Genomic DNA, 144,179 nt, shown 5'->3' on the forward strand with positions numbered 1-144,179 from the left:
TTTATTTACTTAAAAAATTTTAAATTAAGGTATAATTGACCTATAACCTTATATTAATGTCAGGTGTACAACACAATGGTTCCATATTTGTGTATATTGTGAAATGAGTACAAAAAGTCTAGTCAAGGGGAGCATGGGTAGTTGAGTCTGTTAAGCGTCAGACTTGGGCTCAGGTCATGATCTCGCAGTCCATGAGTTCGAGCCCCATGTCAGGCTCTGTGCTGACAACTGCGAGCCTGGTGCCTGCTTCAGATTCTCTCTCTCTCTCTCTCTGTCCCCCTCCTGCTCCCACTCTGTCTCTCTCTCTCTCTCTCTCTCTCTCAAAAACAATACACATTAAAAACTATTTTAAGTCTAGTTAGCATTCATCACTATATATAGTTACCAATATATTTTTTTCTTGTAATGAAGACTTTTAAGATCTACTCTTTTAGCAATTTTCAAATATGAACAGTATTATTAACTATAGTCACCATGCTGAACTAGAAATCTGTACCTTTTGACCCATTTTGCCCACCCCCTACTCCGGCCTCTAGCAACCACACCCTGCTCTCTGTATCTATGAGCTTGGGTTTTTGTTGGTGTTGTTTATTTCTGCCTATAAATGAGATCATACTGTATTTGTCTTTCTCTGTCTTCCTCATTTCACTCAGTGTAATGCCCTTGGTCTGTTCATGTTTTTGCAAATGGCAAGATTTCATTCTTTTTTATGATTGGATATATTCCAGTGTGTGTGTGTGTGTGTGTGTGTGTGTGTGCGCATGTGTGCGTGCATATCCCCCCATTTTTTATCCGTTTATCCACTGATAGACATGTAGGTTGTTTCCATATCTTGGCTATTGTAAATAATGCTAACATGAACATGAAGTGAGTTTATCTTTTCAAATTAGTGTTTTCATTTTCTTTGGATAAATACTCACAAGTGGAATTGCTGGAACATATCACAGTTCTATTTTTAATTCTTTGAGAAACCTCCATACCATTTTCCACAAGTACATGGCTGCACAAATTTACATAGCCACAGCCATGCACAAGGCTGCCCTGTCTCCACAACCTCAACAGCTCTTGTGATCTCTTCTCTTCTTGATAGCCATTTCGCATGCGTGAGGTGACATCTCATGGTTTTGATTTGCATTTCCCTGATGATGAGTGATGTTGAGCATCTTGTCATGTACCTGTTGGTCATCTGTATGCCTTCTTTGAAAAAACTGTCCATTCAGATCCTCTTCCCATTTTTCAATTGAATTGTTTGGTTTTTGCTATTGAATTGTATGATTTTTTTTAAAAAATATATTTTTGATATTGACCCCTTATCATATATATGATATTTGCAAATATTTTCTTCCATTCAGTAGGTTACCTTTTCATTTTGTTGATGACCTCCTTTGTTGTGCAGAAGCTTTTTAGTTGGATGTTTATTTTTGCTTTTGTTGCCTTTGTTTTTGGAGTCAGAGCCAAAAAATCGTCACCAAGACTGATGGCAAGGAGCTTACCACCTGTGTGTTCTTCTAAGTTTTATGGTTTCAGGACTTAATTCATGTCTTTAAGCCACTTTGAGTTTTTGTGTGTAGTATAGGACCGTAGTCTAGTTTCATTCCTTTGCATGTGTTTGTTCACTTTTCCCAACGCCATTTGTTAAAGAGATTGTTCTTTCTCCATTGTATATTCTTGGCTCCAGAATCTCTTTAAGGACACTTTCTACTAGGAAGAAGGCCACCTATCTATTAACAATAGTTACCCACCCAAGTCCTGGCCAGTAGGAAGCTGTGGGAGAGGACGCTTTTGAATTTTTGCAATATACACCATTATATTATTTTAGGTTATTATCATCGTTGTCGTTTTCCAACAAAAAGTTTGTTGGTTTTCTAATTTAAACATTTTTTTTAAAAGACATACCCTTCATTCTTCTAATCTGCAGAGGTACTACTTGGCTAAGATCATCTATACTTTCTTTATGTTTTCCTCCCAACAATCTTTGGCAGCCAGCATTAACTCAATGGAAATGTTGGCAAACTCTCGAGTCAGACATTTGTTCCCTTTAATGTCACGACCATATCTAGATAATTGTTCTCCTACATCAATTGATATCTAGCTTTTAACGTAATTGGATTTTTGCATATCCAAACGCCACTTATGCAAATTAAAACAATGACTCCATTCAATAAACTGGAAATGATAACCACAGTCATTATGAAAGTAAGTGGAGCTAATCAAAGCCCCATCTTCATCATTTTCTTTTTAGAGACCGACAACTGAAACAAATGATCAGGAAGGGAATAATTGGCCATTTATTCCAATCCACGCTTTTTCTAATAATAATAAAGAGCATAAATAGCAAACAAATTAGGCACTGGTCCCCCTGAGCCAATCAATTACCAAGTCATGATAGCTTTACCTCTTCCGGCTGGAATCTTTTCCTTTTATCACTGGTTCACCCAGGCCCTGTTCTTTTGCTCTGAAACATGTCAACAGCCTCCCAAACTCTATTCTTGCTTTTCTTAAATATGTCCTCCACATCGGTCGCTGAAATGAGCTCTCTCATACAAAAACCAAGCCACTGTCTTGCTTAAAACTCTTTGGTGGCCCTTAGAGCAACATGGAATGTTTCAGCTCATTGTCACAGCACGCAAGATCAGTGGTTTCCTGGTTTCCACCTGTGGATGTTCTGAATTCAGTTTCACAGTATGCCAGATTGAGGTTTTACTTTTGACTTGGGGTTATTGTGTGGAACTCAGATCACTGCCAGACCCCACTTCCTCTGTGACGCATTCCCCTTTGGGAAAACTTAGTGTCCTCTTTTGGCACTGTACCCAGGTGAGGATGACCACAGTCCACTGTGGCAGGTTTAACTAATTTTAACCCCGGTTGAAGAGGTTGTTGACTTCCTTTCTTCCCATCCAGTGGGCTTTTAGGATCCTACGCAGATACATCCGTTCTCCTCCCAAACCTCTATGAACTAAGAAGGGTTTTGCAGCATTTTTTGTTAAAGTTTATTGTATACCATTTTCCAAAGTCAAGACATGCCTCAACTCTTATATTTGTATGAAGGGATGCAGCTCCAGTATGGCTTTCAACGTTCACTCTTAAATAAAAAGTTCTACCACACCAGGCACCCTATCACACGCATATAATCGGATTTGTGTAAAACTCAACTCACTATAGATAGAAGCACACGCATATGTATGTTAAATATATCTCTGCTCGAAATAATATTTTTCTGGAAATACTTTCAAATAATATTATTACTGTGTTCTGGGTGGCCTAACAGATCATTTGCTAACTAACATTAGAGCCTTCTATGACTTTAGCCAGAACCCAAATGACTGAACCCCTACAAGTGACTGTCCGTTATTTCTTCTGCACCAGACTTCTAAAAGAAAAAAGGAGAGAAGCTACTAATTACAGACTTGTCGGAGACTATTTTTTTTTTTAATTTTTTTTTTCAACGTTTATTTATTTTTGGGACAGAGAGAGACAGAGCACGAACGGGGGAGGGGCAGAGAGAGAGGGAGACACAGAATCGGAAACAGGCTCCAGGCTCTGAGCCATCAGCCCAGAGCCCGATGCGGGGCTCGAACTCACGGACCGCGAGATCGTGACCTGGCTGAAGTCGGACGCTTAACCGACTGTGCCACCCAGGCGCCCTTGTCGGAGACTATTTTAAGGAGCTGTTGAAACAGCTTCTGAATCTATAGGCCTCAACCACACATGCACACATAAAAATACAATATCTAGTTCTTAAGATCTAAAGACTCCACTTGGCTCATGTAGGCCCTTTCACCAGGTGTAACCCTCCTCTTGCAAGATCTTACTCAGGCATCTAGAAAATGGTGACTGCGGAGATAGGAATTTCCACTGAAGACCAGATGAAGAACATCTTAGAAACAATGCTGGCCCTTCTGATGGCTGTAAAAATATCTATAGGACCCACAGATATCCAGTCAACTAACAAGCTAGGGTCTTTGAAAAACCCTTAAATATAAAAAACTACAAAGTTGGTACATGTATGTCTTCAAGTCCCCCAGCTTTCTAGGGCCATTCATTCTTAAAAGGAACTTACTTAAGGACGTTAGGCAGCTCTAGAACTTCTAGGAGGACCAAAGAGTCATGTTTGGAGCCATCTAAGGACAATGCTCCCCGTTACACAAGGAGTCCCGCCCATTTGGCTTGAGATTACTGGGAGGGATTATTAAAGCCTTGTGTCTTTCTTCACATTATAGTTCTTTTTTTTTTTCTTTTTCAAATAATAAGAACTTCATAGCCCAACACTCACCCCATTTTTGTCTAGCTCTCAGGGAAGGCCGAGCTCAAGTCAGAGCTTCCTGTAGAAACTCCCCACTGCCCTTTTGGAATAGCCTTATTTATGTGGAGTAAACTTTACAAAACCAGGTGGAAATCCCAAGTAAGGTGGACAAATGAGGCAGAAAGCGTAACACGCAGCCTCAGTCAATTGCTGCCAGGTCAAGGTACAAACGTAGAATAGCTCTGGCCTTTTAAATAGTCCCTGGATTATCAAAAGTGAATGTCTGCTGCTTTACTTGTGTCTTCTGAGGTCATCGTTTCCTTAAATATCTTAATAACATTGTCTGGGCCCCAGTACCATATACTTTAGGAAACTCTGCGGCCATCTTCCCCTGACACAGGCACACACATACAGGCACCACGTGCACACGCTTTTCCCATCCCTGCGTCACTCTCCCCAAGGTACCCCAGGGAGCTTGCTTCTAGTGCTCAGCGCAACCTCTGACTTACCCCTTTCCCCACTCCTCTGCTCTAAGATTGTTGGTGTCATGGATGCTATGGGTGCTCAATCAAAAGGGAGATACTTCATCCAGGAGATTAAGTTTCTCCCATCCCCCCTTCAGAGAAGGGGACAATGACTCACAGACACAAGTTTTAGAAAACCACAACTCTTGCCTCAAGTGGGGACCGGCTCTATGGTACAACTCACGCTCCGGAGCATCCCTGTGGAATCGGCCCCAAGTTAGTCCCTGATGAAGCCATACCCCTGCCAGGCTTTCTTCTCTCATCCCTCTCTCCTGAGGACTCAATACCTCCATATATTCCCTACATCATGTTCATGGCAATTCCTGTCTCAGGCTCTGCTTCTGGGCAACCCGACCTGACACAGTTGTGTTCAGTAGATTTTTTCCTGAAGGAGGATGATGATCCAACATAGAACAGCAATGTTTAGATTTGAATTCAGTGCCACGTTGGTAAAACAAGGACTACCAGAGTGGATAACCATAGGTCATGCCCCCCTCTTCTCTGTGTAGGACAATAGGATGATATCATATCTCTTTTGTAGTTTGAGGGGCTTTTATTCTGTCCTCTCTTAACTGCTTCCTGGGGAAGGAAATGAGCACTCAAAGAAAGGGACAGAAAATCCTTGGTGCAGGGCCCCCCCCAGAGTTTGACAGTTGCATTATTTTAAATGTTTCTAAAAGCTTTTTTTTTTTATTTTTTTTTAACATGTATTCATTTTTGAGAGAGAGAGAGAGACAGAGCATGAGCAAGACAGGGGTAGGGAGAGAGGGAGACATGGAATCTGAAGTAGGCTCCAGGCTCTGAGCTGTCAGCACAGAGCCCAATGTGGGGTTCGAACTCTCATAAACAGTGAGATCATGACCTGCGCCAAAGTCCGATGCTTAACTGACTGAGCCACCCAGGCGCCGCTCTAAAAGCTCTTGAAGTAAAGACAAAACACAGGAATGAGATCATTAGACCCTTGAAAATCTGCCTTTCCCCAAACTCATTTCTCCCATTTTCTTTCCCAGCCCCTTTTATCCACAAAGTAAAGCACCTTTCCCTCAATTCGTCTAGGAACCATGGCAAGTGTTGCAAAGTGGAATGTGTGACGCTGTGAGGGAAGGCATGTTAAAAAAAATAACAACAACAACGACAGCAAAATGCTGAGTGAATTTGAAGATCAAATTGGTTTTATTCAACAATTCACAAATCACGCAGCATCCCCTCTAGCAAGTAAAAAGGAACTCTGAGGAAGTGTACAAAATGGAAAGCTTTTATAGGTAGATGGGGGCAGAAAAGGAAGTTTTAGTAGAGTGGACTATTTCGGCCAGGCTTCTTTTGGGGGAAGGGTGGGGGTCTATCATACAGATCACCTCACTAGGGCTGACTGGATAATTCCAGGTTGACTGGGTAAACATCACATTCCCAGGAGAAGCTGAAACTGCAAATTGGGGAGGTATTAAGTCTTGGTTTGTTGATGTTGGGCTTAGCCTAAGTAACTCCTTTTGGGGCCTGTTGTCTCTTTTTCTTTCTTTCTTTCTTTTCTTTTTTTTTAAGTTTATTTACTTATCTTTGAGAGACAGACAGGGAGAGAGAGAGAGAGAGAGAGAGGATCCCAAGTAGGCTCCACACTGTCAGCACAGAGCCCAACGTGGGGCTGGATCCCTTGAACCATGAGATCATGACCTGAGTGGAAATCAAGAGTCAGAGGCTGAACCGACTGAGTCATCACGTGCCCCTGTCTCTTTCTTTAACAGGTATACAGGGATCTGGTCATAAGGAAATCCTGTGAGAACTGAGATACACAGGATGGGGTGATTTCCTCCTTCATGGGGCACCTGTGGTGTGGGGTGAACACGCACATTTCGAGGGCAGCTGGGTTAAGTTGGTGGGATGTATAAATTGCCCCGGGGCCCATAGACAAGGAAGCAATTGCCAACATTACTTGAAGAGGAGGAGGGAGAGGTCAGAAGCATTTTTACAGAGTATATGACATCTGCTCTGTGCCTGGAAGGATGAGGTGGATTACCAAGGAGGAAAGGAGCAAAAGGGAAATCCCAGCAAAAGAGCCCACAAGGTACAGAGATGTGAACGCAGATGGCGGTGCTGGGACCAGGTGAGCACAGAGTCCTGCAGAGACATGGCAGGAGACGACCCTGGGCAGAACCAGCTTGCGAGGGTCCAAAGCATCCTGGAAATTGTTCCCTGGAAATTGTGGGTGGTGCCTTGCTCATATATGTTATAGAGGCCAATCTGCCTAGCATGTTGAAGATAGAGAGAAATTGAGAAAGAGAAATGAGAAGGCAGTGAAACCAGTTAGGAGGCTTTTGAAATGTCTCTAGAGCTTATTGGGTATTTATGACACGCTAGGCACTGTTCCAAGCATTTTCCACATTTGATTTCACTTAATCCTCGCCATGACTGAATGTGACAAATGCTGTTGTGCACAAATAACAGGGGGAAAGTGAAGCACAGGGGGGTTAAGTGAGTTGCCAGGGGGTTAACGCTAGTGAATACAGAGCGATGAATTAAACCCAGGGAGTCTGACTCCAGAGTCCGAAGGCCTTTCTGCTCCACTCGGCTGAAATTGTCCAGGCAAGACCCATGGAAAAACTGTCCTAGGGCAACAGAGGACGGAAGAGCTGGGGACAGAACAAGAACGTCTGCAGGGTGAATACAGGTGAGGCAAAGAAGTAAATACAAATAACTGACGTTTCTAGTTTTCAGTGAACCAAGGAAAGGGGATCGGAATTCATACGAGAAGGTGCAACAGCTTCCGGGGTGAAAATACTATCATTGCATGAGGTGTGCTACATTTGAAAAGCTTGGGAGACATTCCGGTGAACCCCTGGGAAATGTGTGATATACTCCCAGTCTCTCCTTCCTCTGTCCGAAGATACCCTCTCCGTCTTCCACGACTGGACATCATCACACTTGCTCTGTCCTCTGCTCTGTCAAAATGTCTTCGAAAGGAAGTGCCCGCTAGAGGTGTGCAATATTGTGATTGTATAAGAAAAAATGTATTTGTTCTTCATCCTGGTTCCTGGCGGAGTTCCCAAAACCCTTGGAATTTCCTAAGGGTTGGGAATATTAAAGTTGCCTTTTATATGTAAAAGAGGTGTCTTTGGAAAGTAGCTAAGGATAGGAGCTGGCTGGGAGGGGAACAGACCATATAATTAGAGGGTTGGAACTCTCAGTCCCATCCTCTGACTTCCAGGGAGGGGAGAGGGGCTAAAGGTTGAGTCAGTCGCGAATGGCCAATGGTTTAATCAACAGTGTCTATGTAACTAAGCCTCCATAAAAACCCAAAGGGACAGGGTTCAGAGAGCTTTGAGGTTGGGGAACTAGAAGGCTTCCATGTGTCACTGTACCAGGCCCCAAACTCTACAGGAACAGACGCTCCTTTGTTAATGACTTTGTCCTATGTATCCCTTCATCTGGCTATTGATTTGAAACCTTCAATAGCCTTTTCATAAATTGGTAGACTAGTGAATGAACTGCTTTCCTAGGCTCTGTGAACCGCCCTAGCAATTTAGTCAAACCCAAAGAGGAAGTCTTGGGAACCTCTGATTTATAGCCAGTCAGCCAGAAGCACAGGTGACAGCCTGGACTTACAACTGGCATCTGAAGTGGGAACAGCCCTGTGGGACTGAGTCCTTAACCTATGGAATCTGATTCCATCTCTGGGTAGACAGCGTCAGAATTGAGGTGATTTGTAGAACACCCAGCTGGTGTCAGAAGTTTGCTTGATATGCGGTGGGGGGGAACCCACACATTGGAATTGACACCCCAAAATCCTAAGATGCCATTTACACACTGAGGTCAGCACGTGCTCTCCTACTGGTGGCTCTGAATGAAAGGCTTACCTCTGTCAAAGGAATCAGTAACAATCAAGAGAATATGCTGGAGAGAAGGCTTCCTGGTATCTTGAGACTCTACCCTGCTTACGTGCACAAGTCAACCCTACCTACCAAGACAAACCTAAATGGCCACACAGATCAGGGTCTCCCATTAAGTAAGCCAATGGCTGTAGACCAACAGGGGTATTTCTTGGAGTCCTCTCATGGGGCACAAAAGCATAAGGAATAGGGAACACTTTGGAATGTCAGTTAACTCCCTAAAGGACATCCAGGACTTCTTTCAAAAATATTCTTGGAGCTCCTGGGTGGCTCAGTTGCTTAAGCGTCTGACTTCGGCTCAGGTCATGATCTCAGGGTTTGTGAGTTGGAGCCCCACATTGGGCTCTCTGCTGTCATGCAGAGTCTCCTTCAGGCTTCTGCCTCTCTCTCTCTCTCTCTGCCCCTCTTCTTCTCTCTCTCTCTCTTTCACTCTCTCTCGAAAACAAACATTTAAAAACATATTCTTATTCAGGGGACTATCTTTTTAAAAACTCAAGCATCTCTTTCCCTCTCTTTTCATGTCTCCCTCTCACCTCCTCCTGCCTTCCCACCTCTACTCCTATTTTTCTTTTTTATTAAAAGAAAGTTAGTGACAGATACAGAAGACTATGCATTGTGCCATTATTTATCATAGCAGGTTAGAAATAATCCAAACGTTCATCAATAGAGGACTTATAAACTATGATATGTTCCCACGATTCTGTATATTGAGCCTTAAAGAAAAATGAAGTTCCCTATCTACCTATCTGTGGATAGAAAGATAAATTGTTATGCACAAAAAGCAAGGTCCAAACTGCTAAGTCATATGCCACCTTTCATACATATATTCTTACATTCACAAAAAGAGACGCTGGAAGAATAAAGCAGAAGCAAAATTAATTCCCTGTAGACAGCTGAAGCAAACAGGGTGGAAGGAATAAGGACGGAAACTAGAGTGCCCTGTGTCTAACTACACGATTTTGACTTTGGAGTCACATAAATGTGACAAATACTCAAAAGGCAAAATTAAATGTAAAGAAAAAGAAAAGCAATGAAAATACTTCATGCAGAAATTAGGACTATTTTACAGAAGCGATTCCCATGGAGAAGTCGAACCGTGGCGTTTGGCCCCCTGAATAGATTCCCAAAGTAGGGAAACCCACGAGTGCCTGGTCAAGCCTCTGCATGGCTTTCCTAGGATCGGTGTCGGCCGAGAGTGAAGGACTGTGGCAGAAAGACGATGGGGAATGGACAGAGAAAGACAGTATGGCTCAGGAAGAGAACGGCCAAGACGAAGGGACAAGAGGACAGGAAGGGAGGAACAGCAGAGACAAGACAGCACTTCCCCAAACCATCTCTCCACCAGTTTGCAAACTCTCCCTCAGTCTTGCCTGAAATCTTTCTCACTCACCGCTACTTTTTTTTAAGTTAAAAATACTTTTTTTCTAAATATTTAGAGAAGACTCTCTATTAGCAGTTGTGCTTGTGGGGCGGGGTGCTGTTTTATGACACTAATAGGTGACTTTCCTCTCCCGGTGAGTTCCTCCTTCTCTCCCAGCTCCCTGCTGGACTGAAGCAGGAGGCAGCTGTGGGTTCACTGCCTCGGGGAGCAGATGTGGAGGGTAGAAGATAAGGGCCTGCCTGGCTAACGTTCACTGCCCCACCCCCCACCCTAGGAACCCGTGAGGAAGAAGGGGGAAATGACATCTGGGGTTCTGAGAACACGAGCTATCATTCCAGGCAGGGAGGGAAACACTCGTGCCAGAAATGGTTACATGGGGCACCTCCGCGGTTCAGTCGGTTAAGCGTCTGGCTTTGGCTCAGGTCACGATCTCACAGTTTGTGAGTTGGAGCCCTACATCAGACTGTCAGCGCAGAGAGCCCACTGAGGATCCTCTGTCCCCCTCTCTCTCTGCCCCTCCCCCACTCATGCTCTCTCTCTTTCAAAAGAAAACATTAGAAAAAAAAAAGAAGAAATGGTTATAGGCCCAGAAGCCTCTGGGCAGAGGGCTCCAGGGGCAGCCTAGCCAGAGTCCTGTGCTCCAGGCAAGACAGGGAAACACGGCGAGACCCATTAGATATAAAGTATTGTGCACAGGGAACTTTGGGGACTGGAAACAAAGATTAAATGGGTCCCCACCCATTGTTTAGTAGGCCCCAAGATCCAGGAACTGTGACATGTGTCAGAGAGAAAGTGCAGAAAAACCCCGGATGGAGTGAGGGTTTCCTCCCCTTTTCTTTCTCCAACGCTCTGTTCTAATGTGAGTGTAAAGTTCGTATTAAATTGGTTTAGAGATGATTTTACTGTAGTGTTCATTACACATCTCCATCTGGGGGATGAAATGTGTGCCCAAGACCTCTGATTTTTTTCTCTACCTCATCAGACATGCTTAGACCCCCAGGGGAATAGCAGCTTGGTGCACAGAAACCAAAGCAGGGTGTCTCTGGTTTTCTCAGGGCCCCCCCCCCCCAGCCCCTTGCTGTCCTGCCTCAGTGTCCCATCCACATGCAGAGTGCCAAGTGCTCGGACCCAGAGGCAGTGGCATGTCAGTTGGGGTCAGGAAACAGCAAAGCACGCAAAGGCAGAAGCTTGGAGAACTTGTCAGGGAGAGATGCAGATTGACCCCTCAGTCCACCTTTATTTTATTCACGTGCCCACAACTAAATTCCACAGAGGTCAAACAAACACACTTCGCTCCGGAACAGCCAACAGGATTGTCCTGCACTTCATCCCGAAGGTTAACATCGACAATAACGGGAGAACAGGGACAGGGTGAAAGGGGACACTAGCGAAAAATATTCAAAGGGAATGCCCTTTCTTTGGAGTCCTGCAAGTTCAGGAGCTGATCTGGGTCATGACCTATGGAGACAGGTTTTCTTTATGGGAATCACCATCTTGGAACCTATCCACCTTCATAAATAAAGTTAACCTTTGGAACTGTGTGAACTGGCACATGAAATAATTACATTGGGATAAGAAGCCCACACTTCATATGTTCAATTGACCTCATAAAATTGTTATAGATTTAAAAAAAAATAAAGTTAAGGCAACCTCCCAGTCGCTGCTTACCTAGATGAACTGGTTCTTTCCCTTGCCCGTCTGTCACACGATATTGCAACAAAGATTTGCTCACCTGCCAGGACATGAGCTCTGAGAGCACAGAGACATTGTCCCTTCATGGTTTAACCGCCACGGCTTACCACCGTGCCTGGTGCTGTTAAGTGCCCAACAATTATGAAGTGAAGAGACAGATGAATGGCTAGGTGGGCGCTCCTAGATGGCATGTGCTCACAGATGGCATGTGCCTTGGCAACTGCCCCATTATGTGGGAGGCAACCCAGGTTTTGCCGTAACTTGTGTAGTCCCACGACAAATGGAAGGAACAGGGAACGGGCGGGGTCATGGCAAAGTGGTGTTGTTTTCTGTTTTATCTGCCCTGTGAGTGGTGGATCTGAGTAGATGTGGTAAAATGCCCAGCTCACAACTGTCAAGCGAGGATATTGCAGCATTATCTGATGCCGTGGGCAGAATGTGGCGACAGGGCATTTTCGAAGCAGTAATTTTCAAGGGTCAGGGCAGGTGGTAGTATCGTGGGTTTAAGGACTTAAAGATACTTAAGATCCCCTCGACTGAGGTGTGTGAGTGCTGAGCAAATGGTAATAGTTCAGGGTAGAGCTCCGAGTCCAGTCAGGATTCAGGATTATTTGGGAGACACCAAACTAGGAGCCCAGTTGGATGGGCTGATTTATGATGGTTATGTCTTCTGGGGCACATGGCTGCTGATGCCTCACTGGATATGGAGCTTTAAGGCAGCAAGACTGATGTCAGATCCCACCCCCAGACAGCAGGACAGTTCCAACGTACTCTTTTGGGGATCCCATTCCAATTCTCATGTACGTTCATCCTCTCCCTCCAACAATCAGTGCATAACCACGCTCAAGGCTCTCTCCTACTAAAAGGAAATAAATAAACTAGTTAATGAATAAACATACTTACCTTCTTACAGCCAACAATGGCTGTACAATGGTCTCCGTTCTTCAGTTCCTTTTCACTCCTCTGACGAATATATCCAGCTGGGTATTTCTTTCTCCACTCCTGAGATGGCTCTCACTGAGCACAGTGATGATGTTGTTGCTAAATCCAAAGGACGCGTTTCAGTATGGGTCCTACATGACCTCTGCAGCATCCATCGTCACCCACCATTCCGTTCCTTGACCTGGCTTCCGTGATAATGCCTCCTGCGGGCTTCATCCTACCTCCTGCCTCTCCCTCATTTTCTCCTCTTCTAGCCATTTCTTTCCCAAATGTTGGTGCTCCTCTTAATGTTCCCGGGTGCTCTTCTCTCATGGTCTACACACACTCTTGTGAGGTATCACCTCTTCCCTTGGCCTCAACACCCAGATGAAAATGACTCTCAAATTTATTTTTGATCCCAGGTTTCTCTCCACACTCCCCCTAGCTGTCCAGAAATATCCCGTGCCCTGGACACCTCCCCTTGGCTACCCATGGGCTGAAGCGTGCCATTTCTATTCTGTCATTTTGAGTCAATTTGATCTTAAGAACCAAAATGAAACTGACAAGGGCCAAAATGATACACAGTAAAATTGGTTATAGATAAAAAGCTTACTTGAGAATCACATATTGTTGGTAAATCTGAAAACCGCAAAATTTACTTCGGGAAAATACTGGGCTTGCTAAAAAAAAAAAAAAAGTAAACTATAGCCGAGAAGAGCAAACCCAGCAAATGGTAAAAATTATTATTGCTCACAAATTAATGAACAATTATAAATATTTTATAAAAGCTTACATGTGTAAAAAAGAAAAGGAAAAACATTCCACGCTCCTGGATAGGAAGAACAAATATTTTTAAAATGTCAATACTACCCAAAGCAATCTACATATTCAATGCAATCCCTATCAAAGTAACACCAGCATTCTTCACAGAGCTAGACCAAATAATCCTAACATTTGTATGGAACCAGAAGAGACCCCAAATAGCCAAAGCAATCTTGAAAAAGAAAACCAAAGCAGGAGGCATCACAATCCCGGACTTCAAGCTATACTACAAAGCTGTAATCATCAAGACAGTATGGTACTGGCACAAGAACAGACACTCAGATCAGTGGAACAGAATAAAGAACCCAGAAATGGACCCACAAATGTATGGCCAACTGATCTCTGACAAAGCAGGAAAGAATATCCAATGGAAAAAAGACAGTCTCTTCAGCAAGTGGTGCTGGGAAAACTGGACAGCGACATGCAGAAGAATGAACCTGGACCACTTTCTTACTCCATACACAAAATTAAAATGGATGAAAGACCTAAATGTAAGACAGGAAACCATCAAAATCCTCGAGGAGAAAGCAGGCAAAAACCTCTTTGACCTTGGCTGTAGCAGCTTCTTACTCAACACGTCTCCAGAGGCAAGGGGAACAAGAGCAAAAATGAACTATTGGGACCTCCTCAAAATAAAAAGCTTCTGCACAGCGAAGGAAACAATTAGCAAAACTAAAAGGCAACCGACAGAATGGGAGAAGATATTTGCAAACGATATACCAGATAAAGGGTTAGTATCCAAAAATCTGTAAAGAACTTATCAAACTCAACACCCAAAAAACAAAGAATCCAGTGAAGAAATGGGAAACACACATGGATAGACACTTCTCCAAAGAAGACATCCAGATGGCCAACCGACACGTGAAAAGATGCTCAACATCGCTCATCTTCAGGGAAAAACAAATCAAAACCACAATGAGATATCACCTGACACCTGTCAGAATGGCTAACATTAACAACTCAGGCAACAACAGATGTTGGTGAGGATGCGGAGAAAGAGGATCTCTTTTGCACTGCTGGTAGGAATGCAAACTGGTGCAGCCACTCTGGAAAACAGTATGGAGGTTCCTCAAAAAACTAAAACTAGAACTATCCTACGACCCAGCAATTGCACTACTAGGTAATTCATCCAAGGGATACAGGTATGCTGTTTCAAAGGGGCACATGCCCCCCAATGTTTATAGCAGCACTATCAACAATAGCCAAAGTATGAAAAGAGCCCAAATGTCCATCAATGGATGGATGAATGGATAAAGAAGATACACACACACACACACACACACACACACACACAATGGCGTATTACTCGGCAACCAAAACGAATGAAATCTTGCCATTTGCAACTATGTGGATGGAACTAGAGGGTATTATGCTAAGCGAAATTAGTCAGAGAAAGACAAATATCATATGACCTCACTCGTATGAGGACTTTAAGATACAAAAGAGATGAACATGAGGGAAGGAAGCAAAAATAATATAAAAACAGGGAGGGGGACAAAACATAAGAGACTCTTAAAATGGAGAACAAACAGAGGGTTACTGGAGGGGTTGTGGGAGGGGGGGATGAGCTAAATGGGCAAGGGGCATTAAAGAATCTACTCCTAAAATCATTGTGGCACTATATGCTAACTAATCTGGATGTAAATTTAAAAAATAAATTTAATTTAAAAAAGCTTGCATGTGTAAAATTTGACATGGTAAAAATACTAGAAATAAAAGAAAACCTACCATGGAAAAGCTATAATCTGTACAAATTTCACAAAGAGCAAGAAAAAGAAGGTGAAAAATCAATAAACTTCCTTGTAAAATATACACAAGTAAGATTTTATCCTCATGGTGAAATAAAAATCAAAGTGGAAAAAAATGGGAACAGTTTAAATATGATATAATGGACCAAGGAATTAAATTGCCTTAATGGAATTCACTCTGGAATAAATCTTTGCCACAAAATTCATCAGTGTTGATATCATCCTAACATAGATGTTTATGCTCAAGAATAAAAAACCAGCAGCGTCAGAAATAGATAGGAGCTCATAATGATGAAGTCAAAATGGGTACTCAAAGTCCAGTTTCCAGACTGGAGTCGCTTTCCCTTCCCCATACGCCCCCCATCAGTTCTCTTGTTTTCTCTCCCTTTCTTACCACCTGTCTCCCACCACATCTGACCACATCCTGCCTCTTCTGGCTCCTAAATATCTCCCAACATACTCTCACCTCCCTATCCCCCCTCTAATTCCTGCAGTGGAGGCCATCTTCATGGCTAGGCAACAGCCTCTTAAGGGGTCATGTCAATTGCCTTGACCGTCTCAAACCACACCACACACTGCCAAGGAAGGAGGTCTTTCTGAAAGGCAAATCTGATTAGACGTTCTTTGCAGTTTCTCTGCCAGGTGCCTGGCTTGCAAGGCTCCTCATGGTATTTATGTCTCCAGCCTCAACCCCTTAGCCACTACTATATTGCACCACTCTCTGGCGCAAACCCAACACGCCTGTTTCCCCTTTCGCCCCCAATCTTGCTACCTTCACCACAACCCCTAGAACCCCTGTGCTAGTGAATTTCTATTCATCTTTTAAATTTCAATCGCCTGTTTTAGTGTCTGTCTCTCCCACTAAATTATAAAGTTCTCAGGGCAGGATCATGTCTTATTCATCATTATATTCTTAGTACCAAGTACAGTGGCTCACGTCTGATAGGATCTCTCTATGCATCTGCTAGAGTGATGGATGGATCTTATTTAATCTTCACGACAATGCTGCATGGCAGGCGTTATTCCCCTTATTTAAAGAAGCTCAAAGAAGTTAAATGGCTTGTCCAAGTTCCTATAGCAAGAAAGAAGCAGTCAAGATTTAACCTAGGGCTTTAGCTATCAAGTGCATGTTCTTTTTATTCCACAATGCAGTGCTTTTTAATTGTATGCAACCAAAATAGAGATATGGGGACACAGTTCCTACACACACAGCATTGAGTCAATAGGAGAGAAAAATGCATTGAAAAGATCACTGGAACACAGCGTGTCCATGCCATTTTAGACACATGGGCTTTTTATGTATATAAAGAAAAAGAGAATGGCCGTGGGGAAGGGGAGACTAGGAAAGACTGTGAGAGGGCATTAGAACCAGGGTTTAAAGGATGAGTCAGAGCTTAACTGGCAAAGCTGGGAAGTGATTTCTCGGCAGATGTAGAAAATGAGTTCAGTTTTCTTCTACATCAGTTGCTGCATCGAATAAGCTTAAGAAATTAATATTCTCTCTGCGTGTAGTGTAGATGACAAAGCTGTTAATGCCAATATTTCAACGTTTCAAAACACACTGAAGTGATTGAATGTATAAGAGTCTAAGTGCCAGTGAGGTGATTTCTCAGAAGTACCGAGCAGGATGCTGTGTCTCTTCGGGGCTCTGCCAGAGTCCTCAGGCAGGCCATTATGAACGTATTTCTCCATGTCTTAAACCTCATCAACCTATTCTGCTGTGTTCCAAGTGCTAATTAAAATTGTATGCTGCCTGCCAAAGTAAAAGCGCTTACATTAAAATAATAAGTGTCTAAATTAAATGGCTCAAAACAGAGTCTGATTCCAAGTTGACATACAGTTCTTACTCCATAATAGTTGGGGAAGGGAGGAGAAGAATTAGAGTCAAGACATAAGATTTAATGAATAGTGCATTCTTTGTGACCTTTATAATTATTCAAACAACCTACAATTTAAAGTCTATGAAAAGTAGCTTCCAAGCCCTCATCCCATTTTATCCCTTCAATACACTGAAATGACTTAATCTGGAATTTTGAGGTGAAATGTGAGAGTCTCTATGTGAAGAATACATTCCTTATCATTATAATGTATCTGTAATTCTTTGTAAAAAGAAAATAGGTTCCTTTGCCCGATAGCCAAATATTTATTTATTTATTTATTTATTTATTTATTTATTTATTTATAGCAAGTGGGAGGAGGAGCAGAGAGAGGGAGAGAGAGAGAGAATCTTAAGCAGGTTCCATGCCCAGCATGGAGCTTGACACGGGGCTCAATCTCACGACCGTGAGATCGTGACCTGAGCTGAAATCAAGAGCCAGACGCTTAATCGAATGAGCTACCCAGGTGCCCCAGCCAAACAATTTTTTTTTTTTAATTTTTTTTTTCAACGTTTATTCATTTTTGGGACAGAGAGAGACAGAGCATGAACGGGGGAGGGGCAGAGAGAGAGGGAGACACAGAATCGGAAACAGGCTCCAGGCTCTGAGCCATCAGCCCAGAGCCTGATGCAGGGCTCGAACTCACGGACCGCGAGATCGTGACCTGGCTGAAGTCGGACGCCTAACCGACTGCACCACCCAGGCGCCCCCAAACAAATTTTTAAAAAATGTTTGCTCTACAAATATCACACAAAGATAAATTTTCAGGACAAAAAAGTTGTTTGTGGTATTTCTTAACTAGATGTTGGAGTTGGGACTTGGAGAATAAGACTTAATGCATGGTAAATGCTCCCCAGGCTCGGACTAACATTCCGGCAACAATTATGAGTAGCACAAGCAAATCTCAGTACATCTGAGGCTCCAAAAAGATTTGACTTAATCTTCAACTTGGGAAGAAGGCCCGGAGGTGCTGTTATCAACCTGCTAATCCCCTATGGCCTCATTCCCCTTCAACCATCCTTGCCTGTTCTTCAGTCTATTCAGTGCCCTGCCTCCCCCACCATTTGTTCCCCAGGATTTAGCCCTGGAAATTGAATCAACCTAGAAGTTCCACTCAAACACTAGGCCTCCCTCTTCCCTCTGTATATGCTCTTCTATTGGTCTGTAAGGCCCTTCTGTTACCTCCCTCGGCCCCATCTCCCACTTGGCAAACACATCTTCCAAGACCCATTTGTTGCCACTGGTTTCTAAGCTCTCCCGGCTCTCCGCAAAGCAGGATTACTCGGTCGCTTCTTTGGACTACCATGGCATTTCAATCGTCTACTGTGGTCCTTATTACCCTACAACATCATTACTTGTGCGCAGGAAACACATCTCATTTATCTTTGCTACTCTAGGGCTTTGCACATCCCTGGCCCATAAAAAATATTCAACAAATGTTGGTTGGATAAGCAATAATAAAGTGTGTTGATTAAAGGTTAAGCGATTTAGGGTGAACATTACAATTTAGCACGGGCGCTTGAGTTCATCAGAAGAAAAATATTACAAATTAATGCCAAGTCAACATTTAACTTCAGCTTAAAATAACGAGGTACCTAAAATCTTATCATCTTAGACCTGAGAGGGAACTTCGACACCATCTAGCCCACCCTCTGCTATATGGATCAAAAGACTGAGATCTGGATCTCATCCCAGGCTTCATGCTAGTGAGCAGCAGCACAGAATCCTAACTCAGGGCTCTGGACTCCCAAGTTAGTAGTTTTCTCCTGTTTACTCTGCTGTTTCCATTGAAAGACCTTTGCGAGTCTTTAGTTGAGAATTTAGTTGAGACTAAATTCTAGGGTCTAGTCTCAAACAAAAGTTTTACCTACTTTGGTGCAGACACACACACACACACACAAAACAGATTATTTTGAGAAAACCATCCGTTAGCTAGAAACAAATGTTTGCATGGGTGAATCCACCTGTGTGTTTCTATAGGCCCTTGAAGGATTAACGGACACTGCCTATCTGAAAATTCAGTTTAAAAAAATTTTAGGCTCCGAAGAAAAATCCTTGTTGATATGTCACTTTAAAAACTATACCTTTAATACAAAGAAATTTATTTGCTTTGCTGGGTGAAGCCACTTACACTCTATATATAAAGCAGAACACTGTCTATAAAACATCAGTGAAAAGATCATATCATACCAATCAGGCTTTCTCTGTAAAACATTATTAAAATGTTAGAGGTAAACAAAAGTAGAATATTTAGAGTGAACATTAAGTTGCCCAAAGTCAATGGCATCGGTTTATTTTTGTACCTTTAATTACTTAATACGAGATTGATTTTATTGTCTGCATTAGGATAAACCAGAAACTGTAAAGAGCATACAAACCTTGTAAAAACAAAATCAAACTGCATGAAACTCAATATTGTTTAGAAAAAGGGTATCTAACCAAATGGTGTCATAAATTCCAGCATCATGAACATTAAAATTGATTATTTCAAAATGGTTCACAGCACCAGAAGTGAATTTTTATTTATACAATTGGTATTACGACATACTTAAGTATATGGATGAAAGATCAGAGTGAAAATAAAGAGATGACAAATAATGATCAGTTTTCTTAGCAATCAAATATTTATGTATGAATTATACATGCCAGATTTTTAACTGCAGCATATATATCTGTCATCAGCGGGCATATGCTTACGAGAATGTGAATTAATGTTAGTGTCAGCTTAGGCAAAAGATAATTAGGAAGACAGACCTGTCCCAAGAAAATAATCATTGCTAAAGCCACAATACATGTTTTCTTTTTATTGCTATTTTGAAAAATTAGCCACATAACTGTTCTCCTTCATGAAACTGTACACTAAGTTATAAGAGGTAAAAGTTGTTCATTATTTGAAATTGATGCCTAATTAGAAGATGTCAGAAACAACAGAAGGATTTTACCCATAAACATAAACTCAGAACATTGAAAATCCAAGGCCTTGAACGCAGATAAACACATTTCTAAAATTTGGAAAACAGAAACCCTAAAAGGAGACTTTTCTGAGAGTCTGAAAATCTACTATGCATTTGTAATACATTTTGGTAACAAAGACAAAAAAGAAGGATAAATACTTAGGTTTGTGTACAAAGAGACAAAATAGATGTTTATAAAACCCAGAAAGTCCATTTACTTTTCACTATCTTAGAAACAAAAATAAGGGAATAGAAAAAAAAAAAAAATAAGATGGAAACAGTGATGAATGAGCAGAATGAGAGCAAATCGCAAGGGCGGGATCACAGCCCAAAAGAACTTAATGGGCATGGAAGTAAAGAGAAAAATTACTCTGTTATCTTGATCCATGAGAATTAAAAATGTATCCTAAACATCTTGTAAAATCCTCTGGTTACCAATGACTATTTGATAAGTGGCCAAAAGAAGCAATAAATAACTCACCACCAGGGAACAATGAAAACAAGACCTTAAAAATTCTGAAAGGCAAAATCCAAAAGGGCTAGCCAACATGAACTCAATGCTAAAATCCCCTGTGTTGGGTGAATTCTGAAGTTAAAGCCTTTGCTAGATGGAATTATAAAGAAGGATTTTGACAGTTATCAAAAAATTTACTGGAAAGTCTGAGTTCACTCTGCAGATTCTCGTTAATTAGCTAACTGAATGATTAAAACCATTCTAACATGGCATGTCTGTTTTTTTATAGGTATAATGAAAAATGAACAATGTTCTTTCTCTTCAAAGAGAGAAATCTGGAATGGAAAGCTTGCTAAGTCATCACCGTGGTCCCTTTCACTAGTACTTTGCAATTTTCCAGAAATTTAAAATCTAAACCTTTTATCTAATCATGAACAAAATGCCCTATTGCCTAATAAATACGGATTTGTGTTCATATGCTTTGATTACATAAACATAACCTACTTTAGGTTGTCAGAACAGAGCATTTTTAATGGCATATCCCTTTTAACAAAATACGCTTTTCAGTAGGGTCTGAAACAAATGGTTTCAGTCCTATATTCTCGTGCCACAGAAATGCTTTGAGAAATAAGATTTGGCTCATGACTATTCTGGTTAACTTGTAACAGGTACATTGGAATCAGAGGTACATTATTCAATTTGTGCTATATCTACCAGAAACAAACTGCACTGGTATCCTTTCGAAATGCATGGAATAAAGCCCAGACAGGATAAAACTTAATGAGTATCAGTCCAAAAGTGACTGCCGAAGATAGAAAATATTAGTACTCAAACTCGGAGATTCAATAAACTCACATAAGTTTGCTGCAAGGTTTGCTCTGGGCCCAGCACTATATTTTATTTCTTTAGAACGTCAGTTGCAAAGCTGTCCCAATTTTTAAAAAAAAATATCAACTCTTACTTTTCCCTTTGAAGACAAAATGATGACTTAAATTCAGCAACACATTTTACAAATTCGACAGGTGGCATTTATGGTTTAGAAAAAGCCACGCATTACTGAAGTAAATTTTTGACTAAGAAATACAGAATTAAAACTGCGGATCTGTCCAGTGCTTGAAGCTATACTCCCAAAAATAACTGTACAACAGTAATCATCTCAAATACCATTTCAGTTGCTCTCAAATGCCACCTTAGAGCAGTGTTCTCAGACTTAGGTATGCCTGGGTACAATATGGGAAAGTTGTTTAAAATGCATAAACCCTGGGGCGCCTGGGTGGCTCAGTCGGTTGAGCGACTGGCTGCGGCTTAGGTCACGATCTCGCGGTCTGTGGGTTCGAGCCCCACATCGGGCTCTGTGCTCCCAGCACAGAGCCTGGAGCCTGCTTCGGATTCTGTGTCTCCCTCTCTCCCTGCTCCTCCCACTCATGTTCTGTCTCTCTCTGTCTCAGAAATAAAATAAAATAGAATAAAATAAAGTAAAATAAAATAAAATAAAATAAAATAAAATAAAATAAAATAAAATAAAATGCATAAACCCTGAGGCCTATGGTGAGGCCTGGAAAGGTCACCAAGGGCCCATCAGTTCTCATAAAGGGATGAAAAACTAACCCATAGATCAGAAAGGAGGTACTTTAAAGACTTACATGTCTTTGATACTTTGGCAATAAAGTTACCACATTTTAATACCCTGCATGCAGACTTTAGACCAAATTACATTCTGTAAATAAGGATTTCATACTTTTCTACACATCTTCATCATATAGGCATAGCGAGCTATTTTTAACCCGAGTCCGAGAATCTGAAAAAGGGATTGCAAGGATTTTATCCCCAAATTTTGGAAGAGGCCATGAGGGTAATCTAGTCCAATATGTTATAGGGGGAAAAGGAAAATGAAGCATAGAGTGGTCACATGTGTTACCTTAGGTCAAAAGACTCTAACTGGAGTCAGAGAGCGTCCAGGCGTTCTCTTGATTTAGAGTCCTCACAAGTCATTAAAGTATTTGAAGTTTGGGCGCCTGGGTGGCTCAGTCAGTTGAGTGTCTGACTTCAGCTCAGGTCATGATCTCACAGTCTGTGAGTTCAAGCCCCACGTTGGGCTCTGTGCTGACAGCTCGGAGCCTGGAGCCTGCTTCGGATTCTGTGTCTACCTTTCTCTCTGCCCCTCCCCTGCTCATGCTCTGTCTCTGTCTCTCTCAAAAATAAATAAACATTTAAAAAAATGAAAAAAAAAAAAAAGTATTTGATGTTTTTGTTACTCAGGAAAAGTATATAGAACGAATTTCAAACATATTTTAGCGGCACATATATAAAGTGCCATTGAGATAAAATGCTTTGTAGTTGAAAAGTAAAACCTACCATAAGTTTAAATGAAAGGAAACATTCAAAATTATCTGTAAAGGAGAAAGAAAAGTAGAAATAGTATTTTTTTTCAGCTTCTATTGTAGAATAGGTATTGCCCATTTACCAATGAAAAGGCACAGAGAACCAGTTTATAGACTTCATGACAGTTTTCAGGAGCTTGAATCCATGATTCATGCACAATGCATTCAATTTATTTTGTTTAGCCATAAAATCACAACTGTTAAATCTTTAATTACTAAAATATGAAGTTATGCAATTTATTTTTTAAATTGTGTATACTTCTTTCCAAATTTCCATTATTTTAAAAAATGATATTTCGTGCTTTGCTATTTTCAAAATACAATAGCCACATAATAGACATTACAATTAGAAGGTACAAGAATACACACTTAATTAAAAATACATGCAACAATTTTACAAACTCTTAATTAAATTTATATCATCAAAGTTGTTACACATGTATATTAAAACGTAACTTTGAATATAGAATTCCCTTTCTTAAGAAAGGTTTTCCAGCTTGTTGAGTTTTTCTCTTTTCTGCTGTTTACGTATAAGATTCTTCCCAACTTCTTGTTCTTACTCTTCACTTTCCTCTATTAAAACTATTTCCCTTGGGGCGCCTGGGTGGCTCAGTCGGTTGAGCGGCCGACTTCGGCTGAGGTCATGATCTCGCAGTCCGTGAGTTCGAGCCCCGCGTTGGGCTCTGTGCTGACAGCTTGGAGCCTGGAGCCTGTTTCGGATTCTGTGTTTCCCTCTCTCTGACCCTCCCCCATTCATGCTCTGTCTCTCTCTGTCTCAAAAATAAATAAATGCTAAAAAAAAAAAACAACAACTATTGCCCATCAATAATGTTATTTCTTACATCAGCAGCTAGGACAGTGACATATTAATAGCACACCAGCTCACTCTTCGTTGAACTAAGTTAAATTGCTGTAGCTGTCATCCAAATCGTTTTTCTTTAAAAATTTTTTTTTAATGTTTAATTAACTTTGTAAGAGAGAGAGAGAAAGAGAGAGAGAGAGACTGTGAGCAGGAGAGGGGCAGAGAGAGAGAGAGAGACACAGAATCCGAAGCAGGTTCCAGGCTCCGTGCTTTCAGCACAGAGCCGGACACGGGGCTCGAACTCACAAACCGTGAGATCATGACCTGAGCTGAAGTCGGACCCTCAACCGACTGAGCCACCCAGGCACCCCAAAATCATTTTTCTCTTACAGTTTAACTCAGAATGCCATCTGACGTCTCTTTAATGGTGAGAGTTGTCATGTTTTTGAAACATTCCTATTGTTTCCTAATGGTGCTATTATAAATCTAGGCCTGTATCTTTTTACACCTGATATAAAAAACGTTGTTTCTGAACTCCTAATTATTTTCCTCAGAGACCTGGTGCTTCAATGCTGTGCAACTATTTCTTACCAAGACTTGGAATATGTATTTGAAAACACCCTTTCCTGGATTCTGAATCAGTTGCAGTAAGTTGAATTAACCCAAAGAAAACGAGTTTTTGTATGCAATAAGATATTTGATTGTCTAATGACCAAAACCTATACAAGGGAAGAATAGTGTGAAATGAAAGTTTTATACTGTTTAAAAATGTTTTTCTAGTATGACTTCATAATGGGTTTGAAATTGGACAGCTTCACAAAGCATTAAATAAAATAACCAGCTCCAGGGAAGACCCAGCTGATGAGAAGCTGCAAGCCTCTGTTTTCCCGTCTTCACTTTGCTCCTCAGCATGTGACACCTTCATACCTAGTCTGGACACAGCGCTCCTTTCCTCTTTGCCGACTATTTTAAATGATAGGCACAGACTTTGGAACAGTGTTTTTCCTCCAGCCTGATACAGAAAATGAGAGAAATCCATCCCTACAACTGGCTGCCTTAGAAAACAGGAGTTCAGATTCCTTCCCTTCCAGCTCCTGTTGAATTAAAGGCAGGGGCAATATGCCACTAATTGTGGTGAGGCAATAAATGAGAGCTGACACAAACAAGCAATACAAGTCTACCTCCTTCTTGACGATCAGTAAACAATGGAATAGGGATGGTCTTACACTATAAAAGATCAGAGAATGATAGAATTTAAGCTATAAGGAATCTTAGAGGGCATAACATTTTCATTACCTTTTGATTTTCAAAATGACTCTGAAGTTTTGACCAGACCGTTTGTTTTTGATTAAGGCTCAGCCTTGACGAAGTGTAACACAACAGAATTTCATGAAAATGGTCACAGCAATATTTAGAATTGTGTACCTGCGAACTGTTCTATGAAAAAGGGTAAGGATGTTCCAAAGGCATTGGTTCCTCCTTTTCCGAGGCCAAGCAGGGTCAGGTGCCAGCTCTGGAGCCTTTTTAGTCCATCTTGTTCCCTCATCTGGGCTCTTACCCTGCTGTCAGACTGGCAGGTGGCTGCTCTCGGCATGCTGCCCCAGACCGTACACTGTTAAATTTGTTCAGAGTCTGGAACCAGGTCCTCGCTAGTGACAACAGGACCCTCAAGGTTCTCTGATGAATCAACATGAGCCCGATTTTGCTCTATTCATACCTGTTTACAGCTGGCTGTCAAGTTTAGATCTAGGGAAAATTCCAGACAGCTTAATGTTAGGGGAAGAATCACAGTTTTCCTTGTGCTAATCAAAAGGGCAACAGACACAGGTCAGTTCTGAAGTTGGCAAATCGACTCGCCACAGTCACCCTAAATGGAGCACGCAGCAACCACGTGGGAGGCAGGTGGCAAAGGCCCTCCCTAGGTCCCTTCACGGAGCATCTTCACTTGCACCATTCCTGAGCCTGGTGGTCTTGACGCCGCGCTCGGTGCGGAGTCACACCCCAGAGCGGCAAAGGACGGTGCGTTTAAGCAAAGTGGACGCCCAGGTGACGGAGCAAGGGCACCACGGCGGCCAAAAGCCGTACCCCAACCCTCATCCCGAAAAACAGTGCAGTACGCCCGCGGGCGCTTGAAACGCACAAGGCACCCGGCTCCTCGGGCTTCCCCTCCGCGCCCCCACCTGTAGGCCAGCAACCCCGAGCTCCTTCTTGCTCGAGTGTTTTGGAAACTGTCAACGGAAACCCAGAGGCCAGACAATGTGACGGGAGATCATAAATATGCAGAGGAGATGGAGCCCAAATAGCGGACGTATGGAGCCAGGGCTCGCGGGGGTCGGGGATCTGGAGCCGGGCCCTCGCTGCCGCGGCCGCGCAGGCGGTGCCAAGACCGGGCAGGCGGCGCCGGCGCACTCCGGACACCGAGCCTGCAAAAGGGGCCCCGGGCGGGCGGCCGCACACCTCGCAGACGGCGGGCAGCGGTCGCAGAGACCGCTGCCCCGGGGCTCCTCCGCCGACCCTCCGTCCGCCGCCGCGCTCGGCCCGCTGCCGCCGGGCGCCCGACCCGAGCCTCGGAGGCGGCCGCTGTCCCCGGCCGCGCGGCCCGGCCGCATGGAGCCTGGCGCGGGGTCCCGGACGGCCGAGCCCACCGCGGCGCGAGAAGCCACCGCGCGCCACGCCGAGGGCAGGAAGAAGATGGCGGCGGCGGTGGCGGCGGCGACGGCGGCGGCGGCCTCCCACGCGCCGCTGACGCCAATGGCGCGCGCCGGCCGGCGAGCCGCGGATGGCGGCGGCGGTGGCGGCGGCGGCGGCGGCCCGGGCTCCGGCGAGGGGCGGGGCGAGGCCGGGAGGGGGCCGGCCGGAGGCGGAGGCCGGGCCGGAGGCTGGAGGGAAGCGGCGGGGACAGTTTGTTGTGCTCGGAACATGGCGGGCGTCGGCGATGCGGCCGCCCCGGGAGAAGGCGGCGGTGGCGGCGCGGACGGCCCGCAGCGGGACGGCCGCGGCGAGGCGGAGCAGCCCGGAGGCGGCGGCGGCCACGGGCCCCCGCCGGCGCCTCAGCACACGGAGACGCTGGGCTTCTACGAGAGCGACCGGCGGCGGGAGCGGCGCCGCAGCCGCGCAGGTGAGGCGGACGGGCGGGCGGCGCTAGGCCGCGGCTAGGGCTCCGAAGGCGGCGCGGGGGTGGGGATGGGGGTGTCGTGCGACCCCGGGTCCTTGTCCCGCGGCCGCCGCTGCCTCCGGGGGCGCGCGGGCCGCCGCGGCTGCCGGGGCTCCGGGGCTCCGCGGCCGCTGACAGCTCGTCGGGCGGGGTCCGCGCGCGCGGCACCGGGGTCTCCGCGGCACACGCCCGGCCAGGTGTGGCCGAGAGACCGCGCTGCGGCCGGGGAAGTTCTGTCCCGGGGGCCTTGGCCGCTTTTGCAAGGTCTTTCAGAAAGACCCCCGGGGTATCCTCACGCCCAGTTCTCGTTGGAGAGCGTCTCCCACGTCTCAGGGAGCTCAAAACTGAGAAGCTCAAGGCTGATTTCTTCATCATTTTCCTGCCAAGGTGACTTTTTCGTTGTGTATTTTAAGCGAACTTGAGCCATAGAAACCTGTTAACTTGCCCTCCAAATATGTGTTCCTCAGCCACAGCTAGCAATGTGGTAGTGACCAATGACCGTGAAGTTCAGTACTTTTCCCCAGAACAGAAATATTTAGCTGGCTTCAAAATGTTACCTGTGAACTTTTCCCAAATCGAAACTTAAGCCTCTTAAAAAAAAAAAAAAAAAAAAAAAAAGACTCTATGGGAAAAGATGCCTTTGTAAATCCTACTTTGAACGACCAATTTCAAGCATATTGTTGTAATATTTTGTAAGCTGTAGGATTCTTTTTTTTTAATTTTAAATTGCATTTGTATTCATATCGTAGTTGTATATTAGGCTTAAAAGAAAAAGATTTTGAGGTATGTTTCACTGAATACAGTGATCACAACATTTAAATTTTTTTGTAATTTTTAAGTTTGAACAGCAACTGAATCATAACTCCATTGAATTTCTTCCCCCCAAATTGCTTCTCATGGGCAGTAGGGGCTGCATTAGCCATCATTTCCTGCAATTCCTGCAAATAAATGTTCAGTCTTCAGGCTTACTGCATCACTGACTGTATTTGGATATTGAAAATGTAGGAATGCTCAAATATCAGAAGGCTGATCAGGTGAGATCCTGTATGATTTGTTAATTCTCTGAACTAGATGTAGGTTAGGTTTTGAAGAGATCCGTGTCTTTGAAAAATGAAGTACGGACTGTGCCTTGTTCAGTCTTTTTTAATTAACCACTTAAAAATTCTCCACTGTGTTTGGTTTAGTTGTCAGTTAAATACTTGCTTTCAAGAGTATTTGCTTTCTGAATTGGCAGGCTCTAAGTAAGACAAAGTATTAAGTCTCAGCTGTCTGTTTACTGACTTAGACTTGAACCTTAAAGACACTCTGGTGCCAATGGCAGCGAGTGTGGCCAGGTTTCACTACAATGTCTTTGAAATATTTTGGAGTTTCAGGCAAGCCAATATTAAGAAAGCCTTTTTTGATATTGTTTGCATACACGGAAAATGAAGTTGTCGGGAGCCTTTTGATGAGCACAGATGTATTAGGCTCTTGGAATAACCCCTAACATCCCTTCCTTAGCCCTTCCCAAGACGGGTCTGAATACCTGGTACCATGAACTTCCAGAGACTTCACACCCGACACATGTATTCTTCATCGGCATGAGTTTCTGAGCATGGTTTACTTAACACGTTGGAAGCTGGACTTTTAACCCACGGTAGCAGAAAGTCTATCTGAGAGACACTTCCAGCTTTAGCTGTGGGGGTAGTCCTCCTTGTCCCCCTAATTCCATCAGTCTTGTTGTGAGGGGAGATAGATGGTGGAAACCCGTGGGGATCAAGACTTAGGTAAGAATCCCAGGAATATTTCAACAGGGGTCACCAGCCAGCGTTGTACCATGTGGACCCCTTATTTTTTCCCTCAGGTGTCTGTCCCTTCTCTGCCAGTCATACAGCTCTTGCCCTGCTGGTGTCCACCCTCTGAGTCGGATGCCACTTTGTTTGGAGCCACTCTCTGGAGATTAGCACACTTACAGCCATTCTTAAACAGCCAGGCTGCAAAGTGGCTTCTGCTTCACCTGGCTTTTCTAGCATCGCCCTTTTCTGCTGCTCTGTAACCTTTCCCTGTGTCTCCTCTAGAACTTAGAGAACTGTTCCCCAGGGGCTGGTCTGGGCCAGAGGGCCTTTGAGCGGCACCACCTGGTGTCATGTGGGAAGCGTTTCTCCCTGAATCAAATGTCTTCGATGTCTTGCTGCTTGCCCTTAAGGTGTTCCTCATCCATTGGAAAAAAATTGTTGAGTGTAGTTGACACACAAGGTTGCATTCGTTTCAGGTGGACGGCATAGTGATTCAACATCTCTATAGGTTATGCTGTGCTGGCCGCAAGCATAGCTGTTGTCTGTCACCATATCCTTTTTTGTTTTGTTTTGTGTTTTTGTTTTTGTTTTTTAATTCTGATTCTGCCTCTGATCCTCTCGTCCTCCTCCCCAGTGGAGGGCAATCTTTGTTTTGCCTTTTGAAAGGCACAATCTTAGTGTCCTGGTGGCCCAACCATCAGTTAGTCCCAAAATTCTTTTTATTATTTTCCCAAGGAATTTAGAGCTCTTATAATGTTTGTTGGCCTGTCCTAACAGCCTAGGATTTCCTGAATGAATACACAGACGAGGTGCTTATCCACACTCTCCCCGTCCAAGTAAAATAATTCCAAACCTAGTGTTTGAGGTTAATATTTTTGCTTTATACCTGTCTTGGTTCACTTATATCTTTGGAAAATATATACGAATATTAGTTTGTGTATGAGCAGTTATTTGTACCACATACAGGTATCTACATCAAGTGTAAGCTTTCTTTTTTTTCTTTTTCCCCCATTTCAAACTCTTCGAATCACTTGATTTTCTGAATGCCTTCATTGACTTATACGTGGCGTGGCAGTGGGTTGAAACTTTTCTTTGGTCCTAGAACTTCTACCTTAATGTAGTGTGCAAGGGATATGCCACTCGCCATACCTGTTCTCTGTCTCTCTCTCAAACGTGCATCGTATGTTCCCCTATTGCCTTATGTGGTCACTGTTCTTAGACTCCGGGTATAGTGTGGAGCTGCAGATTCATGTCTTTTGTCTTTTGTTCCTACTCTTAAAAGTACTACCAACTTCTATTGTCCTTTCTGATATAAGCTCAGATAATAAGTACATGTTACCATAGTTTTGTACTCATTCCCCACTTGACTCATCCGTAATAGTTTTTTTTTTTTTTTTTAAGTTTATTTACTTTGAGAGAGAGAGGAGAGAGAGCATCCCAAGCAGGCTCCCCATTATCAGCACAGAGCCCAATGTGGGGTTCAATCTCACGAACTGCGAGATCATGACCTGAGCCAAAACCAAGAGTCGGATGCTTAGCCGACAGAGCCACCCAGGTGCTCTCATCTGTAAAAGTTCTAGGCGGGAGAGTTTCTGTGTAAGCCATGTTCCCATTTAGGAATCTAGGTCCAGCAAGTCAACTTTGGACTAAGAATTAGGCAACCTGTTCTTGGCTGGTTTCGGCTGTTGAATTGCTTTGTAGACTCTGTGCTTGCTTAGACCGTTTGCCTAATTCTTTGGCTCTGTGTCATGACTCCACTACTAAATAGTTTAGTATCTGCAGTACCTAAGTTGGCTCTAGTGCCCGTGGAGACTTAACAGTAGAAGACTTGATGTAAAACAAGCCTCACCTACTGGTGAGGAGGAAACAGTACCTATATAGTGCAGGTGCTGGAATATGCACAGGGATGGGTGTTGTCTGGAAAACAGAAGAGCTTCAAGCAAGGTTATGGTTGAATAGTATCGTGTCTGATTTCAACAGTGCCATGGGGCCCACGTTTGTCCTTTTGTTCAAATGGTGACTCTCCACTTCTAGAGCTCACACTTGTTATCCATCTGTTTTGCTGTTTTTCTCTTTCTCTTGCCCATTTTAGACCTCTTGCTTTCCCTCCATGAGGGAATGAGCAGAGGCAGGAAGAAAGCCTAAACCCAGAAAGGCCAGCTGAACTCCTTTTCACAGTTCCCACAGAGGCCTTCGAGTGGGACAAAGGTTTTAACTGTTCATATTTTTTACGCCCTATTATTTGTGTAAATTATTACAAATAATTTATTTTTATTAAAATATCTTTTCATGGGATGCCCGAGTGGCTTAGTGGGTTAAGTGTCAGACTCTTGATTCCGGCTCAGGTCATGATCTCACAGTTGTGATACTGAGTCCCACACTGGGCTCCCAGCTGAGCGTGGGGCCTGCTTGGGATTCTCTCCCTCCCTCTCGGCCCCTCCCCTCCCCCACTCTCGTGTGTGCACACTCACACACTCTCTCAAAATAAAGAAACATTAAAAAAATAAATACCTTTTCATTTAACCGGACCTCATCTTCCACGGATGATTAAAGGCGGTTATTCTGATATTATACTCTAGGCAATTAATTTCTCATTTACAAAAGGAAGTATTAATAACTGTAAAACTGGGAAGTAACTTGGAGTAACCACAACCCTGAGATAGGTAAGATAAAATTAGCTTCTTCACTCTGGCAAGCTACTCCTCTGCTTTTAAAACTCTCACTTGCTTTATTTAACTAGTACGTGTCAACTAAACAAGCAATGAAAAATTACTCATTTTGGCCTTTGACCAGTTCAGTATCCTCGCTTTTTAAACTGTTTAATTTCATCCTAGTTTACCCTCCAAAACGCAGCCCTGGCTGCTTATTTGTGGCCGGGTTTGAGGAATGTTTGCATGAAACAGGTCTTTGGAAAGACAGTAGTATTGACTGTCAGATTAATGACATTCCGATCCCATTTTTAGTCCTTAACCCTGTAACCTTGTGACCTTTTTTCTCTGTGTCCCTATTTTCCATCTATAAATGTATAAATTTATGAGAATTCTACCTATTCTTAACGTTCCTAAACGAGACTATTTATAAGTAGTATGAGGGTCTTAAAAACTTGAATGATACTTTTACTACTATTTGACTTAGGGAGACAGAATTGCTGTTGTATTGATTTCTAGTTGGCCTTGTACAAAGATGTACCTCTGTATTTGTGTAATAAAATTACCTATAATATTTTCACATAACCTTAGTAAAGTTTATTACGGTTTTATGTTATTTAAGACTGTGGAGATTTGTATGTTTTGTAGTATTTTCCTAACAGTTAACCAATATTACTTTCCAATTTTTTAGGGATCAGTGCTATTTTAAGAAAGATATATTTGGACATATTACTTAACATATAAATATACTTATGATTACTCATTACTTTTAATTAATACTTTTGTATCCTGGGTTCTTATTTCTAAAACAAGCTATCTCAGAAAATAATTAAACATAGTCATCTTTGAGGGATGAGGAGAGCAATTTATACTATGCTTTTCCTCAATTTAAGATACTGGATCGGGGTGCCTGGGTGGCTCAGTCAATTAAGCGTCTGACTTCTGCTCAGGTCATGATCTCACGGTCTGTGAGTTCGAGCCCCGCATTGGGCTCTGTGCTGACAGTTCAGAGCCTGGAGTCTGCTTGGGATTCTGTGGCTCCCTCTCTCTCTGCCCTTCCCCAGCTCGTGCTCTTTCTCTCTTGCTCAAAAATAAAGAAACATTAATTTTTTTTTTTTTTAAATACTGGATCACAGGGGCGCCTGGGTGTCTCAGTCGGTTAAGCTCAGGTCATGATCTTGAGTTCCTGAGTTCAAGCCCCACCTCGGACTCTGTGCTGACAGCTCAAAGCCTGGAGCCTGCTTCACATTCTGTATCTCCCTCTCTCTCTGCCCCTCCCCGACTCACACTCTGTCTCTGCCTTTCAAAAGTAAATAAACGTAATAAAAAAAAAAATTAAATACTGATCACAGAACATTTCTGTGGTGAAAGATGAATATTGATTAAAAATACTCTGGAGGAACTGATTTGCATTTATGATGGGTATTATTCTCCTTATATGAAATATTCATATATTTCAAGTGGCAAAACTTAGTTTTCCAATGTAGAAGCGGTTGTTTATATTATATGCTGATATTTCTTCTTGGTGAGAACTGGGTAAATGAACTAAAATTGGTTGCTATCTAAAAAGTTAAGTCACTGTTCAGAAAATAAACATTTGGATTATTTTATTTTGGAAAATAATTTGCTGTTAAACTATAAAGATAGATGTTTGGCATAACGAACGAGAGCGACATTGGCTAAGAAGGAATGAAATGCCACCACAGTATGGAAAAAGTTAAGGTATACTTAGAATTCTTGAGGGGTGGCACCCACAGGTGAAACAAGAAGCTTCTTAAGGAATTAGCCAGGCAGCTCTGCCCACTCGAACGGGACAAGTAAGCTCAGGCAAATCTGTAGAATGCTAGAGAACAATATTTAAAAGAGCAAGAAGAAAAACAGTGAAACGCAGCTATACTTGGGAACAGAAGACTAGGGAGCATCCCGCTGAGTATGTCTATGGCTACGGAAAGGCGGGAGCAGACTCACAAAACCAGGAGCCTAACTTAATTGCCCAGCTGCAGGCCAGCATAAGCCTCTTCTCCTTCAGTAGGAATCAAAGGGCTCTTTCTGGCCAGCTGAAGCCAGGTTAGGGTGAGGTTATCTTGTGTGATTGTCAGATAGGTGGATGCTAATTGTGCTGTAAGGGAGAGAGCACGTTGGACTTGGAGGTCAGAGATCTAGATTCTATTCCCTATTTGCCTCTTACCCTTTCAGTGACTTTGGACAAGTCTCTTAATTTCCGCGACCCTCCGTTTCTTCATTTGTAAAACATGAACGTTTATCTGCTCTCTGTAGCTCTCAGGCTTGTTGTGAGAATTTTACGAAGTACCGTGTGCAAGACCTTTGCAAACTGCCTCTTGGCAGAGCGGGAGGATCCTAATCCCTTAAGCCGAGCCAGTTTATGAGCAGTGAGGGAGAAGGTAAGACAAAGCTTCCAGAATATTTCACCCCATGAAGTTTGGTTCCTTTGTTAATATTGCTTTAACGCATCTTTAAAAACCATTCCCTAGGCCATCAGTAATTGTAAGCGGACACTTCCTTTAGATTCAGGACTCACTAGGGGCTAGACGTCGGGAAGATCAGGGTACACGGTGCCTGCTTCCAAACAGCTCGTGAGCTGGTTAGGGAGCCGACCAGTTAACAGTGTAACATCGTAGAGGTGAACCCAGGGTGCTGTATGTGCAGACAGAAAAAGGAGAGAATGGATGGCTCCCAGTTTTCCAGAAAGTACATACGCACTTGAGACAATGATAGGCAGAATAGTCTAGTGCCCTAAAGCCCACGCTGTGGGGATAGACTGCTTGATTTTGAATTCTGGCTTCCTGTGTGATCTTGGAGACCTCCTTACCCTCTCTGTCCCTTGGTTTCTTCATCTGCAAAATGGACGTAACAGTAGACTGTGCTCCATAGTTTTGAGAGCTGTGCACTAAAAACACGTTTTTATCATTTGATTTTTTTTAAGTGCATTGTGGAATTTAAATTAGTGTTTAAAATTCCTGCATTTCTAGAAGTAGAATCCTGACACACCACTGTTTTATATTTAGAATATAGTTAAGACACTTTTGGGTTTATATTATATGACTTGTTTGCAAAAAATTAGTTATTAGGTTGTATAGTTCATTGAATATGTTTATTTGCCGCATTGCCCTTTATCCATGAAAACAAGCTTGCAGAAGTAGCATCAGTAAACGCTAGGGAACCCCAAACCAGAACTGAGTAATACCTCTCAGGTCCTTCAGTAAGAAGGAGCTCGAGACCTCGTGTCCTGCTTCGCACTGTCACGTGCTTTCATGCAAACCCTGACTGGGCCCCTTGGCCGTCCCATGTGAATGACGCAGGTAGCAGGTGTTCTAAAACTGCTGCAGGCCTTGGTTTTCTCTTCTGTGAAACTACATCTATGACTTGAGCAGGGTCACAGGACTAACATGTGATAGAGAGGATGCCGGAACCCCCTTCTTCTGATCGCCAATCCCTGCTTTTCTCACGGATCCGAACAAAACTCTTATTATGGTAAAACTCGGTCATCTGCAGTCATCAGGGAAGACGCCACTGCGGAGGATAATTTTCTCAGTAAACAGGGTACAGCTGTCTCAATCTTTTAATTTGCTGTTTTAAATGTAAGATTCTGTAATGACCTGTTTCTGTATTTCCTTACCACGGCCGACATGCCGGCAGGCTGCCCAGCTGCCCTCCCTGCCCCTGCTGTGGATGATGCGAGATCCTTACCAGACCCCAGACCCCAGGGCACATGCTGGCTGTGCCCACCGCCATGGCACCCCGTCCCTTGGGGTAGAGGTTCCGATACCTGGTGGGTGACCTTTGACAGTCACTTAGACACGCACACGGCATAGAGGCTCCTTATCTTCGGTTCTGCTGCGTCCAGCGGGGTGCTGGGGCCTGTCACCCTTCCTCTGCTCACCCTCCCAGTCTCAGAAAATTCTTTCCAGTCACAGGCTGTTTTCTTGAGAATCTGGTGTTCTCTGCCTTTGCCACTTCTGTTTCTGATTCTGTTTTTGTCCTCTCTCTGCCACCCTCCTCTCCGTGATTTTGCCCCCTCCTCCTCCGATCCATGCCTGCTGAGCACCTCTGGTGTGTGTCCCGTCTGGCACGGGGGATGCAAGCTGAGGGAGGGACCTGGGCAAGAAAGTGCACAGTGTGGCACGGGAAGCGCAGGAAAGGGTGCGAACCGAGGGGGGAGAGGCTGCCTTGTGTTCAGGGACCTGGAGCCGTCCCCACGGAGAGGGCGTCTGTGCCTCTGTGCACTTGCCTGTGGGACACTGGAAGGGAATCTTCGGCAGCCCACCTCCCGTTTTCGAGAAAGGAGAAGCAGCCTAGTAACTAGGGACCCAGAGATTCAGGGCAGGTGGGTGTGAGGCACAACTGAAAACAGCCGGGGGCCACCTCCTAAGGGAGCTGTGTCACCACTCCTGAGGTGTAGGACGCGACCCCCAGGGCCTGGCTGCCAGGGGTTAGGACGCAAGGGAGCCAAGACTGGAGGGAGGGCGCCAGTCAGGAAGCTTGTGCGGGAACTGGAGGGGGAGAGGAGGACCAGAGGAAGGTGACACAGAGAGAGGGGAAAGTTCATAAATGTTCCAGGGGAGGAATCAGTGGGACCTGGAGGGGGGAGGGCTGGCCCCCAGCTTGTAACGTACAAGTGTGTCACTGGTGGTGCGGGAACTAGAGTCAGGGCTGCAGGGGAGAGTGGGCTGAGCTGAGCCGGGAGATCCTGAGCTCTGTTTGCAGGTTAAAGTGGTGGGGGTGGGCGGAGAGTGGTTCCAGGTGCAGTTGACCGGGAGGCAGCTGGGAATCAGATGTGGTGACTTTAGGACTCAGGTGGTGGTTTTAACCTTAGACTGTGCAAGGAGAGTATATATAGGGAATAAAGGAGTGAAGAGAGGGTGATCGAGGGCATGTCAGGGAATACAGCCTTGTATTACTGTTACTGTAGCTGGTGCTTTGTTAGGACACAGGGACTAGAACGCGGAACGGCAGACCTGTACGGGTCAGGAGGAGGACGAGCTGCCAAAGATGCCCAGGTCAGAAGAGTCGGGCGATCATAGAGAGGAGAACCTGTGTGGAGGGTGGCAGGCGGAATGGGGACAGGGATCCTGGGGCAGTGACCTCTGGGGCTCGCTGGTGTCGGAGGAAAGTCGTGTTAAGTTCAGTCTCTCCTGCCTTCCGAGAGGCCTGCTGCTTCTCAGTGTTTACACAAAAAGATTGATAGTTATGGTATGTTTATTGATAAGTATCAGCTAATCAAAACATCCTCTGCTCTCTCATTGGAAAACTGAACTGAGTAAGAGTACAAATTTTGTCTTTCACTGGTTTGACTGTTCTTGTGTGCGCTTCAGAAGGCTTTCTTTTTCTCCCCTTCAAACAGCCGATCTTGTTCTGGATGTACCCAGCCTACAACATATTGGAAAGTCCCTAATCAAAAGTTGTGCTCTACGTGGATTTGGTGATACTAAGGCCTTCTGATCTGAACACCTGTTAATGCGTGAACAGTACTGTTCACCTCCGGTGTCCGTGGCTCATTGTACATGTACTGAAAGCATGAGGCTCGCAGCACATTTGATGACTTGGCCTGCCCTGCATGGGGCTGGAGTGGGTGGAAGTCTGCTTTTCTCTCCGTCTGTTTCAGTCCCCAGATACCTCGCATGGTATCACCACCTCTCCAGAGAGATGACGAATCTGGAATTTACAGAAGTGTGTGCACGCATGTGTGTATCTTTGTGTGTAATATAACTTCTTTACGTGAACAGGCCATTGATCTGATGCTGAGAACTAGCCATCCGTTCAGTTCTGGAGGAAGTAAGTTGTTTCAGGCTCACTGGGAAGACCCACTGCTTCTGGGTTTTCTCAGGGCTTTGCAGCGGTGTTTTTTGACTATATACTCTTCCCCATACCTCCGGACTTTCAATCCTAGCCCTCATAAAAGATGCAGTTCCATAAGTCAGTACTCATAAATGAAATGCACATTCCCTCTCCGTTGTTTTTTGGAGGGAACACCAATACTGTGTCTGGTAAAAGGACCACAAGGGCCAGTTCAGAGCAAAGAGGACAATTTGAAATCTTTGTTATCCTGACTTCTGGCAGAGGGCTTGGCCTCCTGGTGAGTAAGAATAGGAAGGTGATGTGAGTTGGGGTACTGAAAAGTCATTGAGGTGATGGGCTGTCAGGGAAGCGTAACATGTTGGAAGTGGTTGGAACCTTAGCTTCTCATCTCAAAGTCTCCAGGCACAGCCAAGGGGAAAGACTCCACCTCCTTTGGCCTTACTTTCACTTGAGACGGGATGACTCTGGGTGAATCTGTTTTGGAGGAACAGAGGGAACAGGTGGACCAATCAAAGAAAGGGAAGTCGTTCCGATCTGCTTGAGGTTCTACTTTGTATGACTTGCTGTGATTATTATCCTGTTAGTAAGCCTTCACCTAGGGAAACGGCATTATTTAGATACTTTTGCAGGATCTCCAGGGCTGAAGAAGAACGAAGAAGGTGCACTGATATCAGTGTAGTTCCCCCGAGGATGGTTTTTGCACTGGATCAATGCCTGTTTAGGTGACTTGACTCCCTTATAGCATATGTAGAGTCATATATGTGTGTATGTGTGTGTATACATGCGTACATATGTATATATATGTTTACAGTATTCATTTTATATATACTTGCTCTCGACTCATTTTACCTCCCTTCTGTCCATCAGCCCAGGTCCTATATCACCTATAAGACCCAGGACTGGGCTCTTACAGACACTTTTCTAACTATTCTGATTAACAGTCATCATTCCTTATATATGTCTGTGGCGTTTTCCCTTTGTACCACACAGAGTAGCAATTGTCAACAATTTTTACTGATCGTTTGTATGTAGCTGTTCAGTTCTGGGCACAGAATTAATAGATTTTTTTTATTCTCTTCTTGTTTTATATATGTATTATCTGTGACCCCAGCTAGCATATAAGTTTCTTGATAAATACTGTTCTTTTTATTTTGTGTCATTTTCTTTTCCTGTAGAGCTTTCATTGTTGAGGTTCCTCAGTGCTGAACTAACAAGAGGGTACTTCCTTGAACATAATGAGGCCAAGTATACAGAAAGAAGAGAAAGAGTATACACTTGTATGCGAATACCAAGAGAATTGGAAAAGGTACTATTTTTTTTCTTTTACTAGACATCATTTTGAAAGTTATGTCAACATGTTAATTATCTGAAAATAAACCGTGAATACCTTGAGTTGAGTTTTTTAAATATTGGGAATAATGTGATGATAGGTAATTAAATATATTGGGGAGTAGGAATTCCCATATAGGAAGAGGCTTTAAAACTTATATTTTTAGTGTAAGTAAGATTCAGTGTTTCTTTACTTTGCTACATATTAAACTTAACCATATTTCCACTTGTGTCCCATCCAGATCACTTCTGGGGAATTCATTTCCACCCACTCCTTAGCTCCCATCAGTTTTATTGTAGTAGGAGCAGTATTTTTCCCATTGGGCATAGGAAATTATTTAATTTCAGCCCTTTTAAAGGTTTCAGTTTCTCAGAAAGCCCTCATATTTAAAAACACATATGCCAGTCTCTTCAAAGAAAAAGACGATCCATTTCATCATTGCCACACAAAACCTCACATCCTGGGGTGGGCACAGCCACAACAGCACTGAATGCGTGCACACCACCTTCCCTTGATTGTGTCTCGAGTCCGTGAAGACCAGTCAGATGTGACGGGAAGGCCGCTCTTTTTCCTCTGTGTTGCTTCAGTTGGTAAGTCTGGGCACTTCCAAGATTTCTTGCTAGAAAGAAAGGATTAAGAAATAATTCAGCTTCAGCTTTATTGGAATACAGTTTCATACTTTCATGGTAACGTAGAACTTACCAATGGTCTGATCACTTAGAATCATATTTTCTGGCGGAGTGGCTTTCAGAAGAGTTTTGTTGGTTAGCTTGACCAGAGTGTTCTATAATGGGGTGCGGTCGACGGTGAGAAGTGAGGATCCCACTGGCTTGGCTGATGGTCTTTTATTTCTGACAGTCCATCAGTGTGGTAGAGGGAAGGGAGTCAGATGTCGCATGACAGTTTGAGAAGCGTTGCTTCACCTGGGTTCTTGGTGGCGCGTGGCAGGCTGACGTTTTAGGGAGTTCTGTGTTCGGGCGGGGAGCGGTGGGAGCGAGCGCAGACTGGAGAGAGAGCAGTCGAGACAGTGAGACGGTTGTTGCCTGTGGTCGGGATCCTGATGCCCAGTTATGATAGTGTGGCTGCTTTTCCAGGGAGTCATAGGGCCCGGTGGGTGAGACGGAGGAGGGTGGGGCGTGCTGTGCACCACTGCGTCCCCAGGGCAACGGCACCTTGATTTTGCACATTGGAATTTGTTTAAGATTTTGGCCAGGGATGGGGGGTAGTGTTTCTTCTGCTTGCCAATAATAATACTAGTAATTATTATTATTAAATGTAAACATATAAATATCTATTATATTTATAATAATTATAATTGTAGGCATTATCATTATGTCTTTAATCTGTTTTCTGAGCTCACTTTTTCCTTCCAACGATAAGCCAAGGCAGGGGAGTGTGAGGACACCACAGAGGCAGTTGGAGAGATGGTCAGCCTGTGCCTGTTTCCTCGTCCAGGACAGTGCCGGCCGTGGTCAGGGTTTATCTACCTGGTCTCTTCGAGGGAAAGTTCTTCTTCCACCTGTCTGAATGGTTGTGAATTCCCATTTTTCTCTGGGGAGAGATTTGCCTGCAATCCACAGCCAAACTGTAGACATGCCCAGGGGGTCGCTTCAAAGCAAGAAGTGTGTGTCTGACCCCTTTTATTACCCCTCCTGTAGCAGAAACGGTGAGTAGCAGTAACAGCCCTCATGATTATTAGCTCATCAGAGGCAGGTTCAATGCACACATCCTTCTCTCTCCTTTACCAGCCCTGTTGAAATGCCAAGCAGTTTCTCAGTAGATTTCTCGCAGAAACTTGCAAGCATTTCACATTTGTTATTGTGACTTGTCTTCCGGGGCAAATGCCCGCAGGTCTTGGTAGGACTTCAGTATAAACCAGTGTTTTTCACACCATGGTGCATGAAGGGACCACTGACGGGTTGGCTAACCCACGTGGTAGGTTGCAATCAATTAGGACTTGTTTCTAAAGAAAAGAATAGAAAAGCATCAGTGTGTGTTGCCTATAGGAGGGTATTTTCTCATGAAACTTTGGTTTTATTTGTGTGCACGTAAGATGTGTAACGTCTGGAAAGTTGAATTAACACTGCTCATGCACAACTGTAGAAATTTTCTAGCCCTGTTTCCCATCACAGAGACTTTTGCTTGAGGCCTATTTAGGAAAATTTGATTTAGTTTCTTAGAACAACACTTCAGAAGCGTTATTGCCTCAGATGTACAAAAGGATGTGCATTTTTCGGTTTAGAGAAGTTTCTTCTTAACATCTCAGAGTAAGTGAAATGTAGAGGGAAGCAGAATTCGATTTCAGTTTAATCATCGGCATAAATATCTCTCGTAACCGTGCGAGTTCCCTCTGGTGTCTCAGAGGCCTTTATTTTATGGGTAGGGTTTCACTTCAGGCTTTTATTACAAGAGTTGGGGGGGCTTTCTAGACATTCATGTCAATAAATTCATTGTCTGATATGTACTACCTAATATGTAATACCCTTTCCCTGATATAGAACACTTCTGATAGTTAACACTTTATACATTTTTTTTCTTGTGTTCTGGTAAATGCTGTGATATTTTCACCAACCTTTTCAGGATGAGAAACTTGATAATTAAAGAGCATTTTGCTTCTACGAGGGTTGCACATGCTATAAAACATTTAATTAATGTTTATACTTTCAAGTCAAGAGAAAGGTCAACTCAATATCTCTTACTGAACCTTTTTACTTAATATAAAAAAAAAAAAAATCCCAGAATTTTTGTGTAATCTTATCAGTGGATAAACCCGTTACACTTGATATTCAGAAAAGGTGAATCGCTTATATATGTAAAATCGTATTTCTAGTGGTTGGCACTTTTTTCCCATTGGAACTTCTCATTCTGATGTAAGGGGATAAAATTTTAGAGTGTTTCGTTGGCTTTGGGGAGCGTTTCTTTTTTTTCTGCCACAAACTCCTTCCCCCTGTGCCCACACACCCCTTGGGTTCTTGTCCTGGTTCTGTTACCATAGGCACGTCTGTGTGGGGGCTGCGTTTTTCTCTTTATACAGTGGGGGACACTGAACTACACTTCATCTGCGTTCTGAACTGAGAGGCAGGATAGTGCAGTGGTCAAGGGCACGAACTCTAAAGCCAGCCTGCCTGGATTTGCATCTTGACTCCACCATTTATTAGCTGTGAGGCCAATTTACTTCTGTCCATTTGCCTCCGTTTTCTCATCTGCATATTAATTGTGTGGTATCCGCTATGTAAGTGTTTTAAACTGGTTTACAGCCCTCACTTCAGCAAGTTGGGGAATGCCCTGCCTTAGGAGAACAAGAGACATTTTGAAAGTTTTCTTGTCTTCAGGTTGCATTCCAACGGATGTCGCCTCACAGTAGCGGTAGCTGTCTACTTGGGGCCCCCTGTACGGTAGGGTATATATAGATACCGGGAGATGTCTGGTGTCCATGGTTTCCCCATGTCCCACTCTGATCTTATATGATACTTTTAACCTTCCTACTTCATTTGCTGCTAAATTTGACTTTTCTGACCCAGCAAAAGACATGATTTTCTGACTCTCTGCCTTCTTGGATTGCTGACCACAGGCAGAAGGAGCCTGTGGGAGAGAACTGTTTCCTTCCCTCTGTCTTTGTAACCAGGCTGTCTTACAGTAAAGCATGTCTTTTTCATGAGGGATTTAGCTGATGGCCGAAAGAGGTAACACATCCCATCACCCTGACATTTTCTGTCAGGCCCTCTAGAGTCTGGCCTCAGCAGGCACATGACTGGAGTTTATGGTTAGGTCGGACCACACCGCTTTAACCAGAAGCCTTGTGAAATCAGGGCAGGGTCACCAGTTTCTTAGAAAATTCCTAGTGGGTAAGTGCTCACTGCTCCATAGCCCCCCTTGACTTGGCCACTTACATCCCACCTCTGGCAGCTGTTTCTGTGTTAATAATAAAGCAGATAGGGGCGCCTGGGTGTCTCGGTCAGTTAAGCGTCTGACTTCGCCTCAGGTCATGATCTCGCTGTCCGTGAGTTCGAGCCCCGCATCGGGCTCTGTGCTGACAGCTCAGAGCCTGGAGCCTGTTTCAGATTCTGTGTCTCCCTCTCTCTGCCCCTCACCTGTTCATGCTCTGTCTCTCTCTGTCTCAAAAATAAATAAACGTTAAAAAAAAAAATTTTTTTTTTAAATAATAAAGCAGATAGTGGTTATCAGATAAGAATTGGGCGCCAGGTACTGTCCTAGGCACTTTAAGTGAATTAGCATTAAATCTCCCCCACAGCCACATGTGATACATGTTCTCATAAAGTCCCATTTTCTTCGTGTGCCCTGACATGGCGATCTTGCTGGTGTCTGTGCTGTACTTGGACCCCCTGGGAGCAATTTATCCTGTACCACATACAAAATTAGCCCTGGGACAAGGATTCATCTGTGTGAATCTCAAACTGCAGGAACTAATAAGGAAATGCTCACGAAAGTATTCTTTAAGATTCCTTAATAATATTTAAGTGCTAATTTAAAGAGACACAGGTCACTTGTTCACTGATTTATCGGTTTTCTCAGTGTGTTTTGAGTGCTGTGTTCAGGCACACGGACGACAGAAGCACAGCCCTCCACCCCAGACCTGTGAAGGTAATGGCAAGGTGATGAGAAAAGGAGGTGGATTTCGCACCTGCGTTTTAGGGCTGGGGGGTATGGGTGGGTATGTAGGAAGATCCAGAGGTGGGAAGTCATTAGGGACAGGAGGGATACTGGGAGGGTAGGCCGGACCCAGGACACTGTGAGTGGTCAGACTCAGCAGTGGAAGCTAGCTTGGGGAGGGTTCTTAGGAATACTTTTTTTTTTTTTTTTTAATTTTTTTTTTTTCCAACGTTTATTTATTTTTTTTGGGACAGAGAGAGACAGAGCATGAACGGGGGAGGGGCAGAGAGAGAGGGAGACACAGAATCGGAAACAGGCTCCAGGCTCTGAGCCATCAGCCCAGAGCCCGACGCGGGGCTCGAACTCACGGACCGCGAGATCGTGACCTGGCTGAAGTCAGACGCTTAACCGACTGCGCCACCCAGGCGCCCCAGGAATACTTTTACCTATATGTGTGGTAGACCACCTAACAGAGGCTTGGACACATTTTAAAAAAAAACTTTTGAGGAGTCTGGAGGAAAGATCTCAATGGCTCCAGCCGACTAATGAAGCCAGCCCGGGTCCTTTCTGTGTCTCCATTCTGCCATCATTGGCAAATTGGCTTCTGGTCCTCGTGCTTGTTGCCTTGTAATAGAAAGATGGCGGCCGCAGCCTCAGGCGTTGCCTCTGTATTACCCTCCGAAAGGAGAGGGGGGCGACAGGTCTTCCAAGGAAGGGAGAGGCGGATGGAGAATGGCGGTTGGGTTGGCCACCGGCCAGAGCTCTGCGGCTGAAAACCGGAGAGCGGTGTTCAACGTGGATTGGCAATGAGAGAAGCAAAAGGAGCCCAAGATCCACGTACGTGATCTTCCTTCAGAGCCAAATAGATCGATTATTTGTGTTCCCTCTTAAGGAGTGTAGTCCTTGTGTTGAATACACGTCAGCTGTAGGTTGTGATGATTACAAAGTCTTTTACCAAAATTACTTCCTCCTGTGGCTACATATGTTTATGTGACTTTGCCTGTCATGAAAAGTAGAACTAAAATAAAAGTGTATTTTTGACTATTCTTTGGTAATTCTATGCTTTTTGTCAGTCCTTTATTTCGTTGTTACCATCCTTTGTACATTATAGTTATTTAATAACATTTTTTTTTTTTTAAAAATAGAACTCAACTGCTTGGTCTTGAATGGAACTACTTAGTTGTCTTAAGAATCTAGTAAATTCTGGGGCGCCTGGGCGGCGCAGTCGGTTAAGCGTCTGACTTCAGCCAGGTCACGATCTCGCGGTCCGTGAGTTCGAGCCCCGCGTCGGGCTCTGGGCTGATGGCTCAGAGCCTGGAGCCTGTTTCAGATTCTGTGTCTCCCTCTCTCTCTGCCCCTCCCCCGTTCATGCTCTGTCTCTCTCTGTCCCAAAAATAAATAAACGTTGAAAAAAAAAATTAAAAAAAAAAAAAAAAAGAATCTAGTAAATTCTTCTAGGCTTTAAATTTGTCAGCTGTGGGTACAGAATATTGTTGTTTTTCCACATAGGCTATTGCTGTGATTGAAAGTGAGAAAGAGTAGTGTCACGCGGGATAATTTGGGGTCAGAATTCAGTAATGTTAACTTTTCTTCTCAGATCTGCAGGTGACAGCCGAGTGGCCTGATCAAGGTGTTGAACCTCCTTTGACTTTGACTTTCTTTGTCAAAGATCAGGGGGTTGGACTAGGGCGTCCCGAGAGTCCGTGACTCTGAATGGGTTTGCATATGAGGAACAGAGGAAACAGGAGCGAATGGAAAGATTCGCAGAAAAGGAAATTTTACTAATCTAATGGAGGAACTTAGTTCTGCTTTTTGGAGGGTCCAGGGGTGTAACATTTAGAAAAAACAATCTAACACGTTGTTTTCAAAACTACGAACTTACTCAAAATATCCCATAAAGCCTTTTCGTTGTTTCTCAGTGTGAGTGTTCAGAAACATTAAGAAAATGTCACAGCTGTTTGTGTGATCTTTATGTCGACAGAACAGTCCTGGGGTTTCATGGTGAAACGAATAGAGAGTACTTACCCAGACCCATGTTTATGGCAGCGATTTCTTGGACGTCCTGCTCAGTTTCTAATTTCATGGAAGTGTGTTTGGGGAATCACCCCATTAAGTTCTTCTCGTGATGCAGCTCTCGTTTGTGACATGACCTGACTCAGACGCCCCACCACGAGACTGCTAAGAAGCAGGAAAGCCACGGGATCCACACTTGTCAGAATCCAGCACCTCGGCAGCCTAGGCTGGTGCCCCTCTGGTTCAGTCTGAGGCTTGTTGCCCCTGATTGGGGTGGTGGCGACGGCAGTATCTCACTCCTTCTGCAACGGTCTTACCTTTTTTGACTCTCTTTGAGGACAGCCAGCAGCCCCTCCAGAAGTGGGGCTCGGAGGCAGTGGGGGAGCACCAGGCATCCAGGGCCTCTCAGGCCCTGCTACCTATTGGGCATAGGGGACGCATCCGAGAGTTCTAGATAACCAGCCAAAGACTTCACGCTTCTGCCCGGTTCACTGATGTAGTTAAAAGACAACTTGTGAAGTTGGCAGTGTGGGGCTCTGTTGATCTTTTTGAAACAGTAACTTATTTCTTCACATTGGCTTTAGAAACAATTTTAAATCTCTCCCTTCCTGTCTCTTTCCATTGGGTCGGACCAGGCCTTGTGATCTCTCATTGAGACTGTCATTCTCCTTACCTGTCCCCTCGGCTTCTCTCAGCCTGCTGCAACGCTGCTGATCCCTCCCTAAGAAAGTAGATTGGAGCCAGGAAGTGGTACGGTGTTACGACCAGCCGGCAGCAGCTGCTAAGACCTGTTCCTTAGCATGACTCTCCCTTGTGCGTTGCAGCCTTGTTTGTTTTTGCAGATGCCAAGTCATGGTCCCTGCCTCAAGGGCTGTTGTGAGGAGTAAACAAGTTAATGTGGGTCAAGGGCTTAGAATGTAACAATATTCAACGTGACTTAAAGAGAGGCAAGAAAATCCAAGACCTTTCCACGTATAGGGTCTTTTTACAAATGAAAACCTTTAGTTCATTTACCTCTTAAGAAATGTATTCCTCGTGTTAAAATATATGTCAGGTGTAGATTCTGATTATTATGGAGGCTTTCATCAAAATTACTTTGTTTCCCATGGTTACATATGTATATGTAATGCTGCTTGACATGAAGGTCCCAGGTTCACGGTGGTAATCCCATTGTCGGCCTTCCCCTGGAGTGCAGACTTCCCGGGGGGTGTGAATTTTTTAATTCAGGTGAATAAAAGTTATTATAGGGATGACCTTGAAGCAGTAATTGCTTTCAAAGTCAGTCATTTGTAAACTTTTTCAATTGACAACTCATTCTCCTAAGAATGATAATCCATTCTTCTCATAATGGATCCCTGCATGTGGGTTCGTTGAGAACTTCTGGAATGTAGGATAAAGGTATGTGTTCCTTAGTGATTACTGGAGATGAGTTCTGTCCCTCTCGTAGAGTGATTACATCCTGGCCATGCAGGCTCCTACTCACACTACACCCGGGCGTGCCCTTCTCTTCAAAATTCTGTTCCTTCCTGCCGTGCCTGCCAAAATCTAGTGCCCATCGTGTCTCCCCTGTGGGAGATCCTTGCTGACTCTGTTCCTCCCTCCCCTGGGTGTACATTCCCCAGCGCCACTCCCACACGTGCCCACCCTGCACAGACCTAATCTCTTTGCAGTGTTCCCAGAGCACATCATTCACCAGCACTTACTACCTGGCCTGCGTCCGGCTCACTCAATTGTGAACTCCCTGAGGAGTGTGTCCTTCCTAATGACCTTCTATTCCCAGTGTAGAATTAAGCCAGATATGGTCTCCGCTCTTGCAGGAGGAGACCCAGAGCTCTATAAATTGTGAGACCAGGGAAGAAAAGGGAAACACCGCTTCCCATTTTCCTCCTTTCCAGCTAACAGTCCAGGCCAGCCACCCTCCACCTGCGGGTGCCGTGCGGTGGTTGTGGTGGAGGAGATGGTGTTCCGAATTGCCACAAGGTGGTTTGTGTTATTCAGAGAGGCGTATTCCAGAATGTGCTATTTTAGTTTTAGCCATAGAAGTTTATTTACTTTGCAATTTAAAAAGGCAGGAGATTTTTGTCAAAAGGGGACAGATTCTAAAAAGGTTAAGAAACCATGTTCCATTCTCCATGGAGATTGGCACTTCTATTTACTTCTTTTGAGGTGAGTATTTTTCAAACGATGAAAGGCAATAGTAGTAGGTTGAAAACGAACGTGGGAAGAGCTGGTTGTATAAGTTTTCACTAGCATGTGGCGGTTTGTTGACCAATACATAGTGTTACAGAATCTCTGCCATTTTGTAGTTTTCTTAACACTCAAGTTGAGATCTTAAAAACTCTGTTAAATCTTTTTTTTTTTTTTTTTTTTTTTTTTTTTTTTTTTAGGAAAATTTGTATAAGGCCAAATCCAGTAGCAAGGTTGAGTCTGGAAGGATGAGTAACAGGGGTCATTAACAGAAACAGTGCTTCTGTTTTCAAAGTTGGGTGTTCTGCAGATGGACTGAAGTCTGGCCCTGCCTCTCCTGCTCACAGACCAGGCCAGCTCCCGAGTCTCAGCACAGAGCAGGGGGTGAGGGTGGTGGTTCCCGCCTCTCAGAGCAGAGCGGGGCATGGACTGAGGCCCCGTGCATAGAACCCGGATGCACCGCACGGTACCGGGAGAAGGCTTCCGAAGTCCTTCCAGACAGGAGCTCCTGCGAGACAGAAAGGCCAGCTAACATTTCTGTCCATTGATTATGTCTACTTACAGGTTTTTTTATTCTAAAGATTCGTAAGAGCTACCTCATTAATCAAGCAGATTATTTCAAAATCTATTTCCATGTAAATTTTAGTAAGTCTCTACTTTGAGAATGAATTTTAAGAGATATTTTCAAATTGGGGCACCTGGGTAGCTCAGTCGGTTCAGTGTCTGACTCTTGGCTTCAGCTCAGGTCATGATCTCACCGTTCGTGAGTTCTAGCCCACGTTGGGCTCCGCGCTGACAGCACGGAGCCTGCTTGGGATTCTCTCCTTCTCTCTCTCTGTCCTTCCCCTGCTTGCTCTCTCTGTCTGCCTCTCTCAAATAAGTAAGCTTTTAAAAAAAAGATCTTTTCAAAGTGAATATCTGCAATTTGTCTCAGTGCTTTTCATTCATTTTTGTACAAAGAGCTTCCCAGCTTACCCCAAAACTCTCTGCCAAACTTCCTGTAGCGACTTTGAACTGTCTTCACTGCCCCTGTGTCTGTCCATGAAGGGAACTGAGTTCCAATCAGCCTATCCCTGTAGGTACCTGTGTTTCAGAGAGTACATTACCTACCATCCTTCAGCGGGTTGGGAATTCAGGGAGACCAGTACTGTGTTCTAAAAGGGAAGTAGAAGATTTCAACCTGTATCTTATGGAATAAAAGTGAATCTTACTTTGGCAAAACTTTTCTTTTGGGTTTTTGCATTATATGAATATGTGTGTAGTGAATCATAACAGTGTTTCTATTGGTGGATCCTGGTCAGAGTTTGATAGCTCTTCTTTGGGCAATTTGCTCCTTTACAGGACTTGACTTTTTTTTTAAGACCGACCTTAAAATAGTGGTCATATATTTGATTCAGCTATCACAGTCTGTGCCACATGAGAGCTGTTCAATATTTGTTTGATTAAGAGGAGAGGAGGAATAACTCAAAGAATGTTAGCCCTGAGAATGTTTCACACAAGGCCACGTATAGCGTTTTGTCTTCTTTCCCTGGGCAAAGGCACAGAATGGAAAAGCAAAAGCCAAAAAAAAAAAAAAAAAAAATTCCAGTGTCTGATTTCTTCTCGGAATATTTTCATCATGCTTTGGTTCTTTGCCGTATTTTCATTTTCTGCTCTTTGTTATTTATGTAGCGGTCAGTGTGAAGAGGTGATGTATTCATTCTAAGGGCTGCCCTGTAAAGGTGAGATGGGTATGAAATGAGATCCAAATCCACAAGACGGTAAATCCACAAGACGGTAAAGCGTGCTGAGCCTGGGGTGGCGATGCTGCAGAGGGCGAGGACGACAAGAGAAATGGGTGAGCCTAGCGAGGGTCCAGTGCACAAGGCATGACTGCTAGCTGATGGGACAGATTTGCACCCGGGCTGTCAGAAAGCCTTGTGCTGTTTAATTTCAGTTAGAACCTAGTGGTTTTTTTGTTTTGTTTTGTTTTGTTTTGTTTTGTGTCTGCAAGTGGCATTTAAAGGAGGGCAGGAGGCTTTTGTGTTTCTCAAAAGGGAAACAGCGCGTGGTATATGACACCGATTCCACTACAGTCGTACCTTGGATATTTCGGAGGGATTTTCGTTAGGCGTTGCTTCAGACTGCTTGATCACTCTGGGTCCAAAGGGAAAGGAAATCGTAAGGGCCTATTTTACCAAGATGCCATGCAAAGTAACTGAAGGTGTGAAACTACACATCATTCCCTTCCTAATATATACCACACCCACAGCTTTTAATTCTTAGTAACGTGTTTTCAAAGTTAGCTATAAATCTCAATATGTGAAATTTATTTGCCTTTTATAAGTTCGATTCATTAAATGTCTTATTTGCATTTTTTAATGACACTAGGTAAGTTAGCAGAAGAAAAGTTAGCACCAAGAAAACGGTGTTAATCCGTAGGTCTAGTGAAAACAGGGCGTAAGTTCTTTTGGCTCTGCTCAAACTGCTTCGACCAGAGCGTGTAGGGCCTCAGGTCAGGACGACTCAGGCTTGAACGCCAGTTCTTTTACTGTGACCCGCAGCCTTGGGCGAGCATTCAGCTTCCAGAACTGGGGTTTCCTCAAGTGTCCAGTAGGGATGGTAATAACTACCTCAAAGAGCTGTCAGGAGGATGAAGTCGCAGGCTCTTACCACTGTGGCTGGCCGGTGTGAGCACGGGTGACGTTGCTGTCCAGCCCCCCCAAACTCCGGAGTGGCCGCGTGAATTAGCTGAGAAATACCCATGCGGTGAGTGTCCCGCGGGGCTCCAGGCTCACGCTGCACCTCGCATGCTGGCTTTACCTCCTTCGAGGATGAATGGTTTTAGGATCACATCCTGTTTATGAGGAAGTTTTCTCGTAAGGAATTTAAAAGAATCTTTGCTCTCTGAGAAAGTGCAACCTCCCAACAGCAGGGACAGTAGTTGAGTCCACTCTCCCACATCTCCAAACCCTGAAAGGCATTTGTGTTGCTTTTCTTGTGCATTGTGTGTTCTCACTACATGAGTGCTTTCTCCCCACCCAGCTGAAATTTCCTTAGACCGCAGCCACTTGCCCTCCTTCCATTTTTCTGTTGCAGTCTGTTTATGTCGACAGCTCCAGACAGGCCACGGTTAGCATACTGTGTGACATTATTGCTTGCCCGCTTGGTTTGCTGGGCTGGTTTAAAATGCAAAGAGAGGGGCATCTGGGTGGCTCAGCCGGTTAAAGGTCCGACTTCAGCTCAGGTCACGATCTCGCAGTTCCTGGGTTCAAGCCCCGCATCAGGCTCTGTGCTGACAGCTCAGAGCCTGGACCCTGCCTCAGATTCTGTGTTCCCTCTCTGTCTGCCCCTCTTCTGCTCGTGCTCTCTCTCTCAAAAATAAATAAAGATTAAAATATATAAACAAACAAAACAAAATAAAATCCAAAGAGAAAGGCCAGTAGACCTCTGATACTCTTGTTCACCGTGAACAATTGCAAATACTAATTCCTCTAAGCCAGAGATAGGTGGCTGCACTTTTTTTTATTTTTTAATTTTTTTTATTTTCTTTATTTTTGAGAGGCTGAGGGAGAGAGACAGAGCGCATGTGGGGGAGGGGCAGAGAGAGAGGGAGACACAGAATCTGTAGCAGGCTCCAGGCCCTGAGCTGTCAGCACAGAGCCCGACGCAGGGCCCGAACTCTCAAACCGTGAGATCAAGACCTGAGCCGAAGTCAGTGGCTCAACCGACTGAGCCACCCAGGCGCCCCTAGGTGACTGCACTTTTATTCTTTAAGAGAAAGATACAGTCTTCATAATTTCTTTCCTCCTCTGTGCCCTTGCTCTGCTTCCTCCCTCTGGAAACTTCTTCCCCCTCCCCTCCCGCCCTGACTTCTGCCCAGTGTATCCTCTCCATGTGGCAGTAGCCCTCATCTTCTCACACGTCTTTAAGGGTCTCCCCTGGAGTGTTTCCTACATCTCCCAAGTTGGTTCTGCCATTTCTCTCTCCAGGGCTCGCCTGTTCCTAGTACACTTGGTTCTGTTGTAGCAGCAGTGTCTGTGGGTGTCTGTGTGCTAAAATTGAGTAAGTGTAGTGAGGGCAGAAATCGTATCCTGGTGTCACGCCTGGCGGGCTGAGCTCGTTACGTGGCCCACATTCACAGCTTAGCGGGTGTTGGATGAATGAGTAACGTGCTCCTCCCCAGTGTAAGGTCACGAGAAAGACGACCACTTAGTCTCCTGCCCAGCATGCCGTCTCCTGAGTTGCATGCACACCGAAATTACCTTCTGGGATGTGCAGGCTTCTAGTAGTTTCTGCCTTTGGAGGGCAACCAATGGTCCACCAGGAAACAGAGAAAGGCTTCTTGGCGACGAGGGAGCAGTAAATAAGGGCCACGAGCTTTACGTGAACCGTGCTCAGTCTCCTACAACACTCCTTTGCACGCGAAACAAGGAAGCAGATGCAGGTCTGTGCTGGCAGACAGGACACCTGACGGACCAGCTGCCACAGAGGGAACCCTGGAACGTGGTTCGCAGCACATGACTCGGTCCTCCCCTTGGTGTTCGTAGTGAGCCTACATTGTTTTAAAAAAACAAAACAGCTGTTAGGGTGTCTGTATTCTGATTAAGAAACCTCATCCGTATATCTATATATTCCTTTGAGACATTTTACAAAACATTAATGTGTCCTTTCTTCTTTTAAAGGTTTGCTAGGGCTTCTTTACGGGAGCACCACAGACCTGGGGGGAGGAGGGGCTTAAACAACAGGAATTTTATTTCCCCACAGTTCTAGAGGCTAGAAGTCGAGATCAGGGTGTGTGTCTGCAGGGTGCATTTCTTCTGAGGCCTCTGTCCTTGGCTTACAAGATGATGTCTTCTCCCTGTATATTTGTATCATCCTTCCTCTGTCTGTGTCTGTGTCCAGATTTCCGCATCTAATAAGGACACCAGTCATACTGGATCAGGACTCACTGTAATGACTTTATGTTAACTGAATTACCTCTTTAAATATAAAGAACCTGCCTCCAAACATGGTCACCCTCTGAGGTCCTGGGCATTAGGGCTTCAACATAGGCATTTGGGGAGGACACAGTTCTGCCCATAACATTGTGAATTTTAAACTACTTGATGTATTTACATAGGATAGTTCATTACCTCAGGTTTCATGGAGTGTTAACGTGTGAGGACATTGGGATCTCATCGTGCTTGTGTGTCAGACCCAGAAAGTCACCGCTCCTACAAGAGCAGAGTTTGGTCTCCTAGGTGTGGCTACTTTTCCAAGCCATCAAAAAACTCCACCTTCCTACAAAACATGTCATGCATTTAACAGGACAAATGCATAACATTACTAAAAAATAGGAAGGATGTGGCAAGGGAACAAGAAAGAGGAAGAGATGCAAACGTTAGCAGCTACTCCTCCAATTAAGAATAATGCCTTCTAGGGCGCCTGGGTGGTTCAGTCAGTTGTGTCCGACTTCGGCTCAGGTCGTGATCTTGTGGTTCGTGAATTCGAGCCCTGTGTCGGGCTCTGTGCTGACAGCTCGGAGCCTGGAGCCTGCTTGGGATTCTGTGTCTCCCTCTCTCTCTCTCTGCCCCTCCCCCCACTCGTGCTCTATCTCTGTCTCTCAAAATAAATAAATGTTAAAAAAAAAAAAAAAAAGAATAGTGCCTTCTGGGACACCTGGGTGGCTCAGTCAGTTAAGCATCTGACTCTTGATCTAGGCTCAGGGCATGATCCTACAGTTCATGGGATCGAGCCCCACGTGGGGCTCTATGCTGGCATCGAGGTGCCTGCTTGGGATTTTGTCTCCCCACCTCTGTGCCCCTCCCCCTCTTGTGCTGTTAGTCCCTCTCTCTCAAAATAAATTAAAAAAACTTAAAAATATAATGCCTTCTAAGTACAACAAATGTGAGTGCATGTGAAATTGTGTTAGAATTAGTAATCCCTTTACACATTTGTGACATAAAGACAGTATTTTAGGGGCACCTGGGTGGCTCAGTTGGTGAAGTGTCCTACTTCGGCTCAGGTCATAATCTCACAGTCTGTGAGTTTGAGCTGTCAGCATGGAGCCCACCTCGGATCCTGTGTCCCCACCCTCTCTCTGCCCCGCTCCCACTTGCACTCAATCTCCCTCAAAAATAAACATAAAAAAAAAAAAAAAGACAGTGTTTGAGCCCAGTATATGTCCTAGTCTTTCCCTATCCACGAAGCACTCTGATAAACAGGAGACAGCAAAATCAGAAAGAGTAAAGTTAAAGACTTTATCTGAAAGATTTTCAACAGTATCTTTAAAGTCTGAGGAGGTGCACATCAGGTGTTTCATAGTCATGGTCGGAGCAGATTGTCTTTTGAGTAATTGACTTCTCCAGGTGGTACACCAAAGGTTCTGTGGGGAGAGCTACAAACTTGCACTTTGAAAAGGGATTCATCATTAAGTGTGGCACATGTACAATGATTACCTTGTTATTCGCATAGCTGAGTTATGAGTACCGAATCTCCGACCGAGTTTAGAAATTCCTCATTTGAAATTTTCATCTACAGTTGTTTAGAGAATATTTATGTTTTGTTTTTGTTTTTGTTTTTTGTTTTTTTTTTTTTTTTTGTTTTTTTTTTTGTTTTGTTTTCTTCTCTCCTTTTAAAATCCAGCTCATGGTTTTTGGAATCTTTCTGTGCCTGGATGCATTTCTGTATGTGTTCACCCTGCTTCCTTTAAGAGTTTTCCTGGCACTATTCAGGCTCTTCACTCTGCCTTGCTATGGCTTAAGGTAAGTTTAAGATCGTGAGCTATTTTAAATGTTTAAATTATTTTTGCTACTTATAAAAGTGGTATTTTACTACTTGTAGTTGTTAAAGTAAATAATCACTTGGATAGATTTTGCAGAATAGGGATAATTCATACAGTTTTCATTTATACTTTGGCCCTTAATGCATTAACTAATTCTGTTTGTCTTATTAATGAATATTATATAATGTGTTTATATAATATTTGTACTTTTTTCGTGCACGCTTTTTTTCCAAATGGTTTTGAACTAGAAATTTGCTTCGGCTCATGCAGTAATAATAATGCAGATGGCTACATAGGAGAGTGGGAAGGCCTGGGGGCTGAGAGCCAAGGACCTTGTGGCCACTGTTGCTACCTTGCCCAGTACCTTTGGGTTCTTGAAGTCCCTTGACCTCCTGGGCATCATTTGTAGGGTGAGAACTGGGTTCTGGGCTGGCAGTTACCAGGACCTCCTCAGGAGCTCTTACTTCAGGGCTTCCTCATCCTCTCATTTAAGAATCACTGTCTTCGTGGCTGTGGAGCCTTAGTTGCTGACTCCTGTTGATTCTCCCTCCAATTTGTGAGAGGGGGGAGCTCTCGGAGAGCATTGTCCTAGTGGGAAAGCGCAGCCCAGCCCGACGTTGATTAATTGGTGAGACGTGGGGAACTAACTTCTCTGTTCTCTAAGCCTGTTTCCACATCACGGTAGAAAGGGGATGTTGGGAGCCCAGCATCTTTTACCACAAAGATTGGGAGGCGTACAGAGAATACCCAGCATGATGCCTGGTTCATAGTAGATCAGAACAAATACTAGTTTCTTTCCTTTCTTCTTTACCAAAACTAGGAACAGTCCGATGAAAATGTTAAGCTTACATGGATCTTAATGCTTTATTGAGGTTAGAAGTTTGGGTTCTACAGATTTCTCTTTTTGTACAGATACACCAACACGTCTCCACTCTATGGAGTCGTTCTCTATAACATCATTTTACGGTTCTTAGCAGAGTTGCCCAAGTGACGTTTCTCACATGGATCCCTTTTCTAAACACATTTCATTCTGAAAAAGTTTTAAGACACTGAAATGGACGATAATAATAAACTTCATTTAACTATAAATTAGGTAGTGATTCCATGATATATAAAAATATGATTAATAAAGTTATCAGTAACTTAACCATGGAAGCTGAGGTACAAAATTAATGGTCGATGTACAGAATTGTGTGTTGATTTTTTTTTTTTTTTTAATGTCTGAAGTCATGGAAGATTCTCTTTTAAAGTAGTAAATGGGCATATACTTCATACTTAGTAAGCACTGAATAACACATGTAGTCCGTTTAGAAATGAACCTTAATCAGTTTCAATAAGGAAGAAATCATTCCAGTATAAGTGGGAAGAATTTATTGGTCATGATGACCATGTTGTGGAAAGAGTAAAAATTCTTTGCCACATTACATGGAGTAAAACAATGATAAAAATTAAGATCGCATCACTGTTATATGTGATGCTTGACATTCTGTAACCCTACCTACCAGAACGAGAGAATGGTGTTACAAATGGAAGATTCTTTTTAGAAATTTGATCATCAGCTTTCAGAATTCAGGTTCATTCTTTACACCTTTGGGAGAATTTTTAATGCTTCATTCTTATTAGCAAACCTTTTTGAAGACATTTATAGCAGGGTATTTTAACATCAGCAAAGCCTAATCTCATACAGCTTTTTTCCTTTTATCACTATCGGGGGCTCAGTAAAATTATGGTTATTTTAGTTTTCAGAAGACCAGAAAAAAGTATCTAATGAAACATTACTGAATATAAATCTTCATATGGACCGCATAGCCAGGATGGCCACATAGAAATTCAGATAGAGCCAGGTGAAGCTACCTGACATAAAATAACTAATGCCATGTAGAGATGTTCACGTCTACACTGTGAGCTGAATTAGCTTTTTAGTTTTTCTCTGATCAGCGATGTGAGGGAAGTTTGTGTTCCAGCCATCTTTAAGTGAATGGCTTTCAAAGACATAGTGTGTTCCGTATGGCCGTTGGCATGTGATGAGATAAAACAGTAGAGGGAAATACAACTTAAAAACTCTCTTCCTTCTAGAGTGGGTCCTTCCTCGGGTATGTTAGCACACAGTGGAGGCTCACGGAATGAGTGGCAGTGGAGATTTGTCAGTGTTTTCCCGAAGGCCTTTTTTAGGTTCTGTTTGAAGACCCATCTTGTTATTGTGCAGGCATCTAGAACTGTGTCATTTCTAGTGTTTCTTGTCACTTGGTGGAAGCAGGACACCAAAATAGCACGAGAGTAGTCTTTCAGTGTGTGTTCTGAAAACTAAAAGAGGTGTTGCAGAGAGCTGGCACATTTTCGTTCCTCTCCTCCCGTTGGCTTTGTTGTGAGTGGCTGATGGTCCCTGGAGCCGACCTTTACTAGATATTTGAAGATTTTTCTTAGCACATGAAGTAGAGATGATTGCTTTTGTATATTACTTTAAAATACTTTCAGTGTAAATTAATTTGAGTAACATTTCAAAATCAAATAAAAAGTGTTCTATTTTCAAGGTTTTAGAGCTAAAATGACACTAGAGGGCAGCGCGTTACCCTACATGCATGACTCCGTTAAGTTTCCCAGCGCAAACCCTTGCTATTTCTGCAATGTGGACCAACTAAAAAATTACATTTTATGCTCTCTCTAATAAATATTATATACATGTATACATATATATGTAACTAACGTGAAATGCAGTTAAAATTGTGTAATAGAACTTCAGCAACTTTCAGTGTTCTGTGTGAATGTAGGCCAGATTACACAGAATATGAAAATACTGCCTTACTGTCTTAGTACCTTAAGTATGCCTTATCCAAATTGAGTAGTTTGTACTTCCATTAGCGTGCATTCCAATTTATATTCTCTTGGAACAATTTAGAAAACAGTGTCTTTTGGGGCATTATTTTTAAAAGCACCAAAGTTGAAGTGTTTAAAACTTGAACTAGGATAAGAAAAGTACATTAACAAAGCTATTGTTAATATTATGCCTAAGACCTCTTTAATTTTTGAAGAATAGAAAAATACATTTGTTTTTACAGAATTACTATTTAGAAATAGCCAAATTCTGCCTTCTCATACGTTTTCTTCCAGCATTCTCTACTTCCATTAAAGGTTGATTTGTCTTCACCAGTAGCTGTGTTATGTTCCAACTTTTTCAGCAAGCAAAAAGTGCTCTTTCCTTCAGTCTGACTTTATTTTTCAAAGGGATAAAAGGAAATTCAAAAGACCAATAAAGAATTCGGTTGTGGGGGTTTTTTCTGTTCCCTTACTCTTATATTCCTATATGTCAGTCTCTTTTCTCTAAGAAAGTTGCTGTCTTCCTAGTCTCTTAGTTCTGTTGAATTCTTCCCCCACAAAGCGGGGAGAAGGATATTTGTCAAGGTAATCAGGATGCTGACGTGAACACAGTGACTTTGTGGTCTCCAGTACTGTTTCCAGATCACGTCGGTAGTTGTGTAACGTTGTTGCCTTCTTTCCATATTGGAGATCAGTGTGTTTGCCTCCTCCGCTTGCAGAGCTTATCTCCAGCAGCGTTTGTGAGATGCTTTTGAAAGCTGACAGCCTCCCGGATTTTCTGCTTTAGAAATTTATTCTTTGAACCGATTCCTAAATATTCTGTAAACCTCCCATGGTTTTTGGCTTAGGTTTGCTTTTTGCCTCTACTGACATCTCAGTACACGAGGACTCTGCCCTTCACTCCGGCTGAGGGCCAGGGCCATTCTCCACGCCCTCAAGAAAACCCAGCCTTCATTGCGATGTCCCCACTGGCTGGCATTTTGCCAGCTTTTGACCCTCTTAAAACATTGTTCATTTTGAGAAGTTGGCAGGGTAATTATCTTGACTTGGTGGGTGTGTTTGTGTTGCCTACAAAGGAGGCACTGCTTCCATAAAAAGTATAGTGATCTCAGGAATGCTTATTTGACAACTTTTTGCTAATGAATTAACAATCTTGAAAATTTTTTGCCCCCAAATGTTTTGTTGGAGACTAAAAAGAAAGACATCTAGATTATTTTTTAAAAAATTTTTAATGTTTATTTATTTTTGAGCGAGAGAGAAAGAGCACGAGCTGGGGAGGGGCAGAGAGAGAGGGAGACACAGAATCCCAAGCAGGCTTCAGGCTCTGAGCTGTCAGCACAGAGCCCGACGTGGGGCTCAAACTCCTGAATCGTGCATGAGATCGTGACCTGAGCCAAAGGCAGAAGGTTAACCGACTGAGCCACCCAGGTGCCCCAGACATCCAGATTATTTAAAAGCAGATTCCTAGGTTTCTTCCCTTTTGACTGATTATGTGAACTATCTGTGTTTCTTGGAAGAATGGAAGTATTTCATTTTTTAGAAAAGTGGACTGCTCTATATTGTGCGAAAGAGGTATCAGACGTCATTTTTCCAAATTTACTTCTAGAGTAAATATAGAATAACCGATTGTGGAAGTGTTTTTAATTTACCTTACATTTTTGTGAATGCTCTTTCCTTCTCAAACTTGTGACTTCATTTTGTGTTTTAGAATTCTCCATAACATTTGAGCTAAAGTTGAGGGAGATGATAGAGAAAAACCATGCTCTCTGGTGCCAAGAACTGATTGGTATTTTTGAAAACTTTGCTAAACCATTTTAGACGGCAGTAAGTATAGAGTAGGCTTAGGTGATAAATGCCAGAGTGTTTTTCTTGTATTATCACAGCTAATAAAATATATGCAAGCAAATTTCCCGGCCCCACTTCAGTTTTAGACAGAACTCTTACTTGAGGTTTCATGGACTTTTTTGTTTTTAAGAGGCAATGGTGTCTTTTTCCTCGGGAGAGTTTATCCCCTAGGAAGGCATTCGTCTCTCAGAAGAATTACGAATATCAAATGCTTGAGGGTTTCTTAAGCTGTTGGGTTTCCTCTATAAGCCTTACCTCCTTCAAGATAATTCACCCCAAATTCACTTCACAGACACACGCGCGCACACACACACACACACACACACACACAGGACTTTTCTCTTCTTAGGCCTGAGCCTCAATTTTGCCCTGAATGGTTAATCTACCCCCTACAGCACATGGAGGGAGAGCTCTTGGTAGCTCTGTCTGGGGAAACAAGTATGTTTGTGATTTCCTCTTATCAGGGTTGATCTGCGTGGCTGATGTGTCGAGAGCAGTGTACTTGTTTAATTAGAGAGTCCTCTTAAATCGGGTTTGTTGTCCCGTCTCCTCACCATGGCACTCTGAGTAGTGTAGCGACATGACAACCTTCTCTCTCTCTTTCTCTCTCGTAAATCAGACCCAAGGGAGGAGCACTTTCACTTCCTTTATAGAATGGAATGTGGTGTCACAGGGACTCCTTGTGGTGAGTAAACCCTGATTTTTCCTTCTCTACTCTTGGCCAAATTGACATCAGTGCAAACGAATATTAATTATAACGGAAACGACAAAAACGGCATAGGCAGACGTAAACATTTGAAGATGGCCACCTGAAGAAAACATGGTTCCCTGTCCTTTATTGGTCCTAAAGCTCTGTCCACATTTTTGCAGGCTTTGACCACGATCTCACCCAACATAGAAAAATCACCAGTAAAATGATCTTTAATTACACTCGTTCAGACTTGACAGTGATACTTTCTCCTCGATGCCACAGCAGTCAGCTGAGCTGCTTAGCCACTTCCATCTACACAGTTTTTATTTTGCATTATTCCAAATAGTGAACGTAGCTTTATCAAGCGAGTTGGGTTTTCTCCTAGGGGAGTTTGAAAGTATTTTGAAACCCAAGGAAAGACTTATAATCATTCAATTTCAGCATTTAGTCATTATTTTCCTACGGTATGTCAAGAGAACTTAAGATTTAAAATACTGTTTCCTAATTAAGGAAAATATCTTTTTTAAATAAAAGAAAATTTTTTAATGTTTATTTATTTTTGAGAGAGAGACACAGAACGCGAGCAGGGGAGGGGCAGAGAGAGAGAGGGGGAAACACAGAATCCGAAGCAGGCTCCAGGCTCTGAGCTGTCAGCACAGAGCCCTTAGTGAGGCTTGAACCCACGAACTGCGAGATCATGACCTGAACCGAAGTCGGAGGCTTAACCAACTGAGCCACCCAGGCGCCCCAAGGAAAATATCTTAATCGCAATACTGTGTTTGAATTTACTTCTAAATTATAAAGGGACTTCTTTTTTAAAAATGGGAACCATATAATATTTTACATTTTTTAAAAATTTTGCATTCTTTTAGTTATACTACAAACAGTTAAAGCGTTCAGAGAGAAAGAAAGAAAGATACAGTCTATGTATTTTATAATGAAATATCTCGTGCTGATAGCTCGACACCTTTCTACACCAATTTGAAAATCAACTAGGCAGGGATTATCCCATTTTTCTTGCTCATTTGTGTTACCTTTTCTTTTTTCTTGATCTTTCTGTATGCTACCAGTTTTTACTTTAGTCTCAGCACGTTCCCTTCTGCCATGGAGCAGAAGGAAGAAGCCTACCTAGAGCATCTTTGTCCACCACCTTGTTCGGTTCCCATGAATCTCTGAGCCCTTTGAAACAACAGCAGTGCTTCCATAGATAATTGCGCATGTCCAGTGGAAGCGTCTGAATGAGTAAAAGGTGAAATTTAGAAATGAGAACATGTGGTTTCTGTATGAGTGGCTTGACATGAAAATTTTAAAAGTATTTTAAGTTCTGTTGAGTATCTTGTTTAATGTTACTCGTCTTGCAGTAACTCACAACCAAGCCTATACCTTAGTGGGTTTTTCACTTTGTCCAACAGCTTCCTCCGCTTATTTATGTGTTCGTGTAGGATTTTTAGCATTTGCCAAATGAATTGCCAGTAACTACCACTTCACAGACATTTATAAGGGAGAACATGAACCTGAAAGTATTGTTTGAAAGCCCATTCCAAGTTGTTGATTGGCAAGGCTATGGATAAGCTGCTTTTGGAGTTGGAAATGCTTGTCAGATAGTCATCTAAAAATATCTTGATGGAGAAGGAAACCTATATTGGGACTGGTTCAAGTTCTTTTAATACTGTGAACTTATTTTGAGGTTAGGTCTTTGCTTACTCAGAGATGCTGTGATAGATAAAGATACCTTTTAAGATGCCACCTTAGAAATAATTTTAATTTTTGCAATTTTCCTTTTTTACTAACAGGGATATTTGAAAATAAGAGTCTGTTTCTTAGGAGGTCTGTTACTTTTATTCTTTATTTAAATGATACTCCTTCATTTTGAAAATCAAAGTTCTCTCTGGAGCAACCACTTATGATACTAGCAGTGGATATTTTCACCAGAGCAGAGAGCACACAGAAAGCAGTGGGTCCGGTGAAATATGGTCCTGTTTTTTTTTTCTTTTTAGAAATAACAAAAATGATGGATATATTTGCTGTTTAGCACAAAATTTTTCCAAATGAGATGTCAGGACAGTGATAAGTAATGTAGAATTAAATTATTATGCTGAAAGAGAAAGGGTACCATTTTGTTGATTTATAAGTTCTTTTAAAGAAAAGTCTAGAATGGTAAGAGAGACTACCATGGTAGTAGAGAACACGACTTCTGGAGCCAGACTGCCAAGGTTCAAATCCCTGCTCCTCCATTGCTTGACTAGTAACTGTCCAGCTGTGGGCACATTCTTGACTATACTTTGCCTCATTTGTAAGACTGAGATGGTGATAGTACCTTGCCCATAGGATTATTGTGAACACGGAAATGAGTATATTCCAAGTGCCTAGAACAGTGCCTGCTGCATAGTAACTGAACTGTCATATAAGGTGTTTCTACAACTTTTCTGTCGTTTTTACAACCTGGTTTAATCCTAGGCAAGATAAAGCTAAATTAAAGTTGTTTATGCTTAATTGTGAGTTATTATCATCTTTGTTCAAAATGTGTCATATTGTGTTATTTTGGGATATATTTTTCCCATGTTTGGTAGCTCTGATTCCTGACAATGACTTGTAATTAGTGATAGTATTCCTTCATAGATATACCAACACATTGGTCCTTTGTTGTAAATGTTTATGAAGACACATAATTGGGTGTGTGTGTGTGTGTGTGTGTGTGTGTGTGTGTGTGTAAAAGCCCTTTGTCTCTTAAATAAAATTACTTTGGCTGAGATCACTTAACTAAGTAGATGTCAATCTATTACCGAAAGCTCTAAGTATAGTTTTCTTAGTTTAATTAGTAATCAAAATCACCTTGGTAATTAATGCAAATTAATTAATACTGCCCCCCTTTTGGTATCTATCATTTTCTTTAATTCATAAAACATGACCTATAGTTTCTAAATACAGAGACCCACGGCTCTTGGCAATTTGTGATATTCAGCGTATGCAGAGCCGCACCTGCGCTTCTGGGGAAGCGTTGGGAAGTGAACTCCGTACCATTGCCGGTTTGTCCCCTGGCTGTCGCAGGGGAGGCAGTCACACATAGGCCACGTGTTCAAACTCTCCTCTTCTCATTGCTTGAATTAAAAATATGTTTAGTTCCACCTCTCGACAAATGTAATGCCTCTTCTGTTTTTAATCTTGTGGAAGTAGGGGCAGGGAATTGCCTTGATCATCGAATAGGCCTTGACAGAGATCTGTGTTCTGGGCTGGGTGCTTGGGAGATGGGCCGCGATGAGAAACAGCCAGACTCCACATGGGAGAGAGGAACGGCACTGGAGAAAAGAGTCAGGGGGAGAGGGAAATAATGATAGATCTTCATCAGCTTTGTCCTTGAAGCAATTTTGCCCAAAACTTCAGCTGCAAAGAATAATTTCCCTTGGCGTGTCAGTTTGTAGCGCTGGTCTCAAGACCTACGGTCTGACACAGGCAAATTCTGACCTGTCTCCCCAGTTAGACTCCCTGCTTCAGTTCGGTGTCTTCCCATCTACTTGGAAACCTTTGTAGACCTAGTTCTCCTAGAATTTGCCTCTTCTCAGGACTTTTGCAGTATCCCGTGTTCTATGAACAGATCGAATTCATATCTGGCTGAAAACCACGTGTGGTGTGCATTATAGGAAATAAGAATGAGGTCCTGTATCAGCTGCTCGTGGAGCTGATACCACAAACCTCATTTGTAAAATGATGTTTCGCTGTTTGTGTAAAACAGCGTTTCAGGTAACAGTTGGGAAGGCTTGCAGATTCCTTGCTGATCTCTGCAAGACTGTGAAAGAAAAGAGCCCCTGATCCGAGTGGGGACAGTGGTAGGGAAAAAGCCTCAGAATAGGTCAGCAGGCAACACCGAATATACGGAGACCTTAGAAGGTCGGGGCCAGCTGGAAAAGGAGCCGACCCCTTAGGCTGGTGCTAGAATGTTGTCACTGGGGCGGAAATGAAGAGATTCTGTAACTCCTGAAGAAAGTACTCAGGGCTTTTGTTGATGACACTGGGCAGAACAGCTGTGCGAACAGGAGGGGGAGCATTTCCTGTCATGAGGAATTCGCCTGCGGACACAGAGCCGCTTCCATTCCTGTCACGGGAATTTCATAGCCACTGAAAGAAATCTTAAATTTCCTCTTTTCTGTGTGTGTGTGTGTGTGCGTGTGTGTGTGTTTTCCCTTGTGATTTGTGAGATGATTCCATGCACAATTTAGGTTTAGCTCTTTATGCTGTGATCTCAGAAGTGTAGGGGAGGAAACTTTTTCTTTTTTCCTTTCTAGACTCTTTGGCTGATCCAATAATTAACCTGCCATAAAACAGACTAACAGGAGAAAAATTTGATTTCATATGTACAGGAGCTTATAAAAATATTTGAGACTCAAAGAAGTGACCAAGCAGGAAGCTTTTATGCCTTTAAGACAAAGAGTAAATTTATGAAGAACTAACAAGATCCAGGTGTTCGGGCTTGGGGTAGCAAGTTAATGAAGAAGTGACAAGGGTTGCTTATACAGCCTTCTCAGCACTGGATTTCTTATCTCTGGTGATCAGGATGCCTTCTACGTCACTCCGGGTGCAGGGAGGGTGCCATTCATGGGGGAATTTATCTCCTGCTTTCAAGGGGACAGAAGAGGTCAGAGTGTCCTTGTATCAGCTGTTTCTTCAGTCACTTTAATTCAAAATAATATGCCACATTGGCATACTTGGGGGTGGATTGCCTTGAACCCCATCTGAAGTAAACAATGATTCTGCCCATATTAATTAGTAAAACAATTTGCAACTTAGGTCAAGCGAGTAAGAAAAAGATACGAGGGGAGAATTCACAGAAGTGTAAATAACTTAAATATATAAAGAAATGCACTTTTCCATTGGGAAAAATCAATGGCCACTACGCTAGATGCCATTTTTCAGCAGTGGGATTGGCAGAGATCCAGAAGTTGATCTATCCCTGGATTGATGCACTTGGGCTACAGGCTTCCTCATAAGCCACTAGTGGATATGGAAATTGGTACAGCCATCAGAGAGGGCAGTTCTGCTGCTTCTGTCCAGGGAACATACCCTTCAAGTCCAATTTTAGGAGTTTATCCTGCAGATATACGTTAATGTATGAGACATGACATGTACATGGCGTCACGGTTTGTGGTTGCAGAAAACTGGACATTTGCCAGTGGTGTCCGGTATATTACAGCACATCCACCCAATGGACCATGACGCCATCATGGAAGTATGAACTCCTTGCAAAGAGACATGGAGAAGCCGCCTATGCTATAAATAAAAAGTGCCGAGGGCTACCGTTGTACCGCAGGGGCTGAGCCAGCGGGCCGCAGGGCTTTGAGGTGAAAGTCTTGTGTCAAAATCATGGAAATCCATTGCTTCAAAGTACTTTATCAGCAGATGCCCGCCCTCTGCGTTTGCTTGTTAAGAGGGCCCACTTCTAATAGTAATTCTGGTTTCACATCTTTATATTTTGTACTCGACAGAAAACTTCACACTGCTGAATAGTCAGTAGAATTTGTTAGTTCTTAAAATATCAACGTAATTCTCATTTTTATTTTTGTATGCCAGTGCATGTTCAGTAAGGATTATTTCGAGAACACATAAAATAAAACTCATGTTTTTATTACTTCTTATGCATTTCAGGGACAGACGTTTGCTTCAGCCTGCTCAGGTGTGTGACATCCTGAAGGGTGTCATTTTGGTAATCTGCTATTTCATGATGCACTACGTTGACTACTCCATGATGTATCACCTGATAAGGGGGCAGTCAGTCATCAAGCTGTACATCATCTACAATATGCTCGAGGTGAGTTAGGGCACCCACACGGTCGGTCTAGCTTTCCAGACCGTGACAGGCTTGGCTGATGCACAGACTTGGGGCCTTCTGATATGGAATACTTGCCCGCCGACTCTAGTATTAGGACTGTTGTTGGCCTTGATGTTTATAGAGTCACTTAGAGACCTTGTTAAAAATACAGATTCTGATTAAGTGGTTCTGGTCTGAGGCTGGAGAATCTCATCCTGGCGAGATGGTGCCCACTGCTGGTCCTGGGTCCCCAGGGCGTGTATTGTCCTCAGGTAGGAGAGAAGGGTGCCTGCTGCCTGGAGCTTAGTCAGAACCCCCATGAGAATATAAGTTGTCAGTTGTTAGGGAAATTTGTTTGCAAATTCATTGGAAACCCACGTATACTTTTCACTGGACCTTTAAAAATTATGGAAAAATGATAGGATTGTATGTGTTTGCTATAATAGATTTATATTTTAACGTGCTTTGGAAGTTTTTCATAGAGCAAGCAAACAGAAGTTTCCCAATTTCTCCAAGTACTTAATATTTTTAATACAATATATTTCACTTTAAAGCAGTCAACCTATGAAAGTCTGCTTTCATACAAAAATAAGCAGCTACACAAAGCAAAAAAAAAAAAAAAAAAAAAGGCTTTGCTTTAATAAATTCTTAAAATAGTAAGTAAGCTACCCTAGGTGATACAGTAAAACTTTTGAGATTCAAATGCATTTTCCTATACTACTTTTCAGGGACACAAGTAAAGTCTCCTTACCTTTTAAGTGAGCCAAGAAAGGACTTTCCCTACTGAGTTGGGCAGATGGAGTGGTGTGGGGACTGCCGGCCTGTCTGCTCTGAGACTGCATTGCTGTGGTGGAGGAGGGTTCTCCGTATCTTCACGGAAGCCATGGAACTCTGGCCGGTCCTGGTTACTCCTCAATTCATTGACCAACATGACTTAAAACCACACCCAGCTTCCTGATTCTAGGCTCGTTGCCTGTGCTCTCGTTTCGGCCCCACCAAGCAGGATGCAGATGGTGGGAGTGGGTTTTTGAGGCAGAGTAGCCTCCCCACTCTCCCCTCCCTCTCACATACAGAAAAGCCTGGGCTCATCTCCTTCCTTCTGCCGCGTGAGTGGTTCTTCCTGCCAGTAGCCTACTAGTTCCCTTCCCTGCCTTCCCTCATAGGGGATTGTAGGTGCCGAGGGCTTCTACCTACCCCGCAAACGTAATGCGCCCCCTAGTATACAAAGCCCTCTACGGGGAGGCCTTGGTACTATTATTCGCGAATAGGCCTTAAGGAAAAGAGTCCGTAAATTGCTGATCAGAACGGCTGAAACACATACTCACTTTGCAGACTACGGTTGACGACGTGGCTTCAGCACAGTGGACGGGAGTCCAGACTCTCATCTAGAGATAAACCGTCTCTGACCGAACCCTGCTTCTTCACTTACTGCCTTGCTGTCCTTAACTTGGCTGCAGGTTGTCGAGTGTCTGTAACTCTTACTGTCTCACCAGTGAACCGCGGGTGCTAGCGGAATTAGGAACGTTCAGTGAGGCAGTACGTAGGGCTTAGCACGGTGCCACACATGCATTGAGACTCCCCAAACGGTGGGTAGCTCTTATGTCTTCCTTTAGCAAATATTTAATCAACAATTTCTGCATGCCAGGCACTGCCTTTAGACTCTAAAAATCCAGAGGTGAGCAAAGCCTGTTCTCATGGAGCTTATATTCTGCAGGTGGAAAAAAGACCATAAGCAAGAAGATATTAGGAAATGATAAATACCATGGTGAAAAAGAACAGAGTGATGGGTTAGAGACTGTGGGAGCCCAAGGCTGATGATCTGGGTGTGGATGCACATGACAGCTGAAGCCTGAATGACCTATGCCCTCCTTTTTTTGTTTGTTTCTTTTGTTTCTAATTTCAGTGTGCTTCTAGTTACTTATCATACTATATTCATGGAGATCAGTCCCTGAAAATGTTTTTAGGAAGTAAATCTGCGTATTATATACTATGTAATTAATCCACAACAAATTACAGCTACCATTGTTTACAAATATTATATTTGTCAAATTATATATTTGTCCTAAAGGATTTAAGTTCAGACCCTGAATCCGAATTTAGAGAATTAAAACTGGAGGACCCATGATTTTCATGTGCCTCTCCCTTTTATCTTTGCCCCCATGTAAGACACTCCTTGTTATAAATCTAGATAATGAGTCTAAGTGTACAAGAATTTGAGCACTCACTGTATGTGAGAGAATAAAGAAACACCCCTGCATAAGTAAACAAAGATCTCTGTTCTTTTATAGCTTGCCTTCCAGCGGTATTTAAAAATCCCAACTCAGTTGGGATTGAGTTGCATCTGAGTTATAGTAACATACTTCGGTGGAATATTAAGAAACACGTTGCAGGGAAAAAAAAAAGAAAAGGAAACACCTTGCCAATAATTTTTCTCCTCAGGTAGCAGATCGTCTGTTTTCATCGTTTGGACAAGATATATTAGATGCTCTCTACTGGACAGCAACAGAGCCTAAAGAAAGAAAAAGAGCCCATATCGGAGTGATTCCTCACTTTTTCATGGCCGTTCTCTATGTCTGTATCCTTTAAACTTACTGGAAATTTCAAGTCAGTGCATATTGTACATCATTTTATTTGGTTAGCTGCTTCTCAGATTTAAAGGGGGAGGAGTGTGTATCCTGAAGATTAGTGTGAAATGTCTGCTTTCTTTTGATAAATTGGCTGTAGTAGTGACTATAAATTAAAGAGACTTGTGTATGCTTGCTCCCTTTAACTGGGAAAAAACAGCTCTCGTCTCAGTGTAACTGATTATATGGAAGAACTTGAGAATGAAGGGTTCATATTTGTACATACTTTATGTGATCTGTATAACTTTCATACCCACGCTGGAATTGTGTGGAAGTTATCTTTAAGCCTGTGAGTTCTTTGTTAAATCCTAGGGCTTAAAATGTATACGGCTCATCTAGAGGTAGAATTTGAAATTGGTTGAGAGGAATTTTGGAGGTTTTATCTCCTCTGTTCCCCACACCCCATCTTAAAGCTTTTCTTTTGAGGAGCAAAGGCTTTACTAGATAAACTTTGTGTGCACGTGTGTGTTTACCCATACGTACATTTGCACACACTCGTGAGTAGCTGCACTTCAGTTCCACGTGGGGTCAGGGCTCCTTCATGGGAGGTGTACTGTCTCTGAAAGAGTGAAACTTGAAAGGATTGGATTAACACTTGGAAAATGTAGGGACTAAGTGGGAAGATTTCTGTAGCATAAAAGTTTGTTCCAAGTATAGGAAGTAAAACAGCTACTCTTTTCATGTGAACGAACTAGTCCAAGTGTAATACAAATATCATGCCTGCAACTTGTGGATGTTTTCAAAAATGACATGTAAAGAATCTTCATTATTAGACATTTCTTATTATCTTACGGTCCCCATCCCCTGCAGAACTAGAGGTGAGTTGCTTCCAGACTTTTTACTTTGTGTGCTTTTCTGTTTAGAAGGCAAATTAGCTAAGTCTCTTTTCTCAGTATTTATCATAATTTATTCCATATATTTAACAAACTGTTTTCAAGGCCTGTTTGCCAGGCCTTGTGCCAAATACCAGAAATCCAGAAAGAACCAGACAACCATCTTCCAGGACTCAACGGTCCAAGTGAATGGATGCGCAGAGGCTCATTTCTGCTTTCGTTTCACATGGGTCCCGTACGTCTTACCTGTCAAATTCGTATCACCTATAGCTAATAAGAAAACAAAGCATGAACGCAAGACTGGATTTAGAAAGCATAACCATACCCCCCTCCCACATTGTTCACTTTCAAAACTGTATAGTTGTATCTATTGATATGACGTGAAAACGGGCTTTTTCCTTGATGTCACTTCCCACTAGTTTTGCATGCAATTCTCATCATGGTTCAAGCGACCACTCTCAACGTGGCTTTTAACTCACACAACAAGTCACTGCTCACCATCATGATGTCTAATAATGTAAGTATGAGGTTTCATTTTACATTTTTGAGGTCATACGGCACTTTAGTGGTAATATTCTGGGTGGGACAAAGTTATTTTTTTTTCATGTTATCTACTCTCCAGGAAGTTTTATATGTAGCATGTCCATTTTTTCATCTATTATCATGATAAAAGTCATGTTTTTGTTTACTATTGCAGTTTGTTGAAATTAAAGGAAGTGTTTTCAAGAAGTTTGAAAAGAACAATCTTTTTCAAATGTCTAATAGCGGTACGTACTCTTGGCTTCTACAGGCAGCTGTATGCAGTATTGTTTCGCAATTCATTCTGAAACTGGGGTGTCACATTGCCTCCAGGTTACGGTTTCCTATACTTAAGCTCTGCTTTCTCTTACTCCCTCAACATCTGCACCGAGTTTTCTATTCTCTAGGTTATTGTAATCTCAAGATATTTAACATGGTAAAGGGTAAAGAATGGCATAGCACCTTACAATACTTTCAGAGTTTCCTCTTCATCCAGAAATTTCTTTGTAACAGATGATATTCCCTTTTATAGATGTGGAAACTAACACAGAAAGTAATTTGACTTCCCCAAGGTCACCCACACGGACGCTAAGAGCAGAGTTACGACGTAACTCTCAGATTGTCTCTCTGTTCTCAGCTTTTTCAGTTATGCCTTACTGCCTCCATACTACCTTGAGAAGCCTGAAGGCACAACATCTATCCCTGGAATTATCTTTCATAGTTATGAAAATCAAAGGAGCATAGTGGCTTGGATATCAAAGTATAGCCCAGGGAACCCTGGAGGGGTATTCCTGAGACCCTGGAAGAGAGTTCACAAGTCAAGACTGTCTCATCAAAATATGAGTATGTGATTTATCTCTCACCACATTGACATTTTCACTGTGGTAAAAAATGGAGTTGAAAAAGCCCTAAGGAGATGCCACTGCACACACCCCAGAGTGGCTGCTCCTGTGGTGTGACGGTGCCGAATGTCAGCAGGACATGGAGTGACGGGCATTCTCAGGATTTGGTAGTGTGAGTGGAAGACGTTACAATTGCTCTGCAAAAACTTCTGGCAGTTTCTGATACATTGAAGTATTTGCCTGTCGTGCAACTCAGCAGTGAGAACACATTTTCACAAAAGACTTGTACCAGAAATATGGCGGCTTTATTCATAGCAGCCAGAGACTGGAAACAACCCAAATGTCCATCAGCAAGAAAGCAGATAAACAAATGGTAGTTGAGCCATTCTGTGAAACCTTCCTCAGGTATTAAAAAGAAAAAAAACACTGGTCTGTTCAACCATATACAAAACTGGAATTTCCATACTAGAATTAAGTCAGTGAAATATGTAAATGCCTTACCAATGTAGCATCATCCTATGTATAAAATAGTGTATTTATTTTGCAGACATTTGTACATAATAATACTTTGATCACATTCCAACTAAAAGAAAATTATACATGCGCTGTATTACTATTATTTATATGCAGTGCCGTATTTATGTTAATTTTTTTCAGATATTAAGGAACGATTCACGAATTATGTGCTTTTGCTAATTGTGTGTCTAAGAAACATGGAGCAGTTTTCTTGGAATCCAGGTATGTAACTCGACGAATATAGTGCCTTCGAATTTTACTCTTGAACCAAAAATCATTCTTTTGCATGAAATAAGATGAATATTGCAGAGAGCTTCAAAAACATCAGCCGTTCAACTCCTCGGGTATTGAAAATACCTGTTTCAGTAGGAGGGATTGAGTATGTTCTCTGAGGTGTGCCAGGATGCCACGTCACGGGAAGCAGTCTTCGGCCGGCATTCCCTGTGAATCTCACGGCGTCTCTAGAGCGGTGGACTCGGTGGTGAGCAGACCCTGCTGGGCGGACCCTGCTGGGCACTGCAGCCTCTTTGTTTATTTATTTAACGTGCTGGCGTTATCTAAACATAGCTCTTTTCCATTTACAGCGTTCACCAGAAAAACTTTTGTTCTTTATTAACATTTGTCTCTTACTCATTCACTGCCTATTAATCGGCATTTCGAATAAGGATAAATTGAAGAAGTATAATGTAAGGCAGTAAATTTGGTTACTTATACACCTTAAATCAGGGTTAACAGGAAGTTTTGAAAATTCTATGAATTTTGGGGATACCTGTGTATCTCGGTCAGTTGAGCATCCGACTCTTGATTTCGGCTCAGGTCATAATCCCAGGGTTGTGGATGGAGACTCATGTCAGGCTCTGCACTGGGTGTGGAGCCTGCCGAAATTCTCACTCTCAGCGGGGAGTGGATAGAAGCCAGAGACAAAGGAGTGGTGCGCGATTGCTGATCAGGGAGAACAGACTTTCGATACTAGAGACTGGGTAGCTGGGTGACGCCATTTTCACCCCATCTGCACATGCGCATACACACCTACAAGTGCCACGACATCCACCTCAGTAGGCTAAGCAGCGCCATCTACAGTGCCGTTACACTAAGCCCCACCCAACTGAGCCACCCTTGCTCTTCAGGAACACCATTAGTCTCTCCACCTGCTTAGTTTATGGACTATAAAGTGATTCAGAGTTTGACTTCTAGGGGAAAATGTTGTAATTTCAGTCGTATTGCAGTCTGTTCACTAGTATTCAATTTACTTTTTTTCTTTTTTGTTGCTTCTTGAATACAGAGAGAGAAAAAATTTATTTTCAAGTTTTTAAAATATTTTTCTTTAATTTTTTCTATATTTTTTATTATACATTTTTCAAATTCTATTTTACTTCCATCGTTTCATTTTATTCTGTTTCACTGTATGCATTTTTCAAATTTTCAAACGTTTTCCTTTTTTCTTTTTTTTTTTTTTTTGTTACCTTTTTTCTTTAATCTATCAAGCTGTTTTCAACAACCAGACCAAAACACACGTAGGATCTAGCATCATTTATTTGATTTTTTGTGTGTGTTGTTTTTAATTTTTTTATTTTAATTTTTTTTACCTTCTTAATTCCTTTTCTTTCTCCAAAATGACAAAATGAAGGAATTCACCCTGAAAGAAATAGCAGGAAGAAACGACCACCAGGGACTTAATCAACACAGATATAAGCAAGATGTCTGAACCAGAATTTAGAATCACGATAATAAGAATACTAGCTGGGGTTGAAAATAGATAAGAATCCCTTTCTGAGGAGATAAAAGAAGTAAAACCTAGTCAGGATGAAATAAAAAATGTTGTAATGAGCTGCAATCTTGAATGGATGCCATGGCGGCAAGGATGGATGAAGCAGAGCAGAGACTCAGCAATATAGAGGACAAATTTATGGAGAAAAATGAAGCAGAAAAAAAGAGGGAGACTAAGGCAAAAGAGCACAATTTAAGAATTAGAGAAATCAGTGACTCATTAAAAAGGAACAACATCAGAATCATACGGGTCCCAGAAGAGGAAGAGAGAGCAATAGGGGCAGAACGGTTTTGTGAGCAAATCATAGCGGAAAACTTTCCTAACCTGGGGAAAGACACAGACATCAAAACTCAGGAAGCACAGAGGACTCCCATTAGATTCAACAAAAACTGACCATCAATAAGGCATACCATAGTCAAATTCACAAAATACTCAGGCAGGGAGCGAATCATGAAAGCAGCAAGGGAAAAAAAGTCCTTGTCATACGAGGGAAGACAGATCAGGTTTGCAGCAGACCTAGCCACAGAAACTTGGCAGGCCAGAAAGGAGTGGCAGGGTATATTCAATGTGCTGAATCAGAAAAATCGGCCAAGAATTCTTTATCCAGCAAGGCTGTCTTTCAAAATAGAAGGAGAGATAAAAAGTTTCCCAGACAAACAAAAATTAAAGGAGTTTGTGACCACTGAACCGCCCTACCAGAAATTTTAAGGGGGACTCTCTGAGAGGAGAAGAGACGAAAAAAAGAGAGAAAGAAAGAAAAAAGACCAAAAGCAACAAAGACTAGAAAGGACCAATGAACTCTACCAGAAACTCCGTTCTACAGGCAACATTATGGCAGTAAATTCATATCTTTCAGTACTCACTCTAAACGTCAGTAGACTAAATTTTCCAATCAAAAGACATAGGGTAACAGAATGGATAAGAAAACAAGATCTATCAATAGGCTGTTTACAAGAGACCCACTTTAGACCTAAATACACCTTCAGATTGAAAATAAGGGGATGGAGAGCCATCATGCTAATGGTCAACAAAAGAAAGCCAGAGTAGCCATAGTTATATGAGACAATCCAGACTTTAAAATAAAGACTGTATCAAGAGATGAAGGGCATTATATCATAACTAAGAGGTCTATCCACCAAGAAGACCTAACAATTGTAAGCATTTATGCTTCAAATGTGAGAGCACCCAAATATATAAATCAAGTAATCACAAACATAAAGAAACTCATCGATAGTAATACCATAATAGTAGGGGACTTCAACACCCCACTCACAGTAATGGACAGATCATCTGAAAAGAAAATCAACAAGGAATCAATGGCTTTGAATGACACACTGGACCAGATGGACTTAACAAGATATATTGAGAACATTTCATCCTAAAGCAGCAGAGTTCACATTCTTCTCCAGTGCACTTGGAACATTCTCCAGAATAGGTCACATTCTGGGGCACAAATCAGCCTTCAACAAGTACAAAAAGATCAAGATCATACCGTGCATAGTTTTAGACCACAATGCTATGAAACTCGAAATTAACCACAAGAAAAAATTTGGAAAGATAACAAATATTTGTAGACTAAAAAACATCCTACTGAAGAATGAATGGGCTAACCAAGAAGTTAAAGAGGAAATTGAAAAGTACATGGACGCCAATGAAAATGATAACGCCACAGCCCAAAACCTCAGAGACACAGCATAAGAGGTCATAAGATGGAAGTATATGCAATCCAGGCCTTCCTAAAGAAGGAAGAAAGATCTCAGATACACAACCTTACCTTACACCTTAAAGAACTGGAAAAGGAACAGCAATTAAAACCTGAAGCCAGCAGAAGACAGGAAATAATAAAGATTAGAGCAGAAATAATAGATTAGTGCTATTGAAACCAAACAAACAATAGAACAGATCAAGGAAACCAGAATCTGGTTCTTGGAAAGAGTTAACAAAACTGATAAACCCCTAGCCAGTTTGATCAAAAAGAAAAAGGAAAGGACCCAAATAAATAAAATCAAGAATGAAAGAGGAGGGATCACAACCAACACAGCAGAAATACAAACAATAATAGAATATTATGAACAATTATATGCGAATAAAATGGGCAATCTGGAAGAAATGGACAAATTCGTAGAAACATATACACTACCAAAACTGAAACAGGAAGAAATAGAAAATTTGAACAGACCCACAACCAGTAAAGAAATCAAATCAGTAATCAAAAATCTCCCAAAAGACAAGAGTCCAGGGCCACATGGTTTTCCAGGGGAATTCTACCAAACATTTTAGCAAGAGTTGGCACCTATTCTCTTGAAACTGTTCCAAAAAATAGAAATGGAAGGAAAACATCCAAACTCTTACTATGAAGCCAGCATTACCTTGATTTCAAAACCAGACAGAGACCACACTAAAAAGGAGAACTACAGACCAATTTCCGGGATGAACATGGATGCAAAAATCCTCAACAAGATATTAGCCAGCCAGATCCAACAATACATTAAAAAATTATTCACCACAAGCAAGTGGGATTTATACCTGGAATGCAGGGCTGGTTCAATATCCACAAAACAATTAACATGATTCATCACATCAATAAAAGAAAGGACAAGAACCACATGATACTCTCAATAGATGCGGAGAAAGCATTTGACAAAATACAGCATCCTTTCTTGATAAATACCCTCAAGAAAGTAGGGATAGAAGAATCATACCTCGAGATCATAAAAGCCATATATGAACGACCTAATGCTAAAATCATCCTCAATGGGGAAAAACTGTGAGCTTTCCCACTAAGGTCAGGAACAAGACAGGGATGTCCACTCTTGCCACTGTTATTCAACATAGTATTGGAAGTCTTAGCCTCTGCGATCAGACAACACAAAGAAATAAAAGGCATTCAAATCGGCCAGGAGGAGGTCAAACTTTCACTCTTCGCAGATGACATGATACTTTATATGGAAAACCCAAAAGATTCCACCAAAAACCTGCTAGAACTGATCCATGAATTCAGCAAAGTTGCAGGATATAAAATCAATGCACAGAAGTCAGTTGCATTCCTATATACCAATAATGAAGCAACAGAAAGAGAAATCAAGGAATCGATCCTATTTACAATTGCACCAAAAACCATACCAATACCTAGGAATAAATCTAACCAAAGAGGTGAAAAATCTATTCTGAAATTATGGAAAGCTTATGAAAGAAATAAGTCTCACACACACACACACACACACACACACACACACACACACACACAGGAAAAATATTCCATGCTCCTGGATAGAAAGAACAAATATTGTTAAAATGTCAATACCACCTAAAGCAATCTACATATTCAATGCAATCCCTATCAAAATAACACCAGCATTCTTCATAGAACTAGAACAAACAATCCTAAAATTTGTATGGAACCAGAAAAGACCCCAAATAGCCAAAGCAAGCTTGGAAAAGAAAACCAGAGCATCACAACCCGGACTTCAAGCTGTACTACAAAGTTGTAATCATCAAGACAGTATGGTACTGGCACAAAAACAGACACTCAGATCAATGGAACAGAATAGAGAACCAGAAATGGACCCACAAACATATGGCCAACTAATCTTTGACAAAGCAGGAAAGAATATCCAATGGAATAAAGACAGCGTCTTCAGCAAGTGGTTCTGGGAAAACTGGACAGCGACATGCAGAAGAATGAACCTGGACCACTTTCTTACACCATACCCAAAATTAAAATGGATGAAAGACCTCAATGTAAGACAGGAAGCCATCAAGATCCTCGAGGAGAAAGCAGGCAAAAAACCTCTTTGATCTTGGCCGCAGCAATTTCTTCCTCAACACATCTCCAGAGGCAAGGGAAACAAAAGCAAAAATGAACTATTGGGACCTCCTCAAAATAAAAAGCTTCTGCACAGCGAAGGAAATAATCAGGAAAAATAAAAGGCAGCCGACGAAGTGGGAGAAGATATTTGCAAACGACATATCAGATAAAGGGCTAGTATCCAAACTCTTTAAAGAACTTATCAAACTCAACATCCAAAAAACAAATAATCCAGTGAAGAAATGGGTAAAAGACATGAATAGACACTTCTCCAAAGAAGACATCCAGATGGCCAACCGACACATGAAAAAATGCTCCACATCACTCATCATCAGGGAAAAACAAATCAATACCACAGTGAGATACCACCTCACACCTGTCAGAATGGCTAACATTGGGGCGCCTGGGTGGCGCAGTCGGTTAAGCGTCCGACTTCAGCCAGGTCACGATCTTGCGGTCCGTGAGTTCGAGCCCCGCGTCAGGCTCTGGGCTGATGGCTCAGAGCCTGGAGCCTGTTTCCGATTCTGTGTCTCCCTCTCTCTCTCTGCCCCTCCCCCGTTCATGCTCTGTCTCTCTCTGTCCCAAAAAATAAATAAACGTTGAAAGAATGGCTAACATTTACAACTCAGGCAACAACAGATGTTGGTGAGGATGTGGAGAAAGAGGATCTCTTTTGCATTGTTGGTGGGAATGCAAACTGTTGCAGCCACTCTGGAAAACTGTGTGGAGGTCCCTCAAAAAATGAAAGATAGAACTACCCTACGACCCAGCAATTGCACTACTAGGTAATTCATCCAAGGGATACAGGTGTGTTGTTTCGAAGGGACACATGCACCCCCATGTTTATAACAGCACTATCAACAATAGCCAAAGTATGGAAAGAGCTCAAATGTCCATCGATGGATGAATGGATAAAGAAGATGTGGTATACATATACAGTGAAGTATTAGCAATCAAAAAGAATGAAATCTTGCCATTTGCAACTAGGTGGATGGAACTGGAGGGTATTATGCTAAGTGAAGTTAGAGAAAGACAAATATATGACTTCACTCATACGAGGACTTTAGGATACAAAACAGATGAACATAAGGGAAGGGAAGCAAAAATAATATAAAAAACAGGGAGGGGGACAAAACATAAGAGACTCTTAAATATGGAGAACAAATAGAGCATTACTAGAGGCGTTGTGGGAGGGGGCGAGGGCTAAATGGGTAACGGGCATTAAGGAATCTATTCCTGAAATCGTTGTTGCACTATATGCTAACTATCCTGGATGTAAATTAAAAAAAAATAAATTTAAAAAATTCTCCCTCACTCTCTCCCTCTGCTCCTTTCCCCCCACTAACATGCACCCTCTGTCTCTCTAAAATAAAATAAGATTCTATGGATTTTCATCATCCATTCATAAAGCAGACATTTACATAAGGCTGGGCACTGTGGCCCACATAGACAGTATTGAGATATGTGTAGGACTCTCAGGCTAATAGTGAAAATAGGTAGTTAAACACAGTCTGGTAATGCTGAAGTGAGGTTGGTGGGGAAAGGATCATGTGCTCAGGTGTCTCAAGTAATTAAGAGTTTTTTTGTTTGTTTTTTTATTTATGACATTTTTATACAACCTTGTTCTTAAGGAACAAGCTTATCTTTTGCATTGTATTCATTACCTTCAATGCGATACACTTTCCAGGCTTTTAATAACTTCTTGTTAATTTATTTTGATTCATTGCTAGCCTAGTCTTTGGGTACCTGTGAGAAACCAGAAACAGATGTTAAGTGAGATATATGATCTTGGAAATACATTTCCAGAAGTAATTTTCTTGTGGAAAGCATAAGATGAAATATATCTTACAGTGGCTTGCGTTCCTGTCTGAATAGATCCAAAGTCTGCCTGAGTTGTGGCAGCAAAGCCGTGCTCCACACACTGGGATTTTCTCTGTGTAGCTGCGTTCTTGGTTTACAACTACAGCAGCTAATATGGTGTCTGCATGAGGCTGAGTAGAGGGCATGCGTGGCTGGTCTCAGCAGAGCCCACATGGGATCAGCAGTCTTGAGGCAAGCTGTTGTGCCAAAGGACAGTAGTCCTATGCCTGCTGACAGCTGGAGGTTTGAAGTCATATTCTCATTTGTCCTGGGACTTCCAGCAAATTGCTTGGGTCTTCTTTATTATTGCTATGGCGGTGTGATGAAAGGAGCACTTAATGTTGGTGAGTCATCATTCCTTCACTCTCTCTTTAGTTTCTTTTTTTTTAATTTCTTTTCTTAAAAAATGCCATTTACGGAAGCTTCCTGTAAGCCTGCAAGATCATGAATAACATAAGAGTAATGCTAGCTGTTTTGTGTGCCAGGCACTTTGTGCTGTCCGTCTTTATTCTCATAGTGGTGAAATACAGATGCTTTTTATTTTGTAGATTAGGAAACTGAAACTTAGGTCATGAAGAAACTTGCCAAAAGTCATGTAGCTAGTTAGTGGCAGAATTTGACGTGGAAAAAAGTTTCCTGATTCCCAAAACCTCAATGCAATGCCAGACCCACTAAAACCGTCAGCTCGGATGGCCTGAGCTGTATTCACTCTGCCCTCCAGTGCCCAGATCCCAAACTACCTAGGACCTTGTTGACATTTCTAACCTTTTCCTTGCTCTGTCACACTCTCACATCCTTCTTCAGGGTCTTAGGAGGTCATTTGTTTGCATTTTTTTATCAGGTACTTGGTACTGAATTGACATTTTAACAAATAATGGTAAAGGTGCACAAACTTGACAGATTGCATCTGTGGGATACTGAAATAAATGATCAAAATCTTTGAATCTTAGGGAGCAAAGAGAGGAAGATCGTTCCATTGACTCCAGCACATGTCCCAACTAGCTATTTACTAGCATACCAGGCAGCTATAGAATTAAAGGGTTTTATAACAAGCCTGCTCAATTAGTCGTCCTAGCAGTGTGTTAGCTGTGTGAAGGAATTCAGGGGCTCCACTCACCTCTGTGACCTGCCCCTCAAGGGCTTGGCACAGAGAAAATACAAAATAGGTTATCTATTGAGTGTATTATCCTCTAACTTGATAAAATAGAGGTTTTTTGATAATTAATTGAATGCTAGTTTTGCCTCGGTTATCATTTATTGGCAGCATTATAGTTGAGCCATGTGGAGATTGCAGATTTCTGTCGCTGCCTGTGTGATACTATTATGGTACATGATACCCCGTTCCTATGAAGAGATTCAACTGTCTCTTTTTCCCTGCACTTTCTAGATCACCTCTGGGTGTTGTTTCCAGATGTCTGTATGGTGATTGCATCAGAAACTGCTGTGGATATTGTAAAACATGCCTTTATCACCAAGTTCAATGACATTACTGCAGATGTATGTATTTTAATAAGCAATTCAGTGTTTAATGTTGACTGCTGCTGCTTAATATTATGAAGTTGTGAAATGACGAGTCCAGGTTTACTGCGTTTATAAAGATAAGAGTACTACTACTTTAAATTTAGAATTATAATTTTCAATTTCTGAAAATTATAGTACAGAAAGTATACTATTTCAATGTTGACCAGTCCTGTTCCATACTTTTGGGTGGGACTATAGTTCGGCCAATAGTTCAGGTCAGAGTAGAGTGTCACTGACTCAGAATCATTATAAACTGTTAATAGCATCATAATTTGTTTACTTAAACTTATACAAATCCCATTGTTTCTATTTAAGCATTAGACTATCAAAACTGTTCCCTCTGGCGAGGTTTTTTTTTAAGTATTTTATATTTAAAAATGGATTTTTTTTCTGTGATTATAGATTTCTGAAAAGTTCTAGAAAACAAGAGCCTTATACTTTTTGGTGAAAGCATTCGAGAGATTTGTTTTGTGTTTCAGCCAGCTGTTCTGTGGAGTTTCCAGAAATAGACATGTGCTGTAGGCTCAGGGTACAAAACCATGGGAGTTCCTAGCATCTTCCGCATTCCTGCCTCAGGCCCAAAATAAACATTAATTTCATCAGTTTCCTACATTTTATTTGGTTTATACTTTGTCTTGTTATAGTACTGTCTCAGAAGGTACTATTTCAGAAATCTAATGTGGTTGCAACTGCTACTGTGTGATGATTTGATATATATTTAAATAAGATTTTGTATTCTTTTGTAAAGCAGTGATGGAGTCATTTCACTGTTTACTCTCTTGGCTTCCTCAGTACAGAATGGAATCATCTTCTCAGCATCTGAAGTCAAAATTAATAAACTTGATTCAGTGCAGTTTTTAGTGAAATGACAGTTTACAGTCCCTTCATAACTTCTATGTTCTCTCAGTTTTATATCTTGCAGAGCATCCATTTTTTGAAGAAGGCATCATTATCGTTATATATAGACAGTCTATGTATATATATATATCTATATATATATAGATATAGATATATATATAGATATAGACAGTCAATAATTTTTTAAACTTTTCATTTAAAATGTCAAATTTATATATATATATACATATATATATGTGTGTGTGTGTGTGTATATATATATATATATATATATATATATATATATATATAATACTACTCAAAATAGCCCCTCTTCCCCAAATTCTAAACTCTCAGTGTCATAATCATTGACTATTGCTCTTTGAAGGGAAATATTTGAAAGGCTCGTAAACATAACAGATGGGGGAATTAGGACTATTTTACCCTTACTCTAGGAAGATAGAGAAACACTACCCAGATGTCTGCTTGGTGATCAGCACCTTTTTCCTGGTTAATTATTAAACATTTTCATCTACAAAGTCTGAATCTGTGCACATTGTATATTTGCACTATATTACTTAATATATCACTTTTATTTGTCTTTAGGTCTACAGTGAATATAGAGCCAGCCTTGCTTTTGACCTTGTTAGCAGCCGACAGAAAAATGTGAGCATTATAACAGAGACATAGTCTGAAATTAACAGTGGTTTAATTTAGCATGGAATATTGGTTAAGGGAAAGGTCCATAAATTTCAACTTCCTCTTAATCTCTGTTCTCTACACTGTGTTTAGTAAAATAATAATAGTCCTTAATATTAAGCAGGGTATGATTTCTGTAGTATTGTAATAGTTATACAACTTTGGATTTAAAACTTCTTATGAACATTTAGATAATGTTCACAGTATTTTACTCAATTACTCAATAATAGGTGCCGGCTTCTGTTTTTGTGCATAGTCTTGCCTGTTGAGAACATTTGCTGTTGATGAGTGGAAGCGAACTTTTTAAATGCCATAATCCTTCTCTGTTTTCTCTGTCCAGGCGTATACTGATTACAGTGACTCTGTGGCACGGAGGATGGGGTTCATTCCTCTCCCACTAGCTGTTTTAGTAAGTTCATACTTTTTTCCCTTTTTTTGTGATGAGAGAGCCATCATTACAGAATACTAATAAGTGGATTATCATTAAGTTTATTTCAGAAGGACATGATATAAAATGGGAAGGAAATTTTAAGTTGTGGCATTATGTTTTTGGATCTTGAACTGTCCAGTAGATAATTTTAACAAACCATTTTATGTAATGGCTTTGCTAGCAATGGGAGTACTCATTTTTACTTACTCATTTGGCAAAGATTTTTCTTTTTGAATGGAGATGCCTAGTGGTAGGCATTGGCATGGCCAGTGTAGCATGTATTAGCGAAGTATAAGAAGTCGATCCAACATTTCTAAAAGGCAGTTTAACAGTATAATGCTTTGATGCAGCAATTCCAGTTCTAGGAATCTATCCTAAGAAAGTAGTTATAAAAGGCACATGATGGTTTATAGGCAAGATTATGCATTGCAGTGGCATTTATAGTAGTAAAATTTTGGAAAGAAATGAAATAGGTTAAATAAATTATGGTATGCTCAAATGAAGAAGTAGTCTTTATCCATTATAGTCATTACTTTGTAAAATTTTTCCAAAGTTTTTACAATGAAAATTTTTACTGTTATACCCAGAAAATATCATATATATATATTTTTTTTTCTTTTTTTTTAAGTAATAGCACTGAAATGTATTAGATCAATCCAAGATAATGTCACCAACCTTGAATAATTTAATGAATTGCTCAGAACAGCCTTGTAGAAAATTACTAGCCACATCGGGCTGTAATAATATTAAGTAAGAAGATTTGCTGGCTGCACCTGTATTTGATTATATTCCTTGTTGGCTACCTAGTCTCACATCAAAACAAATGCAACCATCTTTTTGCCAAAGGACATCTAGAATTCTCCTGTAGATGCAAACTGTCATGGAAGTCAACTAAGAGATGTAAAAAGCAATTGTAAGTGATACCAACTGTATTTTAGACCAGTTTGCCTGACCTTTTTTTTAGAGAAAGGGAGATTGATAAATTTAATGTTATGTATATTTCATTGTAACTCTCCAGACAGCCACATCCCAAATGTTTTCAATTCTGTTAGTAACTTGTTTATTATATAATAATATAGCTTTATTTTGTTTGGGAAGAGAAACTCCTAGAATTTTGGAAAAACAGGATATTTTAAAGAGTAAAATTCTTTAAAGTATAAGAGATTGATAAAATACTAAATTTTTCTACATTTGTTTCCTACAACTGGAATCATGATACATGTAGTATAAGGATAAACCTAGGTTGCCTGATTTTTTTTTTTCTTTTAAGGATTGGTTAAGTGATTGGATTTAAATGTGGCCCTTCTTTGCAAATAATAATTGACTATCTAATAACTTATTTGCCAGAAAACTCTATTCATAATTAATATAGATTTTTTTAATTTAGTATTTTTAAATTTTTCTCCCGCCTTTATTTTATTCCTTAAATGAGTTTTTATGGTTGTTATACCAAAAGATTTAAGTTTAACTAATAACTGATCAACGAAATGCTTGGGGGGTTATTTTCAGACGGGGTTATGCTATTATGCAGGAATCCAGAGGGTTTTCTCCTCCAGCGCTTTTCTCACAGAGCTCCAGAGTGAGCCAGTAGCTTTGGCAGATAGCTAGGAGCCTTGAGGAATATTCCAGGGCCTCAGCAATCCCACACATTCTTTAACTGAGGCCCACGAGTGACAAAATTTCTCTCTAAATGCTACCTTATGTCCTAAAATGCATTTGTGTCCAGGAGAAGTAAAAGAAATTATTTATTAAGGGTTTTTTTTTTTTTTGCAAGTAAATTTCTTTATTTATAGTAACTGCTTTTGAAGTCTCATTTAGGCACTGTGTGGCTTAATGCATATTATTTTTTTTTAATATGAAATTTATTGTCAAATTGGTTTCCACACAACACCCAGTGGTCATCCCAACAGGTGCCCTCCTCCATGCCCATCACCCACCCTCCCCTCCCTCCCACGCCCCATCAACCCTCAGCTTGTTCTCAGTTTTTAAGAGTCTCTTATGGTTTGCCTCTCTCCCTTTTTTTTCCCCTTCCCCTCCCCCATGAGTTTCTGTTAAGTTTCTCAGGATCCACATAAGAATGAAAACATATAGTATCTGTCTTTCTCTGTATGACTTATTTCACTTAGCATAACACTCTCCAGTTCCATCCACGTTGCTACAAAAGGCCATAGTTCATTCTTTCTCATTGCCATGTAGTATTCCATTGTGTATATGAACCACAATTTCTTTATCCATTCATCAGCTGATGGACATTGAGGCTCTTTCCCTAATTTGGCTATTGTTGAAAGTGCTGCTATAAACATTGGGGTACGAGTGCCCGTATGCATTAGCACTCCGGTATCCCTTGGGTAAATTCCTAGCAGTGCTATTGCTGGGTCATCAGGTAGATCTATCTTTAATTTTTTGAGGAACCTCCACAGTGTCTTCCAGAGTGGCTGCACCAGTCTGCATTCCCACCAACAGTGCAAGAGGGTTCCCGTTTCTCCGCATCCCCGCCAGCATCTATAGTCTCCTGATTTCATTTTGGCCACTCTGACTGGCGTGAGGTGGTATCTGAGTGTGGTTTTGATTTGTATTTCCCTGATGAGGAGCGATGTTGAGCATCTTTTCGTGTGCCTGTTGGCCATCTGGATGTCTTCTTTAGAGAAGTGTCTATTCATGTTTTCTGCCCATTTCCTCACTGGATTATTTGTTTTTCGGGTGTGGAGTTTGGTGAGCTCTTTATAGATTTTGGATACTAGCCCTTTGATATGTCATTTGCAAATATCTTTTCCCATTCTGTCGGTTGCCTTTTAGTGTTGTTGATTGTTTCCTTTGCTGTGCAGAAGCTTTTTATCTTCATGAGGTCCCAATAGTTCACTTTGCTTTTAATTCCCTTGCCTTTGGGATGTGTCAAGTAAGAAATTGCTGCGGCTGAGGTCAGAGAGGTTTTTTTCCTGCTTTCTCCTCTAGGGTTTTGATGGTTTCCTATTTCACATTCAGGTCCTTTTTCCATTTTGAGGGTTTTTTTTGTGAATGGTGTAAGAAATTGGTCTAGTTTCATCCTTCTGCATGTTGCTGTCCAGTTCTCCCAGCACCATTTGTTAAAGAGACTGTCTTTTTTCCATTGGATATTCTTTCCTGCTTTGTCAAAGATTAGTTGGCCATACTTTTGTGGGTCCAGTTCTGGAGTCTCTATTCTATTCCATTGGTCTATGTGTCTGTTTTTGTGCCAATACCATGCTGTCTTGATGATTACAGCTTTGTAGTAGAGGCTAAAGTCTGGGATTGTGATAATATCACAATGGGGAAAAACTGAGAGCTTTCCCCCTGAGATCAGGAACATGACAGGGATGTCCACTCTCACCACTGTTGTTTAACATAGTGTTGGAAGTTCTAGCATCAGAAATCAGACAACAAAAGGAAATCAAAGGCATCAAAATTGGCAAAGATGAAGTCAAGCTTTCACTTTTTGCAGATGACATACATGGAAAACCTGATACTCCACACCAAAAGTCTGCTAGAACTGTTATGTGAATTCAGCAAAGTCGCAGGATACAAAATCAATGTACAGAAATCAGTTGCATTCTTATACACTAATAATGAAGCAACTGAAAGGCAAAGAAACTGATCCCATTCACAATTGCACCAAGAATCATAAAATACCTAGGAATAAACCTAACCGAACATGTAAAAGATCTGTATGCTGAAACTATAGAAAGCTTATGAAGGAAATTGAAAAAGATGTGAAGAAATAGAAAAACATTCCATGCTCATGGACTGGAAGAATAAATATTGTTCAAATGTCAATACTGCCCAAAGCTATCTACACACTCAATGCAATCCCAATCACAATTGCACCAGCATTCTTCTCGAAGCTAGAACAAGCAATCCTAAAATTTGTATGGAACCACAAAAGACCCCAAATAGACAAAGTAATATTATATTAAGGTCTTATGGAAATTAAACTTTAGACCTATGTATCTTAAAATTACCTAAGAATATATTAAATAAAAACGAAATTACTTAAGCCTTGAATGGGGCAGATGGCTTGCCTTCCATATTCATGAGTCAAATCCTAGAGCCATCTTAACTTCCATCCCAAGTGTGTGCCCAGGGGTCGTCTCCCCGTCACAGCCTGTGTGAGAGATGGAGACTTCCATATCCGTTTTCTCCAAAGGGACCTTCACTGGGCATACTACAGTCCCTTCTGTCTGCACCCAGCTGTTCTTTTACTGAAAGCATTTGTAAATAGTGTTTAAACTGTGTCTTAGGATACTTGTTTAAGACGCTCTAGTAGACTTGATTTGATGATAACTTCACATTGTGGATATCAGTTATTTTCCCTGACTTTTCCATTTCCACGCGACAGTCCCCGTAGACCCTGATATGTGGGTACATTATGAAGCCTAACCTGGAATGTGTAAATATTTTTTGGTGACAGATCCCACCAGATTTATTCTACACATTTCCAAGGACAGTGCTGTTCAGCCCACATTTCTCTGAGATAAGGAAGAAAACATGTGTTTAACCATAACTATCCAAAAGAGACATAAAATGTCCATCCTTTATAATTAATTTTGTAATACTATTCAGTTTTGTTTTTTTTTTTTTTTGGTAACAGTACAAAACTCCTAAGGCTCCCTTTTCTCTCTCCTCCCTGTAGGTCCCTTTGGGTTCCTAAAAAGAGTCCATGAAAGACAAAGCAAGAACAAGGGAAATGCCCACCAAGTGGTTCTAGCTCTGGTCGGGGGGATACATGCAGTAGGATGAACCCATTTGTCTTTCCCAGAGTGACTTTTCATTTAAAGATCAGCTGATTTGCATCTCTGTGAGGTACAACTAAATGTGTCACTCATGAACCTGGGCGTAGTGCCCGACTTGACACTCACCAGCATCTGAACGTGGCATCTTATATTTGCCCGAACAGACCCAAATCAGCCGCAGGAGTTGTCACAGGCAGCCAGATTGTATAGCAATTGTCAAAGCTGGAACGACATACTTGGGTTCAGACAGGGGCCACAGGGGTGCACCTCAAGTGTTAAAATCAGCGTGAACAGGTCTTTAAATATTAACTAATAACTCTGTGATTGTGTGTTTTGTGTGTGTGTGTGTTGTTTCGGTTTGTTTCTCACTAGCTCATCAGAGTCGTCACAAGCTCCATTAAAGTGCAAGGAATCCTGTCGTATGCCTGCGTCATACTCTTCTATTTTGGGTAAGATTAACTGTTCTGGAACATGTTTTTTGGTTATACAGTAAAGTACAAATACAGGATGTAATGGACAGTAGTATCAACCACCTCACACTGTAGCCATTCTCACTGTCCCGGGGTCCCCTTAGCAGCACCTGCCTCCAGGTGTGTCCGTGACTTGCTGAGTGAGACTCAGTTAAATGCGCTGCTATTTGGTACTAGTATGAACAGCACTTTAGATTTTATTTTAATCTTTAGCGAAAGGAGTCCGTTAAAGCTCTTTCTGCTTAGGATTTCAGTTGTGCCCGTATTTCCTTTTACGATAAAATCTGCCATCACAGTCAGACATTCTCCTGTGTTTAAAAACATCTTTAACTCCGTTAATCCCTGTGGCTCCCCGCACCGTGGCTTTGCTCAGGTTCTAGGAGGCGGACGCCTCCACGTGGTTGTCAGGCGTCTGCCCCGCATTGTCCCAAGCCGTATCGTCAGCTCCTTGATTCGTGGCTTTGCTCTGACACGAGGCACGTAAGAAACTGCGTTGAGGCAAGGGGTCCGGGGTCTGGATTTCCCCTCAGGTCCTGCCCCTTCTTCATACTGCAGGGACTGACTCCCAGAGTCTGAAGCTCAGGGGACCACACACCTCTCTCAGTTTTTTGACATTAAAACCCTGAGCTCCTCCTCTGGTCCAGATGCTCACACAGCCCTCCAGAGTTCTTGGCATTGTGCCTCGTCCTCGAGTGGTGTTGCTGTCATTGCTCCCATGTTTGTTTAACAGAATATTCTTGTATTTTTCTTGTGACACAACCCAGGAAGTGAAGCATGTGTGCACTACACCTAAAAACCTTCGTTTAGTTACTGTTGTGTGTGCGTAATTCACCAAAGTGGACGCGCTTCAATCCAAATGACTGAAAAGTCACGACCTTCCCCCATGTTTCTCCCCCGTCTTGTCACTGTTCCCCCCGATAGCCCAGAGAGGCATACCTGCTCACTGATCTTTCCCCCCGACTGATGTGTCCTGATTCGCCTTGGATCAGGGTAGTGCCCGGATGACCCTCTCCTCCTCCAAAATCTTTCCCAAACCACCTTGTCCATGAAGCCTTCTTTATTCCTTAACTCCACCAAGCCCAGGACTCTCCCTTGAGTACAGACCAGTCAGAATTCAGTTGACCCTCCTAGCACACAGTGCTGTGTCCCCACCCCCATCCCCCCAGTTTCAGCCTCTTTCCCTCCAGGCTTGCTATGGCCAAGCTGCAGAGGGAAGGCTCGCAGCCTCTGCCCTCCTCATCTGGGCAGCACACCTCAGTCAGAGCCCTCTAGGCGCCAGGTACTGGTCCTGGGGTGGGACCAGTGCCCTGCCTTCATGGCACTGAAACTCTAGTGGAAAAACAGCAACCAGGAAAGCAAACCACCGTAAGACGACAGTTGGTGGTCGGCATCAGGAAGTACGAAAGAGCAGCGTGAGGAGATGCGGAATGAGGGACACGGCTGCCTATGAGCAGGCGGGGGCCTCCCTGGTGAGCTGGTGTTTTTCAGTGGAGACCAGACAGAGGGAGAGAGAGCCGGAGTGAGGGAGAGAGCCGTGCAGATGCCCAGGAGAATGGCAGACTCACAGAGGGGACGCGGGACAAGTCTAACAGGAGCAGCGGCCCGGAGTGTGGCGGTCCCGACAGGGCACTGAGCGGGGGGACCTGGCAGCCCCACTGTGCTTTCAGCTGAGGGAGGGAGGGAGTGACCCCGAAGGCTGCCAAGCAGAAGAGTGTGCCAGATCCGGCTGCCACGTGGGGAATGGGCTGGAGCGTGCGTGGCAGGAGAAGCAGACCTTAGGCCCAAGGTGACCGTGGCAGCTGCCACTGAGGTGGTCGCGGCGGAGTGGTAATGATTTGTCCGCTGGCGTGTGTTTGTTTTGACGGTGGAGCCAGACAGGACTTGCTGAGTGGTGATGGGATGTGAGGTGTAAGGGAATAAAAGGAATCCGGTGTGATTCCAGAGTTTGGGGCCCAGCAGTCAGGGTAGTAGAATTACTGTGACAAGGAAGCCTGTAAGAGATACACGGGGGTGTGATTTTGTTTTGTTTTCTTTTGTTTTTTGGAGGGTTGGATCGGAATCAAGAATTCTGGCTTGGCTTTAGTAAGTCTGGAATCCGGTTAGACTTCCCCAAGGCAGTGTCAGGGAAGCGATGTAAGGTAGGAGTAAGGAGTTCCCGGCAAAGTTGGGCCTGGGGCTGAGCTGGGGAGTGTTCTGCACGTGTAAGTCCTCGGGGCCAAGGATCTGTGTGAGGCCCTCCCTCGTGGTGGCATTCTGAGCTCCTGGACTGGAGAGGCTGGGGACGGTGGAGGAAACCTGTCTGCCCCTTGCTCTGACCTCCTGCCAGGCCCCTTCTTGGCGTCACCCCCACTGACTTGCCACTTCCTGTCATTGCCACGACCTCCCCTCAGCCATAAGAGACAGCAGCCGCCTCTTCACTCGTGGCAGTGACGTCTGTGCTTCCTTGTCATTTGAAGAACGTCACGTGAGAACATATCAGCATGAAGAGCAGTTTTTCAGATTTTTTTTTGTCAGATTTGTATCAAGTACCTGAAAATGCCATGTACATTTTTTGGCCCAGAAATTCCACTTCAATAATTATAGCTATCTAGGAATTTATCTTAAGGAAATACAGATTTCACCTATGTTTTCCTAATTAGAAACTTTTAAATAGAAACAAAATATTGGAAATAATCCAAATATCCAAAAGTTAAGGGCTTTGGGGGGCTTTGTTATATGATAACCTAAACAGTGATATTTTAAGGCCATTAAAATAATGTCACTGAGGAACATTAACTGGTAGGGAAAATATTCATAATAATAATAATAATAATAATAATAATAATAATAATATGGTTATGTAAAACAACACCAGCATCTAATGAAATAACATTGGTTGACATTTCGGTGTGCCAAGTACTGTTCTGAACACTTACTAGAATCATCTCTTACTACTGGGTAAGAAACTCAGGTCCACACGGGTTCTAAGCAGCGCATCAGGTTTGAACTCAAGCGCTTGATGCCCAGAATCAGCTCAGCCTCCAACTCCATCCGCTTGTGCCTTGTGAAATAGCCCCAATTTCTGAACAGTGGGAAGGTACAAATTAGTATAAAGTCATAGCAAACACTACCAGGACATAATATACCAAATGTCCCAGTGAGTAGCACTGGGGTATGGGATTCTAAGTTCTTTTTGGTTCATCTGTATTTACTACACGTACTGGTTTTGCATAAGAGAGTAAATGCTAAATAACTCGGGACCAGGTAAAACTTGTAAGTGGTACAATTTTTCTCTTGTACTGAGGACTAAGGAATTTACCAAGTGTTTTCCCTTATGGGAAAACAGCCTCAGGAAAGCCCGGGAACCTCGTCCACCTCAGATGCGAGCCTCCGACCCCCAAGCCACGCTCCTGCCCGGGCCCCACACCTCCTCTGCAGCTGTGGCGGGATATGGCGTTTGTGGTCATGGAGATGTATTCCAGCTGTGGTTGTTTCTTTCTTTCTGGTTCCAGGTTGATCTCCCTGAAAGTCCTTAATAGCATCGTGCTGTTGGGGAAGTCATGTCAGTATGTGAAGGAGGCCAAAATGGAAGAAAAGTTGTTCAGTCCTCCTCCGGCCAGCACATCAGGCAAACCACCCCATAAGTCACAGAACAAATGTAAACCCTCTCAAGGTACGTTCTGTTCCTTTCATCACTGTGTGAATCGTTTTCTACAGAGTTAATGGTCTGAATTCTCCCTAGTGAAGAAATCCCTATTCAGTTGATGTTTGACATTGCTTTCAAGATTTGATTTCACTTTGCTGAGTTGTCTTCAATGTTTCTATTTTAGATCATCGCGGATACACCCCCATGCCGTGCTCTGAGTTTTTCCATGTGTTCATCATTCAGTAGATGATTTTTGAGCGCCTGGTACATGACAGGCTCAGGGGATACGTTGGTGGGGAAAACAGAACTGGTTCTGACCGGGAGACAGAGAGAGCCGAGGGGTGGTAGTGCTACAGAGAAAACTCCAGCGGGTCCACCAAGGGGAGTGTGAGCGGGAGTCAGGAGCTCCCCCAGCCAAGGAGACAGAGCCTTCTCGGGCTCAGTGCCAGCAGCCGGTGCGTGTGAGGGCCCGGGGCAGGAACCTGCCGGGCGTGTGGAGGGACAGCAAAGGCCAGGTGGCTGGAGTGGACCCCTGCCGTGGGTGAGGGACTGGAGAAGGCATCAGAGAGGCCACCCTGCTGCCTGTTGTGAAGAGCGTGGCTTTTACTGTGGGGAAGGGGCCGTTCCAGGGTTTGGAGCAGAGGAGGGACGTGATCCAGCTGTGAGCTTTGTGGAAAGTAGACTCGGGAAGAGTGAGCCCAGAGGCGGAGGTCAGCAGGGAGACTGCTTGGCTCAGAGCCGGGGTGAGTGGTGTGAGCCAGGAAAGCTGGCCAGATTCTGGAAAGGTCTGGAAGAGCACAGGATTTGCTGATGAGTTTTACAGTGTGGGAGAGAAGTGGAGGATTCCAGGGCTGCTGGCCTGGAATGTTTGGAGGAAGAAGCGGGGCCTGCCGTCAGATTTGTCATTAGATGGCAGTTCCCGGTTCTCGTGGTACCTGTTCATAGGACTTTGCGTTCATTGACTTACCTTTAAATATACGGAGCCACTGTGTGCGGGTGATATGGGATCCTGCAGATACACAGGTAAATAAATCGTGCCGCAGGGCCTCACAGACAGAGGAGATGGTAAAAGTGGATAATCCAGACACGTGAGCGGGTTGGAGACAGGTGTGGAAGGGACAGGACGGGGTCCCTTCCTGGAGGTGGTGAAGCCTGGGCTGAGTTTCGAAGGATGAGAAGTGGGTCCAGGCGAAGATGGGTGGAGAGGGCACTTCAGAAACCTACCGGCCTGAGCCGAGTCTAGAGGCCTGAAAAGCAGCCAGGAACTAGCAGCTCAGTATTCCGGGTGCGGCGTTTGTTGTGGGAAGGGCCCAAGTCCAGGCTGAACAGAGTGCCGTGCTCATGCGTGCTTTCTAGGGAGCCAGGAGGAAAGTGAAATCTTGTACAACAACCGGAAAATAATGTTTGTCATAACAGAGAGCATGTAAATACTCTTAGTAACACGGGATTGCGTGTGTTTCGACCGGGTCAGTCATAGTGGCCAACACGCATTCTGTCCTGCTAGGCACCTTCCGCACATTGACAGATGAGTGTCGGTCATGCAGTCGGGAGTCCAGTCTGATGGGGGACGCAGGAGGTGAAATCTGTAAGTGCACACCTCAGTTCGAGGCCATTGGCTCCAGAGCCACGTACTAAGAAGTGCATTTGGGACGAGAGTGTGAGTGTCCATGTAGGGTGTTTTGGAGATCAGGAGACCACAGGCCAGACAGACACTGTTGAGGAAGGTGTTGTAAGTCAGGTGGCTCAGGTTTAATTCAAGGATGAAAAGAGGGGCCAGCTCTCAAAACAAGCGTCGTATGTTCGTCATGTTCTTAAAGAAGCAAAGGACAGCAGTGGGGGTGGGGGCAGCAGGGAGGGCAAGAAAATAGACTCCGTGTTCATGGTCGATCGTGGCGGTGGTTTGTACAGATGTATGCGTGTGTCCACACCCATCAGATTATTCATCTTAAGTATGTTCACCTCACGTGCTGTCATTCTTACCTCGATGAAGCTGCTCTCCTAAGGACTGAATGTGTGATGCAGAGATCGGTGGCTGCAGGTCCCGCAAGCCAGGTTCCAGGACTCCCGTGACCCAGAGTACACATTTGGGTCTTGTCGGTCGGTCTGTTTCTCCCTGTTTTGGACTTCCCGCAGGTGAACTGCTGAGTGGAGCTAAATTTTGCAGCGCCTCATTTCACAAATTGCCCACTCTGTAATAAGAATTTACTTCTAATTGACAAGTGACAGGACTGTCTAATTTGAATTCTTCTTTGGGTCTTAATGGTGGCAGAATGTTTGATTTTTGTCCTGGGCAGGGGGGACAAAGAAAGGGCTGGTGCCAGTACCCAGGAGAGGTAGGATGTGTTAGAGTCTGCTTCTCCTTGACGTCTTGAGCGTAGGAGCCAGTGTTAACTGTTGAAGCAACAACCATATTAGGACCTGGTTATGCAGGAGGGAGTTTGTTAGAGAGGAGTTCTGATACCAAAGTCAGGTGGTGGTATTATTTGTGTGATGCTATCCACATAATATCCCTCTGTGGAATTTTTTTTTAATGTGGAACTTATTGTCAAATTGATTTCCATACAACACCCAGTGCTCCTCCCAACAGGTGCCCTCCTCAGTGCCCATCACCCACTTTCCCTCCCCCCACCCGTCCATCAACCCTCAGTTTATTCTCAGTATTTAAGAGTCTCTTACGGTTTGCCTCCTTCACTCTCTGTAACTTTTTTTTTCTCCGCTTCTCCTCCCCGCTGGTCTTCTGTTGAGTTTCTCGGGATCCACATAACAGCCCTTCTGTAGAATTTTATTGAGCAAACAGAAATGGCATAGCCGCTGAGTTTCATGATAAACCATGGCCGCTGACATGCCACATGCTGTTCGGTTATCACTCGCTCTACCTAGAAGATGAGTGGGGGACACCTTTTCTCACTGCCACTCTGTTGGTATGCTTGTATTTATTATAAATTGAGGGGAAATCCTTTTCTAACCAACGGCATCTCTTTTTCCACAGAAGAAAACTTGTCTGCTTCGGTCACCAGCCAGCCTGTTCATCCGAAAGAAAACGTCATACCCTTACTTGTCACGAGCAGTTCTGATCAGTTTCTGACGACTCCAGATGGTGATGAGAAGGACATAACACAGGAAAGCTCTGAATTAAAGCACAGATCCTCAAAGAAAGATTTGCTGGAGGTAGACAGGTTCACAATCTGTGGAAACCGAATCGACTGAGCTCTGCAGCCAAGTCCTGGGGCAGGAGACGCTCTGCTACTGGGATGGACAGATGCGAAAACTGGCACTTAAATATTTATTTAAAAACTTAAATTATTAATGGAAAGCGAATCTTAATATCTTTCTTCCGGTGACGTGGTCTGGCTGAAGGTCAGGTCACAGAACAGCAGCGACCTCCAGCCTGGACTCTGGAACCTGACGGGTGAGGAGGAGCCCCCGGCTTGGCAGAGGGCAGTCACTTCTGGGCCTCACGGGGGCCACCTCCCAATCACTTTGCCGTATCCGTCCGCGCTTCCAGAACCTCGAATTCTCCCTCGAGGCCTCTTCCATACAAGGATACACCTGGAAAACTGTGAAGCTTCTGCCATGACATTACCTTTCCAGCTCATACTGTTTTCACAAACAGGTTTCAGACTTGACTTCATCTGCCAAAGCATTAAAAAAAAAAAAAAAAAAAAAGGTTAAAACTTAAGTCAAGATAAATGTTCTTACCACCAGAATAATCCTTGAAGATGTATCTGAATTAATCAGAATAAAAGGCTACCTAAAATAATTCATGGTGAATAGTAGCATTTTATAGGAAGAAACCCTAAGCCAGTTTGTTTATTTACAAAATATTCATTAATGAAAGTTCTGCATCACAGAGAAAACGTTTCATGATTTTCCAGTTTCCTCTTTAAAGCAAAATGTGAGCTGTGCGTTGTTCAATTGCAATGGAGAGAATAGAAATACCCTTACGAAAAGGCACTTTTTATACTGAAAAGGCAGAGCAGTGTTAACTTTCATGTATCGTTAACCGGTTTCGCTTTAAAACTAATTGCTTCACAAATTGTTACAGTTAAAAGGATCGGATGTCGAGTGGGCTGCAGGATTGTCACTGTATAAAACCCGAAGGTTTTTAAGGTGTCCACTTGAACTGAGTTTTTAAAGTGACCGTTTTAAAGTAAATATTCTAAGCGGTTTGGGCAGCATCTTGCTTGGGCTTAAAAAACGCGTCAGTCTTTCTGACTGGAGTGTCCGTGGGTGTGCCCGAGCTGGGGGTGCCCGTGGGCTCGGGGCCTGTGGGCCACTGTCTGTGTGGGGAGACCTTTGTGTCTGGGCGCTGGGAACAGCAGCCAAAGGTGCTTCTTGGTTTTGTTTGAGATCAAGATTCCATTTCTGTTTAACTACTAGTTTGTGGCCTACAGCAGAGGACAAGTTATTCCCCACCAGTTTTATCTCTTGGAACCTTTCTGCATTTTTATAAAAATTTTACAGCGTCTCATTTCAGAATGTCCAGATGTTCTACTGTTCACTATCATTTCCTTTGATGTTTTCATTTGGAAGTTCAGCTGTTGTGCTGGTATTTCAGGCATGTGACCTGCAGAAAGTAATTTTAGGGGATTTCTCTATTTCCTGGGTGAAATGTAAAGCAAGCTTTAACGTTTGGCTTCTTCATGAGAAATATGGAAGTGGATTTTAATGTTTTGCATCAGCTAAGGAAATCTGAAGGTTAATGTTCACATAGGGTAGAAAAGAAAGTCCTCCTGAAATACTTTGGTGAAACCAGGAAGTATTTTAAGTTAAAAATGAAAAGACTTTTGTGTATGTTTCAATGAAGCCCCATTTGAGAATTCTACTTTTTTTCTATCCCCTCTTCACCACCAAAAGGAACAGTGTCCATGTGAATGGAATAGTTTGGGGGGGAACTTTGCCAAATGTAGCCCTGATCCGTGCAAGAATATGATTTGGGTATATCCTTCCACTCAGCTTGAATTAGCCTGTTATTATTGTGCTGTCATTTTCGGAAGATTTCATTTCCTTTGCAGGATATATTGGGAGTTGGGAATGATGTTCATTTCTTCTGCTAAAATGGCATTCAATACTAATTTTATAAGTGCATCTTGTGTGAAACTCAATAAATTCAATTTTGTAATCTTTTTTAAAAAGGTCACTGAATTTATTTTAATAAGGTTTGTTGCTATATTTGCTGGCATAAATTTCCCACTCTGTAATAAGAATTTACTTCTAATTGACAAGTGACAGGATTGTCTTAATTTGAATTCTTCTTTTGGTCTTAATGGTGGCAAAATGTTTGATTTTTATCCTGAAAAAAAAAAAAAAAAAAGGCTGGTACTTGATCATAGATTGTTTAATATCTCTCAGCCGATGAAGATACTTGCATTTTGCAGGTGTTTTGAATGTCACACAATGTGTTTTTCACATCTGGGAGTCAAGTTCAAGACAGTACTTCGGTTTTTTTTTTTTTTTTAAATTAAGACACAACATAGGTCACTCTAATGAGCTTTTCCTTTAGAACAGAAGTGGAACAACCAAGGGTCATTCAGGAGCTTGTCCAAATTTTCTTTGTGCCTTGCACCTCTGTCCTTTGGCTAGCATTTAGACCTCATACCCATTATCCATGTACTTGGAAGAAATGTCTTCTCATTAGATCCTCCAAAATGTTTCTGCTACCCCTGGTAACTCAGCAGAGGAGGCTATAGATTCACAAAATAATTTAAAATGACAACATTTTGATATGTTTCAGGTTCATTTATCTATTCTTTCAACAGAGATTTATCCACACCTTCTATGTGTCAAGGACTGTTCTAGATGCTGGGATCAGCCCTGAGCAAGGCTCTTGCTCTTCTGGGAAAGGGTGAGAGCAAACACGTCAGCGGGATAACATCTGCTGGAGACACACGGCCTAGTGACCAGGGAGAGGATCTTTCAGGTTTATGTCAGGTCTAAAACAAATCTAGTTCTTTAACACTTCATGGCAGTCTGACTTGTTTTCCTACTGTATTCGTGTAAAGTAAGAGAATTATGTAGCGGTTTCACAGTACTTCTATAAAACAAGTAAGAAAATACTTTTTTTTTTTTTTTTTAATACTGAAGACTGCCAATTTCCATCAGAATCTGTTCTGCTCCATGGACACAGAGTTACAGCTGGGCACGTAGCTGGCGGCAGTTGGGGACTACAATCCCAAGTCCTTCTTGCTGTTACTTGGGGCCTAGTGGTGTTCTCACCAAGGGATGTAAGTCAAGGGATATGTGCCATTATGGACTCCCCCCACCTTCTCTTCCCTTCCCACCGACTGGAACCCAGAGAAGGTGTGACTTTGCCCCAACCTAGCAGGTCAACACGGTGCCCACAGGACGGCAGAGCCACGGGAGGGACGGATTCCGGGCCCCTGAATACCTCTGTGGAGCAGAGCCGCCTGTCCACTAGGAACACTCAGCTTAGACCATACATGAGAGAGAAATAAATGCCTTTGTTCCTAAGCCACTGAATCCAGAAGGTCAATGTCACAGCCCAAATTAACACACTAAGCAATCTGGAAGGGTCTATTTAGAGATCTTCACACAAATGGAGTGAGGTCTAAGACCTCGAGAACACACACTTCTGAAAACACTCTGGATTCTCATATGTACTCTGTTGTTTGTAGGGAAAAGATAAAGATGACTACGTCCCCCTCACTCAGAGGTGGCTCTCCCAGCACCCTTGGCCATCTCGAACTCAACTTTAAATTTGCTCATCAGTTGCGAAGTCCTGTTTGCTCATATACTCTACCGAACAGATATGCGTTGTCCCTTATCTCTCAGGAAATCGTGTACTGGGAGAGTAGATGATGAGGATAGTCTAACAGCACGGAGAAGTGGAGGCAAAAATATGATCATCTGGGGCCAGTTTGAGGCAAATGGTTCCGTGCAAGTGATTGCTCAAAATATCCCTGTGTTCTGCTTCAGCATGATATGTGTGGCATTCATGAGTGCCGGAGACATCTGGGACGGTTTCGCTTATGTCGAATCTGATCCGGTAGAAACGTCTACAGTTGAGGCGGAAGGGGTTAAAGAAATTGGCATTCGAAGGGAGTTTTCGTGATCTGAAAAGTCTGCGTATAGGGAACACCTGATATTCAGCAGTGGGCCTTGCTGTCCTAAATTTCAGTAAGAAAAGATCATTAACACATATGCACAAGTCAGTAGAACTCATGTTTTGACGTCGTGTAGTAAGGTTTTATTTGAAGTTGTTTGATATTTAATGAAAAAAAAAGGGGGGGGTAGGCATCCACACAACATATTTCACTGTCAGCTTGCAACTCTCTTTTTGGCAGTGGAAGGTAAGGGTGGTGGGGGGAGGGGGGTCCTGGAGTGCATGAGGCACCTCTTAAAAAAGATTGGATCAGGAATTATAGAATGTCTAAGCTCTTGAAGGGTGGCTTGCCTGCAATCGTTTTTGAAACTGCCGTTATTTTTAATAAGTATATTCTCATTTCGTCTTAGATGTGTCTATGTAAGAATGTAAACACTGGGAAATTGCTGCAATGTCAAGGTTATTAACCAGATAAAGTGAGATAGAAGAAAAATGCATAAATATCTCGTAGGGCTTGATTTAACGTATTAATTGCACAGTCACTGTGGAAAGCACAGAAGTGGATAAGCGCTGATCACAGAGCTCATTGAAGGTCTAGTGGGCAGACAGATGGTTGAACTGACTTGGCAGTTACAGTCCCATGAGTCAAGTGCTACCATAAACATGGGGACTGGCTGCCGCAGAGCTTCTCATTCAGATGAGGTCCCGCTGGGGCCCTAGCGTCTATCTTGTAGGGTTCCCGGCACGTGCCGGTGGCCAATAAACATTGGATGAATAAACATGGGACTCTTCGTGGAGAATGTGCACGGAGACTATCTTAAAAAGAGAGAAGGAATTAGATGGATAGGAAAGGAAGGGCAAGCCAGACACGGACGAAGGAGGAAAGCACACATGACAGCACAGGCTGCGTCCACTCACTGGGTGCATGTCTGAGTGCCTGTCGAGCGCCAACTGTCGCGCTTAGAATACGAGAAGGAACAGCTTCGCTCCAGGGGGCAGTTGGAGAAGGAGGCAGGGGCTCGATCTGGAGAACTTTGCCTTACAAAGAGTCTTGGACTTGATCCTGCAGGCAACGGGGCTTACTTGGGATCTCACACTGGATCGTGGGAATTCTCAAATGAGAGGATAAATGGGGAACAAAAAGCTACTTGTAAACCGTAAAGAGTTAGGTAACCTGTCCAAGGTCACATGCGTAGCGCATAATAGAGCAGAAAGCCGAACCCCTTCCCGGAGAAGCCTGTGCCCTCTACCTCTGGGCTCTCTGCTGCTTGTGACAGGAGAGAGAAGCAGAAACCACGAGACCCTTAAGGGGGCCACCACGGTCCTTCCTGCCAGAGGAACAGGACCTACAGGATGTAGGCTGTGGCGACCTTTGGGATGTTGGGTGTTTGCCCCTCTGGGAAGTTCAGGGAGAGCCAACCGACTGCGTGGGGTTGGAGTCAGAGGGTTGTTCCGTGACACTGCACACCTGCTTAGCTGTCGATCGGGCTTGATAACACGCACTTCTCAGGGTCGTTGGGAGGAATGAGAGGGCGTCTGACACTCGGTTTGTAAATGATGCAGCACTGTGCGAATCGAAGCTGTTCACTGTCGTCGCCCAAGTCCTGGTAGCCTAGATTATTGGCCCTCAAGGTGTGGTCCCCAACCTGCAGCATCCATCACCCGGGGACGTTAGAAATGCAGATTCTTGGGGCGTCTGGGTGGCTCAGTCGGTTAAGCTTCGGCTCAGGTCATGATCTCACGGCTCGTGAGTTCCAGTCTGGTGTCGGGTCCTGTGCTGACAGCTCAGAGCCCGGAGCCTGCTTCCAATTCTGTGTCTCCCTCTCTCTCTGCCCCTCCCCCGCTTGTGCTCTGTCTCCCTTTCTCTCTCAAAACTAAATAAACATTAAAAAAATGTTTTTAATAAAAGAAAGGGTGGGTTTGCTTTCTTGAAATTGGACAGTCCGGGAAGACCTCTGTGTCAGCTGCAGCCTGAGCTAGAAGGAATGTCATGGAGGCAGACAGCCACAAGTTCAAAGCTGCTGGCATGAGAGCAAGCAGCGTGTATTCTACCAGCAGAAGGAAGTTGGGCAGAGTCGGAGGCCACGGGGGGGGTGGGGGTGGGGGGTTGAGGCCGTCCAAGCCCAGGGACAGGAGTTAGGGTATTGCTGGTCCGAGGGCCAGGGAAGGAGTTAGGATGTTGCTTTTCCCTGACCTTGTGGAGACTGGGTCGCAGAGCAGCTAACGAGCGGAATCAGGGAGACCGGTGACGGTACTGTTTTGAAGGGAGTTCACTGGGCTCAGGCCGGCCTGGAATCACACCAGGGCCGGGCCCGGAGTCCCCCAGACTGACCTGGCCCTGTCTGCACCCGGGATAGGCAAACCATTGGCGCCTCTGCAGGAACCTCTAAACCTCCACTGGCAATGCAGTCACAGAACAGAGGGCTCCACCTAGACCTGATCCCCTCGTTTCTTCCACTCGGACACAAAATCCACTTTTGTCTGACTTTCTCGTTGGATGGGCGTGGTGATGAGCAGCCTCCGGAGGTGCTGCTCTGTAGAAATAACTCCCCGGGGCAGGCCGGGCTGCTCCCTGGCCCGCGACAGAAACCACGTTTCCTGAAGATAGTGGAAGGAAGCAGCGAGGGCCCATGCTGAGTAGCAGGGAACTGGGCTCAGCCCTCCCGCCTTGGACCCAGGCAGGGAAGAAGCCGTTGGCAGGTGAAATAAAGCCATGCACTTTCAGATTCTGTCCATCTTTAATTGCAAAACACAGCAGGAAAGAACATGACTTTCCCTTGTGAGTATAATGGGTTTCTCCTGCACCCCTGATAGGTTGTCATCTAGCTGGGATGGGAAATACCTATAGTAAGTCTACCATTCTGCAGATGTGGAAACCGAGGCTACGAGGCTCCTTTCTCAAGTCACCCAGCTGGAGAGGAACGGGACCGAGATTTAAAGCCCGGCCCCTGTGACGGCAGAATGTCAGCTTGTCACCAAGGCACGGAGCCCGACACACACACGATCTTTTTCCCTTGCATCCAGGAGTTCTCTAACAAAAGCATGCGCAGTTAACGAACTTTCCACCCCCTCTGACCTCCTTTGGTTCACCTTTCCCAGACTCTCATATGATTCTGATGCTCCGCAGATTGGCGCGGCTGAGTGTTATTTTTAGAATTTGGATTCTGAATGGACTGTTCTCGTTCTCTTTATTGGCGAATCACCTTTTTTCTCCCTACTGAATCATGACGAGGCAAAACAATGCAGATTTATGTGACGCTTGGCACTTTTCAGATAGTCTCTCCTTGGCTTCTTATTCACCCCTGCAAGGTGGGTACAATAGAGATCGAGATGTCCATGTGCTGACCAGGAAATCAGGGCCCCGAGTTTCCAGCTGCTTGGATGTAGTGCCTGGTCCAGACAGGACTCCCCACCCAACACAGGGCACGAGGTCACTCAACACATGGTCATAACACGCCTCGCACTGCAGGCCCCAGACTAAGGAGGGAGCATTGGGAGAGCATATCCTTCCTGGCTGGGACAGTGGCGAATGCCACACATTTGAAGCTTGTATTAGTTTTGATCCTCAAGTAATACGTGTTCATTGTTGGAAAATCAGAAAGCCGTTAAGAAAGAGGTGGGGGTGAAAGGAGGAATTTCAGCGTTTAATTTGATGCATATTCTTTCCAACTGTTCCTGCGACTATACACACAGGTACGGGTTTGTACACGTAAATATGTGTCGGTGACATTCTACGTGCTGATTTTCGGCATGTTTCATTTCCTTTACACGTGGTGGGAATTTTTCCGTGTCAACAGTGTACAATACTTTCAATGCGTGCATAGAATTCCATGTACGGCCATATGACAATTTATCTGATCAATTCCTTCTTGTTGTACATTTGTCTGGTTATTTCTTTGGGATACATTCCTAGAGCTGGAATTGGGCAAAGGCTCCAAACCACCTTTGATGTGTTGCTCCAAAATCACCTTCCAGAGACACAGAGTATATGAACGCTCTCACCAGCCCTGGGCCGGGTGACTGTCCTTACCCTGGTCAATTTGACAAGTGGTTTAAAAAGGGGACCTAGTTTTATGAGTCTGATTAGATATTTTTAATATATTTATGAAATATTTTTCATTTTAGTGACATGCATATTTGTATCTTTAATATTTCTTCTCAGTGGTAGCTGGAAATAGGACAAAGAAATGGGGACCTGAGAACCTATTGATCGCCCTAGACCCGCGTTTTTCAACATTTTGGATAGAGACCCATAGTAGGAAGACCCAAATAGGAAGGAGACCCATAATATATTTTATATCAAAACCCAGTGGACACACACATATATACCTGAAAAGTAAACTTTTACCAAACAATGCCTATCTTTACTCTGATTTTTTCAAATATTGTCTCTCTATATCTATTTTTTAACTTATTTAAATTCAAGTTAAATTCAAAACATACAATGTAGTAATAGTTTCAAGAGTAGAATTTAGTGATTCCCCACTTAGATATGACACCCAGTGCTCATCCCAACAAGCGCCCTCCTTAACGCCCATCCCCCATCGAGCCCACCGCCCCCCCCCGACCCGCCTCCCCTCTAGCAACCCTCAGTTTGTTCTCCGTATTTAAAAGTCTCTTATGGTTTGCCTCCCTCTCTGTTTTTATCTTATTTTTCCTTCCCTTCCTCTGTGTTCATCTGTTGTGTTTCTTAAATTCCACATATGAGTGAAATCGTATGATATCTTTCTCTGACTGACTTATTTCATTTAGCAGAATACACCCTACTTCCATTGCTGCAAAGGGCAAGATTTCATTCTTTTTGATCACTGAATCGTATTCCATTGTATATATATATACCACGTTTTCTTTATCCATTCACTAGTTGATGGGCATTAGGGCTCTTCCCATACTTTGGCTATTGTTGAAAGTGCTGCTATAAACATGGGGGTGCATGTGCCCCTTCAAAATAGCACACCTGTATCCCTTGGATAAACGCCTAGTAGTGCAATTGCTGGGTCGTAGGGTAGTTCTATTTATATTTTTTAAACGCTAGTCATTACATATTAAATTGAGTCCATAATCTTGCCATGGATCGTGTCCCATAGTTTGAAAAACACTGGCTTAGACCCAACAGCGTCAGCTGCCTGAACATATTGGCCCTGAACAAAGTCAGGGTCTTATTAGCAAAGGATAAGAGGGAGGTAGACATCAAGCAGACATGTAACAGTCACCCTCAGACCTTAAAGGGTGGGCCGGGTGTAGGCAGGTGAAGACTGGGAGAGCCCCGGTGAGAGAGAGGAGGTCGGAGCAGGGAAAGTGTGCGTGTGCCCGGCACCACGCCAGCTGAGCTCTGGGATGTGTGGAAGGAGGCTCGCTGGGAAAGTTGGTTGAGCCCTGCCTGCCACAGAGGACCTTGGCTGCCAGGCTCCAGGAGAGCCTCTTGAGGGAGTGACTTAGTGAGGGCGCCATAATCAACACCACAGACTGGAGTTCAGGAGGCTGCAAGTGTCGGCAGGCCCGATAACTGGTGAGCACCCTCTTCCTGGTTTGCGGATGGCCGGCTTCTCGTGTCCTGGCATGGTGGAGCGCAGAGGGAGAGAAAGCAAGTTCTCTGCTGCCTGCTGATAAGGGAACTGTCATGGTCCATTTCACTCGTCAGCCTGGCTGGGCTCTGGGACCCAGGTAGCTGGGAAAGCATTATTTCTGGCGTGTCTGTGAGGGCCTTTCTGGAAGCCATCAGTGTTTGGTTCAGTGGGCTGAGGACAGATGTGGATGGGCATCACCTAATCCACGCAGAACCCAACTGGGACAAAACAGTGAAGGAAGGGTGAATTCTCTGTGAATTCTCTGTCCCTGAGCTTCGGTGTCCGTTTTCTCTCACCCTCAGAGCCCGGAGCTCCTGGTTCTTTTGGGCCCTCAGCCTCGGGGACTTAAAACCAGCAACTTCTTCAGTCCTCCGGCCTCAGCCTCAGACCGAATGATACCCTCGGCTCCCCAGGTTGTCCAGCTCGCAGACCAGACTGTGGGGCTTCCTGCCCTCCATTCCCAGGTGAGCCAAAGCCCAGAGTAGGCCTCGTCTTCCGGTAACTATGTATCTCCTACTGGTTCTCTTTTTCTGGAGAACCCCGACGAAGCCAGGCACTAATCCCATTCATGGGGCTCTACCCTCATGACCTAATCACCTCCCCAAGGCCCCACCTTCGGAGGTTGGATTTTGACATATGAATTTGGGATGGGGGAACACATTCAGGCCATAACAGAGAGGGTTATCCCTGGGCAGGGATGCTCAGATGCCCGGCGGCCCTTCTTCCCAGGACTCGTTTCTTTTTTTTTTTTTTTTTTTTAATTTTTTTTTTTCAACGTTTATTTATTTTTGGGACAGAGAGAGACAGAGCATGAACGGGGGAGGGGCAGAGAGAGGGAGACACAGAATCGGAAACAGGCTCCAGGCTCTGAGCCATCAGCCCAGAGCCTGATGCGGGGCTCGAACTCACGGACCGCGAGATAGTGACCCGGCTGAAGTCGGACGCTTAACCGACTGCGCCACCCAGGCGCCCCTGGACTCGTTTCTTCTAACAACAGTGCTCTCCAGGTGCACTCAGGTTGGAACTCATTTGGTGAGTTATTTTTTTTTTCACGTGAAATTCGCTTTCTTAATGTCTTTTCAACTGTATAGTCATTACAAAGGCTCCCCCGAGGTCCTCTTTAAACTCATCATCTGGCTGTTTCCCTAAGTGGCTTTGGACAACCCTGCGTCGTCCAGAACATGTGTCACCTGCGATGGGACCCGCAGCACCAGGAGCCACGGCGCCCAGAGCGTCTGATGAACCACACCGGCCTCTGGGATGTGGCGCTCAGCGTTCTCTCACTGCCCCTCACTGTCGTTGCCCCGGCGGGCTGAGGACGCAGCAACTGGGTACGAAGTGATCCCCATGCTGTCTAGACGGGATACCAAATTCCCTTCCCCCCAAAAGGGCTCTGCTCAGTTTTCTTCGTGTTCAGAAATAAAGCATCTTTGTTTTTACCAGTGATTCTTTCCCATTCTGTTGGACTAATGCTTCACCAGATCTTTTTTTTTTTTTTTAATGTTTATTTATTTTTGAGAGAGAGCGCGAGTGGGGCAGGGGCAGAGAGAGACGGAGACACGGAATCCGAAGCAGGCTCCAGTCTCCGAGCTGTCAGCACAGAGCCCGACACGGGGCTCGAACTCACAAACTATGAGATCATGACCTGAGCAGAAGGCGGATGCTTAACTGACTGAGCCACCCAGGCGCCCCTTCACCAGATCTTTGATCTGATACTCACCCTAATGAAAGTCCTGGCTCCTGTCCGTTTGGAGTGTCAGTTTCTTCATCATATAGGTGATGGCCAATGATGGCAGACAGAAAAGGGATGCCATTCCCATGATGCCTCTGTGACTGGCTTACGCTTAGAAGGCAGAGGTTATCCAACTGGTTATCATGGACTGCAACAGTATGAGCAGACGTACCTTGCTTGACTGCACTTTGCTTCACGGATACTGTGTCTTTTTGCAAATTGAAGGTTCGTGGCAATTCTGCCTGGAGCAAGCCTATCAGCGCCATTCCTCCAACAGTGTTTGCTCGCTTTGTGTCTCTGTGTCACATTTTGGTAGTCCTTGCACTTTTTCAAACGTTTTCGTCATGACTGTATTTGATACGGTGATGTGATTATGACTTAACTGAAAGCTCAGATGATATTAGCATTTTTTAGACATAAAATATTTTTGAATTAAGGTATGTACACTTTTTAGACATAATGCAATTGCACGCCTAATAAACTACAGCATAGTGCAAATAGAACTTTCGTATGCATTGGGAAACCAAAAAAATAATAATAGTTTGACTTGCTTTATTGTGATACTCACTTTACTGCAGTGGTCTGGAACGAAACCTACAGTCTTTATGAAATATGTCTATATCCTGTACAAAGGAATGTTACTAAAAGCTAATCTCAACTCATTGTTTTCCATTCATTCATTCATTCATTCATTCCTTCAACACAGCAAGTGGGAAGAAGATTCCCAAATAATCACTTTTTCTGCACTGTCTCACCTGTAAGAAACAGCCTCCTGAAACCCACTCGGGCATTTGTTGGAATGATGCTGTGTGTACTCCCTGTTTCTATGGCCCGCTTCAAGTCCTTGTTGGAAAATGGTGGTCAACAAAGAATGAAGGAACACAGAGACAGACGTCACCCCTCTCTGGTAACGCTGGGCTCCCCTGGACTGGTGACGAGAGAAATGGCGGCAACGGGATGGACTTAATACTTTCTGCAGTGGGTTCCCATCAATTACCGGGTTTAATGGTTTAATGGTTAAATAGGTTTAATTGTACTCATTTTTCAGCGTAGGAAAAAGAAGACCAGCAAAGGTTGGAGAGCCTGACCTGGGTGCTCAGATGTGGCTGGTGATGGAGACAAGATCCACCCAAATTAGGTCTCTGACCTGCAGCTCTGACCTGTGTCCCTCTACACCCCTGCAGAGAGCACCCTACTGCCACTACAAATTAAATTCCTGTCAGTCCCTAATTAAAATGGCATTAATTAGCTGTCACTTTAACATAGATGACCCGATAGTGAAGTAGTCTTTCTCCACTTTGCACATGTCCTTTTACTTCCAACTATTTAATTAGGCAGCAGGATCATCCCCCCTAGCAAGCTGCTGACCCAATTCAAAAAGCCGAGGCTGCATCTCAGTGTGGAAACAGTATCCCAACTGGGAATTAGAATCTTCTCTCTGTGCACTCATGAACTCGGTCCAGACTCGCAAGGCAGACTCCCAAGCCCTGGGTTTCATCCTGGAGTTGGCCCTTTTCCCTCTTCTGCTGTTTTGACCAAAAGGCAACAAGCTTTTATTTTTAAATAGCCATTTACAATTCCCCGGGAGCCCACATGCCATTATCTTGTGGGACGTTCGGAGCAGCCCCGAGAGGTTATGCCCTACAGTGCCAGTTTGGGTTCGTGGGTGCTTTGTACCACATCTGGACATCTACTAAAGTAGAGCCCTGGGATGTTCACACTGCACATATTTTTTTTGACTGGGTACCATTGCAGCCTAGTCCCAGCAGGTGAGACTCAGCCTTACAGAGGAGACGCAGGTTCAAAGGAGTACAGTAAGGGGCAGGCAGGAGCAGGATTCGAACCCGGGCAGTCTGCCTCCAGACCCCACCGGGACCCACAATGCCACTCGGCTCTAACTGTAGCGTTTCCGCACACCGGGCCCATATTTGCCGGTTGGATCACGGTCCTGTCCACGGCGCAGACAGGGCCAGCAGAGCAGCGGACGGTCAGAGCATCGTACCCTACTAGGGGCCCCTCCAGATGGCAGGGACATCAGTTGGTGAGCACAGGGAGCCAAGGGGGCAGAGAATGAAACCCGCTTCTGTTGATGACCTACTCAACGCCTGCAAGAGGGCGGAGCACTTGCCCCACACCATCTGGACCCTCACAGCAAAGAGGAAAGACTTATCTCAGGTTTATAACTGAGGAGTCTGTGGTCCACAGAGACCCCGCGAGCCCCTAGGATCACTCAGCAGCTGTGGAAATGTCAAACCACCTTGGCTGACCCCGAAGACCATGCCTTTGAGGCTGAATGAAAAACGGCAGCAGAGAAAACAATCCTGCCAGGCCTGGTGCTGATCATGAACGACAGTTAAGGAGCCTGTTGCCAGCTGAGGAGACTCCCAGTATAAACGGGGCTCAGCCAGGAGTCAGAGGTTCCTGAGTAAAACTTCAATAATGCCAAGGCTTTTGCTTCTCCAGGCTCGGGGTCCAACACACACAGTGGACGGATACGCCTTCCTTAAGGGAGGCGAGATGTGGCTGTTTTCAAGAAAGATCGATGCTCACGTTGACCATGTTTCCTTCTGAGGCAGAAGCGTGGAACTCGGCCAGCTCTGTCCCACAGGGAGACTGAACCTGGTTCAGAGGGACCCACCCAGGAGACCTGGGCGCCCAGCAAAACCAGGCTATAGACCACACAATGGGGGGGGGGGGGAGGGAGAAAGCGTCTCCCACGCAAAGAGGGCGGAGTTGCCGGTGGGGCTGGAGTGCTGGAAGAGGTAGTGATGTCAGAGACACCCCTCCCCAGAAGCACCCCCTCATGAGGTACGGAAGCGGTGGGGATGCGGAAACAAAGGTGGCAGGTAGAAGTTCCCACCTCTGTCCCAGCAGCCTGCCTGGGACACCCCGTGACCTTCCCAGAGGAGTAGTGGGGACAGCAGGTCTGCAGGTTCCCGAGAAGGGGTAGCCACCCTTGCGGAGGGGAATGGGAGGGTCCCCAGAGATCCCCCACCCCTGTGCCAGAGCCGAGCCCCCATGCCCCAGGAGACCCTAGTAATTCCCTTCCCACCCTCCATTGGGTGAGAGGGACACCCCCAAGAGATCAAAGCAAAGGAGGCCCAGGAGCTGGTGGCAATTCTTTATCCTCTAGCAGGATGTTTTAAACTCCTCTCCAGAGCTCTGGGTCCCCCCTCCCCCTGTAGGAAGTGAGGGTGGTGCAGGACGTCCAGGCACAAGAGTCTCATCTGAGAATCTGTGGCAGGCAGATCTCCCCTGGGGGCTGCTCCTGGAGGGACCCCTCCTGGACCCCCTGTCACGTCCCCGCAGTCCAGCCACTCAAGGGCAGCAGCAACTGGCACAGCTGAGGCCTGAGTCTGTTCTAATGAGTGGGTGCCCGTGCCTTTGGTTTGTGAAATATTTCACATATCACCCTTGGTACTGATTGAAATTCTTTAAAATAATTTTTTTTTTTTTACCTCTCTGATCTCAGCCGAAGCAATTTCTTACTCGACACATCTCCAAAGGCAAGGGAATTAAAAGCAAAAATGAACTATCAGGACCTCATGAAGATAAAAAGCTTCTGCACTACAAAGGGAACAATCAACAAAACTAAAAGGCAACCAACGGAATGGGAAAAGATATTTTCAAATGACATATCGGACAAAGGGCTAGTATCCAAAATCTATAAAGAGCTCACCAAACTCCACACCCGAAAAACAAATAACCCAGTGAAGAAATGGGCAGAAAACATGAATAGACACTTCTCTAAAGAAGACATCCGGATGGTCAACAGGCACATGAAAAGATGCTCAACGTCGCTCCTCATCGGGGAAATACAAATCAAAACCACACTCAGATATCACCTCACGCCAGTCAGAGTGGCCAAAATGAACAAATCAGGAGACTATAGATGCTGGCGAGGATGTGGAGAAATGGGAACCCTCTTGCACTGTTGGTGGGAATGCAAACTGGTGCAGCCACTCTGGAAAACACTGTGGAGGTTCCTCAAAAAATTAAAGATAGATCTACCTGATGACCCAGCAGTAACACTGCTAGGAATTTACCCAAGGGATACAGGAGTACTGATGCATAGGGGCACTGTACCCCAATGTTTATAGCAGCACTCTCAACAATAGCCAAATTATGGAAAGAGCCTAATGTCCATCAACTGATGAATGGATAAAGACATTGTGGTTTATATACATGATGGAATACTACGTGGCAAAGAGAAAGAAGGAAATATGGCCCTTTGTAGCAACATAGATGGAACTGGAGGGTGTTATGCTAAGTGAAATAAGCCATACAGAGAAAGATAGATACCATATGTTTTCACTCTTATGTGGATCCTGAGAAACTTAACAGAAGACCATGGGGGAGGGGAAGGAAAAAAAAAAAGAGAGAGGGAGCAAGCCACACCCTAAGAGACTCTTAAAAACTGAGAATAAACTGAGGGTTGATGGGCAGGGGGCGGGGGGTAGGAGGGAAGGGAGGGTGGGTGATGGGTGTTGAGGAGGGCCCCTGTTGGAATGAGCACTGGGTGTTGTATGGACAACAAGTTGACAATAAATTCCATATTAAAAAAAAATTTTAATGTTGATTTATTTTTGACAGAAGAGAGACAGAGCACAAGAGGGGGAGGGGCAGAGAGAGAGGGAGACACAGAATCCAAAGCAGGCTCCAGGCTCTGAGCTGTCAGCACAGAGCCCCATGCAGGGCTCGAACTCACAAAACACGAGATCCGTGACCTGAGCTTAAATCGGACACTTAATGGACTGAGCCACCCAGGCGCCCCAGGACTGAAGGCAACTCTATCTAACAAAATGTTTCTACTGCCTTGAAACAATTGAAAACGTTTCTATTCCATCAACCCATCTCCGTCTACGCCCAAGGTTCTAACGGGGGCCCACAGTTGGTTTTCATCCACAAGTGTTTTCAGTTGCAGCCGTCAAAAGGTGTTTGAAAAATCCAAAAGTTTTGCCTAAACATGTGGTTTCTGGTTTTTAACTTCCTCCAGTCCCGTCCTCCACTCTCCAGCTCAACAGTAGCCTTGAAAAGTAAGTCCACGTTCCCCGTATTGGATGGAACAGAAGGGAGCTGGAATTCTCCCAAAATGTCATTCCCAAAAGCGTGTCATTGTTTGACCTGACTGCTGGTTCCCTTGAAAACCCACTCAAAAGGATTGTCTTTATTTCAACTGACTCCGAGTTCATCCAGTAGAGAAGTCTCTCCCACGAGGATGGCTGTTACAAAAATAAATAAACCTTAGGAATAAGTGTTGGCAGAGATGTGGGGAAATCGGACCCCTCGCACGTTGCTGGTGCAAACGAAAAATAGTGCAGGTGTTGGGGAAAACAGTCTAACAGGTGCCCAGAACATGAAACACGGAGTTACCCAATGGTGCAGCAACTCTACTGGCCGTCTACACAAGAGAAATGAAAACATGGGTCTGTACATGGGAAAACCTGGGTGGGTTAGTCAGTGAAGCCTCCAACTTCGGCTCAGGTCATGATCTCATAGTCCGTGAGTTCGAGCCCCTTGTCGGGCTCTATGCTGACAACTCAGAGCCTGGAGCCTGCTTCGGATTCTGTGTCTCCCTCTCTCTCTGCCCCTCCCCCGCTCGTGCTCTGTCTCTCTCTCTCTCAAAAAAAAAAATAAATGAACACTAAAAAATAATAATAATAGGGGCACCTGCATGGCTGAGTTGGTTCGAGTGTCAAACTCTTGATTTCAGCTCAGGTCATGAGACTGAGCCCCATGTCAGGCTCCAGGTGTGGAGACTGCTTACAATTCCCTCTCTCTCTGTCTCTCTGTCTCTCTCTCCCTCTGCTCATCTGCCCCTCTCACAAGCTTTCTCTCTCTCTCTCTCTCTCAAAAATAAATAAACAGATAAGACACTGAGAAATAAAGATCTGTTTTGGGGTGCCTGGGTGGCTCAGTTGTTTCAAGCGTCTGACTTCGGTTCAGGTCATGATCTCATAGTCTGTGAGTTCAAGCCCCACGTCAGGCTCTGTGCTGACAGCTCAGAGCCTGGAGCCTGCTCCAGATTCTGTGGCTTCCTCTCTCTCTGGCCCTCCCCCACTCACACTTTGTCTCTCTCTCTCAAAAAAAAATTAAAAAAATAAAACTTGTACATGGATTTTCATAGCAGCATTCTCCATAACAGCCAAAATTTGGAAACAGCCAAATGTCCATCCATATTAAATGGATAGACAGCATTGCATAGGATGGAATATTATTCAGCCACAAAAAAGAAATGATGTACTGACATGTGCCAGGCACAGGTGGATGAACCTGAAAAACATTAGGCTAAGTGAAAGAAGCAAAATCCAAAGACCACAGAATGTAGGATTCCATTTCTAGGAAATGTGCAGCATGGGTTAATCCATACAGACAGTCGATTAGTGGTTGCCAGGGCTGGACTGGGGGGCTCGGGGAATGGCCACTAATGGGTATGGAGTTTCTGGAGCCATGAGAAGTTTCTGAAATTAGAAAGTGGGGAGGGTGGTACAGCCTTGGGAATATAATGAAAACCACTGACATTGACACTTTTCTAAATGGGGAATTTTATAGTATGTGAAATATCTTAATGAAAAAAAACCAGCTAGCAAATAAATGAGGAGGACTCTGCTGTGATGTGTGCTGTATTCTGCTCCAAATTTCATTTTTTTTTTTCAACGTTTATTTATTTTTGGGACAGAGAGAGACAGAGCATGAACGGGGGAGGGGCAGAGAGAGAGGGAGACACAGAATCGGAAACAGGCCCCAGGCTCTGAGCCATCAGCCCAGAGCCCGACGCGGGGCTCGAACTCCCGGACCGCGAGATCGTGACCTGGCTGAAGTCGGACGCTTAACCGACTGCGCCACCCAGGCGCCCCTCCAAATTTCATTTTTGAGAGAGAGAGAGAGAGAGAGAGAGAGAGAGAGAGAGAGAGAACTAGCGGGGTAGAGGCAGAGAGAGTATTTATTTTCTCTACACCAAATTTCAGCTCCAAATTTTTGTTACTGGCCTTCTATATCTGACATGTTTTCCGACCTTCTGTGACAGAGGGCAGAGAATTTGGATATTGACTCTGGATTGGATCTCAGAGAAAGTAAAAGCAGGGATGGACGTTAAAGCATTTCAGGAGGCGCCTCTGAGGCTGGGTCGGCTTTCTGGTCTGTGGGGCTATTGCCCCCCTCTCGTGCCTAGAGGAGTTAGTAAGGGGTTGCTTTCAAAGTCCAACCCTAGAATTTCAATGAACAAATAATGGAAATTGTCAATGGAATTGTCAATAAAAAAGCATGAAGTGTGAAAACCATTTGGAAAGTACATGACAGCTGGGATATGGCTAAGCAAATCAGTGCAAAGAAGATAAATGGCCCATTGAAAGAGAACACAGGCACATGAAAAATCGATTCTTGAGAAAATAAATACATACAGCCAGTAAGTATCAAAATAGACAATCTCTCAAGTAACTTAAAAATGACAAATCGAAGGGCGCCTGGGTGGCTCAGTCGGTTAAGCATCTGACTCTTGAGTTCAGCTCAGGTCATGATCTTGCAATCGGGAGATGGAACCCCGCGTCAGGCTCCGTGCTGAGTGTGGAGCCTGCTTGGGATTCTCTCTCTCTCCCTCTCTCTCTGTCCCCCACCCACCCCCAAAATAAATAAGTAAATAAATAAACTTTAAAAAATTACAAATCGAAACAAGAGCCCATTTGTTGGCCTATCAGATTAACGCACATACTACAAAGAACTGTAACACAAGTGTGGTTGGGGGTTGTGAGCACTTTCCTGCGTTTTTAGTGGGGAGTATAGATTAGCATGAATTTTCTTGAGGGCTCTTTAACAAAAGGTATGGAAAGGATTAAAGATACAGGAACTGATTTGGTATGTTTAGGCATCAGAAATTATTAACGAGAATCAGATAAACCCAGGCAGCCTCGATCATTTACTAGCTGTTTACCAGGCAAGTCGTTTCCTGTATCCGACACCAGTTGCTCTACCTGTAAAATGAGACTGATTATAGGACTTGCCTTCTGGGGTTCTCTGAGAGTTCCTGAATCCAGACGTTTGTGAAGGACTCAGTCACTGGCTCTTACTAACCACTCAACCAATATTCGTTATTTCATTGTCATTAAAAATTTACTCTAGGGACGCCTGGGTGGCTCCGTGGGTTGGGCATCCGACTTCCGCTCAGGTCACGATCTCACCGTCTGTGGGTTCGAGCCCCGCATTGGGCTCTCCGCTGACAGCCCAGAGCCTGGAGCCTGCTTCGGATTCTGTGTCTCCCTCCTCTCTCTGCCCCTCCCCCAACTCGTACTGTGTCTCTCTCGCTCTCAAAAATAAAATGAAAACGTTAAAAAAAAACTTAAAAATTTACTCTAAGAACATGTGATGTTTATCACAGTGTATTTATACTAACACAAATTAAGATGATGTCTGAGAATGTGGAGTGTTTAAATAAATTGTAGTTCATCTACATAACGGATTTACATGCAGATATCATAAAATGTAATAAAGTCTTTTTTGACCTAGAAAAATGTTTACAGCATGTTGCTGAGTGAAGAAAAACAGGCTAAAACCCTATCACATGAAACTATTTATATAAGAAGTTTCTGTTTACAGAAACTGCATGCATATGGGTCAGACTGCTGAGTGATCACGCATGTGTGATCAGACTCTGATTTCTTTCCCTTATGTGATTTTTAAATTTTTTTTACGTTTATTTACTTTTGATAGAGAGAGACAGAGCACAAGTGGGGGAGGGGCAGAGAAAGAAGGAGACACAGAATCCGAAGCAGGCTCCAGGCTCCGAGCTGTCAGCACAGACCCCGACGTGGGGCTCGAACTCACAAAGCAGGAGATCGTGACCTGAGCCGAAGTCGGACGCTTAACCGACTGAGCCACCCAGGTGCCCCTCCCTTATGTGATTTTTAAAATATAGGCCTTAATTTTTTTCTATTCGTGTATCTTCCCTTTACTTTTATTTTTTTATTCAGGTATAATTAGCATACACTGTTATACTTTCAGGGGTAAATATGATTCTATACGTTACTCAGTGCTCATAATGATAAATGTACTCTTGATCTGTTCACCTATTTCACCCACCCCCTCACCCACCTCGCCTCTGTCAACCACCAACTTGTTCTCAGTATTTAAGAGTCTGTCTTTTGGGGGGCACCTGGGTGGCTCAGTCAGTTGAGCATCCAACTCTTGGTTTCTTCACTCTCTTGGGCTCAGGAGTTTCCTTGCGGCCTTCTGTTTCCTTGCCTTCCAGAAGGTTACAGAAGCCGTTCCTCATCCAATCAGTCAGTTCTACAGAAATAAAGCAAGCCCTCCTGTATTAATTAAATCATTCTATTCTGTGTTCCTGATGCTTTGACATCGTGGCCCTGGAGGACCATTCCTCCCAGGATAGCTAATTCCTGGAGATATGAAATGGCTGACTTGTAAAAAAAAAAGTCTTTCCTGTGCAAACCAACCAATCCAGAGCCCCTACCACAACCACCTTCTCAATAAGGTCTCACCTCAGCCACAATCTACCTGACTTAATCACCAGAGGGCCAGGTACAAACAAGGGTCAGCACCCATGCCCCAGAGTCCGCTGAAATTATGCACCCTAGCCAATCCCAAGCCTGCTTGTCCTGTAGCACATTTCTTCCCTGCAAACTACGAGAAGGGTTCTTGTCCACACTTCCGCTTGCTCACTCTACCTCCCTACGGACCCAGACACTTCCCTCTGTGGCCCCGCATAGCGAGCTGCAGGGCTCTGTGACGATAACACGCTTTTTCCTCCATGACAGTCCCTTCTATGCCCGTATGTCTCACCATACTTGATCGAAACAAATCCCAGCTACTCTTTAAACGCTCCCGGAGACCCGGTCTAGAACCCCTCACTCCTCAACAGCCTTCAGACGATTTTGTAAGCACTCAATTCCCTGTACAAAGTCTCTTTTTCCTTAGAAACCACTAGACGGTTTTTGTTTCCTACAGCTAATCCTGACAGTAAAGCCACTTACCCAGACTGCACAACTGGCCAGGAACAAAGCCCCACGCCATCCGCCTCGAACACCCAAGCCCTCATGCCAGAAGACTTGCTTGTTTACACTGGCATTTCTGTCACTCTCTGCCATCTCGCAGGTTTTCCCCCCTGAAAGCACTTCCCTGCCCCAGAGTGTCGCCCTGGCCAGTACATGACGTTCGTTGGCCAGCCTCCAGGTGAAGCTGTTGCCTGAGCAAGTGTTTGGCCATCCCTTGAGGTCTGGATCGTTTCCCTCTCGATAGAGGGAAAACTCTCGGAGGGTTTCAGCTCTCGGAGTGGAGGAATCTGAGACTTCTGTGAAGCTGAACTGAGGACGGTTCCTTCCATTTATGGAAAAGCCCAAGGAATGGCAGAGAATCCCAGAAAACTTTTGGCTGCCTCTCGCAGTCTGCTGGAGACAACTTCGGCACCCGTGGAGGCTTGGGGCCCATCAGCTATTTCTACCTGTGTGTCTCCTGTGGGTTCTTTCCTAGTCCTGGCTCCTTGAGGCAGCTTCCCACATTAAGGTGGATCCTATGGCTTGTTCTGGTCATGTTCAGGTAGCAAAAAAGATTCCAGTCCAACTTAAGCCAGAAATTTCTTTTCCTTTTTTTTTTTTTCATCTCACATCTCATTCAAAGCAGTGCCCTCCCCCCCCCCCCCAGCTCAGGCAGAAGAGCAGCGGAAATGGAGCACGGGGGTGTCCTTCAGCTCATCTGTTTCCTTTCTTCTCCCCACTATGCCTTGTTACTCCGCTTCTCTGGAATTAGGGGGAGAAGGGTAGTCAGGGGGACAGAAGATGTGAAGACAAGCCAGTCCTGCTGGACTCCTGTCGGATATTCCTCTGGCCACTGACACCTGCTGGGGTGGATCCCCAAAGGTTGGTCCTTATGTTAATTTCCTAGGGCTGCCATAACTAATTACCACAATCTGGCTTAATCAACAGAACAATCTGGCTTAAATCAACAGAGCTTTATTCCTTCACAGTTCTGCAGGCTAGAGATCCAAAATCAAGGTTTGGGCAAAGCCACGCTCCCCCTAAAATCTCTAGGGGAGGATTCTTCCTTGCCTCTTCCAGCTTCTGGTGGCTCCAGCCTCCCTTGGCTTGTGGCCATATCACTCCAGTCCCTGCCTCTGTCTTCAAATGCCCTGTTCCTCTCTGAGTGTCCAAATTTCCCTCTTCCTATAAGGATACAGTGGATTAAGGGTCTGCCCTACTCCAGTATGACCACATCTTAACTAATTACATTAGCCATAACCTCATTCCCAAGTTAGGTCATGTTCACAGGTACTGGAGGGTTGTGGACTTCATCATATCTATTGGAGGGACACAGGTCAACCCGTACATAGTAGCCCTCTTTGTCCTCTGTCTTTTAGGGAGTGCTTTGTGGGTTCAAAGATACCCACCGGCTCACTCCCATCCCTGAACCCCCAGGACCCCTTGGCATGGAAGATACATTCCCTGAAGTTCACCATGGAGGTCCCCTGCCTCAGCAAGCAGCCCCCAGGGCAGTGTCTTCTCCAGGGTGACTCTGGTCTGGGTCCTTCCTTGGCAATTGCTTGGCCACAAGAAGACTCCCATGATTCTGGCCCCACTAGCCTCTCGGAATGCAGGACGCTCTCTTTGCTGCCCTCACTGCTCCTTGTGCATCCAGGGAAGGGGTGCCACTTGTCACCACACTGTGCTCTGGTCTTGTGGTGGCCCCTGGCCTGCTCTCCAGCAGCTCAGGAGACATTCAGTGCTGAGTCCATTGATGCCAGACTGGCCCACTTGCACCCTTCACCTCTCCCAGGGTTTCTCCTCCGGTCCCCTGCCCCTTTTTGGGACGAGGAGCTTGCCTGTTTCTTTTTTCTTTGGGAGAGAAGGAGAAACACACATTCTCCACATCTGTGAATTTGCTTTAAGGGACAGACTGCTGAGGGGTGCCTGAGTGTCTCAGTCAATTAAGCATCTGACTCTTGGTTTCAGCTCACATCATGATCTCACACTTTGTGAGTTCAAGCCCCGTGTGGGGCTCTGTGCTGACAGTGCAGAGCCTGCTTGGTATTCTCTCCCTCTGTCCTCTCTCTCTCTCTCTTTCAATAAATAAATAAACATTTTAAACATTAGGAAAAAAAAGGATAGCCTTTGATCAATCTCTGAATTGCTCACCCAGGAGGAGCATGGTGAGCCAGGGTCACAGGTTTTTGCAGATATGGGTATTCCTAGGGGGAATGTGCCTACCACCCCCTTACAGGACATGTGAGAACCCATTACCTCCAATTGGAGAAGTTCAGGAAACCTCTCCAGACAGTAGAAGTCTAATCTAGCATGCTGGAAGATGGATATAGTGCCTCGTTCACACTACTCAATAACAGGCAGTCTCAAATGTCCAAATTCCAGCATCTTCCATGCGACTACTACCGTTTCATTTCTCATTGCTGTGCAGACATTTGCAGCCACAAAGGCTCCCCAAAAGCTGTATTCCTATGCATGCTCTATAAAAGACAAGCTACCAAATTTTTACTTTCTCCGAGGTTCCATAATATTGCCTACCAGGCTCCTGGGCTTGGATAGGTGGGGGTCTGTGTGTGTGGGATTGACATGAGCCGACCACCATCCCTCTCATTGCATTGCATCCTCCAAGAAGACTCCTCCAACTACTTTATTTTGAAGAGATCACCCCCCCACCCGGATCATCTCTGCCCCTTTACCCTTCCCAAGTACGCTTCAGAGTGGTTCTATCAGAAATTACATTAAATTGTAGTTTGTTTGTTTACCTCTCCCCCACCAGAATACAAACTTTGTGAAGCCGCACTTCCTGCTGTATCCAAGGTTTAGAAGGGTTAGAGTGTGTCACGTGGTAGGTATACTGGGTTGAATGGTGCACCCCCTCCCCCCACCCCCCAAAAAGATATGCCCACCAGAAACTATGTGTGTGGCCTTATTTGGAGAAAAGGTTTTTGCAGATATAATTAAGTTAAGGATCTTGGAATGAGATGATCCCAGATTAAGGTGGGCCCTAGGGGGCCCCTGGGTGGCTCCATTGGTTGAGCATTTGACTTCGGCTCAGGTCATGATCTCACAGTTGGTGAGTTAGAGCCCTGCATCAGGCTCTGCACTGACGATGCCAGAGGCTGCTTGGGATTTTCTCTCTCTTTCCCTCTGCCTCTCCCCTCTCTCACTCTCTCTCAAAATAAATAAACATTTAAAAAAAATAGTGGGCCCTAAAACCATGGCACATGTCTTACAAGAGAAAGGAAGGAGACACGGACGAGATGGCCACATCAAGACAGACGCGGTTCAGACACATGCAACTATAAGCCAAGAACATTGGGAAGCAGCCGAACCTGGAAGACACAGGGAAGGAGTCTCCCAGGGATCCCCCTCAGAGGGAACACGGCTCTGTGAGCACCTTGATTTTGGACTTCTTGCCTCCAGAACTGCACAAGAATAAATTTCCATTATTCTAAGACACCAAGTTTGTGATAATTTGCGATGGTAGCTCTGGGAAAAGAACACCGTAGACATTCAGTGTCTACTGAACGAATGCATGTATGCACCATCCACTGCAGGGGTACCCAGCCCCTTTCTATGAGATCCTGGAGAGCCCACTGCCTCCAACAGTCATGCCTAAAGGAGGACTAGGCGTCAGGACCATCAACTTTAAGTCCCAGCTCTGCTGCTAAATGTAAGTTCCCAGTTGTGGCCTCGGTGTCCCCAGTGGGAAGAGATGGGTCTCAGAGATGCCAGAGTTTTCTCGGATCCAACAGAGCGTTGCAGAGACCAGGAGGCCTCTATGCAAGCAGCTCTCTCCAGGCAACCCTGCATGCCCCAGGTCTGAGGCCTCAGCTGGCGGAAGGCCCGCGGGAGTCCCTCCAGAGCAGGCTGTGTGCCCAGCCGTGGCAGCTGCTGTGTGTCTGCGTCTGCCCACCCTTGGGGCTTTGTGGTTACCTTAGTGATCGTCTCTCTCCCAGGGCTCCACGCTGCAGATGGGACCAGCTGGCGGTAGGGCTGGGGGTGAATTGCCCTCCTGGCTAGGAGACAAATCTTGTGCTTCACAAAGGACTTTCACCTCTGGGTCAGGGTGGGGGGCGAGTGGCTCAGGGAAGTCACCTAGTTGCTAAAGGCTTGTTTTCCATTCAGTGGATGTAGGATGCCCCCTGGTATTGCCATGTCTCCCAGGAAGACTGGCCAGCTTCCCCAACATAGAAAAGGGAGAGTATTTTTGGAAACTTGTAAATATCTACAGAAAATTATCCACAAACTGCCTCTATACTCTCCTGAGAACACCAGTGGATGGCCAAGCCTTGGTTAATTTCAGCAGGCTTAGATGGGTTTTGAAAAATTCACATCCTCTGGGAATGCAAGCTGGTGCAACCACTCTGGAGAACAGCATGGAGGTTCCTCAAAAAGTTAAAAATAGAACTACCCTACGACCCAGCAATTGCACTACTAGGTATTTATCCAAGGGGATATAGGTATGCTGTTTTGAAGGGACACATGCACCCCCATGTTTACAGCAGCACTTTCGACAATACCCAAAGTATGGAAGGAGCCCAAATGTCCATCGATGGATGAATGGGTAAAGAAGATGTGGTGTATATGTACAATGGAGTATTACTCAGCAATCAAAAAGGATGAAATCTTGCCATTTGCAACTACATGGATGGAACTGGAGGGTATTATGCTAAGTGAAATTATTCAGTCAGAGAAAGACAAATATCATATGACTTTGCTCATATGAGGACTTTAAGATACAAACAGATGAACATAAGGGAAGGGAAACAAAAATAATATAAAGACACGGAGAGGGACAAAGCATAAGAGACTCATAAATATGGAAAATAAATAGAGGGTTATTGGAGGGGGTGTGGGCAGGATGGGCTAAAGGGGTAAGGGGCATTAAGGAATCTATTCCTGAAATCATTTTTGCACTATATGCTAACTAATTTGGATGTAAATTAAAAATAAATAAAATTAATACAAAAATAAAAATAAGTTAAGAAAAAAGAAAAATTCACATCCTCAAATATTTGAGGTGAATTTCAGATGACCTCCATCTCCTGACCTTTCCAATGAGTGATTCTTCTTGGGCAGCTGCTGCCCAGTGGAGTAATTCCTGCCCCTGGGCCTCTAGGTGCAGCCAAAAGGACACGGGGCTAGGTCTCCAGACATGGCACCTCAGAACGATCTGTGCGACTTTGGGTCTGTCTGGACCTCAGCTGAGTCATCTGGGAAACAGAGATCACAGCATCGGCTATGCTTACCTCAGGAGGCATCTAGAAGATCCAGGCAGCTAGATGCTTTGGAAGGGCTTCCCAAAAGGGCTTGGGGCACCTGGAGAAATGGAAGGGAAAGCTGGGGGCAGCATGGTGTGCAGTAACTAACCTTGCCCAGAGAAGGGTGTAGCCTTTGCCTCTAGCTCCTGGGAGGTAACCACTAAGCCCTTGGGATGTTCTGCTCGATAAGAAGGTCTTTATTTACTGGGGGGCTCTTGAGCCGTGCCAGATAGTCTACATTAACACCGTGAACTCTGCCGGGGCCTCGGGCCACACAGTATCAGCTCAGCCTCCGGAGGGACTGGATACTAAAGTCAGTCTTGTGGGCAGGGCAGTCAGCTGTGTCGACATGGTGAACACTCATAGAAACTCTGGCTACCAAGACTTGGGTGAGTGCCCTTGGCGTCAATACTCAGAGCATAGGATTGTCACACACAGTTGGTGGGAGAAGTAAAGGCTGCCCTTCCCTCCTGTGGGAGATGACAAGGGGAAGCTTGCTCCTGGAACCCTCCTGGCCCCTCCACTGGGCTCCTCTTCTTAGTGATGATTTTAATCTATGAGCTTTCACGGTAGAAAAGCATCAACGTGAGTATGTCCGCGTTGCTGAAGCTGAGGGTGGCCTTGGGGACTCTCCTGAACTTACATGTTGGAAAAGGGGCAACAGAAAGGAGTGGTCAGTAGCAGGGAATCCAAGAGCAGCTCCCAGGGAAACGTGGGATGGGACACTACCCCTGGTTCCCGCTGGACACTCACCTCTGCTCCGTCTGGATCCTCGCCTCTGCCCCGGCCTCTTGATTCTGCCGCTGCCACAGAGAAGCATCTCTGGGAGTCCTGCATCCTAAGAGTAATGCAAAACAATTGAAATCCCATGAGGAAGCATCTGATGAGCTAAGCTTGGATCACGTGTGTCCTTGGATCCCTGGTGTCCTGGGGGCTGGGAGAAGGCTTTCATGGTGGAGGCGCCATGCCTCCCACCTGCACCAATTCAGTGGGGGAATCCCTCCATCCCCCAGACAAGAGGGGTGGTCTAATGCTGAACAGCAAAAAAAGAGCTATCCACTCCAAATGACTTGGATGGGGTAGAGCATCTAGAAGATTCTCTCTGAAATTAGAGGAGGAAACTGCTTGGAAGCAGGCGGGCTTCACCGGGCGTGCAACCTGTGCAGTCACACAGCACTTCACACATGTTCCAATGCTCCGCTGTCACCATCTTGAAATTCTTAGTCATTTTTAAGCAGGGACCCACATTTTGATTTCGCGTCAGGCCCTACAAATTGTGTCGCCTGTCCTGCCCGGAAGGCACCAAGCATCATGCAAATGTAAGGGCTGGTTATAACCTTTGTTTTACTAGCAAATGGTCCAATCCATCAAAGTTATTTTCTTCACAGCTGCCTTTTACTTATTTATTTATTATTTATTTATTTATTTATTTATTTATTTATTTATTTTTACTGTTTATTTTGACTTAGACTTAGTGAAACCACCATCTGTCCCACTTGTAATAGCCCCTGAGCAACACCCTCGCCTGAATACGAGACCTACCCCCCTGCTCTGCTGCTGCCAGCCCCACTTGACTGATTTCTTGGTGCTTCCATTCCATTTCTCCTTCCCCCCAGACCTGTTCCTGCCCTTGAACATCTTACAATGCCCCGTTTGCCCTTCCTCAGGCTGCTTTCTTCTTCGTCTCTTCCATTGACTGAATCTCTCTGCTTCCTCTCTGCCCTTCAACCCCAGATGTGTTCCAGGGTGAGTTCCCTCTTGGGGCTGCCCTCCTTTGTAGATTCACCAGCTTCCTCTCATGCCTTCAAGCAAAACTCCCTGAGGAGGCTTCTGAGATGGCTGCTCTACCGGCTGCTGGGCATCACCACGTGGATGCCATCAGCTCGGACCATCCACCTCCCCTTCTTGTCCTCCTGACTCTGCCCATGTCACCATCAGCCTTCCAGCATAATTCATCTCAAGTTCTTTCCTGCCTCCACATTGTTATCACATCTAATGCATGTCCATCGGTGACATCGTTCCTATAATTATTTCAGATAGGATGGCGGGGGGGGGGGGTTGTATTAGAATCTCTGAGTAGGAGGCTGGGCTGGAAAATTATGCAAAGTTACTGAAAGCTCCCTGGAGATTGCGCTCAGTGCCCCCAAATAGGGTGTGGCTCTCCAGTTCCAACCCCCAATCTTCCAGTTTAGATGCATTATCCATCTGTGTACGTTGTGGTATTTGTTCAGCTGCTACAAGGGTCAAAATAACAAAATCGGAGTTTATGTCTCTCTCAAAAGAAAACAGTCTGCTTGGATGCAAACCAAATCTTGTAGAGCTGTTCCAGGATTGTCAAGGACCTAGACTCCTTCTGTCTTGTTGCTTCACACCCTTAATATATAGCTTCCACCCCATGGTCCAACATGCCTTCTGAGCTCTAGCAAACATTTCTGCATTCTAGCCAGCAGGAGAAGGAGGGAGGAAGAAAGGCATGCTCCTGTCCTTAAGGATACTTTCTAAATGTTAGACATGACAGCCTGTCTCCTTTCCATTGGCTAGATGTCTGAGATAGCTTTTATTTCACACAATTATGAACCCCGCTAAAAATGGGATGTTCTGTTTCTAAGGAGGTTAGTGTTCGTGGACAAGAAGCATCTCTACAGCCATAACACAAACAAAAGTCTTATGTGGAACTTCCAAGAAGGCTCAGTACAAGGAAGAGAGTGTACCCTTTTGCTTCTTCTATTGTGCCTTGTTCTGGCCTCTGAACAGTCCGTCTCTAGAGTCCATTTACATAAGGAAGAGGTAAACATCTGTCTTGTTTAGACCACTGTCAATTAATGGTCTGGTCACATGTAGGAAGGCTAATCCTAAAGCCTAAATGATACAGATGTGAAATGAGTCACAGACATTGCAGGCGAGCTCCCGTTGTGATTTCCCTGTCTTTCTATGAACCAAGGGAGGGGTGGGCTTACACAGCCACCGAAAGTGCTGGAGGATGCTTGCAAGAGAATTAAAAAGAAGGGTGGGATTTTGGCAAAACAAGTCAGATTCAAGACTTAAGCTACCGAGTAGAGTCCCGGGGACCTGAAAATAATTGGGAAGCTAATATTTGAGGTTCATTACGACCCAGTTACTATGCACTTTAAGGTAAGAAAGGCCCAGAATGTGAATGTAGACAAAAGCACTCCTTGCAAACCATAGAGATTATCGTCAGTGGGATGGTTAAGTACAGCCTGGTGAGACTTGAAGACCTTGAGATAATGAGGGGTGTGTGTGTGTTCAAGTGTGTGCATTTTTGAGGCACAGTGATTAGGTATTTGACCAAATTATTTTATTATTATTATTATTTATTTTCGGGAGAGCACAAGTGGGGGGAGGGGCAGAGAGAAGGGGACAGAGGATCTGAGGCAGGCTCTGTGCTGACAGGCTGACAACAGCAAGCCAACATGGGGCTCGAACTCACAAGATCAGGACCTGAGCTGAAGTCAGACACTCAACTGACTGAGCCACTCAGGTACCCCTGTATTTGGCTGAATTCTTAATTGTCATATGGTAAAAATCAGTCTTTGGTAAAGCAAAAGCTGAATATTACACTCATAGTAGAATAAAATCAGGCAATAAAAAATAAATCTGATATTTTATCCAAAATACATTAATTTTAGGAGCGCCGGGGTGGCTCAGTCAGTTAAGCGTCCGACTTCGGCCCAGGTCATGATCTCCCAGTTCATGGGTTTGAGCCCCACATCGGGCTCTGTGCTGACAGCTAGGAGCCTGGAGCCTGCTTCAGATTCTGTGTCTCCCTCTCTCTCTGCCCCTCTCCCGCTCATGCTCTGTCTCTCTCTCAAAAATAAATAAACATTAAAAATTTTTTTTGAAAACTAAAAAAAACAATGTTACATTTTTGTTAGTAAAACAACTTAGCAGTCAACGAAGACGTGGGGCTTGAACTCGGGGACAGTGAGATCATGCTTAGGCCTAAGACAGACACTTAACCAACTGAGCCACCAAGATGCCCCACAACTTAGTAGTCAATTTTAAAGCTTGAAATGGTAGTATAGGAAGTCTGTATCATCACCCCCAGCTGCTGTGCAGCTGCTAAGTCACTATCCCGCTCATTTGTTATACAAAATAAATGCTCACTTTCCACTATTGAGAAAGGAAGATATGTTAGGCCAACTCCGTCGGGAGAAGTATGGCTGATGTTGCCAGCAAATTAATTACCAGGCTTTTCCCAAACTCTGAGAGTAGCGATTAAAACAAAGATTTATCATCTTTTCACCTACTTGAGTTGAGAGCTTGGTTTCTGATGCTCAGGCAACTTCACAGAAGCAATTTCACAAACCAAAGCTTTAGGCACTCAAAGAAGATACTTCCTCACAAATTTGATAACTTAGATGAAACAGACCAATTCCTTGAAAGAAACAGATACCAAAACTCACATAGGAAAATGGTAACCTTCATATCTTTATATTAAAGAAATCGAACTGATAATTAAAGCTCTTCCAGAAAAAGAAAACACTAGAATTTCACTGGTGAGTTCTATCAAACATTTAAGAAAAAAACATTACCAATTCTCTACAAATTTTTGTTCAGAAAACTTCCATTCTCATTTTTAGAGAGCAGAATTATCCGAATACCAAAAGCAGATAAAAACATTACAGTAAATGAAAACTGTGGACCAATTATCTCTCATGATATGAATGCAAAAGTTCTTAACAAAATATTGACAAATAGAACCCAGCAATATATAAAAAGGATAACACATTACAACCAAGTGTGATTCAGGAATCAGGAATACAAGCCTGACTCAACAGTCATAAATCAATGTAGTTTTAAAAAAAAATTTTAATGTTTTTTATTTATTCTTGACAGAGAGAGAGAGAGAGAGAGAGAGAGAGCATGAGTGGGGGAGGGGCAGAGTGAGAGAGGGACACAGAATTGGAAGCAGGCTCCAGACTCTGAGCTGTCAGCACAGAGCCCAACGCAGGGCTTGAACTCACAAGCCATGAGATCGTGACCTGAGCTGAAGTCGGACGCTTTATGGACTGAGCCGCCCAGGTGTCCCTCAATCAATGTAATTTTAACAGACTTCAGAAAAAAACCCATACAATCGTGTAATAATGAAAACTCTTAAAAATCTAGGAATAGAAGGGAACTTCTTTAATACAATAAGGGAATATGAAAAAACCCTAGAGCTAACATCATATTTGATGATGAGAAACTGAACTGTTTCCCCCTCAGACTGGAAACAAGACAAAGAAGTCCTCACTCACCTTTGCTGTTTAACATTGTACCAGAAGTTCCACCTAAGGGCAACATGACAAGAATAAGAAATGAAAGGCCTACAGATTAGGACCAAAGAAAGAAGATGCTTCATTAATATTTGCAGAGGTGCCCTTAAGGTTATTGCCCTTCTTGCAATTTCATTTGGGGGTGTACTTACTGCTTTACATCATCCTTTGAAAAAAATGTGTTCTCAAATTTTGGATCTAGGAATGTGGTAAAGGAGCAATATTATTTGCTTTTGAGGGAATAAAATCACACCTGATTGTCCAGCACACCTCCATTTTCATTGCATGCACGCAAATTTAGCCTTTTCTTGGTGTAGAAGGATAAAACGCATCTTTAAATAAGCTCAGAGATGCCAGATATGACGAAGAGGTAGACACTTGGCTATTTAGCCTCCCAAAGGGCAAGGCCAAATGTAATCATATATGTGAACAAACACTGAGAACAAAGTCAAACTTCGTGACCCTTTAGTGTTTCCCCAGGTATTCCCAAATTGCCTCAACCTACGAGACAATAGGTAGCCAAGGTAAGGTCATGCCCCAAATAATCCATTTAGCAGGATACAGGGTTTCAATAGGTTCCTACCCAGAGGTCCCAGAGGGAGACAAGCGTGTTTCAAAACCTGCCCTACATGTCCCTTGTCACTTCCTCTTCCAACAACCTCTCCGAATCTAGCTCATTCCCTAGAGATATCCCTACTATTTTATAACCGCTGCCTTCCCGAGCATGACTACTTCCTCCCTAATCCCCAGACCACCGCTGAGACCAGGCTCAGATAGTTAATAAATTATTCCTGTAGGCAACATTCTCAAAAAGCAATCAAAACAAAAAAGAAATCACATAAACAAGATACAAAATATTATGGCTCCAGAGATCCAGAGGCCAAGTCCTACCTTGAGGGATCCCTCGAGGGATCCTACCTCTTACCAGCTTGGTCTCCGAAATAGGATGACAGCCTTTGCCGTCTCTCCCTGCTAGATCCAGGGATCTTTCATCTTCAATGCCAAAGGAAGGATCAAATGTGGATTTCCAAAAAAATACAACACTGCCTTCCATGGACATATCTACCCATGTCACTTTGCAACCAGTGGGTTGCAACAACTTGCTCAGAATTCCTTCAGTTCAGAAGAGATTCTGACCTTTTCTGTTGGATGACGGGAGACTTATTACAGGGTCCTTGCAAAATCAGTGTGCAGTCTTTGCCAAAAGATGAAATCTGCCCTAGGGCGATAGGAAGACTTCAGCTTTTAGGCGAAAATAGTGGTTTGTTCCCACTTCTGTGCATTGAAGTTTCAAAAGTACTAGGTCCAATCTCAGAACATCTTATTACACATATAGATTATGATAGGTATGGCTGGTGGCCTTCTCAGCATCTTTTCTCCCCTCCTTCCTTCCTTCTAACTATCTATTTAAGCCCTATATTGGTATATGTAGTCAAACCCATTCTTAACTGGTGTGTGTGTGTGTGTGTGTGTGTGTGTGTGTGTGTGTGTTTAGCAAAATTAACTTGATTAAACAAGTTTCCATTTCTGGAGAGTGTGATAAAGTGGATCTTTCTACCTCTCCCAGAACACCCGACCCACCTGGAGTCAAACTGTCTAGATGCCACCTCCTAACTAGAACAGACTCAACATTATCAGTGACATTCCCCGAGCCACACAGCAGGGCCAACACAGTTTTGCTGAGGAAATAAACGAATTAAATGTTTCTTGCTGTCAGGGTCCATATTACCTAGTGAGGGAGGTAATAATCAGTATTTATAAGCTACAGAGTCAAATAAGAGCTATAATCACAGGGACCACATTTTCAGGATCAAACCCTGCAGAAAGAATTCTGATAAAGCAGTCTCTTCTGAGTTTTAAACATGTTCATATGGAAATCTTACAATGGTATCTGAATCTAAACACATCCAACTGCTTTCCACAACCCTCACGCCTCCCACCTGATGGGAGCCATATCGTCTTCAGCCTAGATATGACTGTATCTCCCCCGTGATTCTCCCTGTGTCCATTCTTAGGGGGTGCAGGAGGTTATGTGCAGGCATTGGGCAAAAGTAACCCTCTCCTCTGGAGTCCCAATCCAGTGTCATGGGATGGGAGCCTTGGGTAGCCGGTGGTCAGGTTCTCTGCTACATGAAGGAAGCTGGCCAGCAGTTAAGAATAAAATGAAAGAGGGGCGCCTGGGTGGCTCGGTCGGTTGAGCGTCTGACTTCGGCTCAGGTCACGATCTCACGGTCTGTGAGTTCGAGCCCCGCGTCGGGCTCTGGGCTGATGGCTCAGAGCCTGGAGCCTGCTTCTGATTCTGTGTCTCCCTCTCTCTCTGTCCCTCCCCCGTTCATGCTCTGTCTCTCTCTGTCTCAAAAATAAATAAAAACGTTAAAAAAAAAAAAGCAAATAAGAATAAAATGAAAGAGACCAACAACACAATATGAGCCACTGGATTCAGCTGTTCCTAGGTTCGCCCCTATTCTGTCTAGATACCGGAGTCAACAACTTTCCCTTTGTGCTTAAACTCCTTTGGAACCAGGTTTCCGTCACTTGCAAATAAAAGGGCTCTGGAAAACGTAAGTTTCTAAGCTTCGGTTTCCCCCTTCTGCAAAATCAACTGCCTCCTAGGCCTGTGGTGAGGATCAAATGAACTAGGATCGCATCAGAGCTTTGCAAGTAGGAAGCAAAAGTATCCATTGTCACATACCCTCCAAAAGCACTTAGTAGCCAGGATGGTTTGGGTTGCAAGAAGTCAAGCATGCAATTTAAATTAGTTTAAGCCGTGGCTACTTCAAGTGTGGTTCCTGGACCAGCATCAGTATCACTAGACGTTAGAAATGCAAATTCATGGGCCTCACTCCAGCCCCATTGAGTCAGAATTGCTGTGTTATAACAAACTCCTTGAGTGATCCTTACACACACTGAAGTTTGGAAATCAATGGCTTTGGCAACAAAGGATTTGTTATCTAATATAACAAGTAGTACAAAGATGGCTGGGAGCAGGTTGTTTAGTTTTGAGAGGTCAAGGGTGTGGGTACTTCCTATACCACTGCTAGGTTCACCAGCAACTATCTCACTGCCACAAGATGTGGCCTCGGCCTCCAATAGCTTATCTTTATAGAATCACGTCCAAGAACAGGAAGGGCGATTTCTCCTCACATCCTTTTCATCAGGGAGGAAACTCTTTCTCCCAAATCTCCAAAGGACCCCTCCTTTCATGCCAGAAGCTAAGATGGCCTCCCATGCCGGTGCCTAAATGATCATGGCCACGGGAAATGAAATGACCACAACTGGCTTAGACTTGGTCACCTTCATCACCTGTGGCCACAGAGGGGCGGGCTCCCCTGGGCACATGGAACAGTGAATACCAGACCCAGTCAGAGCTTTGTCACCAAGGGAAGTGTGTGGACAGCTGTGGAATACAACCAGGATGGTGTGCCACACGTATAATAGGAGTAGAGTCTGGAGTAGGGAGCAACTGTGGTCACTCTGATGCCTCAGTCAAAGTAAAGTCAAAGTTCTGGAAGTTTCTTCATGTCTTGGGGGGCTTCACCCATGGGTCATGAATGATGGAGATTTGTCAAGGTGTATCAGGTGAGTTTTTCATTAGCTCAGAAAGGCCTAGGAAAGAGGTCAGGTGGACAGAGACCACCTGAGGCATCGCACGCCCCTCATGTCTATCTGGTGTGGACATTCCAAGCCTTTCCCTGTGTCAAGACCACACCCATTACACCAACAGTGTTCCATACACATTTAGCCACCTCATCATCTCGTGGGTGCTTGACATTCCCAACGGATACGTTCCAAAGCTTCTGTAATTTCTAAATTCAGGAACACGACGATAGCATGTAAATGCCCCCACAAAATGCACCAAGTACATTTCATATCGGGTATGACCACAGGTGTAAAGAGAGGTGAACTGAGATGTGGGTGCCGGGCAGGCAGGCTGGCTCACTCACTCGTGGGTGATTCTTTATGCACACAGAGTGGAAAAAAGATCATGGACACAGAAAGTTTTAAAATAAAACTTTAGTTATCTCATAAAAAGTCTGTGTGTCAGAAGAAGTGAGGGCTTTATCCAGTAGCGAGAGCCAAGCGACTATCCCTTAGTTTTATAGGTTCTGTTTTTCCCATGAGCAGGGCTCAAATTCTACGTACCCTATGCCCTCCCCACACATGCACCTTTCCAGAAAGCTTTTCATTGTGTTGAATTCGGGGACACACAGGGAAGGGCCTGGTACTTACAAGGGAATAGACGAATGGCTCACGTTTGACAAGCGCTGTGAGCCTCTATTTTGAAAACAGGAGGAATAATGGTACACAAGGTAAGATATACATCTGAAAAGAGATTTGAATACACACTTTGAAAACCAGGGGAAAATGCATAGTGAACAGAAGAAAGCAAGGAGGATCAGGTCCTTGTCTGAGAAGGACGGAGTCGTGGTATTTGTTCACCGTGACGTCAAACTATTTTGATGGGTCTCTCTCATCACCACAGTTCAGTTCTTAGCTCAGAAAAAAACAGCGAACTGGGGCGCCTGGGGGGCTCAGTTGGTTGAACGTCCAACTCTTGATTTTGGCCCAGGCAGGTCATGATCCTAGGGTCGTGGGATGGAGCCATGCGTCGGGCTCTGTGCTGAATGTGGTGCCGGCTTCAGATTCTCTCTCTCTCCACCCCTCCCCTTCTCTCTCAAAAAAAAAGAAAAAAATACAGCAAGCTAACACATGAACTGCTGAATGCTCTGACACAAGGATGGAATCTGTCTCGTCCAGGGTGAGGAAGAGGCAGGAGAGGGCGTGTTGAGCTCGCGAATCAAGTCCCCCGCGGCCACCCACAGTTAAGAGACTCATGCCAGAAACTCAGCCCTGGCATCAGTTTATCCACAGATTCCGCTGTCAGCTGTGGTGTCTCCTGTGCTCCCTTCTCTTCATCTGACGTGGCTTTGGAACTAAACATCCTTGCCTCGTCCTCCTCATGAGCCTCTCGTTTTTTCTCCCAACCGCCGAGCGTGGCTCCATAAGCCATCCCGTGACCGGCAGATCTACGCAGACTTGGACCTTCATGAAGACTGTGGGCTCTGGCCTCACCACCACCCCTGTGTGCTCTTGGGCAGCCCGTACAACCTCCGTGAACCCCGGCTGATCTGTCTGGAAGGTGAGGGTCACGAGAGTGTTCCCCTCACGAGTGCAGGGGACGGTGACATGCTGGTCACTTAGGGAATGCCTGGCCCCAAACGGTGACAGTGGAAAGTGCAGAAGAGGACCAAGGTGGTCCTCTGGCACCTCTCGCCCTGACCTTCTAGGATCCCAGGGTGATGTGACAGCTGCCAGCTGGGTTCCCCTGAGATGGAGAGCGGGGCCCGCGGCCCTCCGGCAGTGCCAGCCAGGCTCCTGGGACTCTACTAGGAAGAGGTAGTGACTTCAGGAGGCTGGTGTCAGAAGGGTTCACCTGTGGGCGCTCTGGGAATCAGAAACCAGAAGGCCTACATGAGTCCAGGCCAAGCCCCAAACTGGAGGGCGCTTGAAACGCCATCAGGGGGAGGGACATCCTTCCTCCAGGTTCAGCTCCCGTTTGGCAGCTATAGGCGGGCCGGGCTGCACCCCCAGATGGGGCTCAGTGGCCACGCCCAGGTGCCATGGGCTGCCAGGACCAAGGCGGCCGTGCAGGCCTCTCATCCAGGGTTCCCCGCGAGGCAGGGCAGCTCCCACTGGTACACGCTGTCCTCTCTGGGGCATGTGAACCAGGACTGCGAGCTCTGGAGGGATTTGAGCAGCCGTGTGAACCCTGGTCCCCATGCTCCTCCAAGTTGAATTATTTATGCTGCTGCATTGGTCGACTTGCAGTTTTAATTAGCATCCTGGGAAAAGGCTGCAGCCTTGCCATCCTCCTGTGGAATCTCAGGGAAAGCTCCACGGCCCATCGGCTTGCTTTGGCAACAGGATCCAATACCTACCACGGCGAGCCGGTGCTGTCGCTGGACAAGAAGCCAAGCCTGAGACATCTTCCTTTCTTTACCGGGCCTGAGGCTCCTTTCCCTCTTGCTTCTGAAGGCTTCCCCTTCTCCAGGGAGTCGGGAGACTTTGATGAGATGGCGCGAGTAAAGGCGGGCCAGGTGCCTGGCCCCAAGCAGGCAGCAGCCGGGGTTTCTGGGCAAGGCATCACCCGAGGGCCTTGTACGGTCTCCGAGCGGTACCCGGCCAGCTTCAGCGGCAGAAACCCAGTGACTGGAAAGCCTGCTTCCGCAGCTCTGCTTTTTGGAAGCACTGCATGAGTGTCTCCGTTCACAGCCAGATGACGAGGGCGACAAGCCAGGCGGGAAGCCCACAGCAGCCCTGTGAAGCCAGGAAGGCGGAATTAGATGCTTGGAACCGCACAGAGGTGAGGGGACCTGACCGTGTGTTTCTAAACCCCAGATTAGGGGCCTCTGATACACGGGAGGCGACCCTGGGGCCAGATAGAGGAACGCCCAAGGCCTTCAGCCTAGCTAGCTGTGTGACCTCCGGAACACTTAACTGCTCAGGGCCTCAGTTTCCTCCTCCATGAAGTGGAGCAGTGATGATGACTTAGCAAACATAGGCACTCAAAAAAAAAAAAATACATATTTGCTTTCTTTTGGCAAGTTCTTTTGGCTCTCCCTTCCACAGATATGATACTCCCCGTGTCCCTACATTGGGAAAAACATAACAGCTGAAATGTAGGCATTGACTGAGCATTTATTCTGTGGCTCACCCCACTTTTACTCCACCTGTAGTGTTCACTCATTTCTCCTCTCAAATCCGTGAAGGAGGTACTGTCTCATCTTCATTTTACAAGTGAGGACATGAGACTGAGAGGTTAAGCCCAAGGGTCACAACCGGGCAAGCGGCCCAGATGTTCCTCAACATTTGCACGGGGGTAACATAGAAGGCTTTTCTCTGAGATACTAGCATCCCGATTGTGAAAGACGGGAGGAGGAGAGGTTCTTGTCAACGTCCAGGGTTTGCATCATGAAAAGCATCACTTCTGGGGAGCCTGGGTGGCGCAGTCGGTTAAGCGTCCGACTTCAGCCAGGTCACGATCTCGCGGTCCGGGAGTTCGAGCCCCGCATCGGGCTCTGGGCTGACGGCTCAGAGCCTGGAGCCTGTTTCCGATTCTGTGTCTCCCTCTCTCTCTGCCCCTCCCCGGTTCATGCTCTGTCTCTCTCTGTCTCCCAAAAAAGAAATAAACGTTGAAAAAAAAAAAAAAAGAAAAGAAAAGCATCACTTCTGCACACACACAAAAGTCTCAACAAAGGTTGGGATCTATCAAAAGGAAAACCACAGTTCAACCGCCCTCAGCCTGATGCCCTGTAGGCCGTGGTACAATTCCATGCATGTGAAATATCAGAACACATAGATCCGCAGAGACAGGTGCGGACTGCTGGTCGCCAAGGGCTGGGAGGGGGTAATGGGGGAAATGAGCTTTGTTCTGAAGAGGTTCTGGAACCAGAGACAGGTGTACCTGCACAGCGCTGCGAATGTGCTAAGTGCCGTGAATTGTACACTTTAAAATGGTTAATATTATGTTATGTGAATTTAACCTCAAGTTAAAAAAAAAGGGAGAGAGTGGGATCATACCTGTAGCCTGTTCCTGTCCAATAGCTGAATCTGCTGGAATGACCCTCCCTCTTCTCCTCATCAAGGCAGGAGCTTCAGCTGAAAATTCCTCCTCCCGAAGCTTTTTGGGACCTCTTGGGGAGAGGCCAGCGCCCCTGTTATGGGCCCTGCTGCCCCTGGCAGGGCAGGAGGCATTTGACAGGCCTCTTGGAGTCTGGAGAGTCTTTCCTAGATGACAACCTTGTCCTCCCCACTTTGTTAAAACTGCCCCACGATGTGGCCCCCATTGGTCCTGGTGCAGCACCCCCCCAGGGCTGACGGTGACGGGGGGCCGGGGGGTGGTGGTGGTGTGGGACTGATTGAGTGCTGGGGCCTGCTCTGGACTTAATCATTGTTCTTTACCTCTGATGTAGTTATTCAAGGTAAATCCTTTTTGCCCATAAGCACCCTCTTCCTTTGAATCCGACTCCCTGGGTCCCCCTGAAGCACAAAACTGGAAAGTTGATTTCACAGGATTAACAAGACAGAAATGCAGTGGTAGAATTTAGTAGCCCCCAAGCAATCTTATAACCTGGAGTTTTCTCCCTGCCCAGCTGCCTCTCGGAAGACAGTTCTGCAAAAGGATGGTGGTCGCACTGGACTTGCTTGGTGGTCTTGGGGGCCTCAGTGGCCAGACAAATGTGATCCCTGCTTTTGGCAACGGCTAGGAAACGCAGTTAGTGAGGCGGCCCTTAAGGAGAAAGGGCTCAGAGGAGCCAATTCCAGACAGTCTAGAAGGGCTGGCTGTGTTTACATTCTTCCTTCTTCCCTCGTACAAATAACAAGCACTCAGTAATGATCTCCTGATGAATTCTATAGAGAGACAACACAAGCTTGAATCTCTGCTCTGGACACTAACTAGCTGGGTGCCTTTGGGCTGTTTCTCTGCTTCCTGGAACCTTAGTTTCCTTAAAAGCGGCCTGTGCCTCCCTCCTCAGGGTGTTCCCCCATCCCAGCCTGTCCATACCTGGAGGAGTTCAGTTAAATCAGAGCCTCGAGATGAAGACAACAGCATGGGACAGGGGACAGCCGCCCACAGCCACCCATTTCACTTTCGAAAATTTCCTGCAGCCACCATATTTACTTTCCCAAGATAAGGCTCCTGGGTTTAGAATAAGGAAATATGCTGCTGGGCCTTTCTTCCCCCTGGCTGCCAGGAATCAGATTGCTTCAGAGAAACAGGAAATGAACAGTCCTGCCCGGGGCACCCCAGGAGATCTCTGGTACCATTGTTACCCAACCACAGAAGGGCAGCGAGTAATCATAATTACAGACAGAACCATCTCTGCTCACAGCACGAGGGTGCAGCTTGTTCCGGGTGTGGGAAAACCCCAGCGCACCTGAACCCCCCCACTGCCCTGACCAAAGCAGCTCTCACTGGGTGGTTTCCTACCATATTCCAGACAATTCCAAGTACACTCTTTGATGGACACGGGTCATGAGTTCAGCATAAAATGTCACAGTGGCCCAGAAACCTGGTTCCGTGAATCCTTCCATATCTTATTTTCTCTTCCTCGACCTTCAGGCCTCTTTGCTTGCCAAGCCATCGAGTGTGGTGGTCAAAACCCCAAGCCCGGAGGCAAGGGCAGTCTGCATTCCAACAACCCCCCTCACCGCCACCGCCCCCCTCCCCCATTCCCCAGCAATGGCATTTGCTCACATCTCTTCACCCAGGGAATCAAGAAAATGAATCTCTACGTCTGGGGTATAATACGATCTTGAATCCAGTCTCTCAAGATCACATATATGCAATATCACTATACGCACCTGTGTTACAAGGCTTGGCATTTTTTTAGTCTTTTTTTCCCTGGCGGCCTCTCCGGGCCCCATTCCTTTTGTGTCCCGTTTGAATTTGGACAAGAGCTCTGGACCATTTGCTTTAGTACGTATCCTGTAAACAGGGTAAGACCTCCTCAGCCCGAGGCATGATGGGTGCAAGGAGCCATGTTCCCCACCCTCCCGAGACTCCTTCAGGATGTCCCCAGCGAGCCCACCACGACCACCACCAAAGACCCAGCTTCTGCTCAGGGAGGGCTGAGCCCCTGCCAGGCTCCCCGGCCTCCTCTGTGCTGGGCTGGTGGGTCGAGATGACCAGGTGGGGATTCCTGCCCCAAGCAGCTCAGGGGACCGAGTGCAGGTACAGAGGGTGGGGCTGTGAGGAGTCCCTCCCACAGGAATATCAGAGACCTTTGAATGACATTGAAGGGACAGTGCTCTGATGGGGATAAGCAGGGCTTCAAGCCTCTGGGGGCAGGGGGCAGGTCTCCCAGATGAGAGTGGACAATTCTGATGTCAGTTGGGTGGGGGTTGGGGGGTGGGGGAGAGAAGGATGCTGGGACAGGAAGTGGCTTGGAAGGCGGGTCTTAAACTGGTGAGGAACTGCCACCTTCTTGTCTGTGGGCCCCTCTGTGGGGACGTGGGCTCCGGGGGTCGGAAGGAGGGGTGCCAAGGGCTGAAGCATGGCAGCGGCTGCCCGGAAAGAGGCTGAGCCAGGCAGGAGTCAATGTGGATGGCCTCGAGGGTTCTGAAAGCAGTCATGTTGGTGGTAGTTGTCAGTTACTCTGTTTACGCCCCTTTAGTGCTCCAAAGACTCCCTATAAAGTCTTGCTAAACAGCCCAGCCCCATCGCAGCTGGGCTGGAGCAAACTGAGGGAAAGTTCTGTGTTCAGGGTTGGGTCAGAGGGCATAAAGAAGCAGGGCCTTGGGCATCAGGGGTGTGATGACACCAGGCGGACCCCGGAGGGAAAGGGGAGTCTCAGAGGCAAGACTGACATGGCCCTCCCATGGTGAGAACCTCTCCCCTGCTACCTACCTTGCAGAATCAAGGTGAGAATTTGCTGAGGACACTGGTGGGGGAGGCGCCCTTCTCTGTGGGCTTCCTTTCCCGAGACTGGCATCCAGGCCTGTGTGCGGTGGCCACATGTGGGTCAGGGGTTCCTGTCAGGGCAGAGGGAGCCAGCAGGGGCCAGGAGAGTCTGTCCTGGAAAGCCCAAGAAGGGCCTTAAATTCAGGGAGAACCAAGCTCAGAGGGTCAGAACAGGATGAGGGTGAGTTAGAAAGCTTCATCTGTGCCTTCATACCTCTCTGGTCCCGTTTTCTAGCACTGCATTGAAATCACCCAGGCTCCTTACTGTTCTGTTAGCACATGAAGCAACTCCATATCCGGGCCTTTGCACATGCCCTACTTCTCCCAAAAACCTTTTGCCTGCAAGGACTCACTCAGGTCTCAGCTCGCGTATCACCTCAGAGAGACGCCCCTGACCACCCTTTGGAAAACAGCAACTCTTGTCTCTCCCTACACCTTCTTACTTCACAGCACTCCTTCCCTGAAATTATGCTCTACAAGATGTGTATTTGTTCATCTGATTACCGTCTGTTTGCCCTGGTAGAATGTACTCTTGCCATGGAGGCAAGAACTGGATTTTTGCTCACTGGTGACTCCCAAGGGCCTCAGGGCCTGGCACATAGTCAACACTCGATAAATACTTGCTGAGTGAATGATCAAAGGCGATAAATGTCTACTGAGGGGCGCCTGAGGGGGTACAGTCGGTTGGGCATCCGGCCCTTTGATTTTGGCTCAGATCATGATCTCACGGTTCGTGAGATAGAGTCTCCCCCAGTCACGGCGTGGAGCCTGCTTGGGATTCTCTCTCTCTCTGCCCCGCCCCCACTTGCGTGTGCGCTCTCTCTCTCTCTCTCTCAAAATAAATAAATAAACATTTTTTTTAAAGAAATGTTTTCTAAAAACCAGTTTTCACAGGTCTGGAGTAATTAGGACACAAACAGGTCTCTGTCCTCCTCATGAGACAGTGAGATCCTTAAAGCTGCGGAACAGGGTGTTGGCATCTCTCATACTTTCCCTGTAAGTGCTCAGTTAATGTTTGCCTAATGGAAAAAAGTTGGGATTGTCCTCTGACAATCGGCTGGAGAAAAGAAAGTAGATTTAAATATGCGCTGTGTGGTATGCACTGTGCTAATAAATGCCATCACGTAGTTTATTTTCAAAAGTCCTTATTTCCAAAGCACAACCGTTTTACTGAATCTATTTTACTATCTCTGTTTTATAAGTGAGGGTCAGAGAAGTTGTGTGAGCTGCCCTGAGTCACACAGTTAGTAAGATATAGAACCAGGGTTTAAAGTCAGACTTATTTATTAAAAGACAAAATGGCTTTGGGGCACCTGGGTGGCTCAGTCAGTTAAATGTCCAACTTCAGCTCAGTTCATGACCTTGTGGTCAGTGGGTTTGAGCCCCATGTTGGGCTCTGTGCTGACAGCTCAGATCCAGGAGCCTGCTTCAGGGTCTCTGGCTCTCCCCTGCTAATGTTCTCTCTCTCTCTCTCTCTCTCTCTCTCTCTCTCTCTCTCTCTCCCAAACACAAATAAAGATGTAAAATTTTGGGGGAAAAAAAAAGACAAGATGGCTTATATTCAGTTAAATTATTTTAATCCTTATAAATTCATAGAATTCTGAAAGATGATGTAACTAGACACAAAGAGGCATGGGTTTGTACACCTGATTCTAACATGCCAAAAAGTAAATAAAAACAGTGTGTCCTTTTTCCACAAGGATGAAAATAACTTGAAATTGTCTTCTTTTTGTGTGAGGAGACTCTGAACTACACAGACACCTGCCCTAGATGAATCAAAGCAGTTGGCTTACAGTGAGGTCCCATAAATTGGTGATGCCTAATTCACAGTTTTCCAGAGGCAGAACAGCTACTGTAGGCTCACTCAGGGCTTGAAAAGGCAAGAGGGGTATTTATAGCAACAGTAACAGCTGATTGTGAGAATTTGGCAATTAAATTTATTCTAGGAAATCTTATAATTACTGAGTTCAGTAGCTATCACATGGGTTCATCAGCTGAAGCCACTGTTTAAAACTGATATTTTTAAAATCCCCATTGAAGGTAAGAATAGAAAAATAAGAGAGTGGCCCTAAGTGGTATCATGGGGGCAAAGTTAGCTCACTGAATTTAGTTCAGTCCCTGAAGAAATAAATCTTTACAAGAGATTAAATGAAAAAAAAAAAAAAAGCTATCCATAAAAAAGGTATGTTTCCAACCAATGTGCTCTGACGTTTATTGAAATTTATAAGAACATGACGATTGTCCTTTAAACCATTTCCATGAACTTCTTAAACTAAATACTTCCAGTGTGAAAGCTAATGCATTTTTTAACTTTCATGCTTTTTCCAGAAGAGCGGATTTCCAAAATGTATCACCCACAAATTTGAACGGTAAAAAAAAATTTTAAGAACCCCCAAAAATAATAAAAGAAGGATGGAATGGAGATACTTTGATACAATTGTAGTGATTTTTTTCCTTCAGAGAACTCTTTCTTCTTTTAATGATTTAAAGAAAAAAAGAAAAAAACAGAAAAAAGATTTTCTTTAATAGAAAATCTGGAAAAATTTTAAGAAGACTAGAAAAGAAAAAAGACTTTTGTCACACTGTTCCCTGAGACAATCATGGCTCACATGTTGGTATATTTCCTTTTGCTCTGCTCTGTTTTTTTTTTTTTTTTTAAGCTAGGCTTTCATTTTTTCTGCGTTTGCTGTTGCTTATCTGACTCTTGTTTCGTCCTCAACAGTACTGGTGACCTGGGAAATGGACGTCCCGGGGGCGGCAGGAGACTGAGTTTGCCATTCACACTGTGACTGTGGGTGAGTTCTTTCTCATCTCCAGGCCGGATGTTTATACAGGTGGGTTTTGAGAAGCTAAAATTGCAACAAAGCCTCTCTCGACAGAAACTAGACAGAAACTTGTATGAAAGCTCGGTACCCATGTCCAAACCCCTTAGCCAGCTGGGAGCCTCAGAGGCAACACTCCTGAAATAGGTGATTTTAAAGGCCGCCCCTGGCAGCTTACAGCTCATGCCCCCGTATATTTATTTACACCCCCCATGAGTTCTGAGTAGGAAGCAAAGGAGGGGAGAGCCTTCCCAGGACACTGCCTGGGCCTCCCCACCACAGATGGCCATCTCTGAACCTTGCCGTTGGGGTGGGGCAGGGGACTTTCCCCTCGTGATCCCATGTCCACACTGCTGGGGTCACAGCCTATTTGTGTCAAGGGCAGAAGAAAAGAAGCCATCAGTCAAGGCTTAAGGAAGTGCTTTGTGTTTTCTGTGCCTGCAAAACACGCCCTGGCATGCATCTGATGCCGCCCAGGTGTGATGGCCTCAGCCAGGCTCTGACCACACAGGTCCAGGACAATGAGTAGTTCTGAGCGGCCAGCCTCCACCCCCCTGTCAGCCTCCATGTGTGGTAACTGTGGCACATCCCATTTCCTCTAGGGACACAGCCAAGCCAGCGTTGGGCAGCACAGAACGGGCAGGGCAGTCGGGGACGGAGCCTAGTGCTGGCAGGCAAAAAGAGGATCCAGGGGCAACTGGGGGCCCAGGGGTAAACGGTTCCCTGGGAAGGACTTCTAACTGGGGGTCTGGAAGGAGAGGGAATGGGGTAGAAAGAAAGAAGGAAGCTGCCACTAAGTCCTTGTTGCTCCCAGTACTACGTATACAGCAATTCTGTTATTCGAGCTTCCCAGTGACCCCGCGAGATCAGTCTTGCTCAGCCATTTACTCACAAATATCATGGGCTGGCAGCTCTGTGTCAGACCCTGGGGAGAAGGCAGCAAGAAGACACTAAGCCCCCCACCCTGTGGAGCTTTCCCTCTAACGGGGGGAGCACACAAGATAGAATTGCACGCACAAGTACAGGAGATGACAGGTGAAAGTGTCCCAAAGAAAACCTGAGCCACCTCAAGGGACAGCGAGGGGTGTCGTCAGCGAAGGTCTCAGAACCATGTGGGTGTCTGGGGCTGAGACCCTAGTCAGAGAGCACAGTCCATGCACAGCCCAGAGGGGACGTGCTCCCTGCATGCCTGGGACAGGAGGGAAGACTGGGGGAGGTGGTCGAGGATTATAGGCGATAGGTCTAGGTCCCACTGGGCACTTCGGACGTGGTTCTGAGCACAGGTTGGGATGGGGACCACCGGGGACGCTTGACCAGAGGAGTGATGGGATCTGGCTTCCACTGTGAAAGCTTCACTCTGGCCCTAGTGTGGGGAATTAGCCCATAAGTGGGCAAGAGAGAGAGCAGAAGGGCCAAGTTATGACCCGCATTTCCAGATGAAGATTCAGAGGCTCAGGAACGTCTCAAAAATCTGATGGCACCATGACCGTCTGGAATCTTTGAGTGACTTCCCTTTGCCTTTATAATAGAGCTCATGTCTGCAGATGAGATCCCACATGGTCTGCCTCAGCCTCCCTCCCCAGCTCCCTCATGGCCATCATCTTTGGACTTGTCTCTTTGATTCCTCAAGAGGCCCGAGTTTAGGTATTTCCCTGGCCTTTTTTTTTAAATCTTTCCTGGTACCTGCAGTGCCCTCCTCCCACTTGCTCACCTGGCTAAGTCCTGCTCATCCTCTGAACCCTTAACCACAGCTGATCCTGTCTCCACAGACCAAGCCACGTGGGCTGGGTACCTCGGCAGGGTCCCCTCCACTTTGGCTGCAGTCCTCACCTTTGAGAGCCCCACTCTTTGTTGGCCTCCCCTCTGGGCTCCAGAACACCCAAGTGCAGGCTAACTTCTCTCTTGTTCACCCATTAGCACTTAAGCCAGGCACACGATCTGGCACCTAGTGTGAACACTTGCTAATTAATACACTCAGAGTTGAATAGAAAACTTGACCAAGATCACACAGCTAAAAAGCAGGAAGATCAGCGTTCAAATTTCTCTCCAACTTCCTGTGGCTTCAGAACTTGAACTCAAGTCTTGACTTTTTTAGCGCCAGCTCCTGATGGCTCATGAAAGAGCCATTTCATTTTTCTGGCCCTCAATTTTCCAACGTTACAAAGAGAGCATCAGACATTGAGTGTCTTTCCGACTTCATGCCCTTCTGGTGTTCCCCAGATTCATCTGACCACAAGAAGCTCCCGGGCACTGGGCACTTCTTACAAACACAGATTCCTGGTCTCACACCAGCCGACAGAATCACGACTCCAAGATCGCCTTGGAATCCTGGTTCTGTGTGTTCGTCAGTTTAATCAAGAGCCCTAAGTGATTCTTATCACCACATAAGTCTTGGAAACACATTTCACTGAGACTCTTTCTCAGAGAAGTCCCTGAAAAAGAAAGGTCAAAGAGGACATAAAAACACGATCACAGTGACTATTTCAACTCTAATAACAGTTCCTTCTCAAATATCTCCTCTCTTTTATAAAAAGAAGCTGCAACCGAAGCCTGATATTTATTTATGTGAATTATTTTGGGGGCCTAACAGAAGGTTCCTGAATTTCCACTGAGAGTGTCATTTCCTGGACAACCTTAAATAGCACTTCTTTGATGAGCTTTGGCCAAGTCTGAATGACTCAAAAGGAACACAAGCAAAGGGGAAGCTCTCAACGGCCCAGCTCATCTGAAAATACACAGTGGGTAGGTGGCAGAGATGGAACCAGACCCAGCGCTCTGCACCCCTGGCCACTATTTTCCCTTCTGAACCACAAGACTGTGCCAGGGCAACGTGGGTTCTTTACAGAAAACTGTGATGTTCACACTTCAGGGCAACAGGTGCCCCAAAGACATCAGTGATGACAAACCACAAGGACAGCGCACGGCACGTAGGATGCACAAGATAGATAGGGGTTCACTGATTGACCAACCCCACCCTCTTATCAATCCTGACCTGGAAACAGGGTACTTTCCAGACTATTTCGTTCTCTGCCTCGTTGGAGTATATCTATGGAATACTTTAGACGGGTTCCCACTAGTCAAACAGATATAGGCCTGATGACGAAAAAAATAATCAGTGCATGATCAAGGGAGGCAGCCTGAATTTTACTCTGCCATTTCCTTACCTCTCAGAACCTCGGTCTCCTCATCTGGAAGATGGGCATGATGCCAAAATCATTGCGTTATTAGTGAAGACTAGGTAAGATGCTGCATAGTGCCTGCACAGCATCGGTCAGCGTTGGCTACATGAAAGGACAAATGAGTGGGGGTGGGGGAAGTGGCTTGTTCTGCTCTGGATTTGGAATTTGTTCCCCTTCCTCCCAGACTCTTGCTCTCTGTAACAAGTGTGTGGCACCTGTAGCTGGGCCTTTCCTGAATGAAATCTGGGGCTGGGGGGAGAGTGTAAATCCAAGCACACTAGACAGAAAATGAATGGCAATTAAAGAAGCCCCCACAGGACCCATCATCTTCCACCAAGTGTGGTATATTTGCATTTTCTTAGTTAAGAGGAAGTTTGGCTAGCATCACAGTAACCTAAGCCTTCTTAGGGTCTTTATTTATTTGTCAGTCATCATCACGGTGGCAGAGGGAAGCCAGTGCGGGGCTGGACTGATGCTCCGCTCTTGTTCCTGGGCCGTGCATGGCTTCTATTTTCAAGGCAACTCATGGTCCAAGATGGCTGCTGGATTCCAGCCATCAGTGCAAATTCTGGCCAGCAGGTAGAAGGAAGAAATGAAAGAGGCATCTTCTCCCTCTGTGATGGTTAACATTATGTGTCAACCTGACTGGCTGCCGCTGCCCAGATTAAACTGTTTCTGGGTGTGTCTGTGAGAATGTTTCCAGATGAGATTAGTCTTTGAATCAGTGGACTCAGTAAAGGAAGCTGCCTTCCCCATGTGGTGGGGCATTGGACAATCTGTTGAGGGCTTGAATAGAACAAAAATGTTTTTTTTTTCCTGCTTGAGCTGGGACATTTCATTTCATCTTCTCCTGCCCTGGGAGAATCTCCTGGACTGGGATTTGTGTCATTGGTCCTCCTGGTTCTCAGGCCTTCGGACTCAGCCCGAGTTCACCGCTGGTTTTCCTGGGGCTACAGCTTGCACGTGGCGGACTGCGGGACTTCGTGGCCTCCAAACCACGTGAGCCAGCTCCTGCTAATACCTCTTAGACATCCTATTCATTCTGTTTCTCTGGAAAATCCTGAGTAACACAGCCTCTAAGGGCCCTTTCCCAAGATTTCACACACCACTACTGCATAATTCCGTTTGATCAGAATTAGTCATATGGGCATGCCAGCTCCAAGGAGGGCTGCGAAACATATCTTTCCTCAAGGAGGCCATGTATGCTGCTTAGTTCGAGATCTCCGGGTGGAAGGAGGGGAAGTGGAAATTGATGGAGGAAGAGAAGTCTGGGCTACATCTTCATTATTTGCATACTGCTTGAATACTCATCAAGGCCAGGGCTTTTCTTAGGCCCACCTTTTTTAAATGTTGCATTGAGGCTGAGAGAATAGAATGCTCTTTCTTAAGTGGGAATTGTATTCAGTAACCTAATAGTGTAACTGACGTCTGTGCATTTGCTGTCCTTGAAACAGGCCTTGGGAGTCTGGGGGACGTCCAGGCAAAGTCTAAGGCTCCATGTATCACAGGCAGAAAGCCACACTCTCAGACCGGAAGTCCTTAGAGACAAGGCTTTTGGTAACGAAGGCATAAATAGACTTTTATCGAGTGCTAGCTTTGTAAGACGCACATCCCTGTCATGCTCTGCTTTGCGGAGCAGAACCGAGGCTCCGAGAGGGCAAATCCCTTGTGCCAGGTCACAGAGCCAGCGGGCCCCAGACGAATGCACCTTTCCATCCCCAAGCTGCCCCCTCATGCCATGATGAAGGGGCCGAGTGTGGTCTCTCCCCATATTCTCCTATAGGATTCCTCAGCCGAGGAACCCAGACTCTCGGTAGTCATCTTCTAGTAATTCTCTAGCTCTCGCCTCCTGACTCCTGCTGCTTCTGTGCCAGCACCAGGGCCACGTGAGCGGGGAGTCCATGGAAAGCAGAGCTGGGGGGGGAGATCCGAGCGAGGCTTTGCAGGACGAGGAGGGCAGGGCACTACAAGGAAGGTCTGCGGGCAGGCCCTTGCTGGGCAATGTTCCAGCATCCCTCGGGAGACGGCCACAATCACCACACAGGGCATTTTGGAGGCAGATATATAAGTGGCTATTGTGCCTAGAACGCCAGGGCGTGTTCAGGCAGGCCCAAAGAGGGTTTGGGTTACAATGGGTTGAATGGGGAAACCCCAGGCCCAGCTCTCAGTGATGGATGGGGCAGAGTTTGAGGACCAGGGGCCGGGTGTTTTCTGGGAGTCCTGTGGCCTTATTTACTCTATCCTGAGCAACTAGGGTGCCCGGAGCCAGGAGGCCCACGGGGGAGAACCATGTCCCGGGTTCTCCTCATTAACAGCAATGGTTCTGCGGCAATGGGGGCCTCCACAGCTTCCACGTGGCTCTGAAGTCAGAGGCCCAGGGATTCCTTAAACTACATCTGGGAAACAAGAGTAGCTGAGCCCAAGCTCAGCACTGACCCTGAGAAGAGGGAGGGCGTGCTTGATGTGTTTCAAGTCTTCCTTTCTTTCTCTGGCCTGAAAAGATGGAGGCACATGTGTCCCAGGCAAAGCGGTGGTTCTGAGTCTGAGAGCCCCGAGATTTAATCACTCACCCCTCCGGTGATCACTGTGACCTTGGAGAAGATACCAGCTAACACATGGCA

General features: G+C 44.5%; 1 protein-coding gene across 3 annotated transcripts; it reads left to right on the forward strand.

The window, feature by feature from the left end:
- The first annotated feature begins 26,489 nt into the window (after window positions 1–26,489).
- Window positions 26,490–95,342, forward strand: TAPT1 (transmembrane anterior posterior transformation 1). 3 transcript variants are annotated; one of them, XM_045474465.1, is made up of 14 exons: window positions 26,490–26,798; window positions 38,250–38,380; window positions 53,822–53,940; window positions 64,948–65,110; window positions 67,550–67,685; window positions 68,987–69,084; window positions 69,265–69,334; window positions 70,586–70,666; window positions 79,268–79,377; window positions 80,845–80,904; window positions 81,278–81,346; window positions 86,485–86,561; window positions 90,074–90,234; window positions 93,197–95,342. In XM_045474465.1, the coding sequence occupies exons 1-14, from the start codon at window positions 26,600–26,602 to the stop codon at window positions 93,412–93,414; spliced, it is 1,692 nt and encodes a 563-aa protein (XP_045330421.1). In that variant the 5' UTR covers window positions 26,490–26,599; the 3' UTR covers window positions 93,415–95,342. The 3 variants fall into 3 exon arrangements, with proteins under 3 accessions (XP_045330421.1, XP_045330422.1, XP_045330420.1); XM_045474464.1 differs by lacking the exon at window positions 26,490–26,798 and adding an exon at window positions 26,849–27,221; XM_045474466.1 differs by lacking the exon at window positions 38,250–38,380 and having other exon boundaries at window positions 26,538–26,798.
- The last annotated feature ends 48,837 nt before the right edge of the window (window positions 95,343–144,179 follow it).

The sequence above is a fragment of the Leopardus geoffroyi genome, chromosome B1, assembly GCF_018350155.1.
Source record: "Leopardus geoffroyi isolate Oge1 chromosome B1, O.geoffroyi_Oge1_pat1.0, whole genome shotgun sequence".
NCBI lineage: Eukaryota > Metazoa > Chordata > Mammalia > Carnivora > Felidae > Leopardus > Leopardus geoffroyi.

Coding starts and splice junctions, on each gene's coding strand:
- TAPT1 (XM_045474464.1), top strand. CDS start 26,864: ATGGGGGTGTCGTGCGACCCCGGGTCCTTGTCCCGCGGCCGCCGCTGC. Junction 53,941..64,947: donor CTGCCTTGCTATGGCTTAAG/GTAAGTTTAAGA, acceptor TATGCATTTCAG/GGACAGACGTTTGCTTCAGC. Junction 90,235..93,196: donor CAAATGTAAACCCTCTCAAG/GTACGTTCTGTT, acceptor CTTTTTCCACAG/AAGAAAACTTGTCTGCTTCG.